General features: G+C 40.9%; 1 protein-coding gene across 1 annotated transcript; it reads right to left on the bottom strand.

Moving 5' to 3' along the window:
• Nucleotides 1–10,982: 10,982 nt before the first annotated feature.
• slc30a2 (solute carrier family 30 member 2) lies at nucleotides 10,983–78,674 on the bottom strand. The gene is made up of 8 exons (XM_059981245.1): nucleotides 78,595–78,674; nucleotides 54,694–54,902; nucleotides 42,001–42,147; nucleotides 24,095–24,248; nucleotides 21,616–21,832; nucleotides 17,602–17,707; nucleotides 12,911–13,045; nucleotides 10,983–11,128 (listed from the first exon to the last, which is right to left on the bottom strand). Exons 1-8 carry the CDS (start codon nucleotides 78,672–78,674, stop codon nucleotides 10,983–10,985), a joined length of 1,194 nt encoding a protein of 397 aa, XP_059837228.1.
• Between the last annotated feature and the right edge of the window lie 49,056 nt (nucleotides 78,675–127,730).

Raw genomic sequence — 127,730 nt, 5'->3', positions numbered from 1 at the left:
TCACAAGAAATCTGTACAAATCTTGTTATCCAATGTGCAATGTCCAATATCGCTTTGAGAACCATTGTCATTAACTGAAATTGATATAAAACTAGGATTACTAACTGTACTTGAGACATCTTTAGAGTTAAAACAATGGAAACAGAGAAGGTGACTCATTCAAATGATTCCATTTTTCCCGAGTACTTGAAATTCAAGGAACTGCTGGAAATGTTTATAATGTCTGTCAGCATCTGTGAAAAGTAATTAATAATTCTGGTTAAGGATCCTTCATTATAGCTGACTGCCCTTAGAGTTTCCAGTATTTTCTATCTTTTGTTTCAAAGTGTTAGCTTGCAGTGATACCTGGAGATCATTGGAAAAGGCCTTTTCCTGTCACTGGCATGTTTTGTGTTCAAGGGCTATGCAATTAATTTTGATACTGCATCGGTGTCATTTCTTCCATTTTGTGCATTTCATGATGGATCATATTTGAATATCCTTCCAGAAAATGATTCATAGCTGTGTATTGGGTAATAAGTGTATATTCACCATGTGTCTGATGAAAACATAGTCCACAGTCCTTTCTACAATTTCCTTTTTGATGCAAATCCTCTTAAAAGTTTAGTTGTGAATCTTGCATATGTGGGAAGAGGAAGCCTTCTTGGTGCATATCTATTAATGTAAGAGCCATGCAACAAACTTGATGCTCAAAACTTAATGATCTTTCAGATTATTATATACTTGGGAATAGGCTTCCTACTTTGCACATAAGTTTTTGATATAGTTTTCGTCAGGAGGCCCAGCATATAGTGCTGTGATGGTCCAAGCATGCATAGTTGGAAAAGCATTCGTTATTTTTAGGTTCACATGTAGAATGATGAATTGAGTAGGGGACTGGATGGAGGTCAGTATCTTATCATCATGAGGAACTTAGAATAGAATGCCATCTGTCTCAGTAGTTACTGCTGCTGTTAATGTACCTCATCTGGTGTCTAGAGAGATCCAACTAAATTGTAACATGTAGGCACAATTCAGATTCAATCCTTATCAGGCACAATGGGAAAAGAGTTGTATCACGGCTTGGAATTTTGTTGAGCTGTCCCATGAAGTGCTTTAATGTGTCACTTCTATTAAATGTTATATTAAGCAATTGTTCATCTTACTTTTCATATTCTCCACAAAAATGATTAAATGTTGGGTTTAATTTCACTTCATGCACTTTTTTCCCCAAAGACATTTGATAAATTGCAATTTGAAAAGCACATGTTTGGTGAAAATTGTTTTAAAAATGCTAGTGAAAACATCAAGAAATTAAGTCTTTATTGTAACAAGAATCTATTGAAAATTCATGTCCAACATAAAAAGTCAATCTGTAATTGCTCAAGAATGGACTCATCTGGGATTGCAAGACTAATAAGTGATGATGGGAAAAGTTTTCTATATGCAGTCATTTTTATTGACATGAAAATATTTCAAAAGTACACAACAGCTGATGTTCAACACTCCAGTGCACATGTTCACCCACATATAAAACAGAACATTTACCTCTTATTTACAAAACAGTACAACAAAGAACATTGGCTCTTGTAGAGTTTGACACTTTATTACATGGAAATCTCTGTACTTCAAAATATGTTACACACAACACAGCACACATAAAATTCACACCATAATTTTCATATGAGCATTCACAAAGGCCAGCTATAAACTATGAATCAATCCAACTTCTGAACCCATGTTTTTACCTTCAACCTGTTTTTATGTGAGTAAATTCTAGCCATCCCAAAATTTGTTACACTATTGTGTGACATGAAAGGTTTATTTCACAGGCTTCTAACAGCTTCTCTTTAGAGAAATTACGCTTTCATTTGAAGGGGCAGTAGATTTTAAAAGTAGTGTTTTGTAGTACCACTGAGTTTTGCAGCTCAATAACGTTTAGGTACATTTCAGGTTCAATCCTTATCAGGCATTATGGGAAAAGGGGTGTTTCACAGTTTAAAATATTGCTGAGCTGTCCCATGAAATGCTTTAATGTAGACTTGTACATGTATGATCAGGGATCTTGGCTCACCTCACAATGGACTATTATTTTGTGTCTGAGTCTGTTGCTGATGATATGATGTTCATGACATTTCACACTATTTTCATAATCAATCTTTAAATAGATTAACTATCATTTTATGGAAAAGATTATCAGTCTGAGAAGTAAGAAATTGGGATCTTTGTGTGTACTGTATGTGCACTTGAGGGAGGGTGGAAAAGGAATGTATATTAGTGGAGATGATGAATGTGTGGAATGAGTCTCAAAGCATATAGGGGTAAACTTGTTTGCTGTCAATTCTTTATAATATTTCCAAATGCTGAAGATTTTAATTTATTTTTCTTCTGTAAATGATCAGGATATAATAATCCCTTAATTTAGTGAGTTTGACCAGCTACCTGTACTGAGCCAATGTATGATGACACTCGGCTTCATCTGAACATGCACGATTGCTCAAATCTGAAGAGAATTATTCTTCATCTATTCAAAGTAGATTTCTTCCACGTTTTAAAAAACTATTCACCTTTTCTTCTAATAAACTCTAGAATAGGCAATATGATACTAGATGTGAACATGGCACATTCTGCAACATGTATTCTATCTTGGGTATGATCTGCATCTCCTGTAAAATTGCAGCAAATATCCCTTGCTTTTCTTTTACAACTCCACCACCACTTCTCTACATTACCATTTTGATTGGTCTTGGTACATGGATCTTAGAAAAATAGAGGGCTATGCGCTAGGGAAAATATGTAGTCTCTGGTGTCAGCTGAAGGACCTGTAATGTGCTGTAAATTTTTATGTTTTATGTCATAAATAGTTGAAAATTTAACAATTCTATCCTGGGTAACTGCACATTTAATTGTCATTTTAATGAAATTAAGACGTGAAATCAAAATTTGGAAAAGATTAATTCAGATTTGTAAGAAAGAATAAGCAACTTCTTTTAAATGTCTTTTTTCCTTAACTAACCTGGTTTGGTGGATTAACATGACCAACTTCAACTCTTAATATTTGGTTTAAAGTGGGGTATTATCTTACTATACTTCAATAACATCACATATTGCAATCTTTAGCAAGAATTAAGATGGTCTGTTTAATTGAAAAATAATTTATTTCTAAATTGGACAAGAAGCCTTGATTGTTGAAATTTACAAGTACTTTGCCAGGAATCTATTGTATAGAGGTCTCAATGCATTATGCCTGCAATTAATACTGAGTACACTACGTTTTAACAAAAAAGTTAGATGTATGTAATTCAATTAATAGGAACTTGTTCCTGATTTCTTTCAAATGTGAGCATAACTATTTCATAGCATATAGAAAATGGTGCATCTTAACTGATATAAATACTGTACAGTAAAATTATTGGTCTATTTAAATGTAGTGTAACGGGATTAAATTGTGCTCATCAATAAACAATAACCAATTATAAATATAATGATCATACTAGACAAGACAAGATGCAATTTGCCAAGATATCTTGCGCATTGCTATGTGTGCTTCAAGGAAGATCTGAGCAGCTTTCACCACTGCAGTTGTCTAACATGCATTGATGACTAGTTCATATTTGTGCTACCATCATTCTCTCCATCTTCGTGTTTAACTCTTGTTAGCACAAATTTCTGTATGTCCAGATTTCGGGATCCATTTTGCCTTGTTTCAGAAGCTTCTTAAAGAGTGGCAGTCACTTTTAATTGTTTCCTCAACCACTTCATTCTACTGTATGCACAGAAGCTAATCCACAATCACATGCAGGATACTGCCAATGCTCAATTTTTACCACACTCAGTAGTTGAAATTGTAACAACTGTCAGTTGACATGGTAAACATGATTGAAATTTTATGCTATACAGTACCTTTATTAATTGACTAAGTGTATCTCACCATGTTCCAGGCCAAGTAGGTCAGTTTGTTGCTCCAGTCCTATACATGTCCTGAGTATGCAGTGCAAATATGTAAGGCTAGACTAGTTGTTCTGTCTTGGCATGTCATCATTAGAAATCCTGAATTTATAATGAACAGTTCTGTGATCAAAACCTTTTAGCTTTCTAAGAAGGTAAGCATATGCTTTTGAAATGTCATGGATGCATCCATTCAGATTAGAAATAGTGCACCACTACCCATGTAGACATAAGACAAAAACAGCAACCCCCACACAAAATCCTTGCCAATGTTTCCCTCAATATTTCTGAAGTGTTTCCGAACATCCAGGAAATTGCACAGAGTTTGGTTTAGTGTCAGTCTCCAGTCATGGAATGCATTTAACTCAGTGGTAACACTCAGGCTTCCAAATTTAACAGGCCTGCAAGCAAGCCCCGATATTCAGTTGCACATAAAACCTAAGATAACTGTTTAAAATGGTGCTGAATGATTGCAATGCTTCTGTCAGTATTTCAAATAAGATGTATTCCTTCACATATTAACGGACTATTCTTAGAAGTACAGATTGTTCTCATTAATGATCAGCATACTTCCCACTACCAACAAGAACACCAACCAAGCAATCATTTATTGTTTAGATTAATATTTGCAGTCTGTAATTTTGCTGTGTTTGTCAACACTAGTGATTACATTGTGATTAGGTTGCACAATTTCGGGACCTTCAGAGAATCTGAAACTTCCTTTGTTGTTGTTCCAGCATATTATTTGGCCTCTTTGCTAGTTCATTAAAACACTTTAAGTTGTGCATCGAGCCAGTGCTCCCGCTATAGTCAATATTGGGAATGAATAGTTTAATCTTTCATACAAATAAAGTACTGATGGAAGAACTTCTTTCCATTCATAATAAAGGTAATTTTTTTATTTGAGTTTTCCATTTGAGGAAATAAACTGTGAACTCTTGCTTATCATAGATTAACATTAAACAGTTTGACCTTGGTTTCTTTGAAGCTATAAGTAATCCCTTCAGGACTTAAAAACTTCATTCATTTCCACTCCAGCACTGCCACAAATCTCTTTCTTGCTTCACAATTTATCGCAAGTGTCTGGCTGAAAGTAACCAGAACTAGATTGCATACTAGATGAATGCTATGGTCCAATGAACAATACCTGTTGTCCGTTAGATTTTCACAAAATGGGGTGGGGGGGGGTGGGGGAGAGCAGCTGCAAATTAGGCCGCTGGTATGTGGCTCATATCATTTAACTGTAATAGATGGAAAATGATTGATACTAAAGCAGCAAAATGCTTTGATACTCTGATGCAAAGACCTGGTGTCTTCTGCCAGTACTTTACAACAATAGACGTATGATTGTAATATAAAATTTTACATATCTGAATTATATATTCACATACATTTAAATTATAATAATAATTAACCTACCATAGATTGCACATTGGCAATTCAATCTAGAACTAATAACTAGCTATGGAATTTATCAACCATTTGTAGACAAAAATTTCAATGATTGTCATCTAACAATAACTAAATATGAAAATCTTTAAAAGGTAATTTTGTTAAAATCCAGGCATCTATTATCCTCGGAATTGCAATAGTGAAAGCTGCTTTTAAATTTAAAGTCACTTGGTTTAAATATTCTTACTATAGATCATCATATTTCAGTGTGTATAGTTATGCTGTTTCATGGATTGTGGATTGGATTCAGAGGCACAATTATATGAAAAACTCAATATCCTTGGCCATGCAGATGCAAAGCTTATTGCAAATAGCAGCAAACCTGTTTCTCGCTGAGAAGAAATGAAAAACTAAGCCACTGATATACCCAACAAGTGCTCTCATTGGCTGATGGTACAGTGGCTTTCTTGGGAGAAGAATGAGGTCTCAGCTGGAAATAGTGAATGTCAAAGTAGCTTTATCAAAAGAGGGACAACGAAATAATATTTTTACAGAGGCTTTATTGTGAATGTGTCCCTCACTTTGGAAAGTTTTAAATAAATCTTTAAGTGTAGAGAGTTTCCAAACAATTCTGAAGTAGTTTATGAACTACACGTCCTGAGGTTGTGAAATGTATATAAATCTAAGTGCTTCTGTTTATATGGTCATCAATAAATCATCGGTGGGCAGAATCTAAGTGAAGTTATTTGTGATATTTCATCTTTAAAACTCACGGCCCAGTTATGGCTCATGTATGGTTAGATTACTTCAATTGGAAGTAATTAGAAAAATTGACGTTCGATTTATTTTGTTTCATCTAAAATAAGGTGCAGTCAGGAGACATGGCTCAATCACACTCATGCACACATTACAGGCACACAAGCATCAGAAATAAGTTACTGTGGACAAGAAGCTGGACAAGGAATATAAAGATGTTTGATAATCACCTTAAATCCACAAACTCTTCTATCAATTCTTAACCTTATCTTCATAGTTTTTTTATATACAGTTCTTTAAATCTATTTTATAGTCTAATAAGCACAAATATCTTTTGCAATGGTTTATCACCAGGAGGTATATGAAAATCCACAGGTATACAAAGGCACAACAGTACATGCATTATTACAAGGGTTCATTTGAAGAGTTGGATTTCAAAAATATGTGCAGTGCATGGCTAAAATTTGAGTGACCATCCATTCAAGTAAGAAGCTGCCCAGACCTTATTGAAAACTGAGCTGCATAAAGCTCTATTCATATAAATATTAATACGACTGCTGCAGTTGTTCTGAGACCCATAGATTTCCATTGTGGCTACCCTTAAGGCACTTTTACATTTTGGCACTTTAGTAGTCTGGACTGTGAAGGAGTCTTGTTCTTAAACCAGCCTCTACTTTTCCCCCCACCCCAGCACCTATTCCCAACCCAATTTTCAATAATAAAGTAATCTCTGTAAATGAGGTTTCATGTGCACTGAGGCCAGTTGATGTAAGATGACATCCCTCAGGGTTCTCAAACTATTCATCCTAGATAAGGAATTTTATCTTGTGTGTTAAATGGTCACTTAAGCGTTGCTGCAAACTGGAAACCTACCAGTATAACTGCACTCTTAAATTCAATATTCCTTTAAGTAAAACATATTGTCAAAGTGCATCTTTAAATTCCTGTTTTGGTCCACTATTCTCAACTAAACACCACAGAATAATTAGCCTTGGTAAGGCAATAACTGGAGGCAATTTGTCGAAGGTTATTTTTCCTATATTCAGTATTAGATCATTCAATCACTAATGTTTAACCATATTCTTTGTGGATTTGGGATGAAAAACAGTGTTATCTGTTTATAAATAGACTTCTAAATGACTACAGACTTTTGGCAGATCATTATTGGAACAAGGAGGTGGGAAAGGGCTTAATACCCTGAGGAACATCGGTGTCAATCACATTTGTGTGATGCAGTGATCCGTTGCCAACAGCTTTGCTGTCAGAACAGGTAAAATTCAGGCTGGTTTGCTCCATTATTTGGTAAGCAAATTTCATGATGCTTATTTTAAAGTACAGCTTGGGTTATTTGAGTTTTTTTTTTAACCAAGAAGTATAATCATATTAAATTCTATGGAGAATCTGATTTGGAAAACAAAGAAAAATATATAACCTCTAGATCATCTTTCAGAAAACTTATCAGGCGCCTGATGAAATTCTGCAAAGCAGTTTACAGTGTCCTTTTTCTCCCCCTTGCAAATAACCAAGTAGTCCCAATATGTGCTGCACCTACAACAAAGTTGGGCAGTTAGCAGAGCTACTGCCTCACAGCACCAGGCACCTGAGTTTGATCCTGACCCCCTGGGGTGCTGTCTGTTTGGAAGTTCTCCCTGTGACCACAAGGGTATTCCCTGGATAAACAGATTTCCTCCCACATCCTGAGCAGGCTGGTAGTTCAACTGGCTGCTCTGAACGGCCCTTCATGTGTCAATGAGTGGTAGAGTCTAGTGGAGGGGGGTGAGGAAGGCCGTTAAAGGAAAATGGGATCAGTATAAATGGGTGGTTGATGGTCAGATATTACAGAAGAGGAAAAAGAAAGCTTTCCTCACTTGGGAATGAAAATCAACTCCTTCAGTTTTGTCTCCAAGGAGTTTGTAGGTTAGCAGGAGCAAAACTGGTTTAAGTTTTATTATAGATTGTAGATTGTTGACTTGGGTTTGACTGAAAATGGTATTGAGGTTGCTGTGTATTGCGCCAAAACTGAGTTGAAAATCCACATTGTGCAGGATCAGAAAAACAATTTTAGTTTTAATTGCTGCTTGTGTTTAAATCCACTAGGATGACATAGGTTAAAATAATGGGTGAGGAAAGAAGGAAAAAGAAGTTTAGAGCAATGAACACAGAGTGCTGGTTCAACTCAGTAGTTCACGAACCATCAATGGAAGGAAATGAACAGTTGAAGCTTTGGGCCGAGACTCTTCATCAGGACTGGAAAGGAAGGAGGGAAAAAGCAAATCAGGAAGTGGGGAGAGAGGAAGGAGTACAAGCCGGAGGTGATAGGTGGAAGTCTAGATTCTGCTTGCTCCAAAACAGCATGTGGACTCTGATGAGAAAGGGACCAAACTTGCTTGAAGATAAAGACTATGAGTTCTGGCATTAATTGCAGGATTTCATATTGACACATATTTGGAAAAGGTAATAAAAGAACAGAGCTCTTCAGCTCTTGAATTAAAAGAGAATTGGACAGAGAGAAAAGGAGAACAATATGGCTGATTTAAGGAATTGCTTCAAATTGCAGACTTACTGGTTGTCTATTTTGTTGTGAAACTTGAATGTGGCTTAACTACAGTAAACTTCAAATTTGTTTACATTAGACTAGTCTCTAATCTACAACTAATCAGACTTCATATGATCCTGCCCAAAGGTTTGAAAGTTCAGATTTGTTATTTAGGTTACTTCAGAGACCTATCAGCAGCCTGTGACCTGTAATGACATATACTGTGCAAGTGGCAAGTACGTGTAGCCATCCAGGTCAGCACCTGTCCATTCAAGATCTGATGCATTGTCAGACTGAAAACCGAAAACCATTTTCTGTAAGGAAAAATGGACCATGAATGTGCTGTTTTTGAGACTACGTCCATTTCCTCAAAGATGAGTGGAAGTCATGTGATTTAAATGGGTAACTCCTCCACTCTTGTCTGGCTGCCAAAAACAGATGCCACGCTCTTTTCAGATGTTGATCGGTAGACTGACTCTTGTCACAGGAATCCTTCTTGGGGCTGGGCTACTCTGAGAAGTCTAGGAAATGGCCTCCCGCTGTTCAAGGCTCCTTGGCCTAGTCTCCATCAGTAATCATGTTCCTTGCTGTCCCACCCTATTGCTTGTCCATATATTCTATTTCTCTAATCTACAACTTGCCCAAGCTGCCTTTCACTATGTACCTACCAGTGCACTTATTCTATTTGCTTTTGAGAATCTTGCACAAGAAACATTTGCGATCACTCCAGAAATCTCCACTTACCAACTTGTAAACCTTTGAATCCATAAAAAACAATCCTTTTTAAATTTATACTTGCTCACTCTAATCTCTCAGTTGAAAAGAGATTGGAAGATAATATTCTTCAAAATGAAGTAAAAAATTATCTATTTAAACCTTACCTCTTTTCATTATTCAAAATCTCTGTGAGGACTTAAGGACAACAAAATTGGTGTTCCATACTTCATATGACACAAGTTTACTGTGAAGGCACCACAGACAACAAAACCTCTCCCTATTGTAATGGATAAAACAAGGTCCAATTCTAACCATTCCCTACACACAGTTCCCATTGCTCTAGGTCAGAATTGAATTCCCACCCAAAAAAGAAATGTACTTAAAGCTAACTGTACCCAATACTTACAAGTCTACAATGTATGTTTTAAGACGATCAAACGCAATAGGATTCTAGTTATGTAAGAGAATACTATAAAAGTCACTTCTGGAAGTTAGATTATTCAAGCAAAGACTGAAGGTGAATTGTGAACAAAACAAGAACCTTTGAATCTCTTTGTTTTGCATATTGCTCTTTAGTTCAGATAACTAACTTTTTTTTTTACTTTTGACTATTGGGACACCTAAGTTATGCCCAATAAACTGTGGCCTGGAATTTCAGGGCAGCAGCAAATTGCCCATTCACATCACACCATTCTGAGGTGTGTTTATGCTTCCTGTGAGTAGATCTTGAAGCAGCAGCTTCCAGATAACACCAGTTCCAGAATGGTTAGACCCAGTGTAGCACAAAGCATAATGGTTGTAAATGTCAAGGTGTGGCAAGGCTGCAACAAGTTTTCTTCACAAAAACATAGACAACTGGTTAAGTTATGCCGTCCTTTGGCTTACCCAACTGTCATTTAAAAAAAGCTGCGACATTCCACTTTAAAAGTATTAAAATTATTAACATTAAGAAATGAAATTATATAAAATGAAAACTAAGTTAAACCAAATAGTTCAAAGGAAATGAAGCACTTGAAATGTTCCTTACTCTCTTGTAGCCATTCCCCTCTGAAATATATGGAGTTGGAAAATTGCACACTTGGTGAGCCCCAGCATTGATCTAGAGGTGATTTTCTCAATGTAATTGCTGAAAGAGTAGTGGAAATTGCAATTCTGCCACTGGATTCCCCAACTTTAGAGCTCCATTGGAAACTGCTAATGAACAAATCTCAGGAGGTCAAGACAGATGTGTGCACACAGGGTTCCAAGTAAGTCCTGTGTTTTCAGAAACTTGGGGAGGGAATGACTGTCACTGCACACAGAGCAACAAGTGCTTTTCAGGAAAGTCCAGGCCAAATATTACTTACTAAGAATTACTAAACTTCAATTAGTTCTGTATTGAGCCCCCACCCCTGAAATATCAAAAGTAAACTAGTTTGGTCACTGGCCAGGGAGGTTTCTACTCAATCAAGAATAATTTGGCCTATCTGTCTATTTTCTTGATGCACTTCCATTGAGTTTTTGCTTTGCAGAGAGAGTTTAAGTCCTATACTCAAATTGGCTATTTCAATGCTCTTGGAAGCTATCCTAGATTTTTGGAAATCATGTAAAATACAGAGACAAATGTACAACACAACAACGAATGGCACCTCCTGGGATCTGGAATTTGAAAACCTCAGTCTTTTGGATCTCGACACTGGCTGCAGTCTAACATATCCTCTGAGAACTTTTCAACTTGGATTGTTGTGGTGTGGAAGGAAAACTTGCTTCGAAGGATTTCCGTGGCATCCTTCAGCACAGCTTGAGTATCCACATTCTTTTCTGTAATAGCAACAGTAGAATTACCAGAAAGCCATTATGAAGGTGCTCCACAGAAACAGAAATTTATTTATTTGTTTATTTGATTTTCACTTTTTAGAAAAATTGCAGTGTTAGTTTTGCTGACAGTTTTGGTAATACTGCTGGTACAAAAAAATCCATCTTTTTGGTACTAAATAGTTTTTCTAATTCAGCGGTCAGTTGAGAGAAATTTTGAGTTAGATCATTGCTTTACACACATTTGCCTCAAGCCCCTGACTCATTTTACACAATCTGATTTTGATTTCTAGAACATCTCATTGATCTGACTTTGCATCTCTTTGAAAGTCACATATGTAAGAAAAATAAATAATATGATTAATGGTAGAAATGAACACTAAAAATATCTCACAATGAAAAAGGTTTCAGATCTAAATAGAAAAATATCTTGCAAGTGCAAGGGATAGGCGTGACATCAGTAATGGAGGAGTTCAAGGTGGCAAAGTGTAGAGTTGTGTTTACACTGAGGGATTCTGATAACAAACTAATAAACCAGGACGGAGTCACAAGAAGATGGAGCTGAAAGATGGCTGCCAAGTTGGTCAAAGACCAGGCAGTGAGCTCCCTGCAATTGAGAGACATCAGCGGCAACCCATGCCTGGGACAGCATATTTCCAACGATTGGGGAGTGTGAGTGCAAGGGATAAGCGTGACCTGGTCCAGGCAGAGGTGTGGAATTGTGAGGATGAAAGGTGGTTATTGAAGGCAATGGAGTTGGGGGTCCACAGGGTGCCTGGATGAAATGGGATCTTCCCCAGCACAATATCGTTTGAGCAGAGCCTTGGAGGATAGAGCCCTTCCGCATTTCTTTCCTCCTGTAGTCTGTGTATAATACTCCCCCTGGACCACCACAGCTGCACACTCGGGGGATGAGAGAGGACCCTAACAGCAAGGTTTGTGGTCAGAGGGGTTCACTGGCACACATACTGTCGGGATACAAAACAGATTTAACACAAGAAGGGTAAAAGTGACACCACGACAAGGTCCTGCTGTCCCTTCCTGACACACTGAAGGGGGAGAGGTGTAAAAAGAGACCAGCTGGCAGAGAGGCAAACAGGGCAGTCATTTTCATGAAGGAGAGGGCCACACCAGTCCTATCAATGAGGCCTAAATCCAATCTGCTGCAAAAAGCCTAATCATGGGACATGAGTGTTGATGCAGGGAGGAAGCTGCAGTCATGCAAACCACACTTACACCAGACATCGTACTGTGGTCCACTGAAAATGAGAAAATCACCCTGGTGGAGCTCACGGTATCGTGGGAGGAAGGATGTGACTAGGGTCATGAGAGAAAGGGCCTGAAGCACCAGTCTTTAGTCCAGGAGTGTGGGGACAAAGGGTGGCAGATGTGACTATCCCCTGTGGAGATCAGCTGTAGAGGGTTCCTGGCGAGGTTGGCATGGAGGTTGCTGTCTGTGCTGAGCCTTGAAGAAAAGATCAAGAACTAAGCAGCTCGCGGGATGAGGGAGGAAGCAGAAAGAGCCTCTTGCTGGATATGGAGCAGGCGAGGGTTGAGCTGGAAGTCAGGAGCAGATGGGTAGTGACTTGGCCATCACTGCTGACCAGCCAAATGGAAAATGCAGTGGTTAAGGGTCAAAACACTATGAAGGTTGGGCACCACCTGGCAACATCTGCTCCTGGCCAAAGGCTACGGTTACCTCATCAGGAAACTGAAGAGAGCACCCCAGTGTATGATGCAAACAAATATTAAATGATGTTTAGTAAATATGATTATTGCTTTACTCACCTATAGCAATATGAACAGATAGCAGAGGCTGGTTCAGTGTCAGAGCCCAGAGCTGGAGATTGTGAACAGCTTTCACTCCTCTAACAGAAAGAAGAACTTCCTTCACTGAATTAAAGTCCAAACCTTTAGGGGTACCTATGAGTGAATAACAGGTTTGGCTTTATTGTGTTATTTTAAAGCAGAAGAACAAAGATTATTCAAATTGGAAGCAATAATAAAAAATTCCCTACTGTAATTTTTCATGAGGAAAGTAAAACAAAAAGCTCTTTATTCTTCTGAAACTGCAGTGGAGAAAAAGCAATTTCTGCCTGCAGCAGGTTCTACAATTTGGCACAATAGCAATCTCATGATAAACCAGCCACTAGCTTAAAATAGAATTCTATTGTTCCTCACAAGTTTGACAGCACTAGAGTTTGCGAGGGTATAGTGTGAGAAATTCCTCTATTTCAGCTGTCAGTGCTTAGACTGTGGATCTAAATCCTGGATCACCCCACCCATCAGCAACGTGGGAGTAACTTCACCAGAAGAATGGCAGCTGTCCCAGAAGCCAATTGGTTACTAGCTTGTCAAGGGCAGAGATGGGCAACAGATTTGTTTCAATATGAGCAGTTAAAAGAATTCTGTTAATTTCCTACTTTATGCTTATTTCTAATAAGCCAGGTTTGAGTGGTACTATCAAAAGTAGTTAAATAACTGTAGTCTATTTTTATACGTTAAACACTGTACACTGATACTATATAGAGTAAATGTTTTGAATGGTGGCTGAAATGCCAATCAAATAGGCTTTGTCCTGGATGGTCTTCAACTTCTTAGCAGTTGCTGGAGTCATATTCGTCAAGGTAGGGAAAGAGCATTCCGTCATACAGGAAACTCAAAGGGGAAGAGGGAACTGACAGAGGTCGTGGTGATATTGGCACAAATGAAATATTGGCAGAAAAGAGGAAGAGGCCCTATGCAGTGAGTTAGGAGTTAGGAAAGAGGCTGAAGAGAAGGACCTCCACGTCATAATCTCCAGATGACTCCCTCTGCCATGGGCTAGTGCAGGTAGGAACGGGGTGGGAGCATGGTTGAATGAGTGGCTGCGGAAATGGTGCAAGGGACAAGGTTCCAATTTCTTGGATCACTGAAATCTTTTCTGGGGATGGGTTGAGCTGTTCAAGAGGGACGGGTTGCACGTGAACTGGAGGGGAACCAAAGTCCTGGCCAGGGTGCTGCTTCAGAAACTTTAAGCTAGTTTTGCAGGGAGCTGGGAACTGGAGCACCAGGTCAGGAAGCGAAGGATTGAACTGGAAGGTAGACGTCAGGAAAAGTGCTGACAGGCAAAATTGAAATAACATGGCATGATGGGTCAGATAATTTGAAGTGTCTATATTTTAAAGCAAGGAGCATTATGGGTAAACACAATGAGCTTAGAGCATGGATCAGTACATGGAACTATGATGTTGTAGACATGCCTGAAACTTGGTTGAGAGAGGGGGAGGAATGAGTGATTAATATTCCAGGTTTTTGAAGTATTAAAAAAGATAGAGGAGGAGGTAAAAGAGGGGGTGGAGTTGCACTACTAAGCAGGGACAATATCACAGCTGCACTCAGTGCAGACATAATGGAGGGGTCAGACACAATTTGGGTGGAACTCAGGAACAGGAAGGGTGCAATTAACTGATGGGATTGTACTGCAAACTCTCTAATAGCCACCAAGGCACTGAGCAACTGACATGTAATCCGATAAAGAAAATTTTGTAAAAATAGGATTGTTGTCATGGGAGATTTCAACTACCTGAATAAAAACAGAGACCACCTTTGTGTAAGAGGCTTAGACGGGGCTGAATTTTTAAGTGTATCCAGGAAGTTTTCTTAAATCAATATGTGGATGGTCCAATGAAAGGAGGGGCCATACTGGACCTGGTGTTGGGTAATAAACCTGGCCAGGAGATTGATCTTTCAGTGGGTGAACAGTGACCATAACTCCTTATCTTTTAGGATAGTCATAGATAAGGATAGGTACATTCTTTAGGGGGAGAGTTTTAAATTGGAGTAGGGCAAAATATGAGGAAATTTGGCAGGAACTAATAAGAGTTGATTGGGAACACCTTTTCTCTGGCAAATCCACATCAAGCACATAGAGACACAATTGTAGAGTACAGGAAAGTTTTCTGTTAGAGGGAAGGATGGGGATGGAAAGATAAGAGAACCTTGGATGTTCAGAGAGGTGAAGAATTTAGGATTAAGGTGAATCCCAAGGCATTCTATACGTACATCAAGAGTAAACATAACCAGAGAAAGAGTGGGACCTCTTAAGGATAAAGGCAGGGGCAACATTTCCTTGGATGCGGAGAATGTGAGTGAGGTACTTAATGAGTACTTTGCTTCAGTATTTACCAAACAAAAGAATATGGAGCACCAGGAGGTCAGTGCTGAGTGTATAAATATGTTAGGACATTTAGAGGTCAAGGAGAAGGAAGCATTGGGCCTCTTAAGGAGTATTAAGGTAGAGCAATCCCCAGGGCTTAATGAGATCTACACCAGGTTATTGAAGGAGGGAAGAGACCATATTTCTGGGCCCTTGACCAATTGCTTTATGTCCTCTCTAGCCACAGGCAAAGTCCTGGAGGACTGGTGAGCGACTAATGTTGTACCTCTGTTTAAGAAGGGAGCAAGGGGAAATCCTGTGAATATAGACTGGTGGGTCTAACGTCAGTTGTAGGCAAACTGCGAGGGAAACTTCTTGGGGATAGGATATATGAGTATTTGGAAACCCATGGCCTAATTAGGAGAACCAGAATTGCTTTGTGTATGGCAGGTTGTGCCTTACCAACTTGATGGAGTTTTTTTAACAAGGTGACGAGAGAGGTTGATGACGGTAGGGCAGTGGATGTTGTCTACATGGATTTTAGTAAGCTGTTTCACAAAGTCCTTCATGGGAGGCTAATCCAGAAGCTTGGGATCCACAGCAAATTGGCTGCCTTTTGCATAGAAGACAGTGGGTAATGGTTGAAGGGACTTATTCGAGCTGGAGATCTACAATTAACGGAGTTCCGCAGTGATCTGTGTGGGACCTCTGCCGTTTGCAATGTATATAAATAACCTGGATTAAAATGTAGATGGGTGGGTTAGTAAATTTGCAGATGATACCAAGATCGGTGGAGTTGTAGATAGTGTAGAAGACTGGCAAAGAATACAGCACGATATAGGTCAGTTGCAGATATGGGCTGAAAATGGCAGATGGAGTCTAATCCAGATAAATGTGAGGTGTTGCATCTCAGCAGGGACAGTGCACTGTAAAGGACAAGATCCTTAACAGTGTTGCTGAGCAGAGAGATCTGGGGATCCAACTTCATAGCTCCTTGAAAGTGGCTGCTCGGGTCAATAAGGCCGATGGAATGCTTGTCGAGGCATTGAGTTCAAAAGTCAGGAGGTTGTGTTGCAACTTTACAGAACACCTGGATTATTGTGTACAGTTTGGGAATCCCCACTATTGAAAGGATGTTGAGGCTTTGGAGAGGGTACGGAAGAGGTTTATCAGATGCTGCCTGGTGTAGAGGGCCTGTGCTATCACAAGAGGCTGGGTAAACTTGGGTTGTTTTCTCTGGAGCAACGGAAGCTGAGGGGAGATCTGATAGAGATTTGCAAGATTATCTGTTCCCCAGGGTTAAAATGTCTAATAGCAGAGGGCACGCATTGAAGGTAAGAGGGGGTAGGTACGGGGGGAGGGGGGTGAGGTGTAAGTTTTTTTTACCAGAGAGTAGTGGATACCTGGAATGTGCTGCCTGATATGGTGGAAGAGGCAAATACTCCAGAGGCTTTTCAGAGACGTTTACATAGGCACAGGGATATAAGGGGGTACAGGGATACGGACATGGTGTAGGGAGGAGGGATCAGTGCTTGGGTGTTTATGAGTTGCTTCTTAGCTGCTTCAGCACAACATTGTGAGCCGAATGATTTGTTCCTAAGCTGTACTGTTCTATGTTCTATGGTCTCGGGGTGTCAGTTTTTACAAGGAACCTCAGACCTGCTCTTGGTACCATAGTATATGTCTGGTCATGTTGTGTTTCTGGTCTCTTGTGAGCCCCAGGAAGTAATGGTGAATTGTTGCATTAAGAACAGCATTCTGGGTAACACTACAAGTTATTGAAATTACAAGGATGGTATGCAGAGAGGCTTAGACCAGTGATCTGGAAATGTGTGAAGTTCACAAATAACAGCTGAAGAGTTAAATTCAAGTAACTAATAAAACTTGCATGAAAAGCCACTGTCAGTAATGATAACCATAAAAAAATCACAAAAAAATCATCTGGTTCAACAATTGCCTTGGAAAGGAATTCTGTATTCCACACTTAGTCTGCCCTATAGATGACCTAGAATTACAGCATTGCAGTCAGACTTTTATCTGTCAGGCATTCAACTCAGGGCATAAAGGTAGACAATAAATACTGGCCAAGCCAGAGATATATACAGCCCTTGAATGATGCTCCAATTTGCAAGCAAATGATACTCTAAGCCTTTGTGCTTCTAATCTGTTAGCAGAATTCCATACACATATTATTCAATGAGGTTAATACAACTGACACCGATATTTCAAAAATAAATAGATAAGTGATGGTATATTTTATGTTTCATTTTCATCAAAGATATGATGTGGTTAATGAATAAATTAAATACTTTGAAGCAAGGAGTATTGAAATAGATCCTACCTTCCATCAGTACACGGAACACATCCCTTAAAATAGTGATTGTCGTACCCAGAACGAAAACAGAAAAGAAGAATGTAGAGATAGGATCTGCAATTTTATAAGCGGGCTACAAACAGAGAAGAACACAGATTGAACATAGCATTTTATTTCACTCTGCCTCATGATTAAATAGTTAAATTTGTCAGCTGCTATTTCCAGTTATAAAACCACTTGGGTTCTGTCTAATCATATTATTTTTTAATTGTTCAACAGTTTTTTCCTTGGTAATGGATTCCAGTGTTTTCCATACAATTAGCAAGAGTCTAAGTGTTTCACAAGACTCTCATTTTCTCTAAAATGCTATTACATTTCTTCATTGATCGTCCACGGGCCAAAATCAAGATCATTTTGATAAGCATACAGATGCATTCTCTATCTGTACAACTGTCTCTCAGCTGTACAATTACCTCTAAAAGGGAGTTTGTCTGATGTCTTCTGTTATCTAGGTCCTTCCCTTCCAATCAACAAAAATTTCCAAACTTGGTTCTCATTTTACTTTAAAATGGATTCAAATTGGTAGCGGAAAAGGAACAACCAGCCCAATCACTTAGAGCCCAAACAACACCACTTGATGAGTTTGCCTCTGTTTTATTCTCTGAAACCTCTGTCTTGTACTCTCTTACCCCTGTGAATCTATGCGATTACAAGCTAATCCTTTGGACAAATATCAGTGGTGTTACTCAGTTCCCAGCTCAAGTGCCTTCCTGAAGGGTCAACTAAGTCTGGGTGTTAGCCTTGCAGCTCTTTCTCTGGTTATTCTATTGTTTATTTTCCTCTCTCCCTTGACCAGAAGACCATAAGACATAGAAGCAGAATTAGGCCATTCAGCCCATCAAGTCTGCTCCACAATTCCATCATGGCTGATCCCCGATCCCACTCAAACCCATACACCTAGCTTCTCGCCATATCCTTTTATGCCCTGATCAATCAGGAAACTATCATCTTCTGCCTTAAATATTCCCATGGACTTGTCTTCCACCACAGCATGCCGCAGAGCATTCCACAGATTCACTACTCTCTGGCTAGAACAATTCTTCCTTACTTCTGTTCTAAAAGGTCATCCCTCAATTTTCCGTCAATCCACTTGAGGGAACATCCTCTCCACACCCACCCCATCTAGTCCTTTCAATGTTTGGTAGGTTTTCGCTTTCATTCCCAGAATCATCCACATGAACCTCCTCTGGACTCTCTCCAATAACAATACATCCTTTCTGAGATATGGCACCCAAAACTGTTGACAACACTCCAAATGCAGCCTGACTAATGTCTTACAAAGCCTCAGCATTATCTCCTTGCTTTTATATTCTATTCCCCTTGAAATAAATGCCAACATTGCATTTACCTTCTTTACCACAGACTCGACCTGTAAGTTAACCTTCCGGGGGTCTTGCATGAGGACTCCTAAGTCCCTCAGCACCTCTGATGTTTGAACCTTCTCTCCATTTAGACAATAGTCCACACTATTGTTCCTTTTACCAAAATGCATTATTATACATTTCCGAACACTATTCTATCTTCCACTTTTTTTTGCCCATTCTTCCAATTTGTCCAAGTCCTGCAACAATTGCATTGCTTCCTCACACTACCTCCCCCTCCACTTATCTTCGTATCATCTGCAAACTTTGCCACAAAGTCATCAATTCCATTATCTAAATCATTGACAAACAATGTGAAAAGTGGTGGTCCCAATACTGACCCCTGAGGAACATCACTAGTCACTGGCAGCCAACCAGAAAAAGGCCCTGTTATTGCCACTCGCTGCCTCCTGCCTGTCAGCCATTCCTCTATCCATGCCAGTATCTTTCCTGTAACACTACAGGATTTTATCTTGTCAAGCAGCCTCATGTGTGGCACCTTATCAAATGCATTCTGAAAATCCAAGTAAGTGACACCCACTGCCTCTCCTTTGCCCACCCTGCTTGTTACTTCCTCAAAGAACTCTAACAGATTTGGCAGGCAAGAAACCATGCTGACTTTGACTTATTTTATCATTAGTCTCCAAGTACCCTGAAATCTCATCCTTAATAATAGACTCCAGCACTTTCCCAACCACTGAGGTTAGGCTAACTGGCCTAGAATTTCCTTTTTTTTTGTTTTCCTTCCTTCTTAAAAAATGGAGTGACATTTGTAATTTTCCAGTCCACTGGAACCATGCCAGAACCAAGCAATTTTTGAAAGATCATGACCAATGCATCCGTTATCTCTTCAGCAAACTCTCTAAGGACTCTGGGGTGTAGTCCCTTTGGTCCAGATGACTTATCCACCTTAAAACCTCTCAGTTTGCCTAGCACTTTTTCCTTTGTAATAGCAGTGGCACTCACTCCTGCTCCCTGACACTCATGGACCTCAGGCGCACTGTTCGTGTCTTCCACAGCGAAGACTGATGCAAGGTACCCATTATATTCATCTGCCTTTTCTTTGTCCCCCATTACTACCTCACCAACATCATTTTCCAGTGATCCAATATCAACTTTCACCTCCCTTTTACTCCTTCTATAACTGAAACAACTTTTAGTATCCTGCTTTATATTATTGGCTAGTTTGACCTTATATTGCATCTTTTCCCTTCTTATAGCTTTTTTAGTTGCATTTTGATGATTTTAAAAGCTTCCCAATTATCCAATTTCCTGCTCACTTTTGCTACCTTATATTCCCTTTCCTTGGCTTTTATGCAGTCCTTAACTTCCCTTGCTCGTGAGGTAGCAATGGGGGACATAGAAATGGCAGATGAACTTAATGGGTACAATAGTTGCCTATTGTCCTGTGCACAATGCTGATATTATCAAATTGCTATGAGACAACTACCGAGAACATAATTATTTAATTCCCCAAAAGTCCTGATTTTAACTTGTTAATCTTTGAGGTTCCCCAACCTCAGTATTTATATTTATCATATGGTACTACTCTTAAATTTCAGCCCCCTTCAGATAAGGTCAGCTAATTCATTGATCCTTTTGATAAATTAGTTTTTTAACCTGTACAACAATCTTGACTAATTGACAGAAATAAATGCTATTTATTCTCTAGATAAATTTAGCATTAAAAGAATTAACAAGTTGCAGTTTCACTTGCAAGTGCAATGGTTAACTTGATCACTGAAATTTTGTGGGTAACAGCAAAATGTAGGAGTGGCAAGGACGCGATCAAAAATGAGAATTGCATAACTTAAAGAGAAAGTGTACCTGTTTATTTCCAGAGATGTAGAACAGAAAAATGGAGTTATACTAAAATAATCTTAAGATTTAGTTAGAAGGCACTGTGCATAATTTTATTTGCTACATAATAAAAAAGTATATTGGGAGAAAGCAAAAAATGAATTTACAGATATTTTTGGGAATCTGAGATTTTTTTGTAGATATTATTGGGAAAAACAGGCTGGCTCTGTCTTTTGATTGACAGGTGATCACATTGAAACTCTTCAGAATTCCCAAATGTTAAGATAAGAATGGGCAGAGGTTTTCTGCTATTAGCATATGTTATATTAAGAGGCCAATATTTGTGACCAAGAAATCAAAACTGGAATTCAGAAATAAATTCTTGACCAAAAACAGGCCTAGAAAGATAAAAGATGGTAACACTTGAATAGTCAAGGCAAAAAAAAGCAGAGAGGAACTGAAGGACTGGATACGAGAGGAAGAAACAGATAAGCCAAGGGCAGAGATATGTGGAACAAAACAGTCCATGTGACAGGCTGAGCTGAATGGCTTGTTTCTGTATAGGCTATTATATAATTATAATTATATAATTTTTTGAGATAAGTTTGAGAAAGGCACCAATGATTAAAATCAGAGATTAACTATTAAAATATCACAGATGAATCTGAACTGAATGCAATCATTGTTACATTATCTTTTTGAACTACATTTACCATCAAATATTATTTTGTGGCATTTTTCACAATGTATGATTATTCTTAGTGGAATGAACTCAGAATTAATGTCCAATACTAAATGAATATTTTAAAAAAGAAGAAACCTTAAAGAAGATGACAGTGGCTGCCACAAACACTCCGATGCTCTGGAACAAATCTCCAATGACATGTATGAAGGCTGCTCTCACACTGGTGTTTCCCAGCTGGTTTGCCTGAGAAGAGTTCTCCTCAACTCTGTTGTTTTCTAACTCCTCATAACCAGCTGCATAGTGATGGCTATGGCTGTGGAAAGGGTTTGATTGATGGAGTATGACAGCCATTCTGCAACATAAATGATTGGAAGAAACCTTATCAGATTCATTTTGTTTTCAAGGACTGCAGTGGATTAAATTTTGAGTTATTTCGGCTCTTGAAGTTTTTCCACATCCCACAAATAATCTCAACGATGTGTCATATTCAAGGGTTATTGTGTTATGCATACATCAGCCTATTGAGTGATATAGTTCATGATTTTGAGTCACTTTGAGCAACTTATCATGTTAGCTCAGCATTTTTACCAAGGCAGAAGGCAGCAGAGTCCCACTGCAGAGCATGAAAATCACATTCCCACAACAGTCTATGATTGATTGAGTCACATTTTTTTGATGAAATGTTAAGCTAAAGCCTGATCCATTCTCTCAAGTGGACATAAAAAATCCCACATTACCATTTGAAGAGCAACTAGTGAATTATTGCCTGCCTTCATGCCAATATTTATCCCTCTATCAACATCATTAAGATGCATCATCTGGTCATTTTTGTAGGAAGCAGATGTAGTCAAATCAGCAACAGCATTCCATAAACCTCAAAGCCACTGATGTAATATATCTCACTGGTTATCAGGCACTTTTGAGCACACTATACAGAAACATGCTCAAAATATACTGCAAATATTTTTTTCCTGTTTTACTCCCCATTTTATCCCCATGCCCTGCAAGCTTTTCCTTTGATCCAAATACATTTCTATAATTAAGAGATGCAATTTAGATTATGGTATCTTGCTATATAAACGTTACCCATGTTACCCATGATTTTGTTTTTTGCCAAACACCTTGAGTGCCCCTGATTATCTGTACATCTAAACCCCTTTGTACCCCTCACCAACTGTGCACTTCTCATGCATTACTGAGCCCAGACTTGTATTTTCTAGTTATTGTAGCCTACTCCTGATGAAAATAGATTAGAATGCATTGACAGGGCAAACTTTTTGGGTGTTAATGTGTTCTTCAAGTGAAAAAGAAAGATGAGCTGTGATTAAAAGATATTTCTTCTAGTTAATGCTTTTTTCTAGTTTTTTCACACTCAAACCTGTTGCCTTCCAAATAATTGCACACCACATCTAACTGCGGTTCTAAAGTGCCAAATCATTTTCAGAAAATAACTTTTGTTTTAGAGTTTTTTTTTCTGAGGTTCACTGGGAAAATTATGACAAGATGTCACTATTTTTAAAATATTATCTCAGATACCTGGTGTAAACATCCTAGTCCTTGACCAACCATGTAGACACTGTGCCTCTGCCTCCACAGAAGGCTAAGGAAATTTGATACGTCCAATTGACCATCACCTATTCTTATAGGTACATCATAGCTTAGTACGGCAACTGCTCTGCCCAAGATCCCAAAATGTCTACCCTTTCGCTGCCTCTAGAAAGCAGGCAACATAATTAAAGACATCTTCCACCCTGGGCATTCTCTTTTCTCCCTGCATCAACCCTCATCAGGCATAAGATTCAAAAGCTTGAAAACATGCACCAACTGGCTCAAGAACAACTTCTATCCCTCTGTTATTAGAATGAACCTCTTATAAGTTAAAGATGAACTCTTGGCTTCACAATCTACATCGTCTTGGCCCCTGCACTTCCTCTGTAACTATAACACTTCATTCTTTTTCCCTTGTGCTATCTCAAAGTTCTTGTGTTTTGAAATGGTTTAGTTGGGTTTCAAAACTTAAATTTTTACTATATTTTTGTACGTCTGACAATAATGAACCGACAGCGATGGTTTCATTTCATCTGTAAAAGGGGTGAAATATCAGAAGTACCTTTAGTACCTTTGCAATGCTGCAGCAATTTTTCCCCCATGACTTTGTGAAGCAAGAGTGCATGAAGATGCATTTGTTCAGCAAGGTAAAATCAGAAAATGTACAGACAAAGGGTTTTTGACATGAAACATTAATTATTTTTCTCTTTCATGGACACTATCAGACCAGCTGATCGTTTCCAGCATTTTCTGCTTTTCTTTCTGATTTTCAGCATCTGCAGTTCCTTTTAGATTAATATTTGTTAACTGACATGTTATGTTAATTAATATTTAATTGCAACTGGTTACGGTTTTGAGAGACACCTTGATGTGTTAACTTTTTTAAATGGGCAAAGAGACAGGTGAATGTTAAAAAAAATTCATGTAAAAGAAAAACCATTAAATTTCACCTTTTTACATTATGATTTGCATTTAGTCTCGGCAACATTTTAATGCATTTTTCTTGGAACTCAGAAATCAAATGTAGTGTGATTAAAATGTCCAAGTAAAGATTAAGATTGCTTACATGATATTGACTCCTATAGCACACCCAGATGTGATAAGCATTACATGGCTTTCAATTTCAAAGTCTTTGCTGATCAGTCGCTGTATAGCAAGGTAGACCAGCACTGCTGTCACTGCCCAGATTGACAGCACAGAGAGAAAAGCTCCCAGAATCTCTGTGACACAAAGCAAAGAAAGAAAGATACAGACATTAGAACAAAGCAATCCTTTGTATTTTACTGATCCTTGATTTTTCCTCCCCAGGTTTTGCAGTCAAATGTAGAATAATATCAAATAATGTAAAACTGTGACAATCAAATAACTTGTCTATCCTCTCAAATATTTATCATGAAATATTTTGAAAACAATAGGTGAATTATTTTAGGAGAGATGCCACTATAATTTTTAAAGTAAGTGAAGAGAATTTCATACAAGCAGGATAATATGTTCACATGGTTACAGTGCAGCAATTTCAGCCACCTGCGGTTCCAGTTATCAGAGAGACCCAATTTTACCTGAGTGTGCTGAACAAAAGTTAGAGCAGTATTGAATAGGATGTAATGGAGCTGGGCCTCAATGCTGAGGATATCAGTCAAGGAGAAGACAATAGAGTTCTCATCCTGCCAATTTGTTTAGATGATATTTTTGAGACAGGATTGTTGGTAGCTCTCCAGGGTTCTGACATGCACATCACTGAAACACCAGAGTAGCACGTTCCTGACGATAGCACCGTTTATCTTCCGTTTACAGTTCCAGCCCCTTCCTCCTTTTAGACAGAAGGAAATAGGTACTTCACCACCTAACCCACCCTGCCAAGTTCCAGTGCAACTGAACCCGCAGTCACCATTGATCAGTCTTCCTGAGAGTGAACCTATGGTATGGATGGTGTTCTTAGATCCTGTGCCAATCAGCTGGCAGGCATTTTTAAACCTCTCCCTGCTTCAATCTGTGGTTCCCATTTGCTTTTTCCAATTATCATTCCGGTACCTAAGAAAAGCAATATATCGAGCTTTAACAACTACCTGGTTCTGACATCTGCCCTCGTGAAGTGCGACAAGAGGCTTGTCATGGTGGGCATTGACTCCAACCTTCCAGAAAACCTCGATCTACTGATACAGGATATGGTGGATGGCATCTCCCCGCCCCTACATTCATCTCCGGACAGTGAAGATGCCTACATCAGACTACTGTTTATTGACTCAGCTCTTCTTTCAGTACCATAATTGAAGGAAAGGTTGTTGTCATAACTCAAACATCACTAAACCCCAGACCCTGGGAATCAACACATTCCTCTGGAACTGGTTCCTTGACTCTTTGACCAACAGAGCAGAACCAATAAGGTTAGGCAGCAACACCTCCCCCCATGATTGTTCTAAACACTAGTGCTCCACAAAGTTGTGTCCTCAGCCCCCTTCTCTACTGCATGGACAGATTCTGCTGTAACTCCATCTACAAGTCTGCAAGTGATAGTGGGCCGTATCTCAATTAATGATGAGTCAGACTATGAGTAGGAGATAAAAGCTTAGAAACATGCTGTCACGACAACAGCCATTCCATAAGTGTCAGCAAAAACAAAATAGCTTGTCACTGACTTCAGGAATGGGGTGTTTCTCATGCTGCTGTCTACATCAACAGGAGTTTGAGAGAGTTGAGACCCTGAAGTTCCTAGACGTGAATATCACCAATAGCCTGCCCTGGTGCGTCCATGTAGGTACCACACAAGAAAGCTCACCAACAGCTCTACTTCTTCAAGAGGCTAAACAATTCATAAAAAATTCATAAATAAAGGCTCTACAATTCAACCACCAGGGGTAAGACATGTTAAAGTGCCGGGGTTAGGACTGAGCTTAAGTTACCACTCAATGCACTTTAGTAAACTATTTAAAAGCTATTTATTAATGCTTTTTGGGAGGGTGATTTTAGATACATATCATATTTATACTGAGTTAAATACTGTATGTAATTAGTTTTGCTACAATAAGTGTATGGGACACTGGAAAAATGTTGAATTTCCCCTTGGGGATGAATAAAGTATCTATCTATCTATCTTATATCTCAACTGTTCACTTGCACTACACTTTCTCTGTACTCTGTTTTGCATAGTTAACTTTTTACATTGTTCTACCTCAATGCACCGTGCAATAATTTGATCTGCGTGAATAGTGTGCAAGACAAGCTCTTCACTATACCTCAGTACAGATGACAAAGACAAAGCAATTCCAATTTGAATTGGCCTTCTCCTGCCTAGTGTGTCTCTTTCAAAGCAGTGTTGCCATTGTCAAAGCATTGAGTTTCGGGGCTCCAGTGGGTGAGAGGCATTCAGGTCTGTCACCGTGTCGGAACTGCTCAGGTCCCAAACTTCATGTTGGAAAGAACAAGTTGCTTATGTGTGAGTTCTTTTAAAGGTGAACAATATCACACTTCAGCTACCGCATAGACTTGACAGAGTGAGATCTTAATCCCGTGACAAACTGGATTCTGCTGAAAGGTTACTGAGTACACACACTTATGGTGAAAAAGTCACTGACATAAAACACTAACTCTTTCTCCTTCAGTGACTTCTGCCTTAGTTACTAGATATTTAGAGCATTTTCTTTTTTTATTTCCAACATCTACAGTTTTTTAGCTTTAAATTATTAGAAATATACATGTTTCCTTCATCCAAGTTATATGGATAGTGAACAGCCAGTGCCCCAGCATCAATCCCTGTGACAATCCAAGTGCCACATCCTCCTGGTTGGAAAATAAACAATTTACTCCAAATCTGGTCTTTGTTAGTTAACCAAACCTTAAAACACATCAGTAATTTACCTCCACCACTGTGCATTAACACTTTAATTAATCTTTTTTGTGGAGTTTTACCAAAAGTATTATTAAAGTCCAAATACTGAAGATCTATTCTAATTGTTACAATCTTCAAAGGTTCCAACAGCTTTGTTAAGCCTGATTTCCCTTTCATAAATCCATATTGACCATGACCAGTCCTATTGTTATTTTATAAAAGTCCTTTTATTCCATTCTTGATACAAATTTTAACATCTCTCAGTCACTGATTTCCATTTACTCGCAGCTACAAACTGCTGTAAAGACTCAACAGGTCAGGCAGCATCTGAGGGCAGGAAACAAATTGTCGACATTTTGATCAAAACCTTACACCCATATTTTTTCCTCACCTTCCTTTCTTAAATAGTAAGGTTAACACATTTGGAGTTGTAATAATGTTGCTACAGGCTCCCCTGAAGAAAATGAGCATGTGTTGTATATCCAGTAACAAAGCTATCGCTCTCTCAGAGATATTTAGCTGCTGACAAGTGCCTGGTTGACACATTGTTGTAACAGTTGACTCATTAGTTCAATTCCAGCTGTGAATAAATTCAAATGAGCAGTGAAATTTGTAATAAGACTAACAGTATTCTCAGTCCCCTCTTCAAACTTGAGCTTTACAATCTTAATTTAGTGTTTTAGAGAAAAGGAATTCTCTTTCTCTTTGTGACGAAGAGTGTGAAGTTGCCATTACGAGGAAGAAGATTTTTGGGAAACTGAAAGGTCTGCAGGTAGACAAGTCACCTGGACCAGATGGTGTACAACCTAGGGTTCTGAAAGTGGTGGCTGAAGACCCTTGGCCTCGGGCTGAAATGTCGACTGCACTCTTTTCTATAGATGCTGCCTGGCCTGCTGAGTTCCTCCAGCATTTTGTGGGTGTTGCTCAGATTTCCAGCATCTGCAGATTTTCTTTATTGTGATATTTCCAAATCTGACTGCTGGCTAAGCAGCAGAGATTCAATTTGATTGGACTTAGAATTCTATGGTTCATTCTTGGTCACTTCTGAGATTTCTTTGGTTTGTCTTCCAGATTGCTTGTCTCAAGGCATTCACTACAGGTTTTAGAATGCAAGTTGTTATCACTGCAGGAAAATGTGTATTCAGATCCCGAATTTAATGAACGCATGAACATCTGTGTTATTGGTATCATACAAATGAGAGAAACCATAATGACCATTAGAAATTAGAACATTTAAGTAGTAAGTTGACTTTCCAAGATGGGGTTCAGAAGACAGGCTGCCCAAATCCAAAGCCAAATTTTAACTGGGTGTTAAGTCACAATAAGCTTTAGCAAGGATGGATCCCTAAATTAAATGCTTCAGCCCAATTTGGAAGTGGACACAGAAAAGGCTTGTCATACTAATTTTGGCCACACCACCGGGTTCAGGAACAGCTATTACCATTCAATCATCAGATTCCTGAACCAGCATGGATAATTTCACTCACCTCAACACTGAACTGATCACTGAACACAACCTATAGACCCACTTTCAAGCACTCTGCAATTCATGTTCTCAGTATTATTTATTTTTTTATATTTGCAATTTGTCTTCTTTTGCACATTTTCAGTTTTTTTTAATTGATTCTATTGTATTTCTTTATTCTATTGTGAATACCTGCAAGAAAATAAACTTGAGGGTGATATACCATTGAATTATTGAACTTTCAATATTTTCAGACAATACAAAATTTTGTTTTGAAAATGTTAAAAGCATAAATGGCACAGGAACAATACAGTGCTGTGCATTAAGAATATATCTTAATATTATTTAATGTGTTTATGGATGTTCTTACAGAAAAATGGTGTAGATTTTTAGATTTCTAGGCTGTAGTATAGCCCCCTTACAAAAATTCTAGTACGTGCCTCAATTGGAATAGTGACATTTAATGTTCCTGGATTCCTCATTCTCTACCAGTCATCCTTAAGCCTGCCTGAATGACAGAGCCAATTAATGTAGAATAACTGGTTACTGTGGGTGAGAACTTGAGAAGTCAGTCCTTACATAATTATGTAAATTTTTCTGCTACGTTCCCGAATATTGCAATTTCTTTGCCAATTCAAGATAATAATCAAATTATTTTCCATTAATTTCCATGTTTGAGATGAACTACCAGCATTTAGAAAGCAAAATGCATTAGAAAATAAATTCTGTTCCCAGATTAATTGGTTTACCTGCGCAACAAAATAACTGAATTAAAATTCCATTAATTTTGTTTTAAGATGTAATTCAAGATGATGACATTGTAATCTGCATTTTAACAAATATATGCTTATAGAAAAAGGATTACCTTTTTCTTCTTTCAAAATAATAAACTTCAGAGATCAGGACTTTGTTGAAAAAACTACCTACTGTGCATTGCCATATTACTAACAAACACTGCAGGCACATTCAGTGCGAGTGTGGAGACCTATATAAATTGACATCTCTAGCTTTCCTCGTTCATGGTGAATGCAGAGCTGGTTTACAAGAAATGTGACACTCAAAACACGATTCAAGCAGCAACTAAAAATAACGATTCAGAAAAATACATCATGTGGTCTACCAAACCATTAATTCAGTAACGTAATCTAAATGAAAATCAACAGAACTCTGAGGAGAAATATTTCACACAAATGGATAACTGACAAACTGCCTCGAGGTGAAAGGTGAGCAGTGGTATTAAGTTAATTGGGCCAAAAATCTACAGATTGCAGCAGCAGTAATTTCACAAGATCATGGCCGTGGGCAGCAGCCATTAAATCTTGCGCAATCAATGGCCATTAGTACCAACCGGAGTCTACTTTTTTCATAGCCACTCCAGAGGCGACTATTATTAAAATTCTGCAAGAATATTGTGTTAATATAAATTAACTGACTTATTTATAGAAAGTAAATGGTTATTAAACATGTGGGATCTATAAAAAGGTAATACAATGCTCTGCAATAATGGGAATAAAATTTAAATCTATTACACGGAAGGAGAAGGTGCAAGAAATTATCATCTCCAAAGTCTCCTTCAAAGTTCACCTCATTCTGAACTGGGGATGCATTAAGATTATTACAAAATCATTGGATCAAAACCCTAAAATATTCCCTAACAGTACCTATTGCACATGGGATTACAACAAAAAGACAATGAATCACCAGCATCTCAGATCATTTATAAATGAGATATACAAGTGCCCTTCCCAATAAAGACCATACGTTCTGTTCAAGATAAACTGACGTTTAAAACTAACCACTAGGTCATTCTTTAAGGCCTATTGGTACCAGTCTGTACACGATATCGGTTACCTATGACATAAAGCACATTGCAACTTTGACATTACTCTCACTGATTCCAGCATCACATGTTTCATGGCTATCTGGAGAAGACAAATGTCAGAGTTGTATACTGAACAACTGCTTACGTACTTAGATAATAAATGTATCTTGAACATTCCAACAACTGATCAGACATATGATGCTGAGTTACATCCTAAGATGTGCTGGGACATATCATCAGTGATGTAACCTGGGGTTATGGGGTGTTTCTGGTCTTTCAATATCAGACATCTTCACCCAGGTGACCCAGCCTGGGTTGTCTCCCAGCAGCACTGGTCCATTGGTCACACTTCTTTATCCATGGCTCACTCACCAGCCTTTGAAATGGTCCTGATGGCTTTTTTCTTTGCAGCCCCCTTAATGTCCCATATGTTCTGCACAGCAAACAGCAGCAAATGCTCCACACCCCACCTCATAGGCTCGCAATGTGCCCTCCACCCCGGTCTCTGGCACTGCTCTACCAGCTCCTGGTATTTGGCCTAATAATGTTCAAACACCTCCTCAATCTGGCTTCCCAAGGCACTGTCAGTTCTACCATGACCACCTGCTTTAAGGTTTCTCGCAGAATGACCCTGTCAGGCCTCAGTGATTACGATGCGGTGAAATCAGGGAACTTCAATTGCTTGCCAAGATTGGCCAGTCAGACGCTGGGGTGAGCAAACCTGCTGGTGACCTGCATTGAGGCTGTGGTTGGTCTCCAGCTTCGACAAAGGCCGTGGGCTTTCTGGATCAGCAGAGGAGCCTACAGTTGTTACTTGGGAAAATACTTTCTGCCACTGTCTTCAGCACCTGGTCATGGCTATACGAACAAGTGAGAAGTTGGGTGCACTGCTGCAAGTGACTTACCGTCTGATAACCCAAAGACGTTTGATTACCTACAAACACAACTCAGAAATGTAAGTATACTCTTTCACACGTCTAGATGAATAGAGGTCTAGCATCCCTTTGGAAGCTCACTACATCCGAGACAATGCAATCTCCTTTTTGCTCCACCTGAACATGAATTATTTCCACTACCAGCACACAGTAACTGCAGCATTTAGCCGCTGCAAAATGTATTGCTGCTATTTATCCCAGGCTACTCCAATAGCACCTAGAAAATGATCAGAAACAGAAACTGAGGAAGCTCTGCAACACATGCAAAATTGCTGGAGGAGCTCAACAGGCCAGGCAAAGAGTAAACAGTCGACGTTTCGGGCCGAGACCCTTCATCAGGACCGGAAAAAAAGATGAGAAATTAGAGCAAGAAGGCAGGGAGGAAGAAGTACAAGGTGGTTGGTGATAGGTGAAACCAGGATAGGGGGGAGGGGTGAAGTAAAGAGATGGCAAGCTAGGAGATGAAGGGCTGGAGAAGGAGGTAGCTTTCACTCATCCCCCTCTCTCATGGAAGAGGAATGCAGTGGATGCATGGAAACCCCACCACCTTCAACTTTCCCAGGACCTCTCGCACATCAGCCCAAACATGCCCCTGGGCACGAATTATACCCCTACACCATTGAGTGAAATTAAAGAACAGGAGATGCCTGGTTAATTTTTAATTCCTTAACAACATTTAATCTTTTAAACTTCAGCTAATCTAAAACAGATTACGTGGCCGTTTTCATATTACATATGTGGGTTCTCTCCTGTAATACCATTTATTCATAGCTTGTGGGTGTACATAAATTGGCCATTGAGAACATTTCAAAAACACTTCATTGACTGTAAAGCCTTTGAAACATCCTGAAAGAGACACAGAAGCATGCACAAAAGCACAACTCTGCTGTATATATTTAGAAAAGACAACTTTGTCCTATAACACACCACATTTAGAAATTAACTCCGACAGTGTCGATATAGTGTTATATATTAACTTAGATTTGGTTTTACATTTTATTACATGATGTATTTGTATTTATCTGTGTGACCCATAAAAAGTTCAAATGTGGCAACTAAAGTTAAAATATATCTCATCATCTGTAATAGTGTCTTCAATAAAATCTTTAGCCAAAATGTTTGACCAAAGGTGATTTTCTAAACCTATTGGCCTGCATTTTCTTGGTGTTTTGATGGTCAACCTTCATTGCATGCTACAGTTTCTGCCCACCAATGCCAGCCTAGAGCTTCGGCAGGAATGGAAAGGCACGACTCAAAGTGATAACTGTAAGAGCACCAGTTAAGACTTAGGGCAATTTAAATATTTTTGAAATGATAGTTTACTTAACCAATTGTAGTTATTTGGTAGTATTTATTAATGTTTTAGTTTGTGTTTATTTTTATAATTATCTATATTGTTCTTTTGTTTGGGTTCAATTGGATATTCAGAAACATTTAAAATTTATCACAGAACTGACAGGCAGCTGTTTCATTTAGAATTTCCATCTGCTTTCCTGATGTAATGTTTTATATATGTGTAAGGCTCCGTATAGGTTAACTACAATGAATTTGCAAAACATAGAAACATAGAAAACCTACAGCACAAAACAGGCCCTTCGGCCCACAAAACTGTGCCGATAGCCCTCTATTTTCCTAAGCTCCATGTACCTATCCTGGAGTATTTTAAAAGATCCTATCGATTCCGCCCGCACCACCGCTGCTGGCTGACCATTCCACGCACTCACCACTCTCTGCATAAAAAACTTATCCCTGACATCTCTTCTGTACCTACTTCCAAGCACCTTAAAACCATGCCCTCTCATGCTAGCCATTTCAGCCCTTGAAAAAGCCTCTGACTATCCACTCATTATCTTGAACACCTCTATCAGGTCACCTCTCATCCTCCGTCACTCCAAGGAGAAAAGGCGGAGTTCATTCAGCCTATTCTCATACGGCATGCTCCCCAATCCAGGCAGCATCCTTGTAAATCTCCTCCGCACCCTTTCTATGGTTTCCATATCCTCCTTGTAGTGAGGCGATCAAAACTGAGCACAGTATTCCAAGTGGGTCCTATATAGCTGCAACATTACCTCTCAGCTCTTAAACTCAATTCCACGATTGATGAAGGCCAATTCACCATATGCCCTCTTAACCACAGGGTCAACCTGCGCAGCTGCTTTGAGTGTCCTGTGGAATCGGATCCCAAGATCCCTCTGATCCTCCACACTGACAACAGTCTTACCATTAATGCAATATTCTGCCATCATATTTGACCTACCAAAATGAACCACCTCACACTTATCTGAGTTGAACTCCATCTGCCACTTCTCAGCCCAGTTTTGCATCCTATCAATGTCCTGCTGTAATCTCTGACAACCCTCCACACTATCCCCAACACCTCCAACCTTTGTGTCATCAGCAAATTTACTAACCATCTTCACAACGCTATCTTGTATCCTGAATCACCACCTAGAACCTAACCCTTTAATTGCTTTGTTCTGCTTTTTGGGTGAGACAGATTTACATCTGAGTTTGACCAAGTGTCGAATATTATCTTTTGCTTCTCTCCTGGCTAGACGTTTAATCCTCCTTAGATGGAGAGATGTTGCCCCGCCCACGCATGCTCAATGGCTTAAAGATATTATGGCCTGCTTAGACCTTGAAAAAATTCATTATTCAGTTCTTAATTCGGATTCAAAGTTCCATAAGGCCTGGGGACCTTTTATTGAGTACTTTCATAACCTTCCTCTTAACTAAGGTTTTTTTTTCGGTCCCTTGCTTTCAGCTCCTTTTTTTTTGGTAGTAGGCATTAATATCTTCTGTTGCTAAGTGTATTTACAGTTTTGGGGGTTTGAATGTCCTGATTTATATTCTCTATATTGTGTTGTGGTTGGTCTGGAGTTCTTTTTTGTTGGGGGGCTTGGGGAGGATACTAATTTTACATGTCTTCAATTTGGGTGCTTTCTCAATTATCTTCTTTTGTATTATATTATTATTGTATGTTTATTTTTGCACTGTATTAATGTTCTTCATTTTGATCTGGGGGTTTTTTTTATCTGTAGCGATGTAGAAAGTGTATAAAAAAACTAATAAAAAAAATTTACTAACCCATCCCTCCACTTCCTCATCCAGGTCATTTATAAAAATCACAAAGAGTTAGGGTCCCAGAACAGATCCCTGAGGCACCCCACTGGTCATAGACCTCCATGCAGAATATGACCCGTCTACAACCACTCTTTGCCTTCTGTGGGCAAGCCAGTTCTGCATCCACAAAGCAATGTCCCCTTGGATCCCATGTCTCCTTACTTTCGCAATAAGCCTCCCATGGGGTATCTTATCAAATGCCTTGCTGAAATCCATATAAACTACATCTACTTCTCTTCCTTCATCAATGTGTTTAGTCACATTCTCAAAAAATTCGATCAGGCTCGTAAGGCACAACTTGCCTTTGACAAAGTCATGCTGACTATTCCTAATCATATTATGCCTCTTCAAGTGTTCATAAATCCTGCCTCTCAGCATCTTCTCCATCAATTTACCAACCACTGAAGTAGCCTCACTGGTCTATAATTTCCTGGGCTATCTCTACTCCCTTTCTTGAATAAGGGAACAACATCCACAGCCCTCCAATCCTCTGACAACTTCATATTTACCTTTTAGATCAGAAGCTCTCAAGTTTTGGCCTATAACTTTAAGGAACAGGTATTAGCGGAAAATATGATCATAAATATTAGACTGAGATTTTTCAGTAGAGAATAGGAGTATTGTGATTTTACGACATGGATCAGCATGTGGAATTAATTATGACATTGTAGCCATTAATGAGAATTGATTGCGAGAGGGGCAGGACTGGCAGCTCAGTCTTCCAGGATTCCGATGTTTTAGATGTAATAGAATCGGAGGGATTTAAAGAAGAGGGGTTAAAGGGGATGGGGTATCATTACTAGTCAGGGAAAATTTCACAGCAGTGCTCAGTCAGGACAGACTGAAGAGCTCTTCCTGTGAGGCTTCATGGGGAATAAAAAAGGTATGACCACATTAATGGGATTATATCATAGACCACCTGACAGAACACAAGATTTAGAGGAGCTGATTTGTAGAGATGGAATGCTGTTGCAAGAAACATAAGGTTGTGATAGTAGGTGATTTTAAATAGTTCACATTTTGACTGAGACTCCCAGACTGTAAAAGGGCTGGATGGGAAAGAGTTTGTCAAATGTGTTCAGGAAAGTTTCCTTAACAATGACATAGAAGTCTCAACTTGAGAGAGTGTGATATGAGATCTCCTATTAGGGAATGAGACAGGGCAGGTGACAGAAGTTGGTGTAGGTTGCATCTACTGATCATAATGTCATTAGTTTCAAGGTAAATATGAAACAGATAGGTCTGGTCCTCAGATTAAGATTCTAAATTGGAGAGAGGCCAATTTTGATGTTAATGGAAAGAATCCAGCAAATGTAGATTGAGAGAGGTTGTCTTCTGGCAAAGGTGTACTTGGTGAATGGGAGGCCTTCAGAAGTGAAATTTTCAAGATACAGAGTTTGTATGTTCCTGTCAGGATAAAAGGCAAAGATAATAGGTTTTTGAGAGATATTGAGTTAAAATACTGTTACTTGGTTTTCGAGGGATATTGAGGCCCTGGCTAAGAAAAAGGATGGAGGTGCTTAACAAGTATAGGCAGGTAGGAACAAATGAGGTACCTGAAGTGTATAAGAAATGCAAGAGAACATTTAAGAAGGAAATCAGAGGGGCTAAAAGAAGGCCAAGGTTTCTCTAGCAGATAAAGTGAAATAGAATCCTAATGGCATCTACAGATATATTGTGAGCAAAAGGATAGCAAGGAACAAAGTTGGTCCTCTGGAGGATCAAAGTGGAGCCAAAAGAGATGGAGATCTTAAATGGATTTTATCTGCATCGATATTTATTCTGGAGATGAACACTAAGGCTACTGGGGAGAGCTTAAACTAGAATTGTTGGGCAGTTGGGAGCCAAACTGAAGAGACTGGGGAAGAGGAGGTTGGCTCACAAATAGAAAAAGCTTGGAGACAGTGCGAGAGGGAGGATAGGCAGGTGATAGAGAAGGGACGCACTCAGACCGAAGGCTTGAGATGTGTCTATTTAATGCAGAGTGTTGTGAACAAAGCGGATGATGTTAGAGCATAGGTGTCAAACTCAAGGCCCGCTAGCCATATCCGGCCCGGCGTACAATTATATCCGGCCCGCGAGATCATTTTAGATTGATATATTATTTTAATTATTAATGGCCCGGCGATATGAAGCCTATGATTGTAAGTTAATACCAATCATAAAAATAATGCTTGCTCAGCAATCTTCTTCATAAGAAAAGGAATTTGTGAAGTGAAACACTTTGTAGTTATAGCAGAGACTGAGACACATGAGAACAGGCTGAAAAAACAGAGGCAATAAAAGCTGCATTCGCACACGCCCGACTGATCCGGCCCGCATGAAGCTGCATTTTGCCCAATCCGGCCCGTGACCTAAAATGAGTTTGACACCCCTGTGTTAGAGCATGGATCAGTACTTGGAGACATGATGTGGTACTTGGATGGCTCAGGGACAGGAATGGTTACTTCAAGTGCCGGGTTTTAGATGTTTCAGAAAGGACAGGGAGGGAGGTAAAAGAGGTGGGGGTGTGGCACAGTTGATCAGAGATAGTGTCACAACTGCAGAAAAGGTGGACGCCATGGAGGGATTGTCTATGGAGTCTCTGTGGGTGGATGTTAGAAACAGGAAGGGGTTAATAACTTTACTGGGTGTTCTTTATAGGCCGCCTAATAGTAACAGGGATATCAAGGAGCAAATAGGGAAACAGATCCTGGAAAGACGTAATAATAACAGAGTTGCCGTGATGGGAGATTTTAATTTCCGAAATATCGATTGGCATCTCCCTAGAGCAAGGGGCTTAGATGGGGTGGAGTTTGTTAGGTGTGTTCAGGAAGGTTTCTTGACACAGTATGTAGATAAGCCTACAAGAGGAGAGGCTGTACTTGATTTGGTATTGGGAAATGAACCTGGTCAGGTGTCAGATCTCTCAGTGGGAGAGCATTTTGGAGATAGTGATCATAATTCTATCTCCTTTACAACAGCATTGGAGAGAGATAGGAACAGACAAGTTAGAAAAGCGTTTAATTGGAGTAAGGGGAATTATGAGGCTATCAGGCAGGAAAATGGAGGCTTAAATTGAAAACAGATGTTCTCAGGGAAAAGTACAGAAGAAATGTAGCAAATACTCGGGGATATTTGTGTAGAGCTCTGCATAGGTATGTTATGGTAGGGTACAGGAACCGTAGTGTACAAAGGCTGTAATAAGTCTAGTCAAGAAGAAAAGAAAAGCTTGCAAAAGGTTCAGAGAGCTAGGTAATGTTAGAGATCTAGAAGATTATAAGGTTACTAGGAAGGAGCTTAAGAAGGAAATTAGGAGAGCCAGAAGGGGTCATGAGAAGGCCTTGGCAAGCAGAATTAAGGAAAAACCCAAGGCATTCTACAAGTATGTGAAGAGCAACAGGATAAGACGTGTTATCAAACGTGACAGTGGGAAAGTGTGTATGGAACCGGAGGAAATAGCAGAGGTGTAATGAATACTTAACTTCAGTATTCACTTTGGAAAAGGACGTTAGTGATTATAGGGATGACTTGCAGCAGACTGAAAAGCTTGAGCATGTAGATATTAAGAAAGAGGATGTGCTGGAGCTTTTGGAAAGCATCAAGTTGGATAAGTTGCTGGGACCAGATGAGATGTACCCCAGGCTACTGTGGGAGGCAAGGGAGGAGATTGCTGAGCCTCAGGTGGTGATCTTTGCATCATCAATGGGGACAGGAGAGGTTCTCGAGGATTGGAGGGTTGCGGATGTTGTTCCTTTATTCAAGAACGGGAGTAGAGATAGTCCAGGAAATCATATACCAGTGAGTCTTACGTCAGTGGTTGGTAAATTGATGGAGAAGATCCTGAGAGGCAGGATTTATAAGCATTTGGAGAGGTATAATATGATTAGGAGTAGTCAGCATGGCTTTGTAAAGGGCAGGTCGTGCCTTACGAGCCTGATTGAGGATGTGACTAAACACACCGATGAAGGAAGAGCAGTAGATGTAGTGTATATGGATTTCAGCAATGCATTTGATAAGGTACCCCATGCAAGGCTTATTGAGAAAGTAAGGAGACATGGGATCCAAGCGGACATTGCTTTGTGGATCCAGAACTGGTTTGCCTACAGAAGGCAAAGAGTGGTTGTCAACAGGTCATATTCTGCATGGAGGTCGGTCACCAGTGGAGTGCCTCAGGGATCTGTTCTGGGACCCTTACTCTTCATGATTTTTATAAATAACCTGGATGAGGAAGTGGAGGGTTGGGTTAGTAAGTTTGCTGATGAGACAAAGGTTGGAGGTGTTGTGGATAGTGTGGAGGGCTGTCAGAGTTTACAGCAAGACATGTAAAGCATGCAAAACTGGGCTGAGAAGTGGCAGATGGAGTTCAACCCAGTTAAGTGTGAGGTGGTTCTTTTTGGTAGGTCAAATATGATGGCAGAATATAGTATTAATGGTAAAACTCTTGGCAGTGTGGAGGGATATTGGAGTCCAAGTCCATAGGACGCTCAAAGAATCTGCGCAGGTTGACTCTGTGGTTAAGAAGGCATATGGTGTATTGGCCTTCATCAATTGTGGAACTGAATTTAGGAGCCAAGAGATAATGTTGCAGCTATATAGGACCCTGGTCTGACCCCACTTGGAGTACTGTGCTCAGTTCTGGTCGCCTCACTACAGGAAGGATGTGGAAGCCATAGAAAGGGTGCAGAGGAGATTTACAAGGATGTTACCTGGATTGGGGAGCATGCCTTATGAGAATAGGTTGTGTGAACTCAGCCGTTTCTCCTTGGAGCGAAGGATGATGAGAGGTGACCTGATAAAGGTGTACAAGATGATGAGAGGCATTGATTGTGTGGATCGTCAGAAGCTTTTTCCCAGGGCTGGAATGGTTGCCAGAAGAGGACACAGGTGCTGGGGAGTAGGTACAGAGGAGATGTCAGGGGTAAGTTTTTTTTACATAGAGAGTGGTGAGTGCATGGAATGGGCTGCCGGCAACGGTAGTGGAGGCGGATACGATAAGGTTTTTAAGAGGCTTTTAGATAAGTACATGGAGCTTTGTAAAATGGAGGGCTATAGGTAAGCCTGGTAATTTCTAAGGTAAGGACATGTTCAGCACAACTTTGTGGGCTGAAAGGCCTTTATTGTGCTGTAGGTTTTCATTTTCCATTTTCATTTTTAGAATCTTTTTATCGATAATCTTCTACAGCTATAAAATGATACAAAACTTCAACAAGTTGATATATATACAAATAATAAAGCTGAAAAATATTTATCAAAAAAGAATAATATATGATCATGAAAAAAATATTTTTTATAAAGAAAAGAAGGATAAAAGAGAATCCCAACTTACTAAAAAAAAAAAGAAACCCCACTAACTACAAGAAAAAGAAAAAAGAAAAAGAAACCATTAGGAATCAACTCCCGGAGCAATACGACTTACCATCATCTATATATATATATAAAAAAGAACCATCAACCGCCAATTCATGTTTATATAAAATAAAATTGGAAGGAAACCATATAAAATAATTCAAATTAAATGATAATATTTAGCAAAAGAAACCCATCTTCTCTCAAAATCAAATCGAGGATCAAAAGTTCTACTTCTGATGTTTTCCAAACTAAGACATAACATTACTTGAGAAAACCATTGAATCAATGTAGGGACAGAGGTATCTTTCAATTTTAATAAAATAGCCCTTCTTGCCAAAATGCAACAAATGCAATTACATGTTGATCTGAAGATGAAATACCCTGAATATGATGTGGAACTATTCCAAATAGAAAGTTAATGTATTAGGTGTAGGTTTTCTATGTTTCTATGAGTTCATAGATGTGAGACAATGAAGCATTAAAGTCATGGACCCTAACAGATTGCAGAGAAGGAGGTGTTTTAGGGTGGATAATCCCCAGTGCCTGACAATATGTTTCTTCTGACCCTTTGTGAGGCTAGTGCAGAAATTGTATTGGCCCTAGCAGAGATACTTAAAGCATCCTTAGCCACGAGTGAGGTGCTGAAGGACTGGAAGGTAGCTAATATTGTTCCATTGGTTAAGAAAGGCTCTAAGAATAAGGCAGGAAATTACAAGCTAGTGAGCCTGACATCAGTAATGGGAAAGTTATTGGAAGGTATTCTAAGGGACCAGGTATATGAGTATTTGAATAGACAGAAACTGATTAGGGATAGTCAAGATGACTTTGTGCGTTGTAAGTCATGACTAATCAATCATATAGAGTTTTTCAAGGAAGTTACCTGGAAAGCTGATGAATACAATGCAGTGGATGTTGTCTACTGGACTTTAGCAAGGCCTTTGACAAGGTCCCACATGGGATATTGGTCAAGAAGGCTCAGCTGCTTGGCATTCAAGATGAGGTAGTAAGTTGGATTGTACGTTGGCTTCACAGAGGAAAACAGAGAATGGTAGTAGATGGTTGCACCTCTAACTGGAAGCATGTGACTAGTGATATGCCACAGGGATTGGTGCTGGGTCTGTTGTTGTTGGTCACCTATATCAATAACCTGGAATATAATGTCGTAACCTGGGTCAGCAAATTTGCCAATGACCACCAAGATTGGGGATATAGTGGACAGCAAGGAAGACTATCAAAGCTTGCAGTAGGATCTGGACCAGCTAAAAAAAAATGGGCTGATAAACAGCAGATAGTGTTTAAGGCAGACAAATGAGAGGTGTTGCACTTTGGGAAGACCAACCAGGGTAGGTCATACATGGTAAGCGGTAGGGCACAGAGGAGTGTGGCAGAAGAGAGGGACCTGGGAATACACAAACATAATTCTTTGAAAGTGGCATCACAGGTAGATAGGGTCACAAAGAAAGCTTTTGGCACACTGGCCTTCATAAATCAATGTATTGAGTACAGAAGTTGGGATGTTATGTTGTAATTATTTAAAACATTGACAAGGCCAAATCTTGAGTGTTGTGTCACCTATCTACTGGAAATATATAAATAAGACTGAAAGAACGCAAAGAAAATTTATAAGGATGTCGCCAGGACTTGAGGACCAGAGTTATTGGGAATGATTGAACAGATTACAACTTTATTTCCTTGAAAGTAGAAAATTGTGGGGAGATTTGATAGGGGTATACAAAATTTTGAGCAGTATAGATAGGGCAAATGCAAGCAACCTTTTTCCACTGAGGTTGGGTGAGACAGCTAGAGGTCAGCTAGAGCTTAAGGGTAAAAGGTAAAATGTTTATGGGGAACATGGAGGGGAACTTCTTTACTCAGAGGAGATGAGAGTGTGGAACGAGCTGCCAGCATAAGTGGTAGATACGGGGTCGATTTCAACATCTATGAGAAATTTGGATTGGTACATGGATGGAAGGTGTAGGGGGAGATTGTGGTCTGGGTGCAGGTTGTTACCTGGAAAGTTGATAAATACAATGCAGTGTATGTTGTCTACATGGACTTTAACAAGGCCTTTGTCAAGGTCCTGCATGGGATATCAGTCAAGAAGGCTCAGCCGCTTGGCATTCGAGATGAGGTAGTAAATTGGATTGGACGTTGGATTGGTCGATGGTACTAGATTAATGATTTGGCATGGACTAGGAGGGCCATAGAGCCTGGTTCTGTGCTGTATTGTTGTATGATTCTATGACTCTAATAAATGGATTCAATAAACACTGTCAAAGCAGAGAGCATACTTTGAGGAACTAACTGCATAAAGAAAAGCAATGCAGTCATTATGCAAGTATTTAACAAGCTTAAGTAGTAATATAATTATCAAACCTGATCTTTGTTCTTCCATTGTATTACTTACCTATTTTAAGATTCCATAAATATCTACCAAATTCATATATACAGTGAAGAAAAATTCTCCTACCTGACCTATGCCAACCAAAGTTCATAGTTTTTGTTGCTGGTCGTGTAGAAATCCAAAGAGAAAAAAGGCTAACCAGCATGCTGCCAAAATCTGTCAGTAAGTGAGCTGCATCAGTCATGATGGCTAAACTGTGAGCAAAGTAGCCTCCTGAAAGAGAAGTACACAAGGCAAATTGGTTACTCATATCATTTAGGAAGCCACATACAAGCCAGGATTAATGTGGCATCCATTAAATAAGACTCTGTCTCTGTTATATCATGGACTTGGAGAGGGAGTTGCATAACCATCTGCAAATCGGTTAAATCTGAATATTGATGGTGCTAAAAGCTTCAAGTCATGTGACCGTTGGAAGATATTACCCTAATTACTGCAATTGCCAGAAATCTGAAATAAAAGCAAAAGAAAATGCTCTAAGTATTCAGAAAGTCAGGCAGCATATGCAGGGAATGACGCTGAGGTAATCTTTCAAGTGTAAAACATTTTTTCTCCCTCCACAGGATGTGCTTGATCTGGTAAATATCCCTAGTATTTCCTGTCCCTACAGACTAAAATGCATTTTTGCAATCAAATGTAAATCTCCAACATTTTAAAAGCCCTTCACTTCAAATCATTGTTCACAGTGGAGCATTTTCCAGCCACTGTCTTTCCCAATCCATTGAGCGTTTAACACAGAACATGCTGGTTAAGAAAAATCATGCAACATTTATGTATTTATTTTTAGTTGGATGAATAAGGAATGTTCTTTAAAAATATTTTAAGCCAGCACATGGTGATGTAAAAATTCAATAAAATTCATAAAAGATTTGAAATAGGAGAAAGCTAGGCCATTCAGACCCTCAGACCTGTTCTGTTATTCAACAGTATCACAGCTGATCTTCCACCTCATTTTATTGCCAAATCCCTTCAGTTACAAATATATGGAATGGAAGCATGAGTAAGTCATTTGGCCTCTCTTGTCTGCACTGCCCTTCAGAAAGATCATCTGATTTAATCTCAACTGTATTTATGTTTAACCATAATAACCTTTCAACCATTTATCAAGAGTCTTTCAGTCACTGCCTTACAAATATTCTCTCCACATATCTCAAGACCCCTTATCTTCAATCAAGATCCTTCCCACTCTCCTAAATTTCAGTGGATACACACCCACCCTGACTAAACTTTCCTCGGACAGCAATCTGCCTAGCCTAGATAGCAGTAAATCTTTACTGAAGTTTCAAATAGTCGAATTCCTTCCTTAAATGAGGGGATCAATACTGTTCTTGGAATTATCTGATGAATAACCTCCCTACTTTTGAAATCAATTCCTCAGAAATAAACAATAATATTCTGTTAGCTTTCCTGCTTATCAATACACCTGCTTACAACCTTCAGTAAATCATGAGAGCTTTGTAAGATTCATTATTCAGGTTGGTTTCTTTTATTTTTTCCTGCCAAAATGGACAATTTCACAGTTCTTCACATTATCTTCCATTTGTATGATCTTTGCCCACTTACTTAACGTGTCCACTACATCTTTTCACTTATCCCATTATATTCTCCTCACCTTCTTCCTGACTTACTTCCCCACCCATGTTTGTATCATTGGCAAATTAAGCGACTATACCCTCTTCAGTCCTTTCCTCCAACTCTGACAGCACAGTGTTAATCCCTGTGCAACTTCACCCATTATATGACGTACAAAAAAGCTGGATGAACTCAGCAGGTCTGGCAGCATCCGTTGAAAGGAGCAGTCAATGTGTCAGGCCGAGACCCTTCGTCAGGACGGGTCCTTCGAAGGGTCCTGATGAAGGGTCTCGACCCAAAACGTTGACTGCTCCTTTCAACGGATACTGCCCGACCTGCTGAGTTCATCCTGCTTTTTTGTACGTCTTGATTTGACCACAGCATCTGCAGTGTACTTTGTGTTCACCCATTACATGTTGTGAAGCAAAACAAAAATAGACAATTTAGACATACATATTCTTTTTCTGTCAGTCAACCAATCTTCTATCAATGTCAATATATTAGCTTTCCTTACTGCAGTGATCTATGATATGGACCTCATCAAATGCCTTCTGGGTATTCAAATAATCTACTTTCATTGGTTCCTCTCTATCTACACCATGCATTAACATTCAAAGAATAATAGCTTAGTCAAACACGATTTACCTTTCATAAAACTGTGTTGAATTTGCTTGAATATCTTGGAGATTACTAAGTCCCTTGCTGTAATATTTTTTATAATTATTTCTAACATTCATTTATGACAGATATTCTCCTTTAATTCTCCATCTCACTCTATTCTGACCTATTTGTCTACAGCCTCAAAAACTACTCTAAAGAAGACCAGCATAATCTTGAGGAACATCTCATTTTCTACCCAGGCAAACTGAATCATCAGAAGCTTAATACTGAACTCAGCAATCTAGATAATCCTTTCCCTGCTTGTATCTCAACCAGTCTATTCCTCTGTAAGGTTATTCATCTGTAATAATAACTCATTTTCTTTTCTCATAACAGCAACTGCTTAATAAACTGAATGTTTCCAGGTGTTACCCAAGGCTCTGACTTCCATTTCACAGCTTTAAAATGCCCTTATGTCTTCATTAATGTATCAGCTGGATGGCTCTGTAAATATTGGACATGCAAATTATTTTCTCGTTAATTATACATAGAAACTCTTACTATCTGATTTTTACATTTTTGGCTTGCTTTATCAAGATATTTTACTTTTTCTTATAAACTTTTTAGTCATTTTTTTGTATATTCTGTTCAATCTTCTGACTTGCAACCCATCTTCACACAATTATATGACTTTTTTCTAAGTTTGATACTGTCTCTACGTTTTTAGATACTCACTCCTGAATGTTTCTTCCTCTCATTGGTGTGTATATTTTCCATGTATTTTTAAAGATTCTGAAACTCAACTGATTGTTCTGTAAGCTAATTTGCCATTTCACTGCTTTCATTCCTCATAATTGCCATTATTTATTTAAAACACTAGTCTTGGACCCATTCTTCAGCTTTCCAAACTGAATAAAACATTCAGTGACATTGTGATTCCTACCACCTAAGAGAACCTTCAATACAACGTCATTATATAATCCTGTCTCATTGGACTACACAGGTCAAGTATTATCTGTCCTCTGGTTGGCCCTATGATGTGTCGATCTAAGAAAACTTCGTAATGATCTTTCAAGTATCGATAAGATCCTGGAATGGTTCCAGAGGAGTGGAAAATTGCAAATATTACTCCACTCATTAAAAAAAGGGGGGAGGCAGAAGAAAAGGTATTATGGGCCAGTTAGTCTGACTTCAGTGGTTGGAAAGATGTTGGAGTCCATTATTAAGGACATGCCACATGACAAATACACTGAAGTCAGCATGGTTTCCTTGAGGGGAAACCTTGCCCAACTAATCTTTTGGAATGCTTTGAGTAAATAACAAGCATGACAGATAAAGGAGAGTCAGTGGATGTTGTTTATTTGGACTTTCAGAAGGTCTTAGACAAAATGCTACACATGAGACTGTTTAACAAGAAAAGAGCCCATGGTATAAAAGGAAAGATACCAGCATGGATAGAAGATAGGCTGACTGGCAGGGGGCCAAGAGACAGAATAAAGGAGTTGGCTTGCCAGTGACTAGTGGTGATCATTATTGATTCCACTTCCTTTCATGCCATATGTCAACAATTTGAATTATAGCATTGATTGGCTTTGTGGTGAAGTTTGCAAACAGTACAAAAAAAGGACAGGTAGTGTTGAGGAATCAGGGAGTCTGCAGAAGAATGGAATGTTGCCTCCCACGTGCCAGGGCCCGGGACATCTCAGATCGAGTGAGAGGGCATGGTCCATATTGGTACCAGTGACATGGGTAGGACAAGTGAAGAAGTTCTGTATTGGGAGTTAGGTGTTAAGTGAAAGGGAAGGGCCTCCAGGGTTGCGATCACAGGGTTGCTACCCATGCGATGTGGTAGAGAGGCCAGAACAAGGAAGATTATAAAATTTAATACATGGCTAAGGAGTTGGTGAAGGAGTGAGAGCATAAAAATTTTGGATTATTAGACTCTCTTCCTGGGAAGGTGGGACCTGTACAAAAGAGATGGTTTGGAGGGGGATTAATATCCTAGTGGAAAGGTTTGTTAATGTTGCACGATGGGGTTTAAACTAGTTAAAGGGGGATGGGAACCAGAGTGCCAGAACAGTTAGAGGACAGGTTAAGGAGGTAGCTGTTGGTAAGACCTCAGACAATGTCAGGAATCAAAAGGTCGAGCATGGTGTGACTAGTATCCTGAGCTGCGTATATTTCAATTCAAGAAGTGTCATAGGAAATGCAGATGAGCTCAAGGCAGGAATCAACACCTGGAATTATGACTTTGCAGCCCTTAGTGAGATGATTGCAGGAGGGGCATGACTGGAAGCTCAATATTCCAGGGTTAGGGTTAACACAAAATGCTGGAGGAACTCAGCAGGCCAGGCAGCATCTATCTAAAAGAGTACAGTCAATATTTCAGGCTGAAACCCTTTGGCAGGACTGGAGACAAAAAGCGGAGAAGCAGATTTAAAAGGTAGGGGGAGGGGAGAAAGAATCACAAGGTGATGGGTGAAACCTGAAGGGGGAGAGATGAAGTAAAGAGCTGGGAAGTTGGTGCAAGAGGCAGAAGGCCATGGAAGAAAGGGGAGAGAAGCACCAGAGGGAGGAGATGGGTGGGCAAGGAGATAAGGTGAGAAAGGGAAAAGGGGATGGGGAATGGTGAAGGAGAGGGATGGTGAGGAGGGAGGGTATTACTGGAAATTTGAGAAATTGATGTTCATGTCAACGGGTTGGAGAATACCCAAATGGAATATAAGGTGTTGTTCATCCAACTTGAGTGTGGCCTCATCACGACAGTGGAGGAGGCCACACTGAGAGCACCAGACACAGTATATAACCCCAACAGACTCACAGGTGAACTGTCGCCTCACCTGTAAGGACTGTTTAAGGCCCTGAATGGTAGTGAGGGAGGAGGAGTAGCACTTGTTCCACTTGCAAGGGTAAGTGCCTGGAGGGAGATCAGTGGGGAAGAATGAATGGACAAGAGAGCCGCATAGGGAGTGATTCCTGCAGAAAGCAGAAATTAGGGGGGAGGGAAAGATGTGCTTGGTGATGGGATCCCGTTGGAGATGGCAAAAGTTTTGGAAAATTATGTGCTGGACATGGAGGCTGGTGGGGTGGTAGCTGAGGACAAGACAAAACCTATCCGTGGTAGGGTGGTGGGAGGATGGGGTTTTAGCGCATATGTGCGTGAAATGGAAGAGATGTGGTTGAGGGCAGTGATGATGGTGAAGTAAGGGAAACCCTATTCTTTGAAAAATGAGGACATCTTCATTCTAGAATGTAAAGCCTCACCTTGAGAGCAGATGTGGCGGAGATGAAGAAATTGAGAGAAGGGGATGGCATTTTTACAAGTAACAGGGCAGGAGGAGGTAGTTGTGAGAGTCTGTGGGCTTATAATAGACATCAGTGGGTAAGTTGTCTCCAGAGATAAAAACAGTGAAATCGAGAAAGGTAAAGGAGTTGTCGTAAATGGACCAGGTAAATTTGAGGGCGGGGGGATATTGAAGGCAAAATAGATGAAGTCAATGAGTTCAGCATGGGTGCAGGAAGCATAACCAATGCAGCTGTAGCATAGGAAAAGTGCCGGACAGTCACCAGTGTAGGCTTGGAACACAGACTGTTCCACGTAGCCGACAAACAGGCAGGTATAGCTGGGTCAATGCGAGAGTCCATGGCTACCCCTTTTGTTTGAAGGAAGTGGGATGATCCAAGGGAGAAATTACTTAAAGTGAGGGCAAGTTCCACTGGGCAGAGGAGAGTGGTGTAGGGGAACTGGTTGGGTCTGGTGTCCAGAAAAAAATGGAGAGCTTTGAGGCCTTCCTGGTGAGAGATGGAGACATACAAGGACTGGACATCCATAGTAAAACCAGGATGATGAGGGCCAGGGAACCTGCAAACATTGAAAAGATCCAGAGTGTGTGAAGTGTCACGGATGTCGGTAGGAAGGGACTGAACTTGGGGGGGATAAAACAGAGTCGAGGTCTGCAGTTCAGTGGGGAAGGAACAAGTTAAAGCCAGGGGTGTTTATGGACAAATGGGTTTGTGGATCTTGAGTAGGAGGTAGAAACGGGGTGTGGGAACTATGAGCTTAATGGCGGTGGATGGGAGATCCCCAGAGTCAATGAGGTTGGTGATGGCATGGGAGACAATGGCCTGGTGTTTCTTAGTGGAATCATGCTCAAGGGGTAAGTAAGGGGAGGGGTCTGAGAGTTGACACTGGGGGTCAGGAAGGTAGAGGTAAGTATGCCAGACTACTACAGCACCTCCCTTATCGGCGAGTTTCATGGTGAGGGTAGGACAGATGTGGAGGTAGTGGAGAGCTGAGTATTTGGAAGGAGTGAGGTTCCGGGGATCTGTTGTTTTAGACGGGACAGAATGGGAGGTATTAAAGGAGAAGGGATGGTGTTACTAGTCAGGGAAAATGTCACGGCAGTGCTCAGTAAGGACAGGCTGGAGAACTCGATTACTGAGACGTTATGGGTATGACTACATTAATTGGGCTATATTAGAGACCATCTAACAGTCCTAGGGATTTAGAGGAACATATTTCTAAAGAGATCGCAGACTGTTGCAAGAAACATAAGGTTGTTATTGCAGGTAAATTTAGCTTTCCATATATTGACTAGGACTCCCGTACTGCAAAAGGACTAGATGGGATAGAGTCTGACAAATGTGTTCTGGAAAGCTTCCTTAATCCATATATAGAAGTCCCAAGGAGAGAGGGTATGATACTGGATCTGTTAGTTGGGATTGAGAGAGGGCAAGTGACAGAAATTTGTGTAGAGGGACACACTGCATCCAGTGATCACAATGCCATTAGGTTCACAGTAAATATGCAAAGGGATGGGTCCAGCCATGGGCTGAGATTCTAATTTGAGAAAGGCAGTTTTGATGACATCAGAAAGTATGGATTGGGACAGGCTGTTTTCTGGTAAAATATACTTGGTAAGTGGGAGGCCTCTAAAAATGAAATATTGAGAGTACAAAGCTTGTATGTGCCTGTAAGAATAAAAGGTAATGATAACAAGCGTTGGGAACCTTGTCTTTCAAGAGATGTTGAGGCCATGGTTGAGACAAAAAAGGAGGTACATGGCAGGTATAGGCAGGTAGGAACAAATGGAGTGATTATGGACCATAAGAAATGCAAGAGAACACTTAAGAAAGAAATCAGGAGGCATGAAGTTCCTCTAGCAGACAAGGTGAAGGAGAATCCTAAGGGATTCTACAGATACGTCAAGAGCAAAAGAATTGCATTGGTCCTCTGGAGGACCAGAATGGTAATCCATGTGTGGAGCCAAAACAGATGTGGGCGATCTTAAATGAATTCTTTGCATCTGTATTTACTAGGGAGAGGGATACAGAGTCTATAGAAGTGAGGCAAAGTGGCATCAACTTCATGGATCCTGTACAGATTACAGAGGAGGAAGTGTTTGCTACCCTGAGGTAAACCAGGGAGGATAAATCCCCAAGGCCTGACAAGGTCTTCCCTTGGACCCTACAGGAGGCAAGTGCAGAAATTGCTGAGGCCCTAGCAGGGCAGGCCCTAAAACATCCTTAGCGACAGGAGAAGTACCAGAGAATTAGAGGATAGTCAATGTTGTTCTGCTGTTTAACAAAGGCTCTAAACAGAAACAAGGAAATTATAGGCCAATGAGTTTGACATCAACAGTGGGAAAGTTATTGGAAGGTATTCTAAGGGACTGGATATATCAGTATTTGAATAGACAGGGACTGATTAAGGGTATTCAGCATGGCTTCATGCGTGGTCGGTCATGTCTAACCAACCTTATAGAGTTTTTCAAGGAAATTACCAGGAAAGTGAATGAAGGCAAAGCAGTAGATGTTTTTGATTTTAAAAAGGTATTTGACAAGGACATTCAGGATGAGGTAGTAAATTGGTTTAGACATTGGCTTTGTGGATGTAGCCAGAGAGTGGTCGTAGAGGGTGGCCTCACAGACTGGAAACCTGTGATGAGTGGTGAGCTGCAGGGATTGGTGCTGGCTTTTTTTGTTGTTTGTCAGCTATATCAATGATCTGGATGAGAATGTGGTTAACTGGATCAGCAAATTTGTGGCTGACACCAAGACTGGGGGTGTAGTGGACAGTGAGGAAGGCTATCATGGCTTGCAGGGGAATCTGCATCTGCTGGAAAAATGGGCTGAAAAATGGCAGATGGAATTTAATGCAGACAAGTGCCAGATTTTGCACTTTTGCAGGACCAATCAGGGTTGGTCTTACACAGTGACCGTTAGAGCTCTGAGGAGTGTGATAGAACAAAGGGAACTGGGAATACAAGTACATAATTAGTTGAAAGTGACATCACATGTAGGTAGGGTCATAAAGAAAGTATTTGGCACCATGGCCTTCATAAATCAATGTATTAAGTGTGAAAGATGAGACGTTATATTGAAGATGGATAAAATGTTGGTGAGGCCTAATTTGGAATATTGTGTGCAGTTTTTGTCACCTGCCTAAAGGAAAAATGTAAACAAGGTGCAGAGAAAATTTACAAGGATGTTACTGGGTCCGGAGGACCTGATTTATAAGAAAAGATTGAATAGGTTAGGACTGTATTATTTAAAACCTAGAAGATTGAGAGGAAATTCGATAGAGGTATACAAAATTATGAGGGATATAGGTAGGGTAACTGCAGCACCTTTTTCCACTGACGTTGGGTGGGACTACAACCAGAGGTCATGGGTTAGGAGTGAAACGTGAAAAATTTAAGGGGAACATGAGGGGAAACTTCTTCACTCAGAGGGTCGTGAGAGTGTGGAATGAGCTGCCAGCACAAGTTGTGCATGTGAGCTCAATTTCAGCATTTAAGAGCAGTTTGGATTTGTACATAGATAGTAGGGATATGGAGGGCTATGGTCCTGGTGCAAGTCATTGGGAGTAGGCAATTTAAATGTTTTTCAGAATTAACTAGATGGGCCAAAGGGCCTTTTTCTGTGTTTTAGTTCTCTATGACTCTATGACTATGACTAATCGGGACAATGGACTAAGAAGTGGCAGATGGAATATAGTGTAGGCAAGTGTATGGTCATGCACTTTGGAGGATGGAATAAAGTCATGGGCATTTTTCTAAATAGGGAGAAATTTTTTTTTAAAAAATTAGAGGTGCAAAGGGATGTGGAGTCCTTGTGCTGGATTCCCTAAAGGATTACTTACAAATTGAGTCCTTGGTATGGAAGGCAAATGCAATGTTAGAATTCATTTCGAGAGGACTGGAATATAAGAGCAAGGATGTAATACCAAGGCTTTATCAGGCATTGTCAGACTGCACTTGAAATAGTTTGAGCAGTTTTGGGCCGATTACCAAAGAAAAGATGTGCTGGCATTGGAGAGGGTTCAGAGATTCATGAGAATGATTCCAGGAATAAAAGAGTTAACATATGAGGAGCGTTTGATAGCTCTTGGCTTGTACTTTCTGCAGTTTAGATGAATAAGGTGGCGGGGGGTGGGAAATCTCATTGAAACCTATTGAATTTTGAAAGACCTAGATAGATGGATGTGGAGAGGATGTTTTCTATGGGATGCTTCCCATAGTATGTGAGTCCAGCACCAGAAGGCACAACCTCAGAATAGAGGAACATCCACGTCCATTTCGAACAGAGATGAGAAGGAATTTTTTAGCGAGAGGGTGGTGAATCTGTGGAATTCATTGCCATGGATGGTTGTGGAGGCCAAGTCATTGAGTATATTTAAAACAGCGGTTGATAGGTTCTTGGTTAGTCACACTGTCAAAGGTTATGGGAAGAAGGCAGAAGACTATGGTTAAGATGGATAATAGATCAGTTATGATGGAATGATGGAGCAAACTTGATAGGTTGTATAGTCTAAATCTGCTCTTAAATATTATGTAAGCCAAAGGATCTGTCCCTGTACAGTACAGTTCTGTGTTCCATAACTCCTCTTCTGGGATGCCTATGTCCATCTGAGTTTTATGATTTATATGTAAATAAAATTCTCCCACTATGATCATTGCACATTTCCAATTGTCCATTTTTTCACTCTTTATACACTGTCCTACCATAATGGTTACTGATGGCTTGTATACCACTCCTACAATATCACGTGTCTTTAGTTTTTTCTTATCTCCACCAAAAATACATCCACATCCCGCTTTCCTGAACTTCATTCATACCTCTTTATTCTGTTAATTAACAAAGTTTTTCTTCCACCTTTTCCTATCCTTCCTAAAGAACTGTGTTATTCAACGTTCAGATCATTTCTGCACTCAGTGCATCCTGTACCTAATAAAGTGGCAACTGTGTGTGTTCGTGGTCTTCGGCTGCTGGAGCCCATTCTCTTCAAGGTTTGACACGTTGTGTGTTCAGAGATGCTCTTCTGTCCACTGTTGTAATGCATGGTTATTTGAGTTACGGTCATCTTTCTGTCAGCTTGAACCATTCTTCTCTGACCTCTCTCATTAACAAAGCATTTTCACCCACAGAATGCTGCTCACTGGATCTTGTTTTGTTTATTGCACCTCTAGAGACTGCTGAGTGTGAAAATCCCAGGAGATTGGCAATTTCTGTGATACTCAAACCATCCCACCTGGCACCAACAACTGCTCCACCATAAGATATTTAGATCACATTTCTTCCCCATTCTGCTGTGTGGTCTGGACAACATCTGAACCTCTTGACCAAGTCTGCATGCTTATATGTATTATGTTGATCGACTGATTAGATATTTGCATTGACAGACAGACAGACATACTTTATTGATCCCGAGGGAAATTGGGTTTCGTTACAGCCGCACCAACCAAGAATAGAGAAGAAATATAGCAATATAAAACCATAAATAATTAAATAATAAGTTAATCATGCCAAGTGGAAATAATTCCAGGACCAGCCTATTGGCTCAGGGTGCCTGACACTCCGAGGGAGGAGTTGTAAAGTTTGATGGCCACGGGTAGGAATGACTTCCTCTGACATCTCAGTGGAATGAGTCTCTGGCTGAATGTACTCCTGTGCCTAACCAGTACATTATGGAGTGGATGGGAGTCATTGTCCAAGATGGCATGCAACTTGGACAGCATCCTCTTTTCAGACACCACCGTCAGAGAGTCCAGTTCCACCCCCACAACATCACTGGCCTTACGAATGAGTTTGTTGATTTTGTTGCTGTCTGCTACCCTCAGCCTGCTCCCCCAGCACACAACAGCAAACATGATAGCACTGGCCACCACAGCCTCCACAGCCGAGCAGGTGTACATAATAAATTGGTTACTGAGGATATGTTATCATGAAAATAAACACACATCTTGGAAATAAACACACTTAATTACTCCTGTTTGTGCTCTCAGTTCATCTATTGTGTTTCGAATGTTTTATGTATTCTGATACACCATCATTAGTTTTGTTCTTCTAATACTTTTGAAACATCTAGCCTTATCTATTGATTTTTTCTTGAATTTGTATTCTCTGTCCCTTCCTGTCACAGTCTGTTTATCATTTCCCTTATTTATACCTTAATCTTTAGCCTTGTTTCTATTCTATTTACTACACTTCCACAACTTTGATCCCTCGCACCCATTATTTAGTTCCTTTTGATTCCTTTAACAGCTAGCAATTTATTGATCTCTGTTTTGAAGGCCATCAATGACAACAGTTCCAGAGCCTTCCAGGATAAATTGTCTTGAATAGTGGTCATGTCTTGAGCGATTAAACTTCTCCTTGTTTCAGTGCTAAATGGTCTACCCATTATTTTGAGATTTTAACACCTAATCCTAAACTCTTTAGCCAGGGATATCGTCCGCCCTCTCTACAAACTCTGTAAGTTTTATAAAGCTCAATGAGAATTATCTACACCTTTCAATCTTCCAAACACTAAAAAGTACAGACCTAGCCCACTCAGTCTCTGCTTAAGCAGGTTTTTTCCTCTGAGGCTGGGTGAGCCTACAACTAGAGGGAAACATGCACAAAATGCTGGAGGAACTCATCAGGCCAGAACTCAGCATCTAATCAAAAGAATAGACAGGTGACGTTTCGGGCCAGGACCCTTCATCAGGATTGCTGATAGATGCTGCCTGATCTGCTGATGAGTTCTTCCAGTGTTTTGTGTGTATTACTTTGGATTTCCAGCATCTGCCGATTTTCTCTTGTTTGTGATTGTGCTACAACTAGAGGTCATACATATAAAGGTGAAATATTTAAGTGAAACCCGAAGGGGAATTTCTTCACTCAGAGTGTGGTGAGAGTGGTGGATGCGAGTTTGATTGCAACATTTAAGAGAAATTTGGATAAGTATATGGATGGTAGGGATATGGAAGACTTTGATCCAGCTGCCAGTCAATGGAACTAGTTCAGCATGGATTAGATACACCGAAACGGTTGTTTCTTTGCTGTGGTGCTCTATGAATCTATGACTCAATGTCATTTTGAATTTGAGAATGTAAGATTAAAATGTTGCCCAAAATCGGAAAGAGAACTACCCAACTATACAGTTATTAGTGATTTCAGTATACCAATAAAGTATTGCCCATTTCAACCATGACTCACTAAAGATAAAATGACTTTATCTTCATTGTTAAACAAGCTCCTTCCCATTGTATGTCAGCATGCAGCACAAGAATATGTACACTGCAATAATGCCATAACACTTACCGATAACTTCTCCAACCATAAATATCAGACAAATAATAGCAGCAATGTAAAGTTTCCTTCTTGCTTGTAGCTTTTCTCTGTTTTCAGCGTCTGATGTGGATCTGCTGTGACAGTGTTGACTTACATATCTTTCCAATTCGATAGAGTTGCCGTTGGTTCCATTGTCAAATGGGTAATTTGGGTAGACCTCTTTTGAACTGGAAAAGGGGCTGCAATGCAAGGGATGAAACTTGATTAACTAGTCATATATCGAGCAAAACATTTGCATTTTAAATTATTTCATGCGTTAATTAAACTTTAAAAACCTGCTCAGCAATTCAATTTCAAAGATATCAGATAGACATACTATTTCCACAAAATAGTTGATAATTCCATGCTACCTATATGCACCAATTTACAATGGATCTAATCAATAAATTTATGCTTGCAAATATACCTACATACTTACATTTAAAGATGAGTGAAAGCTAGCCATGTTATGATGGCATACTATGCAACAGTCTCATAACTTGTGCGGCATACCAAAATTGGTCACTTTGCCTCAATTCACCAAGGGGAAAATTCATCAAGGACTTTATTCTTGATCACTCTTTAACTAACTCCACTGGATGTGCAATTGCTGACATGGCAAAGAAGAGGATCTGTTACATTAACCCACATAATCATAAACCTTGTCAAGATTTACGTGTGAGTGATGAAAACTGCAGAAGATGTTGAAATGCAACCAAGCTGCAAATCTGATTCAATCAGCTTTCCCATCAGGTGGGAGATGTTAAAATTAACTTGATAAATCCTACAGTTTTGTGCATTGAATCATAATGAATGGGAATAGGTTGATTGCATCCTTTAGACTATTTTATATATCACTGAAAACAGACCTATTAAGATTTTAAAAGGATTTTGTGTTACTTGTGAGGAGAAAAGCAGGGTTTTTTTTAAGGTAGATATAAGAAAGTAGTCGTAAAGGAATAATTTTCACTTCCTTAATGTATTATCAGGTTGGGGTGGAATTGGATAACATGTTGTGGGATGGAATCAATAACACTCTAGTGACTGTGCCTGGGATGAAATACCCCTCAGAGAGCTTCCAGCTTCTTTTTTTGTTGTTAAAGAACTCTCTTCTATTTTTGGCTGTCAGTTGAATGAATAGCTGGAGTTCTCATTTCACACTGATATTAAGAGTTCTTTTATGAGATAGTTGCTTGAGCAAGATTGCAGATACCTCAGTTTGTAACATTTGAACCTAATAGTACTTGACATTGGGAAAGACAAAGTTTATACTCCAAAATGGCCTAGGAACTTCTAGGTAGTTACTTTCAAAGTCAATGGAAAATCCGTTGCCTCTCTGCTGAATTCTCTGAATTCTCAAAATGTTGCAGAAACAGCTACAAAACATAACTATATTCTCTACAAAATGTGTAGGACAGATCTGACACAAATGCAAGTGAACTTATGTAAAGATTTCTTTGTATATTGGTATAAAACATGAGTGATGCCTCCATCGGTCACAGTCAACCATGGATCCCAGATACACAAGACTGAGCAGTAAGATATGGAGAGCAAGCTGTTGCCCATGTAACAAGCTCCCCCTTTCCACACATTTGATTAACTCAAAGGAATGGCAGAGACTGATATAGTTTGGCACCAGAAGTGTTGCAAGAGTTGCCAGTCAGCATTGAACTCAATGTAGAACTGCCTTAGGGACTCCATCTCAGGACTTTTCCCTCAGGGTTTATTCCCAAAGCCTTCCCCATGAGTGGGTGTAGCAGCAAACCCTTTGCCCCTTTTCCTGTCAGTGGAAATGGTTCTGCTGGGCTTAGTAGCGAAGCCACATATGAAGGCCAGGAGCTGGACTCAGTTGTCAGTGGCTATCTGAGGTGCAGGCCACTGGAAGCGTTTAATAGGCAGTGTGAGCTCGTCCCCATTACCACCCCCGGCTACAACAACCTTAAAGTATAAAGCATATTCATTAATATTCAGCATTTGTTTTAAGTCCTTACCCCTTTCATCAAATGCGATAAAATATGCACGGAAACAGCAACATAGAATCACACTGCACAGAAGGTTGTTATCTGACCCACTGTTCCTGTGCAGGCTTTTTGAAAACTGTTGAATTAGTCCTACTTTCCCAACACTCTGCATTTTTTTTTCCTTTTCAAGTATGTATCCATTTGCTTTTTCAAAGTTTACACTGAATCTGCGTTACAGGTGCTAAAGCTTAGATCATCGTTACTCAAATCATTCACGTTTAAGCTTCACATTCCTGGGTGTCAACATCTCCGATGGTCTATCCTGGGCCCAACAGATGGATGCAATTCCGAAGAAAGCACAACAGCAGCTATATTTTACTAGGAGTTTGGGGAGATTTGGTATGCCTCTGACGGGCCGTGTAGAGCATTCTAACTGGTTGCATCACTGTCTGGTATGGAGGGGGCACTCAGCCAGTTCCTTCATGGGCACTAGCTACTGCAGCATCGAGGACATCTTCAAAAGGCGATGCCTCAGAAAGGCCCTCTCTTGTTGCTATCATGATGCAGGAGGTACAGGAGCATGAAGACACACACTCAACGTTTTAGGAGCAGCTTCTTCCCCTCCGCCATCAGATTTCTGAATGGACAATGAACAGCGTACACTACCTCACAATTTTCCCCTCAATAATCGCAAATTTTCAGCCTTTCCATGTACCGAAATCTCTTATGCTCAGTGCCACCCAGCTTCACCAACACTTCAACTGCACCACATTGTGGTACCCAAACTGCACACAATGGTTTCCCTACTTTTGCATCACTTGCTTCCGTTATAACAGAAAGCTCAGGATCTTACATTCATTTTTATAACCTTATCATGTATTATCATCCTCAATAGATTTGTCTTTATCAATGAACCGTATTTTGAGACAGCTTTTACATGCATGGGGCTGATTACATACTACAAATGATTGGTTAATCTCATTCAGAAATCTGTTTTAGATTAATTTTTGTGAGTAATAGTATAACATATTACTTCAGAAATAAGGCCGTGGTTATATTTTGAAGGCATTCCACATGTTCACATATAGAGCCTTTGGCCCCAGTGTCTTTATTCTTCTCCGAGGATCGTTACCTCGTCGTGGTGGGGAGACCTGTGAGTTCCTGAGATCCTAAGAGTGATGCCGTCTGGAACCGAGCTCCTGGTTCCAGGTCAAGTGGGGGAGGGGGGGGAGGGTCCAGACAAGACCTCAACGGTGGAGCTGGTGGTAGATGATGACAAATCACAACAGCAGTGAAGGCGGAGGAAGGCTGCAGCAGCGAGGGCTCCCCAGTTGTCCTGCATTCCACGGCGCTGGACCCTGGCCGCGATCTGATAAGAATCTTGTGGTGGCTGCCCGTGCATTAGCCTCTCCACGTTAAACCAAGTCACACTCGGATATTCTCCATTAAGGGAATAACCCCTTAGGAGAACATCATACTCAACTTGAGTGACTGCATACTATGTGTCCTTATTGGTGTATTCAATTCCTATTAATTCTTATGCATCTGAAATCTCTGATGTTTCATGTGCCTATGAGTTGTGCAACTATTTGTGGTTGAGTGCGTCATCACAAATATCCTTGAGGGTGTCCCATCATAATATCAGCAGAGGGTCAATGTAATCAAGGAAGATTATTTCTGGATGTGGGAAATGAAGAATAAAAGATGGTGGCACACATGGACACAGTAGCAACACCAAACAACCATAAAATAACTTGTCCTGTTCATGATCGAGAAACATTAAGAACAGTAAAGTCATCACATCTCCCTTGCTAGCTAGCAGAATGAACAGCTGTGCAGTTACAGACTAATGTTGAGAGCGGGCTCTTGCTCCATGCCGTGGTCCACTACAGCTGGTCGGGGAAGCTGCCATCGGAACTAGTGCACTTGTGGTGAACTACATATACCTGTCTGGACATGAATGCAGAAAGATGATAAGCGTATTGAGAGACTTCCTTCAGGCCTGTGCTCCCATCAGTTCTACTCACTAATATCTGATCACTGGAAAATAAACTGGATTAACTGTGTCTGCATCTGAACCACAAGGGAGATGAGGGACTGCTGCACACTCATCCTGACAGAAACACGGCTTCAAGACACCATTCCAGACTCAGTCCTCCAGCTAAAGGGCCTAATCTCCTTTCAGGAGGACAAAAAAGCTGCGACCTCTGGTGGAGGTCTATGTGTCCATATCAGTTAGAACAGGCATGTGAAAGCCTTGGTAGTAATGGCCACTGTTCATCGCAGTTAAAGTTTTTATTAGTGAAGTGTGGGCCCTTCTACTTACCAAGGAAGTTCACTGCCATTATGTTTGTTGCTGTTTACATCCTCCCCCCACCACTGTGCTGGTTCTGGGGAAGTGTTTCAGGAGACCTGTGGTACTATCAGCCCCCTCAAAGCCACTCACCAACATTCATGGAGCCTAAAAGGCTCTGCTCTGCCCTCACCTCGAATACTCAGAAGGCATATCCATTTTGCTCACCCCTGCATACAGACCACTGGTTAAACAAGTCAAACCAGTTCACAGAGAGATCAGGACCTGGCCAGAAGGTGCCACCTTCAATGTTGAAAGCACAGATCAGAGGTGACTACCTACAATCATCACATCAATATTGATGAATAAGTGGAATCAGTGAATGGCTACACAGGAAAAGCCATTGAGGACATTACTGTAATTAAACACTACACTGCCAGGACAAACCAGAAATTGTATCTGAATGCAGAATTTTCTGCAATGCTTAGGAACTGGGACACTGTCTTCAGATCAGGGGACAAGCCGAGTGTAAGGTTGGCAAGAGCCATGCCCTCCTATGCCACAGAGAAGACAAACATGGCCACACAAAGAAAATACACGGACACCTTTGTGACACCAGGAACACAGGGCGCACGTGGCAATATATACAAACCACAACTGATTACAAGTTCACCCTGCACGTCAATGACAGCAACGCCCCCCTTCCTGGTAGGCTGAATGCTTTCTATCCATGATTTGACCAACTGAATGATGCAAGATCGAGGAAAGTCCCTCTCTTCCTGAGGAACAAGCACCCTGTCTGGCCACAGCCGAGCGAAGGGGGACCCTAGCGAGGGTAAAAAGGGCTGGACAACAGATCTGGTCAGACACTGAGGGACTGCGTGGCCCAGCTAACAGAGGTCCTAACATGCATCTTTAATATCTTTCTGAAACAGCCCACTGTCCCACCAGGTTTCAAGGCGGCCAACGTCATTCCAGTACCGATAAAAACAATAGCAACTGGTCTAAATGATTACTGCCCAGTGGCACTGACTCTCAACAATCATGAGGTGCTTTGAGCGGCTGGTAATGGATAAAATCCCACCTTCCAGCTCGACTCCCTCTCAAACCAGTCCGCCGATGATGCCATAGCTACAGCCCTCTACTCTATCCTGACCCACCTAAAAAACGATGCCTCAGACACGAGGATGTTGTTCATCGACTTCAGTTTGGTGTTCAACATGATCATCCCTCAGAGGCTGGTGGGTAAAATTGACCTTATTGGGACTCAACTAGACTGTAACTAGATCTTGGATTTCTTGATGGAAAACCTCAGTCAGTCTGAATTGTCAGCAACATCTCAAGCTCCAACCCACTCAACACTAGTGCCCCCCCAGGGTTATGTGTTCAGTTTGCTGCTGACTCACGACTGCTGCACTCTCAGATCCTGCTCAAACCACATCAATAAGTTCACTGATGGTACAACAGTAGTTGGTGTCATCAGCAACAATGATGAGCCGTCGTACAGAGAAGAGGTAGAGGGGCTTGACAAATTAGTGCAAGAGCAACTAGTCTCAATGTGGACAAGACAAAAGAGATGATTGTGGACTTCAGTAAGGTACAGTTTGACCTCTCCCCATTGCACATCAATAGCTCTGCCATGGAGAGAGTGAAGAGTACAAGGTTCCTTAGTGTGCACATAACCTAGATCTACAACATCTCTTCACTACTCAAGAAGGTACAGTAGCGTCTACACTTTTTGAGGAGGTTAAGGTGTGCAGGACACTCCACCTTTATTCTAACAACTTTCTACAGGAGCATCATCAAGAATGTCCTGTCTGGCAGCATCATTGTGTTTTACAGAAGCTGCAAGATATCAGACTACAAGACCCTATAGAGGACAGTAAGAACTGCTGATAGGACCATTGGGATCTTCCTCCCGCTTATTTTTGATATTTACTTGGAGTGTTACGGATGAAAAGCCCAAAGCATTGTTGAGAATCCCTGTCATCTAATGACATTTTCTTTGTAGGTGAAAGTCTATCCAGACTGCCAGACTGGGTAAGAGTTTAAAATGCTGGAGGAACTCAGCAGGTCAGGCAGCATCTATAGAAATGAATAAACAGCCAACATTTCCTGTCGAGACCCTTCATCAGGACTGGAAAAAAAAGATGAAAAGTCAGAGCAAGAAGGTGGGATAAAGGGAGGAAGAAGTACAAGGTGGCCAGTGATGGGTGCAGCAGAGATCACAGTGAGACGGGGTTCCACTGAACTCCCATCAAAGAGAAGATTTAAACTTCTTCAGGGTGGGCATCCCTAGAAGAGACTTCGCAGAACAGAATCACAAACTCGAGAATATTCCAGCATCTGCAGATTCCTCGTGTTTGGGTAACAGATTCTTCCCTTCGGCTGTGAGACTAATGAATACTCTGCCACCATTGAGGTATCGTCACTAGGACAGTGAACTGTTTACTGTATTCCTTACCTGTGCTGCACTTCACTACATGCATTTTGAATTATATTTTATGACAGTAACTTATTCATAATATACTATTTTGGTTTATGTGCTTTGTGTGATATACGTTGTAGTTGCACCATGGCCTGGAGGAACTTTGTTTCATTTGGCTGCAAACATGTACAGTCAGATGATAATAAATTTGAACTTGAACTTGGTAAAATCCTAGCAAGGTTACTGTGGGAGAAGGATAGTGCAATTTGAGAGACAGCAACAAAAGCTGATGACAGAAGACTGAAAATAAATTAGTACTTCGTACCAATCAATGTCAATGAAGGTGTTCTGCTCATTGTGAATTTAGGATCAAAACTGCAGACAGTAGTACAAGAGGATGGAATTAAGTGCAAGATATTAATGGCAGCAATTTGGACCGGTAGAAAATATGATGTATTAGCAGTATTTCAGAGTAGAGTAGATGCTTATCATAGAAAACTACTGAATTACATTTCCATTATTGTTATTGGAAATGAACTTTGTTATTTTTGCATCAGGTAGAAACTGTACAATACCAATTTCACATCAAAATTTAGCCCCATGTCAACATTTGATGATGGAATATTTGGGGGTTTAAAGGAAAGGGAAATAAAGGGAATTTTGTTTCAAGTTAAGATTACCAGTGAGAATGGCTGATTTTATATTTATTGTTTCAAAGTATTCAGTGTTTCAGTATTTTGCTTTCCAGTACTTAATCTGTAAATAAGTAATTCAAATCTATATGTACTTGTCTTGGTTTTCAATAGAAAATTCTCTAGTTAGTACCAGGTATCAGCTACCAGTCATTTCCATCTTAATAAAGCTAAAGGTGATAGAGTTAAGTACAAGCAAGTGTCAATACATCTGTACACACTTTAGTGAAAAAGACAATTTTACCACATTTATTTACACATGTTTTTAATGTGCAAATAAAAATAAATTGTGGAAGCTCATTCCAAGTAAAAAAAATCAGAGCTTTTGTTTTATAGGAGATATGATTCGCTTCTGGAAACTCAAGCCAATGAACAATGGACATCAATTATTGAGAAACTGGACGATGTGACCGAAAAATAATTTCATCTATCTATATATAACGGACTCAATGAACTTTGATGTTAGATGCAGTTATTTGTAAAAAAAAGCTAAATTTTGGAACTTCTTGAGGCAAATTCCATACAGAGAACACTGAGTGTGCCTGAACAGACAAGCCCACGCCCAGATGATCCTTAAGCCTCACCTTTGTGTCCACTGAGCTGCCAAACATCTAAAGCAGCTAGACAGGTACAAAGAACTAAATGTAAATTTCAAACTGTTGGAGGCCCTGTGAAAGGAAAGGTGGATGGGAAGGGAAGTTGATCAAGAGAAACAATACTCCAAGATTTGTGGAGAAAAGCATAACATACCCAACACCCTTTGGTTCCGCAGAAAGGCAAGCTAGCCTCTGTTAAGTATGTCACTAGTAAATCCAGGAGATTAAACAGAGCAGCCCTACTCCTACTTCATTCACACCAGAAAATTTTCATGAAGAGTTTTTTTTGGATTTCATTACCATACTAATAGACCTAATGTCTCTTAAAGGCAGCTGCCAAAGATGCCTTGAAAGCCACTTTTAATAACATGGCAGCTCCCACGAAACAGACTAAGAGGCCGTGCACTGGGATTCACTTCTCTCCCTTCAACCTCAATCTGGAAAACTGAAGCAATAAAGCCCAAACTCTAACTTTATGAGTCAAACTCTAAATTTAGAACCAATTCAAATGTTTCTCCTTACTCATGTCAACATTCAACTTGAAAGCCTGTCACTTTTCTTGAAAACAGTTAACTGCAATTACAAAAAACTGTGAACGTATAAAGTATCAATAAATGTCTGGGGAAAGTGCAGATTCAGATCACAGAAAAAAGGAAGTGTACTGCATTTTGAACATCTCGTAAAAAGGCATTGAAAAACATTAGACTCAGTGTGAAGACAGGGATTATGTTTTAGCCAGAGAGTGTTTATATAGTTAGGTTCATTTTTATTATACATTGTTGTTTTGTGTTCTGAGAAAGGAAGTAGAGAAGGGAGAAAATGTGATTATCTGTGGGTGACTTCTCTTCCATTAAAATTTCACCTAATTTTGCAACAGAAATATTTGAATATATTGATTTATGTTGATCTGATGCAGTGATGTAGCCTGACATCAGTCTTTGTTGCTAATTGTTAGTTCTTCACAATAGTGTATGCAATAATTCGCAGAACTGAACACAAAATTAAACAGCACCCTAAAACGCATCATTACGTTTTGAAATATTGAATCTAATGGAAATCAACATTACTTTCTGTGTACAATGCGATTGCTGAATTTTAGCCTTTGTTTAGCTCCAGGTTTATTGGCTCTTAAACCCTTCCTGGATACAGTCTTGATGAAGCTGCAGACTAGCCCTTTATATTGGCTCTGACAGATCATCATTTGCGGCATTACATCAGTTTATCTCCTCACTGAAGCTTTCTGTGGTGATGAGCATTTTCTATATTTATTTGAAGAATTCCAGCATTCACAGTACTTTATCTTCATGTGTGACTTCAGCGAAGCCGCTTGCTTGCTGCTACATTAATAAAATAACTCTCATACTTCAACAATTGCTGCTTCGCAGACAATGCTTCTGTTACAGAGGGCTGAGTGGTATAATCATGTGAAATGAAGAGTAGTGTGCGTGATTGGAAAGGGTCTTTTTGCCTTTGGCATTTGTTTTCACATCTGGACATTGATATGCTCTGCTTGCTGGCATATGCTTCATTTAGAACTACTGCAGGTAATTAGTGGTTTTGGAAAAGATTGTAAACTCCACTGACTTTTGCCAGCAATCTCCCAAACCTTGTAAAATTCTGAACTGACTTTTTTCTTCCCCAATCCCCCCCCCCCACATAGAAAATACTTGTTTTATTCGGCCTCTCGCATAGATGTAAATGAAAACAAATATTTAAAATATAACATTCTCAGCCCAAGAAAGGTAAGAACTCAAGGAAAAGAGGCATGAATGCAGCAAGAATAACAGAATGTTAGAGTCTGCGTCAGGCATCCAGCTGTGTAAAATAGAAATGCCTGATAAATGTCTTATCTTCCCTTCCACCGTTATACAGTCAATGGGAACAGTAATTCATCAGTAGTTCATTCAAGCCTTTACACCAACAGCAGTTATTCATCAATCACCCTGACAGCTTGTTGAACCATATTTATGGATGCACACTTCTGGTCCTCAAACTGCTGTTTCATAAATACCAAAGCACAAGTCACAACATTAATGCTGCAGTTTCTAGGACTTCATTATAAAGCTTACCAGCACTTAATCTGCTTGCCAGTGCCAGAATTTTATTAGGATTGCTGGCTCCAAACATGGACTAAAGAGTTAAAATCCGAAGGCAAGTGAGAGTAATTGCTCTAGGCATCAAAGTTGTGTTATTATGTGTGGATATAATAAAGAACTTCCGTTCCCAATGTGCAATGAGGGCAGTTCACCCGGAAGCAGAGGTGGCGTTGGGGAGCTGGTCGCAACCGCTCGTGTGGAACTGAAGCCATACTACAGTGTTCTGTAAATAAATATTTATTAGTTTTACCCATGCAAGTTTGACTTTTATCGAGAATAAGCATAACAGATGTAATTGAGAATCATGAAAAAACTCCACTGGCTGGAGTCATACCTTGCACAAGTGGAGAAAAGTGGTTGTCCAAGTCCCTAAACATCACTGTAGGAGATTCTATGGGTAGAGAATTAAACCCAAATATTTTCAATCATTTCATAACTTCACTAATGATTGTATGATGCTAATTTCTCATTAAATGAGGAATGACTCCTTGAAGCAAGACCAAGGCAATGTTCAGGCATTGGCTGGCAAGTGGCAGACAATAGTTGACACCAAATGCTAGGCAATGATCATCTTCCACATGACAGTCCAGTGCCAATTCAGTGGCATTAAGCTTCATCATGCCGATAACCCAAAAACTCCACTAAATCAGCCACAAATGCAGAAGCTGCAAATCTGTCTGATGATATGCCTTAGTTCCACATTCTCCAAAGTATTCCCAACGTCTGCAAGGCTTATGTCAGGAGTGTGATGGAGTGCCCTTCACTTGACCACATGCCTGCGGATCAAATAGCATTCTATAATCTTGACACTATCCAATCTAAGGTTGACTGCTATTGCATCTTCTAACATTCATTCCTTCACAAATGGAGCCATGTGGTTACAGAATATGCCACCTAGGAAAAGCACTGCAGTCACTCATCTAGGTTACTGCAACGCACCTTCCAAACCTACAAACTCTACTGTTAAGGAGGTCAGATACAGAAGGTTCACAGAATGTCAACGTCTGAACTCTCTTTCCAAATGACATATTATCTTGATCTGGAAATATATCAGTGTTCCTTTGTAAATGCAAAGACATAATTCCTACTCATTATCACTGTGGAACAACTTTCATCAGAAGGGTTACATAGGTTCATTCACTACAATTTTATTTTTGATGTCTATGGATGGATAGAAAATACTGTCCTTACCAACCACACATTCATGCAATTAATAAATAAAATAGAAATGGCATTTGCACCAGTTATCTTAATGGAGCTTAATTGCTTCGCTTGCCCGAACAGGAGAGATCATTAAGCAAGAAAGTGCATAAAGTTCTCACAGGATGGAACATCAAGCCACTTATAATTTCAAACATATAATTTAATTGAATGATAACATGAATAAAATAGGAAATGCTGTAAATACACAAGAGATCAAAAGTATTGAGTACAAGAGTTGGGATATAATGTTGAAGTCGTATAAGACATTGGTGAAGCTTAATTTGGAGTATTGTGTGCAGTTCTGGGCACTAACCTACAAGAAAGCTATTAATAAGATTGAAAGCCTGCAGAAAAATTTACAAGGATGTTGCCAGACTTGAAGACCTCAGTTATCAGGAAAGGTTGAATAAGTTAGGGCTATTTATTCCTAGAGCATAGAAAAATGAAGGGATATTTGACAGAGGTATACAAAATTATGAAATGTATAGATAGGGTAAATGCAAGCGGGCTTTTTCCACTGTGGTTGGGTGACCTCTACAACTAGAGGTCATGAGCTAAGGGTGAAAGGTGAAATGTTTAAAGGTAACATTTCACTCAGAGGGTGGTGAGAGTGTGGATCGAACTGCCAGGGGAAATAGCAGATGTGGCTTTGATTTCAACATTTAAGAGAAATTTAGATAGGTACATGGATGGGAGGGGTAGAGTGGGTAGGTCACTAGGACTAGGCAGGTTCATAGTTCAGCACAGACTAATTGGGCTGAAGGGCATGTTTCTGTGCTGTAGTTTTCTAAGAATCTATGGTTCTATAACACTTTCTGAAAAGAGGAATGTTTATTAATACTCAGGGAGAAACCCTGATGACCTGTGCTCTGTATTTCTGCAGCCAGCACTGAACAACAGTTAAAGGTTCACGAGTTAAAGAAGGAGGCATGGGGGCAGTGCTCTCAGTTTTCCAGTGATGAAGTCAATCACCTCATGGAATTTTTCCCTTTTAACCATTTTCGTTTGGATGAAGAGACTGTACCTGCCATTTTCCCCCTTTCCAATGCTAATGCATTTTTCTGTGTCTTCTTGTTTCCCAGATTTTCACATTTGTACTTTTTTTGTTACAAATGCCAATGGAGATATTTTGATGTTTAAAACTGTGTCCAATTTCCTTTTGTGTAATGACTTAGTTATAATATTCTACAAATCATGATATCAATGACGCACTTCTATGCAGTGGGAAATTAATTTGCTTCAATTAAATGGATTAAATAGATAAATTTGTTGTTAGCCAGCTCCATGTTCAATTTAATTTGCTCAAAATTCCTCCATTCAGCTTGCATACATGATTCTGCAAATATGAATTACAAAGCCCCAGGTTAAATCTGCAAATAGGAAATATTCAGCTCATCAAATCTCAGCCATCTGATTCAATGATTTAAAAAGCAGCTGAACTACCAGCCTGTGCTTGATGGATGTCATATGAACCATTCCTTTTCTTTCTACACAAAGCTCTTTGCCCAACGTAAGCAGTGAGTCTATTTGCATTGAAACAGTCTATTTGCATTGAATTGTCATACTGCATATTTTGAATGGATAATTAGGAAGCAGTTGGAATCATATAAAATTGCCACAGTGCAGACACATTAGTGGTTACAAGGCTCAGAACATAATAGAATATCTTATGTACAAGAACATTGAGGGAGTATAAGACTTCAGATTAAAAAGAAGAGGGTCCATATTACAGATTTTCAATTTGTATTTCAAATTTGACTTCAGTGCTGGTGCAATGTAAAAATGAAGACAGTGGAGATAATTATTTTATAAAAATCAAATACCAACACGCACACACACACAATATTTGATGTTATTTTTTAAATAATATAAAGATATTTAAGAACAGAATTTTCTCTTATGTTTTAAAACCTTACATAACCTCTGCTACGTTAATAGTACAGTGGCATAATAATCATGTTATATGATGAGTACGACAGAGACCTAGACTAATGAAGCAGAGTTGTGAGTTCAAATCCCAGCACAGCAGCTGGGAAATTTAAATTCAGTTAATTAAATAAATCAGTAATGTGGCAAGCTACCAAAATGACATAAAACCCATCTGTTCCACTAATATCCTTTAGGGAAGAAATGTTCTACTTTACCTGGTACAGTTTTTAGTGTGACTCCAGTCCTGAAGCAATGTAAGCAATTGGGGAGAAGGCAGGAGAATGGGGTTGGGAGGGAAATCAGCCATGATGGAAGGCTGTAGGCATACTTGATGGGCCAAAAGGCCTAATTCTACTCCTAAGTCTTACAGTTCTAATGTAGTTGACTCTTAATTACTGGGGTAAAAAGTGATGGCCTTGTCAATGATGCGCACATGAGTGAATGAAATCTTAAAAAGTAAATTAAACTTATCCACCAATAAATCATTCAACTTTGAGCCTGCAGTCAGAGCCAGTGCAGGAGAGGGTTTCATTCGAGGAAAATGAATAGTTTTTTGGGGCTTCTAGACATGCTATGTCATTTAGGTTTGAAACTATTTGTGAGAATCCAAATACAGAGAAAGCAACACTGGTAAACATAGAAACAGAGAAAACCTACAGCACAATACAGGCCCTTTGGCCCACAATGCTGTCCTGAACATACACTCACTTTAGAAGTTACCTCGGGTTACCCATAGCCTCTATACTTCTGAGCTCCATGTACCTGTCCAGGAGTCTCTTAAAAGACCCTATCATATCCGCCTCCATTATCGTTGCCAGCAGCCCATTCCACACACTCACCACTCTTTGAGTAAAAAAAACTTACCCCTGACATCTCTTCTGTACCTACTTCCAAGCACCTTAAAACTATGCCCTCTTATGTTAGCCACTTCAGCCCTGGGAAAAAGCCTCTGACTATCCACAGGATCAATGCCTCTCATCATCTTATACACCACTATCAGGTCACCTCTCATTCTCCGCCATTCCAAGGAGAAATAGCTGAGTTCACTCAACCTATTCTCATAAGGCATGCTCCCCAATCCAGGCAACATCCTTGTAAATCTCCTCTGCACCCTTTTCACAGTTTCCACATCCTTCATGTAGTGAGGTGACCAGAACTGAGCACAGTACTCTAAATGGGGTCTGACCAGGGTCCTATATAGCTGTAATATTACTTCTCAGCTCTTGAACTCAATCCCATGGTTGATGAAGGCCAATGCACCATATGCCTTCTTAACCTAGTCAACCTATGCAGCAGCTTTGAGTGTCCTATAGACTCGGACTGCAAGATCCCTCTGATCCTCAACACTGCCAAGAGAATTACCATTAATACTATATTCTGCCATCATATTTGACCTATAAAAATGAACTACTTCACACTTATCTGAGTTGAACTCCATCTGCTACCTTTCAGCCCAGTTTTGCATCCTATAAATGTCCTGCTGTAACCTCTGACAGCCCTCCACACTATGTACAACACTCCCAACCTTTGTGTCATAAGCAAATTTATTAATCTTTCCCTCCACTTCCTCATCCGGGTAATTTATAAAAGACACAAAGAGAAGGGGTCTCAGAACAGATCCCTGAGGCACACCACTGGTCACTGACCTCCATGCAGAATATGACTCATCTACAACCACTCTTTGCCTTCTGTTGGGAAGCCAATTCTAGATCCACAAAGCAAGGTCCCCATGGATCCCATGCCTCCTTACTTTCTCAATAAGCCTTACATGGGGTACATTGTCAAATGTGGGTACATTGTCAAATGCCTTGCTGAAATCCATATACACTACATCTACTGCTCTACCTTCATCAATGTGTTTAGTTACATCCTCAAAAAATTCTATCAGGCTGTTCACCTTCCCACTTCAGGATATCGTGCATGCGATCAGAAACATCCCGGACCCTGGCACTTAGGAGGCAAACTGCCATCCATGTTCCCTTCCTGCGTCCACTGAATCACCTGTTTGACCCCCTAACTAAAGAGTCCCCATATTATTATGAGGTTGCCCAACACTGCTGTCCTGAAGACAGCTGCACCTCACTGTGTTTATGTCACTAAGGCAATTATCAAATTGTACCATCAGCCAACAATATAGAACATAGAACTTAGAAAAGTACAACATAGGAACAGCCCATTCAGCCCACAATGTTGTGCCAAAACAGTTAAAAGGCAAATCAGAAACACCCAAACACTAATCCCTCTAACCTACACCATGTCCATGTATCTCCATCTTCCTTACATCCATGTGTCTATCCAAACATCCCTTAAAAGCCTCCAATGAATTTGCCTCTACTACCTGGAAGGTGGCATGACTTATCCACCATCCTTAATTTTAATTTATCTTCTCACGTACTTTAGCCAATTGTATTTTCATACACTGTTCCCTCTAAGCTGCATAGGTGAACGTCCAGGCAGTATCTAAAATGCTACTGCACACAGCCTTTGTTGCCACGCAGCTGAGTTTTTTAATATACAAACTACAACAAAAGTGTTGCAACAAAGATATAACAGCAATACTGTGATCTCAAATTGCTCCTTAAAGTTAAGACTAGTTCAACTAAGTTGCTCGCTGATATGTAGAACTATGTGCTTAGAAGTGAAGAATTTGAAAAACTGTCAATTCTTGTTGCCATCACTGGAACATTTCAAACTCCTAGTGCTGACTGTGAATGTGGATTCAGTCTTATGAATTCACTCAAATGTAAATCCAGAAACAGATTAGAAGTGGAACATTTGGATGATCTAATGATTACATATATGTATATATTAATATGCATCTTTCATCTGGATACAAAACTAATCTGGACTATGTTGGTAGATAATAAATTTGTAATAAAGACAGATGAGAAAAAGTTTACAAAACATGAACGATTTTTTTGTTGTGTTGAATTTCATTACACCCTTCAATTAATAAATAAAATCAGAACTGTGTGATTTTTCAATTTTCATTCTGAGCATTCATTATATGCATATTAACAAAATAAAAATTTTAAGTGCCGCACAGTTTACAGGCCACGTAAAAATTTCCTGCTCAGAATAATGGTTAGTCCATGCAACTGTAAAAAAAAGTGGAGAGAATGTTGCTTTTGGAATTGACTGTATTTCAATTTTAAGATGTTAGTTTAAGACCTAAATTTCTTATTCTCAAACTAAGAACTGAAAAGTTATCAAGCTATTATCAACCCTTCTCCAGAGGATCTTCCGATATGAAATCATTAAATATGACCAAATTTAAAATAATCTATTCTCTTGAAGGTATTCCAATGTTTTGTGTAAAAACTATACTAAACAGACTTTATAAACTCATCTGAAAACTATCATTATCTATTCGATTTGCCCAATATAAATGAAAATTAAAGGCACCTATGATTACTGGAGTACCTTTCGTCCCAGTATTTCCTGAATTTATACACTGTCCTCCTGCACAAAATATGGAGGTCTTTTGACCATTCTCAACAATAACTTAGTTCCTTTGCCATTCAAACAGAATCTCTGTGTCAAGTTCATTTTCCTCTTTGCCCGTGTTTCTGAAATCTCCAGTAACTCTCAATTCTCATTGTACAATCATCTCTTTGAAAAATAGATTAAATCTCTTTTTAAATCAAACTGATTTAATTTATTAAAACTATCAAATCAAACTAATTTATTTATATTTGTGCCATCAATCCAGTAACCCAAATGCCTAGATGATCCAGAGATCTGCGTTAAAATCTTACCTTGAAATCTGTCAAGTTTAATTTGTCTATAATCCAGACAAAATGTCTAAGTAATGATGCCCACAAAATACCCATATTTTCATAAAGCTCCATATGGTTCACTAATATTCTGCAGGGCACAACATCTGTATCTTTTCAATCTATTTTCCCAGTCCACTTAAACCAACCCAGCCTTCATAATTATAAATTATTTCTTGCTGCAGACTCCAGCATTTGCAGTCTCTTGTGCCTTTGTACTTATATACTAGCCTAAACCCAGGACAATTAATTTCAAACAGCTGTAGATAATTTCAGACTTTTAGCAATATGATTAATTCTCAATTGCCCTCTTAAATGGTCTGGCATATAATTATATTGTAACTACCATAGTAAAGTAAAAAACAAATATGGATGGAATCACATAGTCTATCCAAAAAAAGGGCTCAAGCAAAATTGATACATTATAGCAACATGTCAGACCTGTTGATGATAAATCTAATCACACAGGTAGGATGTAACTACCAGAGGTGGAGATGTAGTGGAACACAAGTGGGAATGGTTAGTTCAAGGAGTCCCCATGATTCCAGACTCTGTGAGCGCTCATGGCACCAGGTCAAACATAGGTCAGGAGATCTCCTCCTGGTTATTATCTGCTCTCCTCCTCAGCTAATGAATCTGTGATGAAGAGGCAAAAGTAGCAAGTATCTCTGGGTGGGGGACTTCACCACTGTCTGAACCTACCAAGTCCTGAAGGACATGGCTACCAGTCTGAATCTGCAGTAGGTAGCTGGCAAGCCAACACGAGGGATAACCTTCCCAACCTTATCCTCATCACTCTGGCTATGACAAGTGTATCTTTCCATAACAGGGTCAGTAGAAGTCACCAGTAAGCAATCCTTACAGAGACAAAATCCCATCTTCACAATTTGTGCATTTGTCACAATATTCTGATAAATTATAGCTGTGGTAACTGGGATATACTCAGGAGGACAGCATTGGCAATCCTACAGTACAATAGACAATCATCGGCATCATAATCTGCATTATAAACACTACGCACATACCTCACTCTAAAGCCAGGGATCAGCCTGGGTTCAATGAGGTGTGCAGAAGGCCATGCAAGGAGCAGCACTGAGCCTACCTTAACATAAGTGTTAGCTTAATGATAATGTAGCATGGGAACACTTGAATGCTAAACAGCAATTTTATATGTGTTTATATTTTATATGGGGAGGAATATGTGATTCCACAATTATCAAACATCATTAAAATTCTACAGACCTGCTACATTTAATTACAAATGGTGATAGGCATCCAAGAATAACCCAAACCTCAAATGCGCACCTGAATTTGAATGCTAAAGACACAGAGAAAAGTTTGAAACTATCTTTAGTGAGTAGTTCCTGGTTTAAGATCCACTTTGGCTTTGTCTGTCACAGAAGCTAGTCTTCAAAAAAAATTGACTCACTGTACAAGAGATCAAGACCAATAACAATGGACCAAGCCAAGGCTATGGGGATCACACAACAACCTGTGTAGTTCTGAGGATTTGCACTCTGAAGTTGGCTGTGCCTCTGACTGAGAGGTTGCATTAAAGTTACAATATTGCAAACTACCTAGCATTGTAGAAAGTTGCTCAGATATGTCCTGATCACAAAAAAAAATTAGGACAATTCCATTCCAGCTAACTACTGTCCAATCAATCAAGAGGAGAGTAATGGAAGCTGTTGCCAGCTGTAGCATCACATGACACTCATTCACCAATAATCTGCTTAGTGATATCCAGCTCAGGTTTTTCTAGGGCCACTCAGCTCAAACCCTCATTAGAGTATTGGTCCAAACACAAATCGAGGACCTTGGTATTTCAATTGCTCTTGATCTCAATTTGGCTCTTAACTGAAAGGGGTATAAAAGAGCCCTGGTTAAACTTAAATCAATGGGTGTTTTGGGGAAATCATTCCAATGATTTGAGCCATAAATTGCACATGTAAGGTGGTTATAGTTGTAGGAAGTCAATCACCCCACTATATCACTGCAATAATTCCTCGGGCTGTGCTCGGGGCCCAATCATCTTCAATTGCCTGATCAATGACATTCCTTTTGTCTTAAGTTCATAAGTGAGAATGTTCACTGATGACTCCACAATGCCCAACTCCATCTATTCAACAAATAAAGCAGCCAATTCCTGTATGCAGTGAGATCAAGACAACATACAACGTGGGCTAGAAAAAAAAGCAGAAAACTATGAAAACCCCTCAGCAGGTCAAGGAATATTGAACAAAATTTTTTCCCGTTCCTCTTTCCACCGATGTTGTCCGATTTCCTGATTTCTTTCACCATTTTCTGATTTTTATTTCAGAACTAGAAAGACCAGAGCTGCATCACGACTAAATTCAGGATCTTCGTGCCGGCTGCATTTGTAGTCACACCCTCCTATTCCAGCCCATTGCTCAATTACGTTTTGCTTAAAGGACGTAACTGCTCCCAGAAACTAAATGTCAATAGGTGTCCCTCCCTAATGTAAGCCACCTCCTCAGATCTAAGCTGAGTTCCTCTAAATTGAGATTTGCTGCCAATGTGGCTACTCTGCATAGCCCCTGTATCCCCCAGGTGTCTTTAACTATAGTCACAAGATATCACCTGTCCTGCAACATCCAATGTAATTTAAATGATTTAACTAATACATATTCAACCATTTATAACTTTAATAACATTTTAGTCTAGTTAATAGAATATTTAAAGTACTTATGGAACACTTTTGGTTACATTGTCATACTATTTTCCCACTGCATTTTCATTTGGAGTAATCCCCATTCAGAGAGAAAACAAACTGCAATACTCATTAACCAATTACATTCTTGTGACATCACAGCTTGATTATTTCTCCTACTTCTTGAATTTTTAATTTGGGTTACTCCCACTGGTGCTGCTTAATAGATCAATTCTTGCATCACTTTAGATACAAACACAATATCTCGTTGCCTTGCCTCGAATGACATCGCCCACTCATCAAATTCCATTATTTAGTCCTCAGCTGGAGTTTTGGTCCTTACAAATGAATGTTGTACAATGCATCAAATCTGATCGCTAGCTGACAATGTAGAGAAAAAGCTAAAAATATCATCTATCTTGTTCAAATAGTTGAAATTTTAAGTATTGTGAATCAGACAAGTTTACCATATGTACTTTGTGAAGAAAGGACTCCAGTTTGTGAGGAGCATATTGTATTCGACTAGACTAGATAAGTGCCAGAAGATGCTTGATTTTGGTTCCAGTTCCTTATGGAAGCTTATTTAGTCATATCAATGACAGAAAAGGAATGGTATGACAGGAACAAAATGCTGCAGGTTGATAATTGATTCATGTAACGTGGACTGATTAACTTGAGTTGATAAGTTTTACAGATCAAGTTATTCTTCGTTGTGTATATATCTTGAGTTTTAATTTTTTTATTACTGTACTCAGGAGTGAATTGATCTGTCAGTGCTGTTAAAGAGAATACAGAATTTGTCAAAGTTATTAATTATTTTTAAATGTAAGGTCAATAGTTTATAGACAATTTTTTAAAATGTTAATGCTGCTTTAAGGATAAACCTATAATTGTTTTAACATCATATTATTTGTGTGGACATGCAATAGAGCACACAATAAAAGTAATATCTGTTTTCTAGATGCAGAATTTTGCAGCCTACCTACACCACTGCATATCAAAGGTTCATTTTGTTGTCAAATACGCCTCTGATATTCATCAATACTGAATGTTGTGGTTCTCCCAAATGGTAAACCTACTACAAAATCAGGCAGTTGGGCGTTTTGATTGGATTCTGTTCTCTACATGGGATTCAGCATTTCATGTTGAAAATAAACCTGCCAAACCAAAGCATTACAGATACAAATCTATTGCAGGGATTTTAAAATCCTATTTCTGTTATCTGGATTTTTTTTCTTCAGGAGAACTGGGTGCTCTACAAGAAATTTCCTTATTGGATATTCAGCATCCTTTGAAATATCTCTTTCAGGGAAAAGATTGGTTTTATACAACCATATGGGCTATAAACAAAATTTTCCGACTACAGTTACAGGGAATCTCTTTTTAACTGGGCCTGCTTTCCAACGGTCTATGTACTGATGTGTTAATTTCTTCCCTGTAGTGAAGATTATTTTTTAAATTGCACTTTTATCAATTGTGTTCGCGCTCATTATCAAAGAACGTCATCTGGAAAATGGTAATCTCAATGATTTTTACTTAAAAAATATGATTTTTAAAAATTATGGGATCCACTGGATAAACGAACTTTTTAACATACGGGCGAACGACACGCTCTTCTACGCAGAATGATTTCATAGAAGGCGAATAGCGTATTTAACTAGCATTTTTTCACTTTACCATGATTTTTTCCACTTTATCAGCAGATAGATCTATCTTTAAAACGTCCCATATGTTTGCTGTAGATCTGCAACTTCGCCCTCCCAGCCCGAAAGTTAGCCATTTGACAATTTTTGTTCACGTACTGCAGTAGCTGAAATCTGAAATAGGATGATATTTCAGTGTTTTTTATTTTGAGTGTGTGTAGAAATCATTGAGCGAAGGGGAACGAGGTGACCAAGCTATTATGGTAGGATAGAAAATAATGCCTGTACAATTAGGCCCCGTTCAAGAAACTGCGGGGTTCACAACACGCTTGCTGTGCTCCTCAAACACCTTTCGGTCGCTGCCCTGATGGGGAGTTTAAACGGCGTGCTGTGGTTCTATTCAGGCTTCTTTTTAAGTCCGAATTTAACCCACAACCGTCGTCGTTTAATTTACTTACATTGTGTTTGTTTACCGCACCGGGGTAATCTCAACACCACGAAGCCAGCCGTAAATAAATTAGATATTGATTTGTCCCAAGCGCGACGCGGTTGGCTTCACTCAAATGCTTCGCTCCATTTCGCGCTGGTGCCACAACCTCCACATCTGGGTTCATCACAAGTCTATATACAGTGTCGAAGTGTGCGTATTTTCATTAACAAATCACGCCTGTTAACCCAATCTGATTGAACGTACGCAACTCTCCCAGACCGATCAGGGAAAACTATAGATATGAAATACAGCCCGTAGTCTTTTGCCCAAACTAATAATATCCATGTGTTTATACGAGTGGACTGAAATCCAGGTGCAGGCCAAGGTACACGTATTTTACTCTTGTTGTGAACAAGAACTGTCACCGGAGGACCCTGAAAGTGTTTCTGCGGCGTTTGTACACACAGGATGTTGATAACAAATCGTGAGCGCACACAGTGTCCCAAAAATAAATCACTGCCCACTGCCGCAGTTTCTGGAATCTCATCGACGAGTGTTGTGGCACTCGTCGGGTGTTACACTAAGGCACCAACCACCTCCTCAGGCCTCAATGAGATGGAGGATTTTTTTTTTCACTTTATGTAGTATTTTCGAATTAGAACATGGCGCGAGAATTTCTGGTCCATGGTCCCTGATGCTCCTTCGCAAAATTATACACCACTATAAGTTTGGCAACCATCCCGACACGTTTACTATTTTAAACCATGGACAGAACATGGTCCCCGTGTAAACTGCCATTTTTAGGAATATTTTTGGCACACATTAGTGACACCCGGTGCGAGAACAGAATACGAGTCAATATCATTGGTCAAACAAACATAGCAGGTAATGCTATAGTTAAACATCGGTCCTTTCATCTGCCCCACGGAGGGAAATAAAGGCCAGCAGGTACACTGCCGAGTCAGTGTCTAGTGCTTTAATTTGCGTTACTTCTGCTTGTTTCAGTGCCACGTTCGGCGTTCATCTACCGCATGGAACTGAAATTGTCAGCAACGTTTTCACCCCTCCAGTTAAATAAAAGTGCTTAACTTCCTCTGAATAGATGTTAAGAACTGAACATCTTGAAAGTGGTGCTCTTTCCGTGCATTTCTGCAACTGGAAATTTAAAAACAAAATCCATCAAAAGTTATCAGTGAATCCATATTAAAAGACAGGTTTTATACATTTGGCGATTTAACTACATAACATCATGGATGGCAAGCGTGAAACGAATTTTTAATGCCCTTATAAAATAGCATCAATCATTAATATTGCCTTTTGCATTATCTACTGAGTGAACAGTTCGCGAAGCTATTAATCACGGATTGTCTGAAATGAAATCAGGCGTGAAAATGAATTTCTTCACACAAACTGCTCTCGCGGCCATGTGTTCCGGCGATAGATTTTAGCCTCAAATCACAAACCGGCTAGGGGGGAATAAAAGAGCCAAATTCCACATTTACGTTCGTCCCTTTGAACAAAAGATCGTATAACCAGAAACGGAGCCTGTCAATTGTGCGCGCAAGTTACATTAAAGCAAGCGGCTAGCTATTTATTGTCGGATTAATTATGTCAAAGATAATGACTAACATTAAATGATTTGCACGCATTACAGTGCCGACAAATAGTTATTATTTGGAATTCCTTCAGTCGAACTGTCCGCGGCTCTATTCCGGGCTGCAGGGTGTGATAGCGCTGCTAGGGAGATACATCAACTGGTTCTAAAACCTTCCCAGCATGTTTCCTTTCAAACTACATTTAATTCAGTAATGTCAAAAGCAGGTGAAGCAAGGGAACGCAAACTGAGGACCGCAACGTTTTAAGCAACCTTGTTACTTGAAACGTGATTGTTATATCACATATTACCTGAACTCTTTTGTATGTTTGGTAAATACCCAATTTACTGAATAACGAGGTAGACAAATTCTCACAGCAACGTAATGCTCGTCCATTTAGAACACGATAGTATAAAATGCAAAATAAAATCGCAGTATTCCAGATAATAAGTACATTCCAGATTCTTGCACCTGGTTACCGTAGCCTGCAGGGTGCAATTTCATTTGCATTAATTAATCTAGTGTTAACTGTATATAAATTCACCAGCGGGTTGCAATCTAACAATGCGAGCGCTTTACCTTTTCAGGCGCAACGTGTACATCCTCGCTTTATTTTCGGTTATCAGATTAGCTCTTTCTGAATCCACAAACTGATCCATATTTCCAAAAGCTACTCTTGAACTTGGAAAGCACTAACCAGTTTTCCCTCCTATTAACTTAAATCACTTTAGTGAAGATGCTCCTTGTTTTGAGATCCTCAAAACGTCGCGTTTTCCACCCGGGTCGCTTCCGACCACCCAAAGTTTCTGCTGCTAGGTTGAATCTCCTTTGACTGAGTGATCGTTCGCGCTGTGCTATTTGTTAATAGAAGAGAGTCGTGTGCAAAGAGCAATCAGAGCTGCGTTGACTGAAGGAAGCTCTGCTCCAGCTCAACGTGCGACGTGTGCCGACACCGCTGTCACATCTCTCAGAGCAAAAAGCCAGCGAAGCGTAGGCAGCTTCGCCTAGGGCTGGGAATGGCGCTTGCTATCTGCCGCCTTCTAAATACCACCTTGCAAGACTATTCCTGGAATAGATAGCTATCTTTCAAAACAATAAACAGCGCGAGCTCAGGTGATTTTGGAATACCTGAACAATTCCGTTTCGGGCATTCCTGCAGCTCAGATGTAAACTTGGCAGCGCGTTAAAGGGGGACAAACAACACACTAAGTTTTCACGGGTACACAAAATAAATCCCAAATGTGGTTTATCATACTAATTAATTTCGAGGATTCCAACAAGTTTCAGAAGATTTACTTATGGATGGGAAATCGATTGCGAAAGCACTGTTCAATCCAATTTATTTCCAATTTTGTATGATGAACTCGACGGGCGCTTCCTCGGATCGTGCCTTCAATCACTCGGATCTCCAGGAGGAGCCAATGGGTCGCTGAAGATTCTGACTATCTCTGCAACAGTCTTTGCTTGTCGGGTTTCAGTTCAGAGTTCCCATTGAAATATATCACTTCAGCTTTGGGTCTTACCAAGCTCTATGCGTTCATTCACTCCGCATTCCTTTATTTCAACGTAAACCCGTTACCGAAGATGCAATATTTTTAAAAAAATATTGTTTACTGTTTGTTCCCGATCTTTTGGTAAGAGGTTTTCTATCCTTTAGCTTGCTGAAGTTATCATCAAGGACTACCTGTCAGTATCAGGAACTAATGTCACCGGACTCTAAGCCGAAAGATTTCTCTAAGCTGACAAAAAAATCATTCCAGCTGAAGCAATGCAACTTTTAAACCTCCCCCCCCCCCCATGGGGCGTACTACTTGATTAAGCAGAAAATAATCCCATTTTATCATATTCCAGTTCTTTTGCACATCTGTACCATGAAATGAAAGAGGGTGACAAAGGTGTTGATGTTTCAAATGGCCAGATAGAACAAACCTGCCTTGAAGGATATTATAGTCAATCTGCAAATATGAGCTGTTGTTTATAGAGAGGCATTGTTCTGCACAATACTGAAAAGGGTAACACAGTGTAACCAGTAATGAAATCTATTTAAAATGTTGATATAATTTTCAGTTTTCTATATTTCAGTTTTTCTTCCTCAAGAACCAAAGTGGAACATTCTTGCCAAACTTTATTTTCTTGACAGTAGTGCTCAAATTGCTCGAAATGCAAATTTACCTTCCCTCTTATTTTTCAAAACCTTTCTTGTCAGGTATAAAATTATACATTAATTCCCTCTAGTTTTTCAGTGGCTTTGTAATTCAGCATCAAAACAGCCCAAAAATAGTTGCATAGAGTTGAAGCATCTGGTGTACCAAAACATAACAAGTCTGTGATCTATTGTATGAATCATCCATATCCACAAGCATCTCGAAAATACTGTGAAGCAAATGAGAACAGTTCCTAGACTAGCAGCACAAAACGAAATGTAAACATATTGAAAGGTTAAAGTCATAGAGGAAGGTAATAATGTAGAATAACTTGTTGGAGGGCAATAAAAATTTGAGATCTTGACAGGGAATTTTCAGGACATGCATATTTTTGGCAGGGTCAGTATTTACTGATTGCTAAGTGTAAGTGGGTCTTTTGAACCTAGTGCATAAGGAGATGCCACTAGTTAGAAAGGTCTGATTCCACTGCTTTTTTATGACACTTCAGAGTTAAAGTTCAAAATAAATGCTGTTATCAAAGTACATATTTATCACCAAATATTACCCTGAGATCCACTTTCTTGCAATCATAGTTGAACAAAGAAGTACAAAGAAGAACAAATGAAAAACTACACACAGACTGAAAAATTGTGCAAACACACAAAGAAACAAGTGATAACAATAACAAATAAATATTACTGAGAATGTGATTTGTAGTGTCCTTGAAAGTGTGTTCATAAGTTGCATTCAGTGTTGTGGTGAGTGAAGATGTCCATGCTGATTTAGGAACCTGATGGTTGAGGGGTAATAACTGTTCCCAAATCTGGTGATGAGGGACCTGAGGCTCCGGTACCACTATCCTGATGGTAGCAGTGAGAAGAGCACATAGGCTGAAAGGCAGGGGTCTTTGATGATGGATGCCCAATGTGGGAAGGGCTTTTCCTTTGATGAACCGTGTTATGTCCACTACTTTTCTATTCCTGGCCACTGGTGTTTCCTATCAGGATACTCTCCACTGTGCATCTATACAAGTTAATCAAAGTTTTAGATGTCATACATACACTGTCAAACTTCTCAGAAAGTAGAGGTGCTGCCATGGATTCTCTGAAATTATGTTGATTTCTTCGACAGATCCTCTGATATGGTAATGCCCAGGAATTTAAAGTTATTGACCCTCTCCACCTCCACCTCTAATCAGCTAATGAGGACTGCCTCATTTCTTCCCCCTGTACTCAATAATCAGTTCCATGGTTTGGTTGACATTGAGTGAGAAGGTATTGTGGCACCACTTAACCAGATTTTCAGTCTCCCTCCTGTATGTCAGTCAGTGTTGGTGTGGAGGAGTTCATGCACTTGCAGCAAGATTTCTGATTGTTTTTATTAATGACTTTTACTTAATTATGTGTTGGCTTTTTACTTCCAGATTTTGAGAACTTCCAAAGTAGGATATTTTATTGGACTATTAAGCTAGACCTCTGTATTCTAGTTCAGTAACATAACGCTGTGGTATCATCAAAATTATAGAATTATTGATACTGCACAATCGGGGAATGCCACACTTCATAGCAGCTATATCAGCTAGTGTCCACAGTTTTGAAAAGAGCGAAAGCAGAGACTAGATCTCAAGGTTCTGAAAACTGGCAATTGTGGTGCATGATAAATCTACGTTCTAGACTCCTTCTATTCCTGCAGCACCCAGTCACCAATAACCATGCAAATTATTGTTCGAACGCGTAAAGGGGGAAACAAAATTGTGAGTCATTACGTCCAATTAAAACTTGCACTTCTTAAAAACGAAATGTATGATGGCCAGTGCAGTATCTGACAGTTGTACCTCTTCTGAATTTAACTTTATAAGGGAGATTAGCTGTATTTCTCAGATTTACTTTGAAACATACAGTGAAATGCATCTTTTGTGTCAAGTCAAATCCGCAGCCTGTAAGTATTGCCACACTACATCATATGCCACAACTCACTAATCCTACCCATGCATCTTTCTGGAATGTGCAGGAAGTTCAAAGCACTTGAAGTAAACTCATGCAGCCATGGACAGAGCGGACAAACTAAAAACTCCTTACAGACAGTGGTAAGAATGGAACCGCAAGCGAAGATCACTAGCGCTGTAATAGTGTTACATAACTGCTACGCTACCATGCAACCCACACAACTCTGAAACATATAAACAACATGGAGAGGGTGGCCTCCAGGTGTTTGGGAGTGATAGATATAAGGAGGGATTTCCTGTAAATGCAGAGAATAAAGAGGCTTTTGACACAAATACTGAACAGGTTGTGGAAACAGATACCAGTGGAGATCAAGTCCTAAAGAATCTTAATCCATTGACAAAGCTCAATAGCCTCACAAGAGAAGCCAAGGTCAGGGACCACATCTTCAAATTACTTGTCCCTTCAGGTGCACTAGTAGTTGCAACACTGCTGACTCCTTCTACCATTCAATTATCAATAGCCTTTATTGATCAGGATTTGTATCTAATGTTCATCCATTCCATTCACACATGTAGTCCTTTTGCTAGCTTCATATCTACCTTAAAAGTTTACACACAGAATTAACTGTTTGAAAATACCCCCATATCACCCAAACATTTTATGTAACACTGGCGCACTCAGTCTTTCTTGCAGTGCAATTTCCTACTGAAGTAATAATATCACAAACATCACTTATCATCAAGGTTCAGGTAGATTAATTGCTTCAAGATACTCTCTTGTTGAAAGCCCCCTTTCTTCTCTTTGTCCAACTGGCTGTTCTGCTCAGTGGCAACAACCTCTCATCAGCAAGACCAAGTAACTGATTGTTGTGAACTTTGGGACGAAGTCAGGAAGACACACCTTAGTCCTCAAAGAGGATTCAGCAGTGGAAAGAGTAAGCAGCTGGGCATTAACATCTCAGAGGATCTATTCTGGGCCCAACATATTGATGCAATCACAAAGAAGGCATGCTAGTGGCTTTAGCTCATTAGGGGTTTGAAGACTGGCAAATTTCTACAGATGTACCATTGACAGCATTCTGAGTTGCAGCACCACTGCTTGGTATAGAGGCTCCAATATGTTGGATTGAAAAAAGGAAAAAGGTCTGTACACTCAGCCAGCTCCATAATGGGCACAACCCTCCCCACCCCATCATCAAGGGCCTTTTCAAGAGGCGGTGCGTCAAGAAGGTAGCATTTTTTCCAATCTTGTCAAAGAGTCTCAATCTGAAATGTCAAACTGTCCATTTCATTCCATGGATGCTGCCTGACCTGCTGGGTTCTTCCAACTTTTTGTGTGTTGCTCCAGATTTCCAGCATCCACAGTCTCTCCCATGTCTGTAAAATAACATTAGTAGCCAAAAGCTAAATTTTATGTAGTTTATAAACACAAGAGATTCTGCAGACACAGAAAATCTTGAGCAACACACACAAAATGCTGGAGGAATTCAGCAAGTCACATAACAAGTAGGGAGTGGAATAAACCACCGACAGTACATCTGTAGAAGTTTGTTAGAGTGTTTGGTGACATGCCAAACTTCCTTAATCTTCTAAGAAAGTCTGACATGCCTTTCTTGTGACTGCATTCGTGTGCGAGGCTCAGGGCAGGTTGTCTCATATGCTAACATCCAGGAAATTTAAAACTGCTGATCCACCCATATCAACAGGTTATTCCTCTCCAGAAATGCTGCCTGATTTGTTGAGTTCCTCCAACATTTTGTGTGCGTTGTATGTAGTTCACAAACCTTTTAAATTCTCCTCCTAAAAGGCTGGGAGGAACTATGGTGGGTCATACAAGCCAGTTGATAATATAATCTACCAAATCCAAAAGCTGAGCACTAACGATGTCTACAAAATAGAATTCAAAAAGATTTCAAAGCCATATTTATTGTCATATGCACAAGTACATGTACAACAGAAAACTTATTTGAAGTAGCATCACAGGCGCATAGCATCAGATTCACAAAATTCACAAAAAAAAACATAAATTGAACATAAATTACATACAATTTTCACAAGGAAGAATTCAATTAGAACAAATCTAAAGTTCACTGCAGTGCAAAGTGGTCAAAGTATTCCTGTACCGAATAGTGATTAGGATTGTTTCAGAGCCTAATGGCGGAAGGAAAGTAGCTGTTCTTGAACCAGGTGGTGTGGGACTTCAGGCTTCTGTACTTGCTGCCCAATGATATCTGCAAGAAAAGGACATGGCCTGGATGGCTGAGATCTTTGATAATACACGTTGCCTCAAGTGGATACTACCAGAGGTGGGAAGGGAGGTGCTCATGATGTATTGGGCAGAGTCCACTTCTCTGCAACTTTCTATGCCTGTGCGCATTTGAAGTGCTGCAGCAGACCATCATTCAACAGGATGCACTTTCAACTGGACATCCGTAGAAGTTGGTTAGTGACGGCAAACGTGCAACGTTCCACGCAGGTTATCTAATATGTTTAAAACTGGGTGGACCTTCTCCACCACCGATCCACCTATGTAGACTGGCGCATCTTTGTCCTCTTTGCCCTTCCTGAGGTCAACAGTCTTCAGTTTTACCCACATTAACTGAGAGGTTGTTGTTGCGGTACCACTCAACCAGGGGTCCTATCTTGTTCCTGTGCACTGACTCATCACTACCCATGAGTCATCTAACAGACAACAACATTTGCCCTATAAATACCGCATGCGTGTGCAGGATGGGTGCCATTTTAGGACTACGTGAATCTCTTGTAGTGCCCGAAAAGTTGGATGAAATCTGAAAAAAGGTCTGATTTTCAAAATCTGACAACTACATGAACAAATGAATAGCTACAATAGTGACATGAGCAAATTAGAAGGGATGTAGTAGAGCAAGCAAGGCTTCTCTGTTTATATTAATAAGCAGGAGGCTTTCATTACATTCACAACCTTTCCACAGCCCCTGTATTTATTGCCACATTTGAAATCTGGCTCAAATAGACCTTAGGGTTTACAGATTGCGTAATCTGTATCAAACTGTAATGTGATTTGGAGTCTGAAGCAAGAGTTTCTCATTATATTTAATTTTCATCAAATATGCAATGTTTCAAAATGCAATTAGGCTTGGGAATCATTACCCTTAATGGGAATAATAATTAGGCATTTTAATTTTGGAATTTGTATAACAGGTTAAGAATAAATACAGTTTGTATGTGCTTGACTGGGGTTATTCAAGTCATTATCATTAGTTATTCAAAGATTCAAAGTACACTTATTATCACAGTATGTGTGCAGTATACAACTCGGAGATTCAGCTTTCCCATAGACAGCCAAGAAACAAAGAAAACCATTGAACCAGCTCAAAAAAAACATCAGACCCCATATGCAAAAAAACCATACAAATGGCACCAAAGGAAAATGAGTGAAAAACTCAGAATGTGAAACACAAAAACCAAAGAGTCCGGGCGTAATTCAGTTCAGCTCAGTGTTCGTTATCAAAGTAGGAACAGAAAAAGGAGTGATCAGAAACTAGACAACATATCATAATGAGAACTCCACATTGTTAGCATTTGTATGTTTTCTCTGTTGTTGATTGCTTTCAACCCAAATTGCCATAGATTCTTTTTATTTAGCAGTACAGTGCGGAGTAGGGCCTTCTGGTCCTTTGAGCCAGCAACTCCCAGCAAACCTAATTAACCACAACTTAATCACTGAACAATTTACAAAGAGCAATTAAACTACATGCTATGCCTTTGGACTGCGGGAGGAAACCAGAGCACCGAAGGAAAACCTATGCATTCCAAGGGGAAAACATACAGTGACTCCTTACAAACGGTAGCAGAATCGAATTCCAAACCCCAACACCATGAGCTGTTATAGCGACGTGCTAACTGCTGTGCTACCGTGGCACCCACGGTAAGATTTCTTACTAAGATCTTAGTGTCTTACTCACGCACTGACATGCTTAGTTAAATGGCAACAATGACTTGTACAGAATGCATGAGAAGTAGGTGACTGATAATGCACATTTCTGATGCAAAGGCTTAAACAGATCATTCTCTCCATCCTAATATGTTTCCACTATTTAAACTGCAGTTTTCAGTACATGCAGGGTAGCTCAAGCATGCTATATTCTGCACAGTATTACAAATGAAAGAGGCAAATTAGAATTGCTGATAAAATTTTGCGGAGGATATAATAAGAGGAGAGTGATAGAAAATGTTAAACCTCCTGCAGCTGTTCAGCCAGGGGCACAGTTGCAAAAGAGGCCACCAATTATTTCCTTCTGTTTGAGATTTAGGTGAGGCATTTCCACAAAGATAAGTCTGGAATTACAAAATAATCACTTTATCTATTCTTTTACACAGAATTATTTTACGTAATTAATTATTTCATAAAAAGTAATGGTTGCCATGTTAATTAATCTAACGATATATAGGTGTAATCTGAAAAGTGTCATAAAAGTGCTTACTTAGAATTCTATTGGCTGTTAACATCTTACATCTTATAATTTTGCATGTGTATCACAAATAGCCTTGAGGCCATCAGACCATAAGACATAGGAGCGGAATTAGGCTACTTGGCCCATTGAGTCTGCACTGCCATTCAATCATGGCTGATCCTTTTTTCCCTCCTCAGCCCCACTCCCGGTCTTCTCCCTGTAACCTTTGATGCCCTGGCCAGTCTAGAATCTATCAATCTCTGCCTTAAATACACCCAACAATGTGGCCTCCACAGCTGCCTGTGGTAATAAATTCCACAAATTCACCAGCCTCTGGCTAAAGAAATTTCTCTGCACCTCTGTCTTAGATGGATGCCCCTCTATTCTGAGACTGTGCCTTCTTGTCCCAGACTCCCCCACCATGGGAAACATCCTTACCACATCTACTGTCTAGGCCTTTCAACATTCAAGAGGTTTCAGTGAGATCCACCCTCATCCTTCTAAATTCCAGAGCCATCAAACGTTCTTCGTATGATAACCCTTTCATTCCCTGAATCATCCTTGTGAACCTCCTATGAACAGGGCCACAGGGTAAAGGAACTGGGTCATATGATTACTTTTTGATTACTGTAGTGTAAGCGCAATGCTGATGTGATGGGCTAATATGACCCTTTTGTACTATAAATTTCCGTGGTTCTACTGTTCAAATACTCTGCACTGTTTGTGTGTAAAGATAGCAGACAAATCTCATCAGCTCAAGCAGCATCTGTGGGAGATGACCAGGCACAACCTGTCTGCCATCATACCTCTCCTCAGTCCACTAATCACTTCAGGTTCCAGTCTCACCACTCCCCTTCTCCTCTTCATATTGGTAATCTGGCCTCTCCATTCTCAGACCTGAAACATCAACTATTCCTTTCCTCACAGATGCTGCTCGACCCACTAAATTCCTCCAGCACCTTGTCCATTGGTCCAGATACAGCATTGGTCTCTCGAAACTGCATCAGATAGTCAGCCCGACTGCTTTTGACCCCATACAATAACTCTGAAATATCCTCATTACTTCTTTTTGACATTCTGTTTTAAGATATTGATTAAATTCTGTTTTACTATACTCTTGCTAGACTCTTCTTTCTTAAGGCTGAGACATGCAGATCTTGAGATAGATATTTCAACCAATATTAGATACTTGTTCCCTAAAAGGAGTTTAAAATAACTAACGTTCATCCTCATTGCTTACCTTGACATTTTTCTTCAAATTCCACATCTTCTTTCATAGGCTATTTTAAATGGAGCAGGTTATTGCATTTGTAGTGCTTTGGCATGCAATTATCTTTTGGTTTCACGCCATATAACAATAATCTTCATTAAAATAACCTTTGTATTCCTTAAACAAAGCCTAATAAGGGGTTAACGTGAAATTTCCTGATTGATTGCTCAGCTCGTCTCTGCATCATTAAAATGCAAAGCTAAAAAATCCATACAGCACATCCATGAAGTTATGTCGACCCACTAAAATAAAAGGTGAAGCACAAACCACAATATTTGTGACAGCAGGCAAGGAAACAGTAAGAAGCAAAATATGGGAAAATAAAAATATTTGAGTGAACAACAGCAACTGCTGGAAAACACTAAGCAGGTGAGGAAATGTCTTTGCAAAAAGGAAGGTAAAGGGAGGTTCCATGCTATTGACTTTTCATAAGAATCAAGAAAAAAATCAGAGAGAAAAATAAAGGCAAACACGAGGAAATCTGCAGATGCTGGAAATTCAAGCAACACATACAAAATGCTGGTGGAATGCAGCAGGTCAGGCAGCATCTATAGGTAGAAGCACTGTCCACATTTCAGGCCGAGACCCTTCGTCAGGACTAACTGAAAGGAAAGATAGTAAAAGATTTGGAAGTAGTGGGGGTAGGGGAAAATGCAAAATGATAGGAGAAGACCGGAGGGGGTGGGGTGAAACTAAGAGCTGGAAGGGTGATTGGCGAAAGGGACACAGAGCTAGAGAAGGGAAAGGATAATGGGACGGGAGGCCGAGGAAGAAAGAAAGGGGGAGGGGAATAAATAAATAAAGTACTGCTGATGAACCTGCAATGGGTCAAAATGAAAATATTATAGCCCCTTGGCCACTGTCATGAGATATTTGCACATCTTCTACTTTTTAGAAGCAGAAGCGATTGATCAGAAAAGGAAACACAGATGGTTGTTTGCCTCACAGGTGCCAGGATCCGCAACGTTTCTGAACATGTCCACAATATCCTGAAAAGGGAGGCTGAGCAGCCAGAGGTCATCGTACATATTGGTACCAATGAAATAGGTAGAAAAAGGGAGGAGGTCCTGGAAAAAGAATACAGGGCATTAGGAAGGAGGCTGAGGAGCAGGACCATAAGAGTAGTAATCCCATGATTACTGCCTGTGCCACATGATAGTGAGGATAGGAATAGAACAAGGTGGCAGATAAATGCGTGGCTGAAGAATTGTAGCAGGAGCAGGGATTCAGATTTCTGGATAATTGGAACCTCTTCCGGGGCAGGTGGGACCTGCACAAAAGGGATAGGTCACACTTGAATCCAAGGGGGACCAATATTCTTGGAGCAGGTTTACTAGAGCCATTGAGAGTGGTTTAAACTAATATAACAGGGGGATGGAAACCAATATGATAGAGTTGAGGATGAGCCAGCAGGTTTACAAGTAGATAATGGATGTAATATGAATGTAAGAAAGGACAAGCCAATGACTGGGTACAAAGACAGACAGAGCAAAAAATTGTACCACGGAGGCAAAATTCAAAAGGGTGAAGAATGCAGGACTGAAGGTACTGAATTTAAATGCGTGCAGCATTCAGAATAGGTGGACAAACTTGTGACGCAGTTAGAGATTGGTCAGTATGACATTGTGGGCTTCACTGAGTCATGGCTGAAAGAAGGCCAAAGTTGGGAGCTTAAAATTAAAAGGATATACTTTGTATTAAAAGGACATGCAGGCAGGCATAGGAGGTGGTGTGATTCTGTTGGTAAGAGATGGAATTACATCTTTAGAAAGAAGTGACATAGGGTCAGAGAATGTTGGAATATGGGGAGTTAAGAAACTGCAAGGGTAAACAAACCATTATGGCAATCATATATAGGCCACCAAATAGTAGCCAGGATGTAGGGTTGAGATTGCAAAGAGAACAGGAAAAAGTATGTAATAAGGATAATATCACAATTGCAATTGGGGGCTTCAATACGCAAGAGGATTGGGAAAATCAGGTTGGTGCTGGATCGCAAGAAAGGGAATTTGTTGAATACCTACAAGATGGCTTTTTAGAGCAGCTTGTGCTTGAGTCTACTTGGGGAAAAGCTATCTTAGTTTGGGTGTTGTGTAATAACCCAGATCTTATTCAGAAGCATAATTCACATATATCAGCATCGCAATGAAATAAGGGGAATTACAGAGGCATGAGAGAGGAGCTTGTCCAAGTGGATTAGAGGAAGATACTGGTGCGGATGGCAGCAGAGCAGAGATGGCTGAAGTTTCTAGGAATAGTTCACAAGGCGCTGGAATCACAAACACGAGAAAATCTGCAGATGCTGGAAATCTGAGCAACACACACAAAATGCTGGAAGGAACTCAGCAGGCCAGGCAGTATCTATGGAAAAAAGTAGAGTTGACATTTTGGGCTGAAACCCTTCCGCAGGACACAACAGAGGAATGGCTGACAGGCAGGAGACAGTGAGTAGTAATAAATGGGGCCTTTTCTGGTTGGCTACCAGTGACTAGTGGTGTTCCTCAGGGGTCAGTATTGGGACCAATACTTTGCACATTGTTTTTCGGTCAGTTAGATAATGGAATTGATGGCTTTGTGGCAAAGTTTGCAGTTGATACGAAGATAGGTGGAGGAGTAGCTGGTGCTCAAGAAGCAATGAGCTGACAGTAGGACTGAGACAAATTGGAAGAATGGGCAAAAAAGTGGCAGATGGGATACTGTGTTGGGAAATGGATGATAATACATTTTGGTAAAAGGAAGAATAGTACAGACTATTATCTAAATGGGGTGAAGGTTCAATCATCAGAGGTGCAGAAGGACCTAGGAGTCATCGAGCAAGACTCCCAGAAGGTTAATTTAGACATTGAGTCTGTGGTAAAGAAGGCAAATACAATGTTGGCACTTATTTCAAGGGGAATAGAATGTAAAAGCAAAGAGATAATGCTGAGTCTTTGTAAGACACTAGCCAGGCCACACATTGTCAACAGATTTGGGCCTCATATCTCAGAAAGGATGTGTTGTCTTTGGAGAGAGTCCAGAGGAGAATCACAAGCATGATTCTACAAATGAAGGGCTTAACATATGAGAAGTGTTTGACAGCTTTGGGTCTCTGCTCACAGGAATTTAGAAGAATGCTGGGGAGGGGATCTCATTGCAACCAACCAAATGTTGAAAGGACTAGGTAGAGTGGATGTGGAGAGAATATTTACTATGGTGGGGGTATCCAGAACTAGACGACATGGCCTCAAAATTGAGGGACAACCTTTTAGAACAGAGGTAAGGATGAATTTTTTTGAGCGAGAGAGTGGTGAATCTGTGAAATGCTCTGCCATAGATCGCGTGGAGGCCAAGTCCATGGGTATAGTTAAGGCAGAAATTGATAGTTTCCTGAACGGTCAGGGCATCAAAGGATATGGCGAGAAGGCAGGTTATGGGGTTGAATGGGATCCGGGATCAGCCATGATGGAATGATGGAGCAGACTTGATGGGCTGACTGGCCTAATTCTGCTCCTATGTGTTATGCTCTTATGGTAAGTAGTTATACTCTAGTGCCAATAAAATTCCAGACAATTACAGGACAATTTCAATCAGCTCAGTATTTGGCGGTTTGATTTTTACCAGAGCACAGATACTATACAGGTGATCACTTCTCAAATGGCATTTCTCAACCGCTTACCTCTTAATATATACTTTCCTGATAGATTATGCTTTTCAAATTTACTATTTGTATGTAGAATTGCATGCCTACATTAGACACTTATCATGTAAGTTAATCTGATTTGGTAATACTGACTCAGTTGTGAGGTTGATTGCTGGTCTTTACTAACAGGCTTCCACTCTGCCCGCCACAACAGACAGGATCTCCCGGTTGCCACCCACTTCAACTCTGTTTCACATTCCCATTCCGATGTGCATACATGGCCTCCTCCACTGCCATGATGAGGTCAAACTCAGGTTGGAGGAGCAACACCTCATATACTGTCTGGGTAGTGTCCAGCTCCTTGGTACGAACATCAAATTCTCTAACTTCCGGTAATTCCCTCCCTCTCCCTTCCCCCATCCCACTTTCACTTTGCCTCCTCCTCCAGACGCCTATCATCTCTCTCATGATTCCACCTTCTTCTGCTACCCATAGTGTTTTCCCCTTAAATTCCTTCTTCATCTCTCCTGCCTATCCCCTCCCTGCTTCCCCTCCCCCACCCCTTGATCTTTCCTCTTACTGGTTTTTCACCTGGCACCTACCAGCCTTTTCCTTCCCACCCTCCCCTCACCTTCTTTATAGGGCTCTTGCCCTCTTCAGTCCTGACGAACGGTCTCGGCCTGAAACGTTGACTGCTCGTTTCCATGGATGCTGCCTGACCTGCTGAGTTCCTCCAGCGTGTTGTGTGTGTTGCTTTGACCCCAGCATCTGCAGTGTACTTTGTCTTTACTAATAGCTATTGTACAGTTACTGGAAATCTTCACCTTAAAGTTCCTCATGAAATCCATTGAACATCTTTACTTGAAGACCCTACAATTGGATATGAACTGCTGTTGCTGGGGTTCTGTGCTGTCCAGGCAGCTCTGGAGATTTTAACATCATAACCAGTTACTGGCTGTCACATTTGTCTGAGTGAGAATGGTCCCACCAGATTCCAGGAGGCTCAGTGAAGTTTGCAGAACTTGAGCAGGTAAGCAAAGGCACCTCCAATTTTTATTCAACCTGAGCACATATTATTGTTTCCACGTGTTCCTGGATTCTCAAGTGATCAACAGATACCCTCTCTGCTCATCACTGCCACACACCAAAGTGTAAGGAGAACTACATGGGTACAATCGATCACATTTTGGAAGAAACACGATTGTAGTTGCACTGTTTTCTCCCCGTAATGTCATTGCTGCTTTGAAAGGGGATTGGATTTAAATGGCTGTGTGTGAAAAAAACAGCATCTGTCACATCCTTGATTGCACCACAAATTAAACCAGATACATCCCCAAGGGACACTGGAATGATTATGCCGTATAGGAATTCAGCACTGTTATTTTAACTGCCAGTGGAACAGCAATACCAATTATTGAGCGCATTTGCAGGTATTGTTTTATTTGGGAGCATATGTCACTGACAACCTCCTTACTTGGCCTCAGCTTTCTATGGTACTGATTCTTTGCACGTCCAGTTTAACAAACCATGTAACATGCAAGGCACTCTCTGTCTGACCTTCAAAATGCCTCTCCTTTCTTTATGTGCATACTGTCCTGCCTATGCAAATGTCCCCAGAAAAAACTAACTCAAAGTTGTGCTGCTAAGAACAGCATATCATTTGCAAATTATAAAGATGCAAAACCAACTCCTGCTTGGAAAGGAACACAGAATTAATACATCAGGATATGTCTGCTGAACTAAACCAGGTCTCACTCTTTCTTACTCTTTTGCTGGATTCAATTTTTAAACGCTCATTGGATTAGCTAGACACAGCAAGTGCAGAAATAATGACACTTAAGATTGAATGATTTTCTGTCAATTATACTCTGTAGGTTAAATATCCCATAACATCAACGTTTTGGTGATAAATTCAAATCAGAAGCCATGAAAAGCACGTGGAGGAATACAGCAAAATGTGTATAAATTAGCAGCATAGTCGAAAGTTCTTAACCCTATGTTATGATACAGCAGACAAATATGAAACAATAACATAGGAATAAGAATACAAGAAGCAGAAGGAATAAGGCCTCTGGGTCACCATGCCTGGTTTCCTTTCAATAAGATTGTGGCTAATTTACTATTTACCCTAGTGCCTCTCTCCTGTATTAACCTCAATGCCCAGAGATCTATTGGATCTCTGGCTTGAATAAACTCATTGACTGACTCTGAAGCTCTGTAATTGAAGAAATTTCTTCTCATTTCAGCCCTGAATAGCCAAGCCTTTATGCTGATTCTGTCACACAGGGCAAACATCATCTTTGCATGTCCTCTGTCAAGCTTCATAAGAATTGTGTTTATTGACTTGTTTATTCCTGTTCTGTTTTCTGACCTTTAACTAATCCTACAGCCTTTTCAATATATTTATGACTCTGTAAATTTGCTTATGTAAAACCTTATTAAAAGGGCTGCAAAACGTCCTGTCACAGGTGTGATTAATGTGAATGTGTGCACACTGGTTAGTGTGGTGATGATGGGCCAAATGGCCAGTTTCCCTATTGTATGACCCTGACAGTAACACTATCTCCATTATTTCCAATTATCTAAACTGCTATTCACAACCTCAAAAATAAACATATTTATCAGACATGATTTTCCTTTCATAAATCTATATTAAAACTGCCCAATCCTATTACAAACTAAATTCTCTATTTCAACTTCTTCAATTATAGATTCAAGCATTTTTCTTACTTGTTGGTCTGGCAATTTCTCTTTCTCTTCTTCCCTTCTTTCTGAAATAATGGGTTATTATTTCTCTCTTCCAGTCTGTGTGAGCTATTCTCAAATCTTTGGAATTTGGGATGATGATAATCAGTGCCTCCATTCTCTTCATATTCAGACAGACAGACAGACATACTTTATTGATCCCGAGGGAAATTGGGTTTCGTTACAGTCGCACCAGCCAAGGATAGTGTAGAAATACAGCAATATAAAACCATAAATAATTAAGTAATAATAAGTAAAATTATGCCAAGTGGAAATAAGTCCAGGACCAGCCTATTGGCTCAGGGTATCTGACACTCTGAGGGAGGAGCTGTAAAGTTTGATGGCCATAGGCAGGAATGACTTTCTATGACGCTCAGTGTTACATCTCGGTGGAATGAGTCTCTGGCTGAATGTACTCCTGTGCCTAACCAGTACATTATGGAGTGGATGGGAGACATTGTCCAAGATGGCATGCAACTTGGACAGCATCCTCTTTTCAGATACCATCGTCAGAGAGTTCAGTTCCACCCCCACAACATCACTGGCCTTACGAATGAGTTTGTTGATTCTGTTAGTGTCTGCAACCCTCAGCCTGCTGCCCCAGCACACAACAGCAAACATGATAGCACTGGCCACCACAGACTCGTAGAACATCCTCAGCATTATCCAGCAGATGTTGAAGGACCTCAGTCTCCTCAGGAAGTAGAGATGGCTCTGACCCTTCTTGTAGACAGCCTCAGTGTTCTTTGACCAGTCCAGTTTATTGTCAATTCGTATCCCCAGGTATTTGTAATCCTCCACCATGTCCACACTGACCCCTTGGATGGAAACAGGGGTCACCGGTGCCTTAGCCCTCCTCAGGTCCACCACGAGCTCCTTAGTCTTTTTCACATTAAGCTGCAGATGATTCTGCTCACACCATGTGACAAAGTTTCCCACTGTAGCCCTGTACTCCGCCTCATCTCCCTTGCTGATGTATCCAACTATTTACCTCCAAAACCCCTTGACAGCAGGCCTCGGTGCACTGAAGATTTAGCAATTTTCAGTCCTATTCATTTCTCCAATAATAGTTCTGCCCTCACTCACTCTAGACCCACAGTTCTCCACTATACCTAGAATGTTTATCTAGTTTATCCCATAAATAATGACTGTATAAATATGTGACAAAAATTAAACACATTAACCTGTACCATTTTTATGTATCTATACAGATTTTATAGTCTAGCCAAATATTTCATGCTATTGTACTCCTATCTCATAGTCTCCATTTACTTACCAATATATTGGTTCATATTTGCTGAATTCTGAAATTATCCTGATTCTCAGGCTTACCCCTCTCCTGACAACATTTAATACCGTTTATGTGATCTATTCGTATCTTGAATTTCTCCTGTCAATCATAATAGGGCCACTTTTCCTGCTGGAATTTTGTCCTTTATGGGAATATATATTTGTTGTAGGTGATGTATTCATTATTTAGCTGGTAGTTATCACTATCTTATCTGCATTCAAGTACTTCTTGATTTTCTGAGTTAAGATCATTTCCCTCTGCTTACATTTTTAATTTTGCTTATCTCTCCTACAAGTAGCCTGGAATATTTCATTCACAACTTCATTCACTTTGCAACCACATCGCTGTAATTGCTATTGGATTCTACTCGTCAATTTGTCAATTTTCTTGTGAATGCCCTGTATATTCAGATAAAGAGTCTTCAATTTTGACTTTTTGACCATATATCTCTACTCTTACTCTAATTGAAGGCATGCCCTTATGTTTGACTGCTCTATCACTTCACAATATACTCCATGTAATAATCAGGTAAGTTTTGCCTGGAAGTAAGATTATCAACAGTGTTGATACTTAATCTTACCATATTGGGTGAGAGGATCATAACAGAACTATCTTGTGAATTAATCTTCGTGCCCTTCACATGTCCCTACATACACCTCACACAGGCAGATTCAAAACATTTTAGTGAGTCAGTGTCAGATTTAAATTGTTAAATTTTTATTTTACAGATAGCATCTGAACAGTGTTGTGCAATGGATGAGTGATTTGTCTATGCAAAATTATGCTCAATAAACAAACTTGAACTAAATGGATTTGATCAAAAGGATAAGAAATGACCTTGAAATTGGATTCCAAGAGTGATGTTTGGCAAACTTTTAATAAATGTATGAAGTGACACTGGTATCTAGGTCCTACTTAATTCATTGGATTTTATCCATTGGAAACTAATTAAAACTGTTGTCTTGCCTACAGGGCTAGCTGATATTTAACAATATTGTTTTTGCAAGGGAAGAAGTCTTTTTACATTAGATGGCTAACTAAGCGAGTTATCAGTCATGAATGGGCAACAGTGATTAGATAAAACCATTGGTAGATAAAACAGGACAATTGAAGCAAGCGGAGAGGAATTTTGGGCCAAGACCCTCATCAGGACTCCAGCATCTGGGTTTCTCCAGTATTTTGTGTGTGTTGCTCAATATTTCCAACATCTAAAGAATTTCTTCAAGTAAATGACCTTTCCTTCATTCCATCTTGTATGCTTTTTTTTTAATCAGTATTCATTTCACAAAGTGATTCAAAATGCCTTTAATGATTTATTGTCAGATAATTGAATTAAGTGTTAAAAAGTCAATCAATTAAAATCTAGCTAAAACCAGCAGCCATTCAGAAAAAGTACTCTCAGAATGGTTTTCCATAGTTATAATCACACACACTCAATACTTTACAAGTAATGGTTTCTCCTACATTAGGTGAAGACCTTTTAAAACAACTCCATTCGATTTGTATAAAGGTCTGTGCTCTCAGTTGCCTTTTATTTAATTCTCTATATCACTCTCACTTGGGTTCCACAGTTCTACACTGTTTCAACAGTGCTCAAAGTAAATTGAAAGAACTCAACCACATTTTCAAAGAAACATAGAAACATAGAAAAACTACAGCGCAATACAGGCCCTTCAGCCCACGAAGCTGTGCTGAACATGTCCTTACCTTAGAAATTACCAAGGGCTACACATAGCCCTCTATTTTTCTGAGTTCTATATACCTGTCCCGGAGTCTCTTAAAAGACCTACTGTATCTGCCTCCACCACTATCGCTGGCAGCCCATTCCATGGACTTACCACCCTCTGCGTAAAAAAAACTTACCCCGACATCTCTTCTGAACCTAGTTCCAATTACCTTAAAGCTGTGCCCTCTCATGGTAGCCATTTCAGCCCTGGAAAAAAGCCTCTGACTATCCACATGATCAATGCCTCTCATCATCTTGTACACCTCTATTAGGTCACCTCTCCTTCTCCGTCGCTCCAAGGAGAAAAGGCCAAGTTCACTCAACCTATTCTCATAAGGCATGCTCCTCAATCCAGGCAACATCCTTGTAAATCTCCTCTGCAACCTTTCTATGGTTTCTACATCCTTCCTGTAGTGAGGCAACCAAAACTGAGCTCAGTACTCCAAGCGGGGTCTGAGCAGGGTCCTATATAGCTGCAACATTATCTCTTGGCTCCTAAACTCAATCTCAGGATTGTTGAAGGCCAATGCACCGTACGCCTTCTTAGCCACAGAAACTTGCACAGCAGCTTTAAGTGTCCTATGGACTCGGACCCCAAGATCCCTCTGATTCCTCCACACGCCATTGTTACTATATTCTGTCATCATATTTGACCTACCAAAACGAACCACCTCCAACTTACTGTATCTGGATTGAACCCCATCTGGCACCTCTCAGCCCAGTTTTGCATCCTATCAATGTCCCGCCGTAACCCCTGACAGCCCTCCACACTATCCACAACACCCCCAACCTTTGTGTCATCAGCAAATTTACTAACCCATCCCTCCACTTTTTCATCCAGGTCATTTATAAAAATCATAAAGAGTAGGGGTCGCAGAACAGATCCCTGAGGCACAACACTGGTGACTGACCTCCATGCAGAATATGACCCATCTACAACCACTCTTTGCCTTCTTTGGGCAAGCCAGTTCTGGATCCACAAAGCAATGTCCTCTTGGATCCCATGCCTCCTTACTTTCTCAATAAAGCTTGCATTGGGTACCATGTCAAATGTCTTGCTGAAATCCATATACACCACATCTACTGCTCTAGCTTCATACATGTGTTCAGTCACATCCTCAAAAAGTTCAATCAGGCTCGTAAGGCACAACTTGCCTTTGACAAAGCCATGCTGACTATTCCTAATCATATTATGCCTCTCCAAATGTTCATAAATCCTGCCTCTCAGGATCTTCTCCATCAACTTACCAACCACTGAAGTAAGACTCATTGGTCTATAATTTCCTGGGCTATCCCTACTCCCTTTCTTGAATAAGGGAACAACATCCGCAACCCTCCAATCCTCCGGACTCTCCTGTCTCCATTAATGATACAAATATCTTTGCCAGTGGTTCAGCAATCTCCTCCCTCACCTCCCACAATAGCTTGGCGTCCATCTTATCTGGCCCCAGTGACTTATCCAACTTGATGCTTTCCAAAAGCTCCAGCACATTTTCTTTCTTAATATCTATATGCTCAAGCTTTTCAGTCCGCTATAAGCCATCCCTACAATTGCCAAGATCCTGTTCCATAGTGAATACTGAGCAAAGTACTCATTAAGTACTTCTGCTATCTCCTCCGGTTCCATACACACTTTTCCACTGTCACACTTGATTGGTCCTATTCTCTTCCGTCTTATCCTCTTGCTCTTCACATATTTGTAGAATGCCTTTGGGTTTTCCTTAATCCTGTTTGCTAAGGCCTTCTCATGGCCCCTTCTGGCTCTCCTAATTCCATTCTTAAGCTCCTTCCTGCTAGCCTTATAATCTTCTAGATCTCTATCATTACCTAGTTTTTTGAACATTTCATAAGCTTTTCTTTTCTTCTTGACTAGATTTACAACAGCCTTTGTACACCATGGTTCCTGTACCCTACCATCCTTTCCTTGTCTCATTAGAATGTACCTCTGCAGAACTCCACACAAATATCCCCTGAACATTTGCCACATTTCTTCCATACATTTCCCTGAAAACATTTGTTATGCTTCCAAGTTCCTGCTGTTATGTCCGCAGCCCTCTCCTTTGTGAGAATCGCAAAAGCACTAGTTGAGGGGGGATCAGTAGACCCAGGAAGTGGGAGAGAGAGACATGCCGAATGCCTCGTTCCCCCCCAGCGATGCAAAATAACACGACATTGCCCATTGTCTCCTGGAGACCACGGTTGTGGATTGGGGACTATGCTACGTGCAAGCCCTCGGGCAAAGTGGGCTGGTTGAGAGAGAGATTGCATCATCCCAACCTGATTGACATCTGAGACCCTGTGAGGAAGTATAAGAGAAGGTCTGGGGGAACAACCCCTTTAGACGCACCAGAAGAAACGATAACGATCCCGTAGTAGTGGGAAGCCATTTGAAGGTAGCCATGTGCGTTCGATTCCACGGCTGGAATCGGTGGCTGGAACCATGGAAACCAGCTTTTAGCTAACAACGGGGAAGCCCGCTCCCCTGATTCAACGGATTTGCTTCATAAAAGACCCGGGCAAGTTTCTTTTCTCACAAATCTCTCTCTCTCCCCAACCAGTGAAAACCCAGCGGTACCCAAAAGGATGAAGCCTGCCGGAACTGAGTGACTTTTATATTTCCATCGGACAATATATTATCCCCTAGACAAATGATCGAGTTGTTTCTTATTGATGGTTATTATTAGACCCACGCCTTTAGATTGAGTAGTGATGACGTATATTATCTGAATGTTTGTATTAATCTTATTTTTGTGCCTCTTTATAAATAAAGACTTTTGAAAATAGTACCATCAGACTTCAACGGACCTCTCTATTTTTTCTGGTAAGTGATCCAGTTACGGGATTTCGTAACACTGCCTGGTAGCCTCATATTTCCCCTTACTCCAGTTAATCTCTTTCCTAACTTGTCTGTTCCTATCCCTCTCCAATGCTATGGTAAAGGAGATAGAATTGTGATCACTATCTACAAAATGCTCTCCCACTGAGATACCTGACACCTGACCAGGTTCATTTCCCAATACCAGATCAAGTACAGCCTCTCCTCTTACAAGCTTATCTACATATTGCGTCAAGAAACGCAGTAGGCAATTTTCTTCTTTTTGGGTGATTTCAAACATTAGGCATTTTCAGATTTTTATTTCATATTTTTGCCATCCACTCCACATTTCACTGGTAATTTCAGTTAATTATTTTGTTTATTTTTCATTCACACCTCCTCCAGTATGACCTTTGTTTCCTTTACTGATTATCACTCTTTTTATCTTACACTGTCTTCCTTTCATCTCTTCTGTTTTCCACATTTCAGAAATCTCTCCTCATGATCTCTCACCCTCTTCAGACTTAGACAGACAGACATACTTTATTGATCCCAAGGGAAATTGGGTTTCATTACAGCCGCACCAAGAATAGTGAAGAAATATAACAATATAAAGCCATAAATAATTAAATAATAATAAGTTAATCATGCCAAGTGGAAATAAGTCCAGGACCAGCCTGTTTGCTCAGGGTGTCTGACACTCCGAGGGAGGAGTTGTAAAGTTTGATGGCCACAGGTAGGAATGACTTCCTATGCTGCTCAGTGTTACATCTCGGTAGAATGAGTCTCCGGCTGAATGAACTCCTGTGCCTAACCAGTACATTATGGAGTGGATGGGAGACATTGTCCAAGATGGCATGCAACTTGGACAGCATCCTCTTTTCAGACACCACCGTCAGAGAGTCCAGTTCCACCCCCACAACATCACTGGCCTTACGAATGAGTTTGTTGATTCTGTTGGTGTCTGCTACCCTCAGCCTGCTGCCCCAGCACACAACAGCAAACATGATAGCACTGGCCACCACAGACTCGTAGAACATCCTCAGCATCGTTGGGCAGATGCTTTACTTACTCTGCTGCCTTTATTTTAACTTTTAACCAGTTGTGATTAAAGATCACCATCAAGAAAAGTTAATTCTTTCATTCACTACAAAGATACTATCTGATCCACTAAATGTTTTCAAAACTTCTTGTTTTTTATGCCATGAGTGTATGATACAGTTTAGCAGGGATCCTTATTATAAGTGGATTAATATAGGGAGTGAATATGAGAATTCAGGTAGAAGTTTGAAAAGCAAGATCTGAAGAGTTCTAATCATCAGTGCCAGATGCTAGTGAGGGAAGGAACAGAAGCACAGGGCAGAATAATGTGTGGTTGAGGAGATGGTGCAGGAGGGAGGGATCCAGGTTCTTGGACCATCAGGATCTCTCTGAGGCAGAGGTGACCTACACAAGAACTGGAAAGGGATGTATCACAGTGGGAGTTGCAGGTGCTACTTGGAAGCTTTCAAGCTAGTCTGGTGGAGGAGGGTGGGGTTGGAAAGAAAGGGGAGGTGGGATTTGAAGCATGAGCTTGGCAGATGAGAAGCTAAAAGTGAGCAAATTTACTAGGCAGGATAGGGAGTGAGGAAGGATTGACAGGCATTTATTTTAATGCTAGAAGCCTGACAAATAAGGCAGATGTGACAGATGGGTTAGGGGGTGAGTAAGAGAGGAGACAAGTTGCTTTCTGGAGTAGGGAAATGTTACAGCAGTGGTACTTCGAGGGAATATTTCTGGGGGAATTATCCATTGGTTGGAAATCAGAAATAAAAAGGGGATCTTCATTTTGAAACGATTGTACTTCCCAATAGTTAGTGGGAATTAAAAGAGCAAATACATTGAGACTTCACAGATAGCTGTTTGAATAGTAGGACTGTAATAGCAGCTACATTTAACTTCTTCATATTGATTGGGACTGCCGTAATTCTAAGGGCTTGGATAGAGTGGAAATTGTTAAGTGTATCCAGGGAAGTTTTCCCAAGCAATATGTGGAAGGACCACTTGAGAGAGGGTACCACTTGATCTCCTTTTGGAAAATGAGGCAAGACAAGTACCTAATGTGCCAGTGGTGAAAGCACTTTGGAACCAATAAATATAATCTTATTAATTATAAAATAGCTAATGTAATGTATGGATTTTTTTTCGTGCAATGACTCCCTTTAGGACTACTAATTCACTGATAACTTACCAATGCATATTGATCTGTAGTGTTCTCTCTCTGCAAGTGAATATACCAGTTACCCTCACCTCCGCATGCATGCTTTTATTTAATTTATATGTAGTTGTACAGACGCAACAGTCAAGGGAAACACAGAACTAGCCCTAAAGATAAAATCGTAATTTTGGGCATGGCAACTTGTGATAGAAAGGTTCTGACGGGACTCTAAGAAATAGGACCTACATGAATTTGAAAAGGTAAGGATTGATTAAAGATAGTCAATATGCCTTTGTGGGCAGGAAGTTGTATCTCATGAAGTTGAGTGAGGTTTTTGAAGAAGTAACCAAGAGGATTGATGAGGGCATCATCTACTTGGACTCAGCAAGTCCTTTGGCAAGGTCCTGCATGTTCGGCTGGCTCACGAGGTTAGAGCACATGGGGACCAGGGTGAGCTATCCCATTGGACACAAACTTGGCTTGCTTGTAAGAGTTAGAGGGTGGTAGAGGAGGCATGTGACCATCAGCATGCCACTGGGTCTACTGCTGTTCATCATCTATATTAATAACTGCAAGAGAATGCAGTTGGTATGAATATAGTTATGAAGTTTGCAGATGACACTGAAGTTGATGGGAGTGAACAGTGCAGAAGGTTTTTTAAGATTACAACAAGATGAAGATCATCTGGGAAAGTAGCTCAAGGATTTGCAGATGAAAATTTACATGGAAAAATGTGACCATTAGACTATAAAATACAGGAGCAGAATTAGGCCATTTGGCTAATCCAATCTGCTCCGCCATTTCATCATGGCTGATCCATTTTTCCTCTCAGCCCCAAACTCCTGCCTTCTCCCTGTAACCTTTCATGCCTTGATGACTCAAGCATCTATCAACCTTTGCCTTAAATATATGTAAAGACTTGGCCTTCACAGCTGCCTGTGGCACCGAATTCTACAGATTTACCACTCTCTGGCTGAACGCTCTCTTCACTACAGAAAAGGATCTTGGCGATTGTAAGGATGACTTGTAGTGGACTGAAAAACTTGAACATATAGATATTAAGAAAGAGGATGTGCTGGAGCTTTTGGAAAGCACCAATAGACAGTAGGTGCAGGAGTAGGCCATTTGGCCCTTCTAGCCAGCAAGTTGGATAAGTCACCGGTACTGGACGGGATGTACCCCAGGCTACTGTGGGAAGCAAAGGAAGAGATTGCTGAGCCTCTGGCAAAGATATTTGTATCATCAATGGGGATAGGAGAAGTTCTGGAGGATTGAAGGGTTGCGGATGTTGTTCCCTTATTCAAGAAAGGGAGAAGATAAAGCCCAGGAAATTATAGACCAGTGAGTCTTACTTCAGTGGTTGGTAAGTTGATGGAGAAGATCCTGAGAGGCAGGATTTATGAACATTTGGAGAGGTATAGTATGATTAGGTTTAGTCAGCATGGATTTGCCAAGGGCAGGTCGTGCCTTATGAGCCTGATTGAACTTTTTGAGGATGTGACTAAACACATTGATGAAGGAAGAGCAGTAGAGGTAGTGTATATGGATTTCAGCAAGGCATTTAACAAGGTACCCCATGCAAGGCTTATTGAGAAAGTAAGGAAGCATGGGATCCAACAGGACATTGCTTTGTGGATCCAGAAATGCCTTGCCCACAGAAGGCAAAGAGTGATTGCAGACAGATCATATTCTGCATGGAGGCTGGTGACCAGTGGTGTGCCTCAGGGATCTATTCTGGGACCCCTACTCTTTGCGATTTTTATACATGACTGGATGAAGAAGTGGAGGGATGGGTTAGTAAATTTGCTGATGACACAAAGGTTGGGTGTGTTGTGGATAGTGTGGAGGGCTGTCAGAGGTTACAGCGGGGCATTGATAGGATGCAAAACTGGGCTGAGAAGTGGCAGATGGTGTTCAACCCAGATAAGTGTGAGGTGGTTCATTTTGCTAGGTCAAATAATATGGCAGAATATGGCATTAATGGTAAGACTCTTGGCAGTGTGGAGGATCAGAGGAATCTTGGGGTCCGAGTCCATTGGACACTCAGAGCTGCTGCACATGTTGACTCTGTGGTTAAGAAGGCATACGGAGCATTGGCCTTCACCAATCATGGGATTGAGTTTTGGAGCCGAGAGGTAATGTTGCAGCTATATAGGACCCTGGTTAGACCCCACTTGGAGTACTGTGCTCAGTTCTGGTTGCCTCACGTGGAAGGACGTGGAAACCATAGAAAGGGTGCAGAGGAGATTTACAAGGATGTTGCTTGGATTGGGGAGCATGCCTTATGAGAATAGGTTGAGTGAACTTGGCCTTTTCTCCTTGGAGCGACGGAGGATGAGAGGTGACCTGATAGAGGTGTGCAAGATAATGAGAGGCATTGATTGTGTGGATAATCAGAGGTTTTTTCCCAGGGCTAAAATGGCCAGAATGAGGGCACAGTTGTGCTTGGAATGAGGTGCATGAGCATGAGGTGCTTGGAAGTAGGTACAGAGGAGATGTCAGAGGTAAGTTTTTTTTACACAGAGTGGTGAGTGCATGGAATGGGCTGCCTGCAGCAGTGGTGGAGGCAGCAATGACAGGGTGTTTAAGAGACTCCTGGATGGATACATGGAGCTGAGAAAAATAGAGGGCTATGTGTAGGTAGTTCTAAGGTAAGGACATGTTCAGCACAGCTTTGTGGGCCAAAGGGCCTGTATTGTGTTGTAGTTTTTCTATGTTTCTAAAGAAATTCCTCCTCATCTCCTCTCTAAAAGGAGGCCCCTCTATTCTCAGACTGTGTTCTCAATATTGCGTCCTTGCTTAGGTAATATTCTACTGAAATTCCAGTGAGGTAATATTGGGTAGGGCTTACAAAGTAAATGTCAGAGCTCTTTAAATTACTTCAGAACAGAAACATCTAGGGATACAACTTCATAGTTCTGCAGAAGTGGCAACACTGTAGACAAGCTGGTAAAAAAGGCACTTGGCATGCGTGAATTCATTAAGTCAGGACATGGAGGACAAGAGCTGGAACTTCATGCTATAATGTACGTGATGTAGGTGAGACCACACTAGCAAATAGTACAATCCCACTACCAACTGAAAAGATATCATTAACCTTCTACGAGTGCAAAAAAGATTCACAAGTATAATCCAGGATCAGGAGAGCTGGAGTTATAAGGAGAGACTGGATAGATTTGGGATTTTTTTTCATAGAACATAGAATAATACAGCACATTACAGGCCCTTTGGCCCACAATGTTGTGCTGACTCTCAAACCCTGCCTCCCATAAAACCCCCCCACCTTAAATTCCTCCGTATACCTATCCAGTAGTCTCTTAAATTTCACTAATGTATCTGCCTCCACCCAGGCAGTGCATTCCATACACCGACCACTCTCTGAGTGAAAAACCTTCCTCTAATATCCCCCTTGAACTTCCCTCCCCTTACCTTAAAGCCATGTCCTCTTGGACTGAGCAGTAGTGCCCTGGGAAAGAGGCACTGGCTGTCCACTCTATCTATTCCTCTTAATATCCTGTACACCTCTATCATGTCTCCTCTTATCCTCCTTCTCTCTAAAGAGTAAAGCCCTAGCTCCCTTAATCTCTGATCATAATCCATACTCTCCAAACCAGGCAGCATCCTAGTAAATCTCCTATGTACCCTTTCCAATGCTTCCACATCCTTCCTATAGTGAGATAACCAGAACTGGACACAGTACTCCAAGTGTGGCCTAACCAGAGTTTTATAGAGTTGCATCATTACCTTGCGATTCTTAAACTCTATCCCTCGACTTATGAAAGCTAACACCCGATAAGCTTTCTTAACTACCCTATCTACCTGTGAGGCAACTTTCAGGGATCTGTGGACATGTACCCCCAGATCCCTCTGCTCCTCCACACTCCCAAGTATCCTGTCATTTACTTTGTACTCTACCTTGGAGTTTGTCCTTCCAAAGTGTACCACCTCACACTTCTCCAGGTTGAACTCCATCTGCCACTTCTCAGCCCACTTCTGCATCCTATCAATATCTCTCTGCAATCTTCGACAATCCTCTACACTATCTACACCACCACCAACCTTTGTGTTGTCTGCAAACTTGCCAACCCAACCTTCTACCCCCACATCCAGGTCGTTAATAAAAATCACAAAAAGTAGAGGTCCCAGAACAGATCCTTGTGGGACACCACAAGTCACAACCCTCCAATCTGAATGTACTCCCTCCACCACGACCCTCTGCCTTCTGCAGGCAAGCCAATTCTGAATCCACTTGGCCAAGCTTCCCTGGATCCCATGCCTTCTGACTTTCTGAATAAGCCTACCCTGTGGAACCTTGTCAAATGCCTTACTAAGATCCATGTAGACCACATCCACTGCACTACCCTCATCTATATGCCTGGTCACCTCCTCAAAGAACTCTATCAGGCTTGTTAGGCACGATCTGTCCTTCACAAAGCCATGCTGACTGTCCCTGATCAGACCATGATTCTCTAAATGCCCATAGATCCTATCTCTAAGAATCTTTTCCAACAGCTTTCCCACCACAGATGTAAGGCTCACTGGTCTATAATTACCCGGACTATCCCTACTACCCTTTTTGAACAAAGGGACAACATTCGCCTCCCTCCAATCCTCCGGTACCATTCCTTTGGACAACGAGGACATAAAGATCCTAGCCAGAGGCTCAGCAATCTCTTCCCTCGCCTCGTGGAGCAGCCTGGGGAATATTCCGTCAGGCCCCAGGACTTACCCGCCCTAATGTATTTTAACAACTCCAACATCTCCTCCAGCTCAATTACAACATGCTCCAGAACATCAACCTCACTCATATTGTCCTCATCGTCATCTAGTTCCTCTCATTGGAGCATACTGAAGAGAAGTATTCATTGAGGACCTCGCTCACTCCCACAGCCTCCAGGCACATCTTCCCACCTTTATCTCTAATCGGTCCTATCTTCACTCCTGTCATCGTTTTGTTCTTCACATAATTGAAGAATGCCTAGGGGTTTTCCTTTACCCTACTCACCAAGGCCTTCTCATGCCCCTTTCTTGCTCTTCTCAGCCTCTTCTTAAGCTCCTTTCTTGCTACCCTATATTCCTCAATAGACCCATCTGATCCTTGCTTCCTAAACCTCATGTATGCTGCCTTCTTCCACCTGACTAGATTTTCCACCTCACTTGTCACCCATGGTTCCTTCACTCTACCATTCTTTATCTTCCTCACTGGGACAAATTTATCACTAGCATCCTGCAAGAAATCCTTAAACATCGACCACATGTCCATAGTACATATCCCTGGAAAAACATCATCCCAATTCACACCCGCAAGTTCTAGCCTTATAGCCTCATAATTTGCCTTCCCGAATTAAAAATTTTCCTGTCCTCTCTGATTCAATCCTTTTCCATGATAATGCTAAAGGCCAGGGAGTGGTGGTCACTGTCCCCCAGATGCTCACCCACTGACAGATCTGTGACCTGACTCAGTTTGTTACCCAATACTAGATCTAGTATGGTATTCCCCCTAGTCGGCCTGTCAACATACTGTGACAGGAATCCGTCCTGGACATACTGAACAAACTCTGCCCCATCCAAACCCTTGGAACTAATCAGGTGCCAATCAATATTAGGGAAGTTAAAGTCACCCATGATAACAACCCTGTTATTTTTTCATCTTTCCAAAATCTGCCTCCCAATCTGCTCCTCAGTATCTCTGCTGCTACCAGGGGGCCTATAGAATACCCCCAATAGAGTAACTGTTCCCTCCCTGTTCCTGACTTCCACCCATCCTGACTCAAAAGAGGATCCTGCTACATTACCCACCCTTTCTGTAGCTGTAATAGTATCTCTGACCAATAATGCCACCCCTCCTCCCCTTCCCCCCCACTATCCCTTTTAAAGCACTGAAACCCAGGAATATTGAGAATCCATTCCTGCCCTGGTGCCAGCCAAGTCTCTGTAATGGTCATTACATCATAACTCCATGTATGTATCCAAGCTCTCACTTCATCACCTTTGTTCCTGATGCTTCTTGCATTGAAGTACACACACCTTAGCCCTTCTACCTTCCTACCTTTACACCCTTTATTCTGCTTCTCTTTCCTCAAAGCCTCTCTATATGTTAGATCTGGCTTTACTCCATGCACTTCTTTCACCGCTCTATCGCTCCGGGTCCCATCCCCCTTGCAAATTAGTTTAAACCCTCCCGAACCATGCTAGCAAACCTACCTGCAAGGGTATTGTTCCCCTTAGAGTTCAGGTGCAACCCATCCAATCTGTACAGGTCCCACCTTCCCCAGAAGAGATCCCAATGATCCAAAAATCTAAAATCTAAATCTAAAATCTAAATAAAAATCTAAAATCTAACAGAGAAATCTAAATAATTTCTCCTGTATTATGGAGGCTGAGGTGTGGCCTTATAAGGGGCATAGATAAAGTGAATGATCACAGTTTTTTCCAGGATTGAAGAATCTAAAACTAGAGGACATAGGTTTAGGGTGAGAGGGGAAATATTCAAAAGGAACTTGAGGACAGCTTTTTTCACTGAATTGGCAGTGGGTATGTGGAGTGAGCATCCAGTGGAAATGGTAGAAGCTGTACAACTACAACATTTGAAAGATATTTGGACATGTAAGTGAATAGAAATAGGCCAAATGCAGGCAAATGGGTCTAGCACAGGTAGGGATCTTGGTTGCATGGACAAATCGGCAGCAGAGCGCATTTCTGTGATGTATAACTCTAATTTTATGTGCTCACACAGACATTAATTTCAAATTGATATCCAATTCCTTTGCAGTGCTCAGAATGTGAAGTATGGCCTATGCTAATGCAGAGCAAGAGTACCAGGGCATTGATACAGTATACTGTGTTCATTCTTGTAGTCATTCACAAAGGAAGAGAACTGAACATCTTTGATTATTTATGACCGTTGCATTGTCATACTGTTACGTATTCAGGCAACAATAAATATGAGTTCGGCAAGGGTTTCTTATAACAAACAACACGTTTATGAAACACAGAAAACAAACCCCCCAAAAGTAAACAAACACTACCGTAACCAGAAACAGCTGCTGAGCAGCTGTTCAAACAGTTCGTAAAGTGATATTCCAAAACAGTTCTTTAAAGTGGTATTGCCAAAAGTTCGATATGCTCACAGTCCATTTAAAAGGAGAGACTTTATAGGACGATTTAGGTTCTCTTTCACGTCGCTTGCTTCGATCCCCGACATCGAACTTCCCACGAAGAATTCACGAAACAGAACGGCTTAAAGGCACTGACCTTTCCTTCTCCACTACCTTCAATCCTTTCTAGGTAAACCTAGGGATTAACACGAAGATAGTCAACAAAATCCTTCCAAATAAGGATCAAACAAAGGTCGCCCCCGTTTCACCGTAGAAAGCGATTCTCCTCGATCTTTAACTTCCAACTTCGAATCTTCACTCTCCTCTAATTGCCTCGAACTAACAGAATCATAAAGAACCTGCTGGCAATAACCTTTTAAACTTTAGCGTTAAATAAAAACTTCATCCTTCAACTAAACTGCGTCATCTCTTAAAACACGCAGTGGCATGAAGTCAACCTGGCAAATCCAGCCACGAACTGCCCCTCCTCACAGGGTGGGGTCTACCTTTTATAACCTGTAAAAAAAAACAACCCGTCACATGATCTCTACTGGCGGGAAAATGACATCACCACCATCACAAGACCATCACCTCAAGTCCAGTACAGCTTCAACCCCAGTCACATGACAAGGGCTCCACTGTCATGTGTCACGAGTACGTAACAATACAAATTGCCTGACTGGCATATTATATATAAATAGTATAGTTACACCCAGTTAAATGCGGATTCATTTCTTTCTCTGCTCAAATATTTATTTCACTCTGTGGCTTTTCTCACTTCACATTTGGCAGCAGTTTGAAAATGACTGTAAACAAAAATGTGTTACATTAACAACATCTCTACAAAGAAAACAGTATGTTTCATACCAGGTCACCTTGCTACAGAATGATTGATGCATGATTGCATCCATTATCAACAGAATAAAAGAATCCTTGTTATTAATGCCTACTTGACTTTTGATACCTCATTCTCTCCATCATTTTATGTCTTCTACAGTTGAACTGAAGCTTGACAATTGATATCTCCATATTTTAAAATCAACATTCTTTGGTTTGAGCATTTCTAAATGCTGATTGGTTCTTTTCCTATCATGTTACTTTAAGCAATATGATGTCACCCTGTCCATGGTTGAGCTTGTCTTCTTTGCCAGGACTGGACAACAATCTCATATTTTTTCTTCTAGATCTGAGTCATCAACATGATTACTTTGTTTAGGTATATGATACATTAGTCACCTCCATCCTTGCCTCAATCCACCTTTAAGAACCTTGATTATTCATAAATTCTCTCTATGCCTGATTATCCCAATGATAATTGGTAGCCCCATGAGCAACCTTCCTTTAAAACCACTGAAGTGTTGACATGTATCCTATCCTACACAAAAACTATTGGCCTCTCTTCTAACAAAGTATCAGCCTTTGGTGTCATGTATGTAGTCCTTGAGAGCCACAGTATGGAAATTGACTTATCAAGTCCATAGCAACCACCAAGCATCTATAAACACTAATGCCATGGTAATCTCATTACTTATTCTTCCCATATTCTCATCAATCTTCCTGATCCTATAACTCATTTACACACTAGAGGCAATTTACTGTGGCTAATTAACCTGTCAGTATGCATGTCTTGGGAAAATGGGAGGAAACCAGAGCATCCATAGGAAACCCACGCAGCCACATTGAGAGAGTGCAATCTCCATTCAGACAGGACCCAAAGTCAGGATTGAACCCATCATTAAAATCAGTATGGAAACAGGCCATTCAGCTCACCTCACCCATGCCAACCAGTGGGTACCAGTACATTTTAATCCTGTCATCAAGTACTTGGTCCATAGCCTTCCACACACAAGCAATTCAACTCCTTATCTAAACATTTCTGAACTGTTTGTGGACTTCAGAAAGGGTAAGATGAGGGAACCCACATCAGTCCTCAGAGAGGGATCAAAACTGGGTCATTTGGGAGGCTGGCAGTTGATAGAAAGGACATATAGACAGATAGTTACACCAAAGATGCAGGATACAGGAAACTGGGTGACCCACCAGAGGGGGAAAGGGGATAGGCAGCCAGTGCAAAATACCCATATGGCCATCTCCCTCAACAATACGTATACTGCTTTGGATACTGCAGGGAGAATGACCTAGCAAAGGAAAGCCGCAGTGGTCAGGTCTTTAGCTCTGGTGTTCAGAAGGGAAGGGAGAAAAGGCAAACTGTAGTGAGAGGGGATTCACTGGTTACGAGAACAGAAAAGAGGCTCTATCAATGAGAATGAGATTCCTGGATGGTATGTTGACTCCCGGGTACCAAGGTCAGGGACATCTCAGATCAAGTACACAGTATTTTTAAGTTGAGCAGCCAGAGGTTGTGGTCCACACCTGTATCAATCACATGGGACTTCTAGCATTGTGATCTCAGGATTGCTACCCATGCCACATGCTAGTGAGGCTAGAAATAGGAAGATACGGTTAAGAGGGAGGGCTTCAGATTTTTAGATCATTGGGCTCTCTTCCAGGGATGATGAGATCTGTACAGAGGGATGGTTTGCATCTGAACTGGAGGGGGTCTAATATCCCTGCAGGAAGGTTTGCTCGTGCTGCATGTGGTGTCTTAAACTAGTTATAGGGGGATAAGAACCAGTGAGCCAGAACAGATAGTGGAGATTGAGCAGAAAGATGCTGTTAAGCCTACATTGAAAGTCAGGAATCAAAAGGTTGAGCAGGCTGGGACAAATGTCCTGAGCTGCGCATGTTTCAATGCAAGGAGTATTGCAGGAAAGTCAGACAAGGTTAGCACATGGACCAGCATGTGGAATTATGACATTGTACTGTTAGTGATACTTGCTTGCAGGAGGGGTTGAAATGGCAGCTCAGTGTTCTGGAGTTCTGATGATTTCGACGTGATAGAGCGGAAGGAATTAAAGGGGGAAGTGTGGAAGACTAGTCAGATAAATGTCACGGCAGTGCTCAGTCAGAACAGACTGGAGAGGTCGTCTAGTGAGACTTTATGCATAAGGTTCTTGGGGGAGGGGGGAGAGAGCAGCGGGGTGAACAGCTAGAGGTGCACATTGAAATAGGGAAGAGGTCCTGCGCAGTGGATATAAGAAGTTAAGGAAATGTTAAAGAGCAGGACCTCCAATTACTCCATTTGCTCCCAGTGCCGTGAAGTAGTCGTTGAAGGAATAGGATTATAGTACAGGTGAACAAGTGACTGAGGAAGTGGTGCAGAGAGCAGGTTTCAGATTTCTGTATCACTTATGGGGGCAGTATGAACGGGTTACTCCTGAACCCAAGGGGAAACGAAATCCTTGCAGGCAGGTTTGCTAGAGCTCTTGGGGAGGGTTTAAACTAAGTTGGCAGGGGGATGGGAACCAGAGTGATAGGGCTGAGGATGGGGCAGTTGGTATACAAGCTGAGGCAGTGTGTAGTGAGACCGTGAGGAAGGACAGGCAGACGACAGGGCAAAATTGCAGTCAGTGTGATGAAGTGTAACATGGGAAGAAATCGAAAAGGGTGATGAGGACGGGACTGAAAGCACACAGTATACAGAATAAGATAGATGATCTTGTAGAGCAGTTAGAGATTGAGAGGGGTGACATGTGCATCACTGAGTCATGGGTGAAAGAAGATCATAGTTGGGAGCTTAATGTCCAAAGATACACATTCTGACAAAAAGAAGGGCAGGTAGGCAGGGAGGGTGGCGTGGCTGTGTTGGTAAAACATGAAATCAGTGATGCACCATCAATAACTCACACTGAGACGTAAGGCGAGATATCGGCTTTTATTGACTGGAAGAAGGAACCAGGAGTGAGTGTTCATCATACTATGACCTGGAGACTGAGGCCGAGCGTCAGGCCTCAGATCGCCTTTATACAGGGGCCTGTGGGAGGAGCCACAGGAGCAGTCAGCAGGGGGCGTGTCCAGACAGGCACATAGTTCACCACAATCAGATCCTCAGAAAGAGGGAGCATAGCAATGGAAGATGTAGAACCCTTGTGTGCAGAGTTAAGAAACTGCAAGGGTGAAAAAATGCTGATGGGAATTATATACAGGCCCCCAAACAGTAACCAGGATGTGGGATATAAACTTCAACATGAAATAGAAAAGGAAAATATTACAATAGTCATGGGGGATTTCAATCTGCAGGTAATTTGGAAGAATCAGATTGATACTAGATCCCAAGAGAAGGAATTTGTAGGATGCTTACGAGATGGCTTTTTAGAGTTTCTTCTGGTTGAGCCCACTAGAGGAAAGGCAATTCCTATGGAAAGGGATTGTTGTGTAATGAACCAGATTTAGTTAAGGATCTTATGGTAAAGGAATACTTGGGAGGCAGTAATCATACTATGATGGAATTCACTCTGCAGTTTGAGAGGGAGGTGATAAAAATCTAATCTGGAATATTCCACTGACTGAGATATTCGCAGCTAGTGCTGTGGAATGCTTCAAAAGACAGTAAGACCATAGGAGTGAATTAGGCCATTCAGCCCATCAAATCTGTGTCATCATTTCATCATGGCTGATCCATTTCTCACTTAACCCCATTCTCATGCCTTCTCCCGATAACTTTTTATGCCTGACTAATCAAAAACCTATCAATCTCCACCTTATATGCACTCAGTGACCTGGCCTCCTCAGTTGCCTGTAGCAACAAATTCCACAGATTCACCACCCTAAAGAAATTCCTCCTCATCTCTGTTCTAAATGGACATCCCTCTATTTCGAGGCTGTGCCCTCTGATCCTAGACTCCTGCACCAAAGCAAACATCTTCATCACATCCGCTCTCTCTGGCCCTTTCAGCATTCGGTGGGTTTCAATGAAATCCTCCTCTCATTCTTTGAAACTCCAGGAGTACAGGCCTGGAGCTTTCAATCGCAGCTCACGATACCCATTCATTACCACAATCATTCTCGTGAACATCCTCTGAACCCTCTCCAATGTCAGCAATTTCTTTCTTAAATAAGGGCCCAAAACTGCTCACAATACTCCAAGTGAGGTTACACCAGTGCCTTATACAGCCTTAGTATTACACTCTTTAATGTATATTCTAGTCCTCTCGAAATGAACACTAACACTGCCTTTGCCTTCCTCATCATCAATTCAATCAGCAAATTAACTTTTAGGGAATCCTGCATTTGGACTCCCAAATACCTTCCCACATCCAATTTTTGAACTTCTGATGAAGGGTTTCGGCCTGAAATGTCGTTATTACCTCCTCCCATAGATGCTGTCTGGCCTGCTGAGTTCTGCCAACATTTTGTGTTTTTTATTTATTTCCTGTAATTACCTTTCCTGTAATACCATGGCTCTTATCTTGTTAAGCAATATCATGTATGCCACCTTTCAAAGGCCTTCTGAAAATCCAAGTACTGTAAATAGCATCAACTGATCCTTCCTTGTTTATCCTGTCTGTTATTTCCTCAAAGAATTACAATAGGTTTCTCATGCAAGATTTTCCCTAAAGAGAACCATGCTGACTTCAGCTTACTTTATCATGTGCCTCCAAGTACCCTGAAACCTTAATAATGGACACTTCACTCTTCAAGAATGGAGGGAGGCAGAAGAAAGAAAATTATAGGCCAGTTAGCCTGATCTCAGTGGTTGGTAAGATGCTGGAGTTGATTGTTAAGGATGTGGTTTTGAGGTACTTGGAGGCATATGACAAAATAGGCGAAAGGCAGCATGGTTTCCCTAAGGGAAAATCATGCCTGACAAATCTGATGGAATTATTTGAAGAAATAACAAACAGGATGGGCAAAGAGAGAATCGGTGGATGTTGTGTACTTGGATTTTGACAAAGTGCCGCACATGAGGCTGCTAAACAAGTTAAGAGCCCATGATATTGCAGGAAAGATACTCGCATAGGTAGAGCATTGGCTAAGTGGCAGGAGACGAAGAGTTAGAATAAAGAGATTCTTTTTGGATTGGCTTCCGATGACTAGAGGTGTTCCACAGGGATCTGTGTTGGGACCACTTCTTATTACATTGTATGTCAATGATTTGGATGATGAAATTGATAGCTTTGTGGCAAATTTGCGGATGATACGAAGATAAATAGAGGGGCTGGTAGTGTTGAGGAAACAGAGAGGTTGCAGAAGGACTTAGACAGATTAGGAGAACAGGCAAAGGGGTGGTAGATAGAATGCAGTGTCAGAAAGTATATGCTCATGCACTTTGATAGAAGGAATAAAAGCATGGACTATTTAATAAAGGGAGTTATTATCTCCTCCCATAGATGCTGTCTGGCCTGCTGAGTTCTGCCAGCATTTTGTGTTTTTTATTTATTTCCAGCATCTACAGATCCACTCGTGTTGCCTTTTAATTACAGGAAAGGTTTCTTTGTGGATATAAAATTGACTGACAGGCAGGAGGCGAAGTGTCGGAATAAAAAGGGCCTGTTCTGGTTGACTGCCAGTGAAAATCGGAGTTCTGCAAGCATTGGTATTGGAACTGCTTCTTTTCACATTATCTGTCAATGACTTGAATGATAGAATTGATGGCTTCATGGCCAAGATTGCAAATGATGCAAAGACAGGTGGAGGGGCAGGTATTGTTGAGGAAGCAGGATTCTGCAGAAAGGCGTGGACAGATTGGGAGGATTGGCAAACAAGTGGCAGATGGAGTATAGTATAGGGAAGTGTATGGTCATGCACATTGGTAGAAGGAATAAAGGCATAGACTATTTTCAAAATGGGGAGTAAATTCAAGAATCATAGTTGCAAAGAGACTTGGGGGTCCTTGTGCAGGATTCCCTAAAGTTTAACTTGCAGGTTGAGTTGATGGTAAGGATGCAATGTTAGCATTAATTTCGAGATGACTAGAATATAAGAGCAAAGGTGTGATGCAGAAGCTTTGCAAGGCATTGCTCAGACCACACTTGGAGTATTATGAGCAGTTTTTGGCTCCTCATTAAAAAAATATGTGCTGCCATTGGAGAGGGTCCGGAGGAGGTTCATAAGAATGATTTCAGGAATGAAAGTGCCAACGTATGACAAGTGTTTAACAGTGCTGGGTCTGTAGTCACTGGAGTTTAGAAGAATGGGGGGGGGGTGAATCTAATTGAATATTGAAAGCCCTAGACAGAGTGGATGTGGAGTGAATGTTTTCTATAGTGGGTGAGTCTAGCACCAGAGGGCATAGCCTCAAAATAGAGGGACATTCACTTAGAACAGAGATGAGAAGGAACTTCTTTAGCCAGAGGATGGAAAATCAGGGGAATGCTATGGAGGCCAAGTCATTGAGGATATTTAAAGCAGAAATTAATATGTTCTTGGTTACTCAGGGTGTCAGAGGTTTTGGGGAGCAGGCAGGAGAATATGGTCGAGAGGGATAATAAATCAGCCATGTTGGAACGGCGGAGCAGACTCAAAGGGGCAAATGGCCTAATTCTGCTCCCATGTTTTATGGTTTGTTTTATTTTGGGAGACAAGGGTTGGACATGACTCAAGTTATTAAGCCCCCGCAGTACAACATCCCAGCAGAGTAAGTAAAACGTAGTGCAAACCAAAGGTTGCTATCCATAGTCAGGAGGAAAGGAAGATATAAAAAGCAACAGAACATAATGCTAAAGATTAGAGGCCCGAAGTAAAATATGGTCACTACCAATACAGATTTCTTGAATGATTAGAAAGAAACTGTCTGCAAATTTGATCAACAATGCATCACTTCTCCCAACTCCATACCTCCTGCATGCCCAGACTGAGCCACAGATCTCATTCTTTCTTAAGGGTTCAGGTGGCAAGAGGCTTCAAGCCATTTCAGTGTCAGGATTGGTGAAAAATCTCTGCACAATCCAGATGTCTGGAGGTAAAAGCTATTCTCAGGGTGTCTAAGGTGTACTGGTGCACTGAGGAACCTTAAACCGGATGGAAGGTTGGGAGTTCAAAGTAAATCTATTATCAAATGTTACGTCCGTTGCCCCCTCCTTTGTGAGAATCGCAAGATCACTTGTTGGGTTGGGAAAAGAGACGTGCAGGCTGGCTCGTTTCTCCGGCGATGTAAAGCTACAGGACATGGCCATTGTCTCTTGGAGACAGATTTGTGGATTGGGATGCTCTGCTACGTGAATGCCCTCGGGCAAAGTGGGCTGGTTGAGGGAGAGATTGCATCATCCCAACCTGATTGACATCTACGACCCTGCGAGTCAGAATAAAAGGGGGCTGTAGGCACAACCCCTCAGACGCACCAGAAGAAACGTTAAGTGACCACGTAACAGCAGGAAGTCATCTGAAGGAAGCCACGTGCGTTCGATTCCGTGGCTGGAATCAGTGACTGGAACCACGGAAAACAGCTTTTAGCTAACAACGGGGAAGACCGCTCCCCTGACTCAACGGATTGGCATCTTAAAAGACCTGGCGCTAGTTTAAACCGCATCACTTTTAAACCCAACCACGCTGCAGCTTGAATGAACTGATAGTGATTTATCTTTCCATCGGACAATACAGTAACCCCTAGACAACGATAGAGTTATTTCTTATCGGTTATTATTATACCTGCGCTTAGATTTAGTATTGACGACGTATATTATCTGTATGTTTGCATTAATCTTCTTTTTGTGCCCTTTATCAATAAATACTTTTAAAAATAGTACCATCAGACTTCAACGGACCTCTCTATCTATGCTGGTAAGTGATCCAGTTACAGGAATTCGTAATAAAGTTGGGGTTCTCGTCTCGGGATTTGACACCAAATTGGGAGGCCAGTGAATCGGGCTTGTAAGTCCAAAACTTGGATCTGGTTACGCGGATAGCCAGACGGGAAACCAGCAAAGATGGACGTGGGTGAATTTATAGAAAACCCGACTCTGGAGGCGCTGGAGGTGGCCTCCAAATCGGACTTGATAAAATTGGTGAAGGAGTTAAACCTCGCAGGGGTGAGGTTGTCAATGAAAAAGCGGGAGGTACGAAGGGCAATAACTCAGTATTATATTGGGAAGAAGGTGCTTACAGATGAAGTATTGGAAAATATCCCTGAAGAGGCACCCGCTAGTGGGACGGCTCAGTTAGAGTTGGAGAAATTAAAGTTGGAACATGCAATTAAGTTAAAGCAGCTGGAGGCAGCTGAGAGAGAGAAAGAGAGAGAAAGGGCCGAGAGAGAGCAAGAGAGGGAGAGGGCCGAGAGAGAGCAAGAGAGGGAGAGGGCCGAGAGAGAGAAAGAGAGGGAGAGAAATGAGAGAGAGAGAGAGAGAGAGAGAGCATGAAATGAAGTTAAAACAGCTGGAAGCAGATGAAAAAGAGAAACAGAGGAAACATGACTTGGAGATGGAGAGGTTACGGCAGGAGCCACAAGTTCCGGGGTCAGACCGAGAGGAACGTTTCAATGTTAGTCGAGAATTGAGGCTAGTACCTCCGTTCGAGGAAACGGATGTCGATAGTTACTTCTTGCTTTTTGAAAAGGTGGCAGTGAATCAGAAGTGGCCCAAAGGTCAGTGGGTGGCGCTGTTACAAAGTGTGTTAAAGGGGAAGGCACAGTGGGCATATACGGCGTTGGCCATGGAGGAGAGAGAGGAGGAGAGTTATGACAAAGTAAAGGCGGCCATTTTCCGGGGTTATGATTAAGTACCTGAGGCGTATAGACAAAAGTTTAGAAGTTTAAAGAAAGGATGGAATCAGACGTATACCGAGTTTGCCTATGAGAAGGGTGTGCTCTTGGACCGGTGGTGCACTGCAGAGAGAGTGGGAGAAGATTATGGGCGTCTCAGGGAGTTAATTCTGATTGAGGAATTTAAAGGGTGTGTTTCGGAGGATATCCGGACGTATCTGAATGAGAAGCCGGATAAGTCCATCTCAGAATTTGCTAGGTTCGCAGAAGAATATGCCCTAACCCACAAGACAAAGTTTTCCTCGAATAAAAGTACCCAGAGAGACCGTGGGAACGATTGAGAAAGTCCGCCGGCTGAGGCAGAGGTCCCGCCGGGAGCTAGTGATAAGGTCGAGGGGGAAAGGCCAGACGGCCAGAGATTTCCGGGCTTGACCTTTTTTAATTGTGGAAAAGTGGGACATATTGCATCGCGGTGCTTTGCTCCGAGGAAAGAAACAGGAAAGGGGAAAGCAGCAGTCCCTATCGGATGTGCCGTGGTAATCAGTAGATCGACAAGAGAGCCCCGGGTAGACAGAGTACGAGAAGGGTTGGAGACTTGTCTGTCACACGGAACCATGTCTGTGAGGGAGGGAGACACACCAGTTCCCGTAAGGATCTGGAGAGACATGGGGGCTGAGCTGTCGTTGATCAGCAGTAAGGGACTAGAGTTTGGTCGAAAGATGAGAATGGTAGCTGTAAAGGGAATAAGTGAAGGGACAGAAATGGTGCCCTTACATAAGGTCATTATGGATTGTGAGCTGGTATCTGGACCAGTTGAAATAGGGGTGCGATCAGAATTCCCGAGGAAGGACACGGATGTCCTTCTTGGTAACGATTTAGCAGGTGGTAAGGTTTGGCCAGCCATGATGATGGCCAGCCGACCAGTGAGTGTTGCGGCCCCGCCCCTAGATTCCAAGATCTACCCCGCATGCGCGGTCACTCGCAGCCTGTCAAGAAAGGCAGCTGAGAACAAGAGCAGTTTAAATCTGGCCAGTTTCGATTTGGCCGAGACGTTTCTGCTGACCTTGTACCACGAGGGTTCAGAGGGTGGTAAAACGAAGAGTAGTAAAGTAAAAGAGGGTAAGGAAGCGGAGGTAGATCTGCCCTTAGTGAGGAGAAAGGTCCTAGAGGCCGGAAATAAAGATGAGGAACCGCTAGAGTGGTTAAGAGGTCCAGAGTTGGACAAGGATGACCTGTCTGGTTTGGCAGAACTGTTTGAAGAAGTTGAAAATTCTAAAGGTGTTCCCGATAATGAAATGAGGGCAGTCCTAAAGAAAAAGGATGGCATTACCTCGAAGAAGTCTGCTGGGTTGGCAGATGAGATTGTTTCAGCCCACGGGGTTGAGTTTACTCTGGAAAGGAGTTGCCCAGAGAGTACCTGGGAGGATCGGGGGAACTTAGAATTTGAAAAGGGTACGGGTATTGAAAGCCTGGAAGAGGCCAATGTCTCGTTTGAGTGTGTCCAAGATGGGGATGCACGTGGTACTGAACCTAGTAACGGAGCTCAGAAAAAGTCTGGGGTATTTGATTCAGTGGAACGGGACGGCCGTCCTTGTGGGTCAGATAGACTTGGTTCAGTGAAAAAAGGGTTAACCTTGGTAACAGTGGGAAATGAGAGTTCCCAGGTGTTTGTGCTCGAAGGTGTGTTCAAAGTTAATGCAGAGTTTAAGAATGGGGAGATAAGAATTATCATTGAAGGAAACGGGAAGTCTGTAGTTCCCAAATCAAATGAAGAAATTTTAAACCCGGCAGAACGCTTACAGATTAAGCCAGAATATGACAGGGCCCCCCATGCTATTGTTATTCCAGCGTGTGGTGTAAAAGGGCAGAATTTGAAATGCTGCTTGAGCAAGGAAGTCGAACTGAAACCACATAGTCTGAAGGGGCCTGACGAGAGGGTTAGCCACCTGTGTAAAATTACAGAGGGGGGTGGGAATTCAGAAGATGGGCTAAGTTTGGGACACGGTGTTGATAAAATAATTCCTATGGAACAGGCGGGCGAGGGTTTATCTCGCCACCTTACTCAAATTCCCCGGAAAAGAGGCGACGGTTAATGAGGACGCCAATTTTAAATAGCAAAGCCGGTTGTACGGGATTTCGCCAAAGCCTGTGAGTAATAAAGACAACCCCCTTGTAAGCCTGCCTGTTCAGTTTGAAAACGACTGAAAGACTAGTATTTACATAAACTTTTGTAGATGCACATAAGCTAAGAGCACCCTCCTTAGTTTGTTGCTGAAAAAAAAATAAAATAGGTGGTTATTAAATTGAAGTCTGATGCTACAAGACGTTAGTATGGTACAAGATGTTAAGATATTGAAGAAAGTGACACTGTAATTGTTAACTGTTTAGATGCTGAATTGAGTGTATAACTGCATTACTCTGTAGAAAAAAACTTTGGTGTTGTGTTAGATTATAACACCCTGTAAGACTCTGTATGAATTTGTTTTTTTCCGATGGTAAAAAACGCCCTGAAGAAAGGGGGTGTTATGTCCGTAGCCCCCTCCTTTGTGAGAAACGCAAGATCACTTGTTGGGTTGGGAAAAGAGACGTGCAGGCTGGCTCGTTTCTCCGGCGATGTAAAGCTACGGGACATGGCCATTGTCTCTTGGAGACAGATCTGTGGATTGAGATGCTCTGCTACGTGAATGCCCTCGGGCAAAGTGGGCTGGTTGAGGGAGAGATTGCATCATCCCAACCTGATTGACATCTACGACCCTGCGAGTCAGAATAAAAGAAGGGCTGCAGGAACAACCCCTCAGACGCACCAGAAGAAACGTTAAGCGACCACATAACAGCAGGAAGTCATCTGAAGGAAGCCACATGCGTTCGATTCCATGGCTGGAACCATGAAAAACAGCTTTTAGCTAACAATGGGGAAGCCCGCTCCCCTGACTCAACGGATTGGCATCTTAAAAGACCAGGCGCAAGTTTAAACCGCATCACTTTTAAACTCAACCACGCTGCAGCTTGAATAAACTGATAGTGATTTATCTTTCCATCGGACAATACAGTAACCCCTAGACAACGATAGAGTTATTTCTTATCGGTTATTATTATACCTGCGCTTAGATTTAGTATTGACGACATATATTATCTGTATGTTTGCATTAATCTTCTTTTTGTGCCCTTTATCAATAAATACTTTTAAAAATAGTACCATCAGACTTCAACGGACCTCTCTATCTTTGCTGGTAAGTGATCCAGTTACGGGAATTCGTAACACAAAGTACATAATAAGATGAGAATCATTTTCTTGTGGGCATACTCAATAAATCCAATAGTCATAATAAAAGCAGTAAAAAATTGCACTAATGGGGTGCACGAATGGTATGCAAAAGTGTGTGGGGAGGGCTTTACCTATGATGGACTAACATTGAAACCCTCCTCTCGGTCTGACCCCGGAACTCGTGGCTCCTGCCGTAACCTCTCCATCTCCAAGTCATGTTTCCTCTGTTTCTCTTTTTCATCTGCTTCCAGCTGTTTTAACTTCATTTCATGCTCTCTCTCCCTCTTGGTTCTCTCCCTCTCTTTCTCTCTCTCGGCCCTCTCCCTCTCTCTCTCTCTCTCGGCCCTCTCCCTCTCTTTCTCTCTCTCGGCCCTCTCCCTCTCTTGCTCTCTCTCGGCCCTCTCCCTCTCTTGCTCTCTCTCGGTTCTCTCCCTCTCTTGCTCTCTCTCGGCCCTCTCCTTCTCTTGCTCTCTCTCGGCCCTCTCCCTCTCTTTCTCTCTCTCAGCTGCCTCCAGCTGCTTTAACTTAATTGCATGTTCCAACTTTAATTTCTCCAACTCTAACTGAGTTTTAGCTATCAGCAATCAGCAAGCACCTCTGCTACAGTGTACAGCTCCCAATTCAAAAAACAGGTAATTTGGAAGAGTTACTTCAGGAACTATTGGTTAGTGGTTTAGATAATCTGGCCATTGTCTCCACTTCGTCCAACAGGACCACAATCCTGTCGTGCCTTGGAGGCTTGCGTGCCTCAGTGACCTGGAGACTATGGTGGCCGGAGTCAAGGCCTTATGCTTTGGCCCTTGGTAAGGTCACCCACGCCAACCAGGTTAAAGTGTTGAGGCCAGACTAAGAGTGGTCCACCGGCCCTCCAGATTTGGGGGTTCCACTCAGCGCTAACAAGCCTGACTGGCCCAACAAAATCATTACAGAAACAGCAATGAAGAATTCCTCTACGTCTATGTGCAACAGTATGGCAGAAATGAGGTCCCTGAACCATACCTGAGCACATTAGAGAAGGTGGGCAAGTCACACAGAGATGGAGGAGCTTCACTACTCTCCTAAATGCCAGTGGTATAACAGGCAGTAAGCATATTGTCTCCATTCTCCTGCTTCTGATGCATTTTGATTACTCATTCTGTAATACTTGGGTGTTACAGATGATAACACATCCATCCTCCACTAGTGTCATGGGGCCTGTCACTTTCAGATGCCTACTTAAAAACTAGTGTTTGGCCCACATCATCAAAAACAATACTTGAGCCTCCTTTATTGATATTAAATGTGTAAAAAAGGTAATGTAAATTTTCATTATTAATATTTTCTTGAGGATATATACATGCGAGCTAACCACAACACCCTGATTTGGGGATCCATTCAAGAGGGTGGAGAGAAGAGAAATGTAGTTGTAATTGGGGATAGTAGAGTCAGGGGAAAAGACACAATTCTTTGTCACAAGGATCGAGAGCCCCAAAGACTGTGTTCCCTGCATGGTGCCCAAATTCAGGATATTTCATCTGAACTGCAGCGGGAATTTAAGGGTGGAGGGGACTGTCAGCTGATGGTGCTCATGTGGATATCAAAAATGCAGGAAAGAGGTTCTGCTGTGGGAATATAAGCCGTTAAGGACTAAATTAAAATGTAGAATGAAACAGGTAATAGTTTCTATATTTGAGCTACATGCAAATCAGTACAAGGTTAAAAAGTTAATTTGAATATGTGGCTCAAAGATCGGTATGAGAAAAGTGGATTTGAATTTGTGAGACATTAGTATCAATTAGTATTGGGATCTGTTCTAAAGGAACAGGCTCAACCTGAACCATGCTGGGATCAGGATCCTGGTGAAGCACATAACTAGGGCTGTGGATAGGGCATTAAACTAAAGAATAGGGGATGGGTACAACAGATTGAAATATTACGCATACAGTAAAAGGAAAAGAGGGCACAGGATATATTACTGATGCCATCAGAATAAAAAAGTGGTAAGGTTTAGAAAAAGATAAGAATTTTTCAGACAACATGGAGATAAATTTGAGAAGAAGGATAGTTAATACAAGCCTTGAGGTATTATATTTGAACACACACGGTATAAAGAAAGGTAGATGAGCTTGTAGCACAGTTGGAAATTGGCAGATACAATGCTGTGGCAACACTACACTGAGTTGTAGATAGAATAAGATCAAAGCAGGGAGCTTAATATCCAAGGTTACACATCATATTGAAAGGATGGGGGGGGGGGTGCAGAGAGAATGAAATGGCTCTGTGGAAAAACAATAAAATAAAACCCTTAGCAAGAAGTGACATAGGATCAAAAGATATGGAAGCCCTGTGGGTAGAGTTAAGGAACTGCCTGTGTAAAGAAAGACTCAGATGGGGCTTATAAACATGCCTCCACATAGTAAACAGAATGTTAGATGCAAACTCTCACAAGAGATAGAAAATGCATGTAAGAAAGGCAATGTTGAAGTGGTCGTGGGGGATTTCAATATGAGACTGACTGGAAAAATCAGGTTGGCGCTGAATCCTAACAGAAGGAACTTGTAGAATGCTGATGAAATGGCTTTTTAGGACAGCTTGTGTTTGAAAACTAGGAAAAAGGCAATGATGTTGTCCAGTGAACCAGCTTTGGTTAGGGAGCTTAAGGTACAGAAATGCCTAGGAGGCAGTGATCATAATGAGAGAATTCCCCTGCTGTTTGAGAGGATGAAGGTAAAATTGGATGTATCGGTATTACAGTTGAGTAAAGTTAACTAAAGAGGCGAGAGAGATGAGCTGCCCAAAGATGATTGGAAGGTGACTAAAAAAGCAAAAAGGAGAGAAGAGATGAAATAATGGAAGTAAGCTAGTCCATAATATAAAAGAGCTATAAATGTTTTCAAATATACCCATATAATGAGTAAATGAGAGGCAAATGTGGACATTGGACTGCTAGAAAATTATACTTGAGAAGTAGTAATAGGGAATAAATAAATGGCAGTTGAACTGAATAACAATTTTCAAGACAAATCACTTTTATTGTCATTTCAACCATAACTGCTGGTATAGTACATAGTAAAAATGAGACAACATCTGTTGAAATGAGTTGTCAACATTCATCCAGTTCATTCAGTTTGTTTGTACATGTTGATTTGACCACAGCATCTGCAGTGTACTTTGTGCTTAAAACGAGACAACATTTTTTCGGGACCATGATGTTACATGACACAGTACAAAAACTAGACTGAACTATGTAAAAAACACAGAAAAAACTACACTAGACTACAGACCTACCCAGGACTGCATTAAGTGCACAAAACAGTGCAGGGATTACAATAAATAATAAACAAGACAATAGGGCAGTAAGGTGTCAGTCCAGGCTCTGGGTTTTGAGGAGTCTGATAGCTTGGGGGAAGAAACTGTTACATAGTCTGGTCATGAGAGCCCGAATGCTTTAGTGCCTTTTCCCAGACGGCAGGAGGGAGAAGAGTTTGTATGAGGGGTGCATGGGGTCCTTCATAATGCTGTTTGCTTTGCAGATGCAGTGTGTAGTGTAAGTGTCCATAATGGCGGAAAGAGAGACCCTGATGATCTTCTCAGCTGACCTCACTATCCGCTGCAGGGTCTTGCGATCCGAGATGATGCAATTTCCAAACCAGGCAGTGATGCAGCTGCTCAGGATACTCTCAACACAACCCCTGTAGAATGTGATGAGGATGGGGGGGTGGGAGATGGACTTTCCTCAGCCTTCGCAGAAAGTAGAGACGCTGCTGGGCTTTCTTTGCTATGGAGCTGGTGTTGAGGGACCAGGTGAGATTCTCCGCCAGGTGAACACCAAGAAATTTGGTGCTTTTAACAATCTCTACCGAGGAGCCATCAATGTTCTGCGGGGAGTGGTTGCTCCATGCCCTCCTGAAGTCAACAACCATTTCTTTTGTTTTGTTCACATTCAGAGACAGGTTGTTAGCTCTGCACCAGTCCGTTAGCTGCTGCACCTCCTCTCTGTAAGCTGACTCATCTTTCTTGCTGATGAGACCCACCATGGTCGTGTCATTGGCGAACTTGATGATGTGGTTCGAGCTGTGTGTTGTAGCACAGTTGTGGGTCAGCAGAGTGAACAGCAGTGGACTGAGCACACAGCTCTGGGAGGGGGCCCCATGCTCAGTGTGATGGTGTTGGAGATGCTGCTCCCGATCCGCACTGACTGAGATCTCAGGCTAGCCAGGAATATAAAAGGGGATAGAAAAAGCTTTTTTAGCTATGTGAAGAGAAAGAAGATAGTTAAGAACAATGTTGGCCCCTTGAAGAATGAATTGGGAGAAATTGTTATGGGAAACAGGGAAATGGCAACAGAATTTAATGCATACTTTAGATCTGTCTTCACCAGGGAGGACACAAGCAATCTCCCAGATGTATGGATGGGCCAGGGTCATAAGATATCAGAGGAATTGAGACAGATTGACATTAGGAAAGAAACTGTGATGAGTAGACTGGTAGGACTGAAGGCTAATAAATCCCCAGGTCCAGATGGTCTGCATCTGAGGGTTCTAAAAGAGGTGGCTCAGGAAATTGCGGATGCATTGGTAATAATTTTCCAATGTTCCTTAGATTCAGGATCAGTTCCTGAGGATTGGAGAGTGGCTAATGTTATCCCACTTTTCAAGAAGGGAGGGAAGGAGAAAACAGAGAACTATCGCCCTGTTAGCCTAACGTCAGTCGTGGGGAAGATGCTTGAGTCCATTATTAAGGACGAAATAGTGGCACATCTTGATGGCAGTAATAGAATTAGGCCGAGCCAGCATGGACTTACCAAGGGCAAATCATGCTTGACTAATCTGTTGGAGTTTTTTGAGGGTGTAACAGGGATGTTAGATGAGGGTAAGCCAGTGGATGTTGTGTACCTAGATTTTCAGAAGGCACATAGGAGATTGGTGAGTAAAATCAGAGCTCATGGCATTGGGGGCAGGGTTTCAACATGGATAGAAATCTGGTTGGCAGATAGAAAGCAAAGGGTAGCAGTGAATGGGTGTTTCTCGGACTGGCTGGAGGTGACTAGTGGGGTACCACAGGGCTCTGTATTGGGACCACAGCTCTTTACGATTTATGTCAACGATTTAGATGAGGGCATTGAAAACTATATCAGCAAGTTTGCTGACGATACTAAACTGGGTGGCAGTGTGACATGCGAAGAGGACGTTAGGAGAATACAGGGAGACTTGGATAGGCTGGGTGAGTGGGCAGATACTTGGCAGATGTCATTCAATGTGAATAAATGTGAAGTTATCCACTTTGGAAGCAGGAACAAGAGGGCAGAGTATTGTCTGAACGGTGTAGAGTTAGGTAAGGGAGAAATGCAAAGAGACCTAGGAGTCCTAGTTCATCAGTCAATGAAGGTGAATGAGCAAGTGCAACAGGCAGTGAAGAGGGCAAATGGAATGTTGGCCTTTATTACAAGGGGAATTGAGTACAAGAGCAAGGATGTCCTTTTGCATTTGTACAGGGCCCTGTTGAGACCACACCTGGAATATTGTGTACAGTTTTGGTCTCCAGGTTTGAGGAAGGACATTCTGGCAATTGAGGAAGTGCAGCGTAGATTCACTAGGTTGATTCCTGGGATGGCAGGGCTGTCTTACGCAGAGAGATTGGAGAGATTGGGCTTG

This window comes from Hypanus sabinus, chromosome 10 (genome assembly GCF_030144855.1).
Source record: "Hypanus sabinus isolate sHypSab1 chromosome 10, sHypSab1.hap1, whole genome shotgun sequence".
In the NCBI taxonomy this organism is placed as follows: Eukaryota; Metazoa; Chordata; class Chondrichthyes; order Myliobatiformes; family Dasyatidae; genus Hypanus; species Hypanus sabinus.
This window is presented reverse-complemented; position numbering and strand designations above follow the sequence as displayed.

What these genes read in the sequence shown, in the direction of transcription:
- slc30a2 (XM_059981245.1), bottom strand. Translation starts at nt 78,674, where the DNA reads ATGGATCAGTTTGTGGATTCAGAAAGAGCTAATCTGATAACCGAAAAT. An exon ending in TATGGTTGGAGAAGTTATCG is followed by an intron (nt 42,148 to 54,693) that starts GTAAGTGTTATG and finishes CTTCTCTTTCAG; the next exon opens with GAGGCTACTTTGCTCACAGT. An exon ending in ATCTGTTCATATTGCTATAG is followed by an intron (nt 11,129 to 12,910) that starts GTGAGTAAAGCA and finishes TTGCTATTACAG; the next exon opens with AAAAGAATGTGGATACTCAA.